The sequence below is a fragment of the Paramormyrops kingsleyae genome, chromosome 3, assembly GCF_048594095.1.
Source record: "Paramormyrops kingsleyae isolate MSU_618 chromosome 3, PKINGS_0.4, whole genome shotgun sequence".
Taxonomy (NCBI): Eukaryota; Metazoa; Chordata; class Actinopteri; order Osteoglossiformes; family Mormyridae; genus Paramormyrops; species Paramormyrops kingsleyae.
The window spans coordinates 2,666,946-2,808,302 of NC_132799.1; the positions used below are offsets into that span (position 1 = coordinate 2,666,946).

The 141,357-nt window shown below is 48.1% G+C and overlaps 6 protein-coding genes and 1 long non-coding RNA gene across 14 annotated transcripts; 4 read left to right on the top strand and 3 right to left on the bottom strand.

Annotated features, from left to right (window-relative positions):
• The first annotated feature begins 4,579 nt into the window (after window positions 1–4,579).
• On the top strand, window positions 4,580–42,634 carry rgs17 (regulator of G protein signaling 17). The gene is made up of 7 exons (XM_023833707.2): window positions 4,580–4,602; window positions 22,145–22,400; window positions 24,834–25,191; window positions 30,047–30,177; window positions 32,103–32,177; window positions 32,866–33,097; window positions 34,551–42,634. Exons 4-7 carry the CDS (start codon window positions 30,071–30,073, stop codon window positions 34,737–34,739), a joined length of 603 nt encoding a protein of 200 aa, XP_023689475.1. The 5' UTR covers window positions 4,580–4,602; window positions 22,145–22,400; window positions 24,834–25,191; window positions 30,047–30,070; the 3' UTR covers window positions 34,740–42,634.
• Window positions 17,012–18,329, top strand: LOC140588349 (uncharacterized). Its single transcript, XR_011989703.1, has 2 exons — window positions 17,012–17,116; window positions 17,997–18,329. It is a non-coding gene; the product is annotated as an uncharacterized lncRNA (long non-coding RNA).
• A 59-nt stretch (window positions 42,635–42,693) lies between the features above and the next one.
• Window positions 42,694–65,509, bottom strand: pcnx2 (pecanex 2). 5 transcript variants are annotated; one of them, XM_023833746.2, is made up of 34 exons: window positions 65,175–65,509; window positions 63,459–63,661; window positions 62,775–62,892; window positions 62,186–62,222; window positions 58,195–59,226; window positions 57,881–58,022; window positions 57,591–57,733; window positions 57,384–57,462; window positions 57,007–57,142; window positions 56,732–56,874; window positions 56,488–56,641; window positions 56,112–56,144; window positions 55,837–56,008; window positions 55,618–55,728; window positions 55,423–55,514; window positions 54,997–55,106; window positions 54,773–54,884; window positions 54,495–54,587; window positions 54,175–54,325; window positions 53,925–54,066; window positions 52,754–52,931; window positions 52,192–52,300; window positions 51,980–52,109; window positions 51,462–51,520; window positions 51,004–51,219; window positions 49,660–49,913; window positions 49,004–49,237; window positions 48,603–48,706; window positions 48,175–48,319; window positions 47,444–47,674; window positions 46,612–46,886; window positions 45,577–45,749; window positions 44,464–44,891; window positions 42,694–43,356 (listed from the first exon to the last, which is right to left on the bottom strand). In XM_023833746.2, exons 1-34 carry the CDS (start codon window positions 65,325–65,327, stop codon window positions 43,186–43,188), a joined length of 6,063 nt encoding a protein of 2,020 aa, XP_023689514.2. In that variant the 5' UTR covers window positions 65,328–65,509; the 3' UTR covers window positions 42,694–43,185. The 5 variants fall into 5 exon arrangements, with proteins under 5 accessions (XP_023689514.2, XP_023689512.2, XP_023689513.2 ...); XM_023833744.2 differs by having other exon boundaries at window positions 52,745–52,931; XM_023833745.2 differs by having other exon boundaries at window positions 57,881–58,025.
• Window positions 65,510–67,294: 1,785 nt separating this feature from the next.
• Window positions 67,295–84,101, top strand: map3k21 (mitogen-activated protein kinase kinase kinase 21). Of its 2 annotated transcripts, XM_072709379.1 has the most exons (11): window positions 67,295–69,074; window positions 74,980–75,160; window positions 75,423–75,571; window positions 75,845–76,020; window positions 79,045–79,285; window positions 79,375–79,497; window positions 79,754–79,858; window positions 80,559–80,709; window positions 81,091–81,185; window positions 81,304–82,008; window positions 82,232–84,101. In XM_072709379.1, exons 1-11 carry the CDS (start codon window positions 68,291–68,293, stop codon window positions 82,570–82,572), a joined length of 3,051 nt encoding a protein of 1,016 aa, XP_072565480.1. In that variant the 5' UTR covers window positions 67,295–68,290; the 3' UTR covers window positions 82,573–84,101. The 2 variants fall into 2 exon arrangements, with proteins under 2 accessions (XP_072565480.1, XP_072565481.1); XM_072709380.1 differs by lacking the exon at window positions 79,754–79,858 and having other exon boundaries at window positions 67,299–69,074.
• Window positions 84,102–84,653: 552 nt separating this feature from the next.
• Window positions 84,654–90,713, bottom strand: il22ra2 (interleukin 22 receptor, alpha 2). 2 transcript variants are annotated; one of them, XM_072709381.1, is made up of 9 exons: window positions 89,289–90,713; window positions 89,054–89,180; window positions 88,847–88,929; window positions 88,518–88,692; window positions 88,299–88,437; window positions 87,899–88,077; window positions 87,622–87,791; window positions 85,349–85,527; window positions 84,654–84,983 (listed from the first exon to the last, which is right to left on the bottom strand). In XM_072709381.1, exons 4-8 carry the CDS (start codon window positions 88,573–88,575, stop codon window positions 85,378–85,380), a joined length of 696 nt encoding a protein of 231 aa, XP_072565482.1. In that variant the 5' UTR covers window positions 88,576–88,692; window positions 88,847–88,929; window positions 89,054–89,180; window positions 89,289–90,713; the 3' UTR covers window positions 84,654–84,983; window positions 85,349–85,377. The 2 variants fall into 2 exon arrangements, with proteins under 2 accessions (XP_072565482.1, XP_072565483.1); XM_072709382.1 differs by lacking the exon at window positions 88,847–88,929 and having other exon boundaries at window positions 89,057–89,180.
• Window positions 90,714–90,845: 132 nt separating this feature from the next.
• Window positions 90,846–106,067, bottom strand: ifngr1l (interferon gamma receptor 1-like). The gene is made up of 7 exons (XM_023799802.2): window positions 105,844–106,067; window positions 94,987–95,164; window positions 94,715–94,893; window positions 94,037–94,191; window positions 93,774–93,933; window positions 93,552–93,673; window positions 90,846–93,396 (listed from the first exon to the last, which is right to left on the bottom strand). The coding sequence occupies exons 1-7, from the start codon at window positions 105,893–105,895 to the stop codon at window positions 93,043–93,045; spliced, it is 1,200 nt and encodes a 399-aa protein (XP_023655570.1). The 5' UTR covers window positions 105,896–106,067; the 3' UTR covers window positions 90,846–93,042.
• A 5,970-nt stretch (window positions 106,068–112,037) lies between these two features.
• LOC111837609 (uncharacterized) lies at window positions 112,038–118,515 on the top strand. 2 transcript variants are annotated; one of them, XM_023799808.2, is made up of 3 exons: window positions 112,038–112,350; window positions 115,244–115,377; window positions 117,125–118,515. In XM_023799808.2, exon 3 carries the CDS (start codon window positions 117,382–117,384, stop codon window positions 118,012–118,014), a length of 633 nt encoding a protein of 210 aa, XP_023655576.2. In that variant the 5' UTR covers window positions 112,038–112,350; window positions 115,244–115,377; window positions 117,125–117,381; the 3' UTR covers window positions 118,015–118,515. The 2 variants fall into 2 exon arrangements, with proteins under 2 accessions (XP_023655576.2, XP_023655574.2); XM_023799806.2 differs by lacking the exon at window positions 115,244–115,377.
• Window positions 118,516–141,357: the final 22,842 nt, after the last annotated feature.

Here is a 141,357-nt window from a genome sequence, read left to right on the forward strand (position 1 = left end):
CTGTAGAGTGGGGTGTTACCCAGCCGCTGGACCTGGTAGCTGTGTTAATGTGTGACCTGGGTGATGGGGGGGGGGGGGGGGGGCTAGCCCGTGTCCCCTCACCTGTAATGTGTGTCCTGGGTGGTGGTGGGGGGGGGGCTAGCCCGTGTCCCCTCACCTGTAATGTGTGTCCTGGGTGGTGGTGGGGGGGGCTCATTTGCACTCATTTGTGAGGCACTAGAGATCAATGTTAGCTGCCCTTCTGTGTAGATCTGAGCAGTGTTTCAGTTCTGTTATGCCAGTGTTCGTTTTCTTATGTCAGTGTTTGTTTGTTCTCTTATGTCCAAAGATGTATTGTTTGTTTCTTTTTCCTTTTCTCCCCTCCTTTTTATATCCCTATCGTGACGAGTCCTTGATGTCATCCTACGTGCAACAACCTGATTGGCTGCCCCAGATGCGCGCATGTTTAAAGGCACATGGGATGATGGAAGCACAGGAATATTTAGAAACTCCTCTTTTGCACAATTTCACTATTGCTAAATATCACTTCGTCAGTCTGGTTTGAGGTGTGAAATGTACGGATATATCAGTGTGTGATCTGCAGTGACCTGAGGGTGCATTCTGTCGCCAGGTTGTGTCGGATGCACACTGCATTCTCCGGACCTGTAGGGCCATTTATTTTCATCTGTTGTGTTTTTTTCCTGTTTTTGGTGGAATTAGGGAGGTGGTTCAGGTTTTTATATTTTTTAAACTCTTCTTTTTGTTGGCTTTCTGCTTTGTGAGACTGATTCTGTGTAGTTAGTGGTGCAGTGGCAGAATTCCACATTTGGAAGGCCTATGTTCGATTCCCCTCCAGTGGCAGAATTCCACATTTGGAAGGCCTATGTTCGATTCCCCTCCAGTGGCAGAATTCCACATTTGGAAGGCCTATGTTCGATTCCCCTCCAGTGGCAGAATTCCACATTTGGAAGGCCTATGTTCGATTCCCCTCCAGTGGCAGAATTCCACATTTGGAAGGCCTATGTTCGATTCCCCTCCAGTGCTCTGTTTTTCTTTTTGCTTATTCTTTTTTTTTTTTGAAGTAGGGTCGTAACATAAATTGGGGGCTCGTCTGGGAAAACTTCCAGAATGGGAAATACCCAGCCACCTGCTAAATCATTCCCTAAAATGAATGTCACCCTTGCCCCTGGCACATGAGAATGAATTCCAATCCTTACCTGTCTAGAAACCAATCAGTCTGCAGATAAGCAGCGTGTAATATGCCCTCACTGAATGCCTTGAACCAAGACTTCACATCCCCTGTACGTTTGGTTGGAGAACTCCAGAACACTTTCAAGCAAAAAGGATTGAGCTGCTGCAGTATCACACAAGATGGTAACCAGTTGCTTATTGGAAATGTCAACTGAAAGGCTTAAAGGTGCCATAGAATGTATTCTTTTTTTTAATTGTTCTGGTGTCTACATAGAAAGTATGTGAACTTTGTGATTTCCAAAAGTGGATTTACATGCCCATTCACAACTCTATAATTGGCCCTAAAAAACAACAGGCCGTTTTCCCTTTTTTGGTGGGATTATTAATATGATAATGAGCCCTGCTCTGATTGGCTGGTTTATAGTGAGGCACTGCAATGGCTCACATAGAACCAACATAGATCACTACAGGTGAGGTGAAACATGGAGCATTTAGGCATACAACCCTATATCTTTGAGCTTATATCGGAGGCAGAATCAGATGTTTAGGAACAGTCAGTTGCATGGAGATTGCAAATGAACACTTCTGAGTGGTAAATTTTGTCATATAATGATTCCCGGAACAATTTGCGTAACTGTTATAATCCCCCTTAATCCTAGTTACAGCGTCAGCATAGTCATAACTGTGCCTTCAGCATTGTATCAAGGACATTGAAATAATTTTTATGTCATGCAGCAATGATTTTATAATACTAGTTTCATCATGCAAGTTTTATTAAGAAGTCTCCCCTCCTAAACCGGGGTCTGTTTCCCCAAAAGCATAGCAGGTAGTAGCATTAGCAACTTACAGGCTTATAACCACGCAAGTGAACGGTGCCGACTACGTAAGCCGCTAAGGGGAGCCTCTGGGAAACGGACCCCTGACTCACCCGTCAAAGATGAACATCAGCCATGCCTGCTGGCCGTTTGGTTCCTTGGGAAGGGCATGAAAAGCGGCGACGTCCCCGTCACAGCCGTGAACAGCAAACTCACGCATACAGCCTGCCATGTTCAGGTAACCGTTCATATGCTCACAACACAGCCACTTTCACTACATTGGAGTGATCGATGGGCAAAGCAAAACACTTTCAGGACCTTTTACCAACTAATTTGCATCCCAATAGCAAAGGTCAAGCATCTTTAGGCCAATGCAAAGATTTAGCGATGTGCTTGAATGCTGCAAAGTAGGAATCCATTTAATTTCCTCAAAATTGCAGCATTAGTGTAATTTGCCTCTCCAGGAGAGTCTCGGGACAGGCTGGTGTGGAGGTGTCAGGCGTGGGCTCCTGTAGCTCAGATCTCACCTCTGGCTATTGCCGTCTTTTCAGTCTTAATTTCAAAAGCATGTACTTGCTGTCACTTGAGCTCCATGCTTATGTACACATTTACCATCAGTGGTGTGTCTTTCCATGTTCCTCTCCCCCGCCGTATGCTAATCAGCTAGCAAAATACGTGCCCCCCCATATTTCTCCCCAGTGAGTGTTTGTGCAGGGAGATTATTCTCGCTCATTGGTTTGCTCTGTCCTTTTAAAGATTGTGAAATTAAACAGCTTTGCTTAAACTAAGATCTGCAGTCCGACTTGTGATGTCTATTCCACAAGACAGTGACAGTGACAGTGTTGTATATCTTGTAAGACACTTTCTGGGTTTTGACAAAACTAACAGCAGATATAGTGGGTGATTCGCAAGATTTTTAAGTTCTGCTAGAAGGTTCATTTGCAGGAGACCTGTTTCCCCAGATGATTTCCATTAGGTTAACTACTACTGTAGCTCTTTAACCAGTTATTCACGTCTTTGTGTGCAGTTCGTTCTTTTAAAATAAAATCACGTCCAGTCCTCTGTACTGGTCACCTTCATGACTAAAAGCCATATGTTGAATCTCATTTGTTTGATTAAATAATTCATCATGCAATCAGAATTCACTGTCTTTATAGACTAGGGTAGTTTGAAAACAGTCTGGAAAGACCTTGAAAGGTTTTGTTGTGCTGGGAGGAATGAGACTGCAGTCCTTATGGTGGTAGGGGTGAGACTGCAGTCCTTATGGTGGGAGGGGTGAGACTGCAGTCCTTATGGTGGGAGGGGTGAGACTGCAGTCCTTATGGTGGGAGGGGTGAGACTGCAGTCCTTATGGTGGGAGGGGTGAGACTGCAGTCCTTATGGTGGGAGGAATGAGACTGCAGTCCTTATGGTGGGAGGGGTGAGACTGCAGTCCTTATGGTGGGAGGGGTGAGACTGCAGTCCTTATGGTGGGAGGGGTGAGACTGCAGTCCTTATGGTGGCCATGTGCTGCCATGTGCTGCCAGTCACTCGCTGAGAACCAATAAAATCGCTCTGTGGAGATGGACTTAACGAGTCAGTGATTGACAGCACATGACAATCACACTAATTGTGAGCTAATAGGCTTCGTCAAGGTCTAGAACCATCCTTGGAATGTGGACTCGGATAGCGTTAATTCCCACTTCACCGCTTTACCGAAACGCCCTCAATGAGTGTTGAAAATCGACGTGACATTTTTTTATTAAGCCGTAATAAGGAGCGCTAATTGTCGATATGGCAGCTAGTGCCCCACCCTGCCCCCCCCCCCCCGAAGCCTTGGCTACGCTCTGAGGGTCAGAGTGGGCAGCTAAAGAATCTGGCTTCTCCTCCCACCCCCCCACCCCCGCCCGTGGATGTCCGTTTAGGTGGCCAAGCTTGTGGAAGTGAAGACCACTCCCTGGAGCCCTGGCGGGGGGCAGGCATGCAGGCCCAGGTCGTGAGGACAGCAGATGAGTGTCGGCTTTTGCCTATTAGTGAGATCAGCAGGAGGATGGAGGCAGGAGCTGCTACTACAGAGATACACTAAAGCCACAGCAGGAGGATGGAGGCAGGAGCTGCTACTACAGAGATACACTAAAGCCACAGCAGGAGGATGGAGGCAGGAACTGCTACTACAGAGATACACTAAAGCCACAGCAGGAGGATGGAGGCAGGAGCTGCTACTACAGAGATACACTAAAGCCACAGCAGGAGGATGGAGGCAGGAACTGCTACTACAGAGATACACTAAAGCCACAGCAGGAGGATGGAGGCAGGAGCTGCTACTACAGAGATACACTAAAGCCACAGCAGGAGGATGGAGGCAGGAGCTGCTACTACAGAGATACACTAAAGCCACAGCAGGAGGATGGAGGCAGGAACTGCTACTACAGAGATACACTAAAGCCACAGCAGGAGGATGGAGGCAGGAACTGCTACTACAGAGATACACTAAAGCCACAGCAGGAGGATGGAGGCAGGAGCTGCTACTACAGAGATACACTAAAGCCACAGCAGGAGGATGGAGGCAGGAGCTGCTACTACCGAGATACACTTAAGCCACAGCAGGAGGATGGAGGCAGGAGCTGCTACTACAGAGGTACACTAAAGCCACAGCAGCCATGAGGGCTTTTGTTTGCGTGTGGGGGTGGGGGTGGGGGAGGCAGTACTAGTTAATCAAGCTGGAGATGTACGAAAAGCCGTGGGAGGTTAATATGGAGAGACTTTTATAATTCACACAACTTAGGGGGGAACTGAAGCTGTAATATGCACTCCGTCAAAATTCACGCGAAACCACGTGATCACTGAAGGCGGAGCTTTGGTTTAAGGAACTCAGAGGTGTTTCTCAGTGACTCAGCTTGGGATGCGGGTGTTCAAACAAGCATGTCCCATCCTCAGCCATAGGCATTAATAAAAAATGCGTAGAAATTACATGCTGCTACTGCGCACGAGTGCAGAAGGTGACACCGCCACCTGAAGTCAGCACCAGAGAGCTGGAGTTCAGCATAATCGTGTCTCCAATCAGCTGCGTGAGTAACTTCAGCTAACAAGGTAAATGAGTGACCAAATCAGCCATCCAGAGCCAGATGATACATGATGGTCGGTAGAGCTTTAAACTGGGGAGCCCTGTTTCAGTCCTGCCTGGCACTAATACACATGCATTGCCCTACACCACGTCTCTAAGGTGACAGTTGGGATTGGAGCAAGTTTTATTAAATGACTCTGCGTACAGGCGGGTACCGTAAATGGATGGATGGGGCAGCTGTTTATGTTTCCTGTGCTGCTGGTTCCTCAGTAATGGGCGAAAGGCAGAGAGGATGTGTTCCCTGGGCTTGTCCAAACGGCCGCGATGTTATGTTGGGTGCAGCGTGCTAATGACATGACCCTGGGCTCAGAGCCGCTTTCCTGTAATCAGCTTTGGCAGAACACCTCCTCAATTAGCCCCCTCCTCGATGATGCACAGCTCAGCGATTTTACAGCGTCCATATTTATTACGCTCCGTCCCCATGGAAACAAGGCCCTGTTTAACAGTTTCTGTACTTGCACGTTATCCTATTAAAATGTAATTTGGGGGTGTCAGAACATGGCTGGGCGAGTCATGTTTCGAAATATCTGATCTCATAATCCTACTTGAGAGAGGGCCTTTGTTCACAGGCTTTTTGTAGCTTTTTCGTGGTTCAGTTACGTGATTTGAGGTTACAGACAATCCCAGCGGAAAAGCTCATCTCGCTCAGTGCCCATCGATCCGGCCAGTTCCCCGCGCTCCAAACTTGTGCTTCGTGATCAATTATCTTCAGCCATCCACCAGGGGGAGACAATTTAGATTGTTTTCTGCGAACCCGAGTCTGCAGCCCCATTAATTCTGCTCGCGTTTATTGTCTGGGTGAAAAATCGCCTGTGCGGTGCCTCGTGACTCTCCGAATGCTGACAGACGGGGAGAGGCTGGTTTTCCTGGCATTTCTGTTGCCGAAGGACTGAAGAGGTTCACAACCGACTGGGGTCAGAACATCATATGAAGGTTGATCCTGAAAGTCATTTTCTTTCTTTATATGGTGAAGTTACACAGATTGTTCAGTCAGTTAGAAGAAGCAAAGTTCTTTGTGCTTCGGCTGGGAGCAGAATAATCTCGGATCACTGTCATATTTCTCCTGGGTCACAGCAAGCTCCTCCCCCAAGCTCCTCCCCAAAGCTCTTCCCCCAAGCTCCTCCCCCAAGCCGCCCGCCTCAAACGCAGCCCCGGAGGCAGCCATTAGTGCCCATAATAAAGTGAAAGCCAATCTGCTGCTTTCATCAGGTCGCTCTAATGAAGCCTCTTGTCAGATGAGGAGTGTCACACCAGGTCCCGTCCATCAGCCATTAAAGATGCTCAGTGCCCCGCAGCTGTGCTGCCATTTAATTAACGGAGATTTCTCCCCTTTAATTATTAATCGGCGCTTTAATAATCGACGCTGGCTCACAGTGCGGGCCCTGGGCCCTGGAGGGTCAGCCCCCTGGGGAGCGGTCTGGACGGAAGCGCTGCGAGTCAGGCCGATGGGGAGGGACTCTGAGAGATGCTATGGATGGGCATGGTTAAGGGGCTTCACAAGGGCACTGACTGCGGCGGGTGGAGAGAACCAAGCACTGTTTGGCGTTTTAATCGGATCCAACGCTCGCAGCTGACCAGGGACCCACAATCCAACGTCCTGGCTGCTCGGGGCCCTGGGGCCCAACGTCCACAGCTACTCGGGGCCCTGGGGCCCAACGTCCACAGCTGCTCGGGGCCCTGGGGCCCAACGTCCACAGCTGCTCGGGGCCCTTGGGCCCAACGTCCACAGCTACTCAGGGCCCAACGTCCTCAGCTGCTCGGGGCCCTGGGGCCCAACGTCCACAGCTACTCGGGGCCCTGGGGCCCAACATCCTCAGCTGATCGGGGCCCAACGTCCTCAGCTGCTCGCGATCCTGTGGCCCTCGCCTGTGTTTCATGTGGAGATGCAGCTGCCCATCCCTCCTTTTCCCAGCGGTTACTGTGCAGGTAGTGATGCTGGCGAGGTCCAAAGATGCCGGTGGGGGGAGGGGGGAGGGTACCCCACGCCCCGAGTCCGTTAACCTGCCCGGCGTGACGTGTCACGTGACTGTCAGCTCAGCTTAGTCCTAGGGGGAGGGAAAATACTGTCTGTGTCATTTTTCAAATCAGGACTTGATTTGCTTCCCTGCAGGAATCAAACTGTAGGAGATGAAGTAATGAGAGTATTTCACTGCATTGTTAACACTTAAGGAAAGTTGGGGGGGGTCCTGCCCAGAGCGTGACCCCCTCCTTTGGGGGTAATCAGGCTTTCTGCACTAACACGCAGCTCGTCCAGCCTTATGATAATGCAGCCATGTGCTGTATCCTGGTATTTTCGCAGTTCTTCCTCTCGAATATTTATTGACTTTTAAGGACGTTTGCATAACGCTTATGTCTGTTTCGACACCTGATGACATTTATGCTTCATGGCTTTGTAAATGGTACCAGTATTTTGACGGCTGATGTACAGACTGGTTTGATTGGAGCTGGATCCTAGTACTCTGTCTGATTTCTGCTGCTGGACTCCTCTCTTCCATAGAATGACCCTTAACGACATTCTGTATAATTCTACCCTGGCCACCAAAATCTCAAGAAATGCCGTATAGTATCCCGGCCTGGGCGACGTGGGACAGGGGGGGCGTTGCCAATTTCGGGACCTGAGGTGTTGCACTGGGAAAAGTGTCCCTGTGTGTTTGTGGGGACGGCCAGAGATGGACGTCCTCCGTTGGTGTCCCTGTGTGTTTGTGGGGACGGCCAGAGATGGACGTCCTCCGTTGGTGTCCCTGTGTGTTTTTGGGGACGGCCAGAGATGGACATCCTCCGTTGGTGTCCCTGTGTGTTTGTGGGGACGGCCAGAGATGGACGTCCTCCGTTGGTGTCCCTGTGTGTTTGTGGGGACGGCCAGAGATGGACGTCCTCCGTTGGTGTCCCTTGTGAATTTCGCTTGTGTATAAATGTGAGTGAGGCAGAGGCCGATGTTACAGGAGCAGATGCACATTTCAGCGGCTAATTTGTTACTCACTGCCTCTAATTCATGCCTTTTTAAATTTAGTACAAAATATAAGTGTAGCCAATGACATGCTATAACCCTGATATGAAAATGAATTCATATGTGAACCCTGTTTTTACTCTGTAAATACAAACTGGATTACCAAGTCCCTCTGATATTACTGCACATGGAAAAAAGCATACTTTGTGTTGTTTGCACTTTGCTCAAAGCAGAGCCACGCCCCTTCAGCCCTGCATCGGACCCTGTCAGGTAAATGTTTGTGGCATCGAGCCTTCATGCTACCTACAAGGAGAACCATATTAACAAAGATCAGTGAAACTGCCTGGTGACTCAAATCCCCAAAAATATATCTATCAAACATGGTCAATTAAAGTAATCCAGCTCTCTGCGGAAAAGCAATGCTGTTGACCTTTCACCCCTGCATGCAGTTCAGTTTGTTTTGCTGGTAAATGCATATTCGCAGTCAAAATTACATTCTTATATTAGATAATATTGTTCAATTGAAGCAAAAAATTATCAGTCGAAGTGTAGTCTTTGGCCCTTCAGAAGATATATCCTCAAGGTGAGATGTCGGCTCTAACATGAGCACATATCCTGTCAGTGAGACTAATGTAGGGCTTACTTGAATGGGCTCGTTAGCTTAGCGAGTGATTATTTCTTTAATCATCTGAATCAATGGTCACCTCCTATTTTCATCGATTACCAAAGTTTGTCTATTTTAAGGGTGGCTATTTTTGCAGGACAGGAAAATTAAACGAAGACACTGAAAAGGCATGAATTGGCTGCAACTTTTGTTTTAGAGAAATCAAGTGACATTATGCATGAAACATGATAAGATGGCAACTCTTGTTGCATTATTTTGCAATCATTATGAAAGTGGAATGAAGCCCAAATTCACAAATCCGATTATGTACGGACTTATTTGATAGCACTTCAGGAAATTTGTGTGTACTAATAAGTGTCTGAAAAGTATTTTAGGGATAATCCGGCATAATGTATTTCTGTAGATTCAGGAGAATTAGTTTCCTTATGTATAATCAAAAAAGATACCCCTGAGATATGAATTACTAGAAATTAACATATTTTGCTGTTATATGTATGTTATATATGTATATAACAATTTTCTTTATTATGCTTAAATGTTATGCAATGTGTAGGTCTATAAATGTTTTAAGGGGAGAGCTGAATCAAATTAAACCATTTTGACTGAAGAAAGAAGACACTTTGTATATTATAGACAACTATATAGACTGCTAAATTTAAACTGTTATTTTAAACCATAAAAGGGTCGACTGTATTTACCTTTGTTACATTCAGTATGCCATGTAAAAATATATTTATAAAACTATACAGAAGAAAGGTTTGAGAGAAACCTTAAGGCAAGGTTTAGGCAGAGAGGCCATTAGGACCAGCTGAGGTCAAACTCAGGTGTGCAGTGAAGATAATTATCGGTTGGTCATTCTGCTGTAATCTTCAGCTATAGAGGGAGGGGTATCCATAGCAACAGATGGGGCACCTAGGCATGGAAGTCGTTTGTGCTTGTAGAGAGATGGAGAACGAAGGAGAGATTGCCGAACTGATCCTGAACGAGCGAGATCGCTGTCACTGTTCAGAGTTTGGTCAAGCTGCTGCCTCAAAAAGAGCAGTTTGCGTGTTTTTGATCAATTTATCTAATAAATCTAATAGGTACAATGTGAGTACAATCACCAGGCAGTCACACAATTATATAATAAGCTTGAAACCATGAGCAGAATTCAGAAGTTCCAGTTTCATAATCTGTTTAAACATTGTTCTTGTTTTTAACATAATAACCCATCTGCCAACCAATCAGTGGTAATTAACTGGAAACCATAACAGCCAGTTACTAGATATAGACAGGATATTGTTGTTATGTGTTTGTGTAATATTAGTATAACAGGAAGCTAAATAAAATAATATGTTTTTAACATTATGCAATGTTATTGCATGTGCCTGAACAAGATGCACAACTTGTGAAATGTAATTCACCTAATTCCCTGCAATTTGGTAAAATATGCCACTCAGCACAAAATTACCCCCTTAATTTTCTTTAGGACTTCTTTCCATGGCAACCTTTCCTGACAGAAAGCCCACAATGTACTGGAATAATAACTAATTTACTTTGAAACTATTATTCTGTATTTCTGTGTAACTAAACCCATTAGTGTGTCCTAATTCAGTCGTTTTGAATGTCATCATTTCAGCTGATGAACAACAATTTGAAAACAAACAGAGTAACAAATATTGTGGGAAAGACTCCTTCGTTCTAAAGTCAGACAGAAGATAATATGGACACATCTTCCTAGACCTCCTTCACTTCCAGCCCTGTCCTTTCAACTTCGAAAGGAGTGAATGTGAAATTTTTCTCAAGTAGCCATATCTGTGTATCAGATTGGCAGAGGTAGAGAGGGAGTAGAAGGCAGGAATTGCTGGAGACCAATCCTGTATACCTGAGAACTGATTTGTCCATTCCATAATGAAGAGGATGAGTAGGGTGAAGATGTAGATGGTGAAAAGTAGAAGCTGAGTGAGGAGCATGATCATGATCCTCTTCTCGTGGTGTACTTGGGGATTGGAGATTTCACAGGTGTCACTGTGGAGCTGCTGAACGTGCCTGCTGAGATGATCTAGGAGACTGATGCAGGCAAAAACCATGAGGCAGAACGGAAGGATGATCACCTGGGCCACTAAGATGCAGGCGAAGATGAAACCTTCTGCATTTATGATGAAGGTGCCTTTTAGGATCCCCTCACTGGTGTTCTGGAACTGGATGTCAAACTGGAAGACGAATGAGCTCAATGTGAAGCAAAACAGAACACAGGCAACTATCAGCCAAGGTGCGGCCTGAGAAAAATGTTCCATCGGCCTCGCTAGCCTCCCCAGGGGCACGATCTTCCCCCAGTAGAGAAAGAAGAGAAGAGACGTCAAGGAGATCTTAGAGAATATGGTGCAACTAAACAAGAAGGCCAAAACTTTGTAAATGATTGTATCTAAAGGAACCGTACCCATCAAAAAGAAGGACCACATAGCGCTCATGCTGGAGGAGAGGATGTGGAAGAACGAGGACATGCAGATGGTCATGAAGATATCCCGAGTTGCTTTCTTCATCCCGTCCTTGTTTTTGGACAACATGAGACACAGAATGATGTAGGAGTTCATCATGATAGCAGCTGCAGCTGTAATCACAGTGATTCCGAAATGCACAGTATGGATCATGACTTGTAGGCAAAGAATATTCCAGAAGATCAAGCAGATGAAGACAGAATTATGGATGGGAAGACAGGTTTTCGGAGTGCTTAAATATCGCTGGCTGGTGGTTGCTGCGATGTCATGAGCACTGTTGTCATGTGGAATATCTTACCTCTATGCAAACCAGGCGGCAGTGTGAGATGCGCACCTGTGAAAACACAAACTGATACCGTTTGTGCTTTTACCCAAATGAGCCAAATGAGCACTTTATCCACATTCTAATTCACTGAGGCCTTGTGAGTGACGGCTGAGTTTGCTACTGGAATTTTTCTGTGGATATGGAAGATACATCAGTTTCATTCCGCACCTGTTTGAGTCCCTTAATACCCTCTGAAATAGGGATCATATTCCTTCTAAACCGAAATCAACACCATTGTGTGCTGTTGATGTAGACGCGTTAAATTAGCAAATTGTAAAACTGGGGTGATGGTGAACAGGATCCTTCACTGCTGGCTTGGCTTTAAGTATTTTCTTGAAATCCCTGGTGCTTTTCAATAGTCGTCTGCTGGTCTGTCTATACTTTTTACATTTTTAGCTGGACAAGGGCCCGTCACAGTGAGACATTAGTGATGATCATCTTTGAAGAAGTGAAAGTTATCAAAAGCCCTTGATTCTATAGCTTCATAGCAGATCTCTTTAAAAGGATTTGCACTTGAATATCTTAAAGGCTTGAGGGACTCTGAGACCTCTTATTATGGACGTACCTCCAGTGCCTCACTGCACATCTCTGTGTGCTGCTGTCTGACTCATCAGACCAGGCCACCTTCTTCCATTGCTTCATGGTCCAACTCTGATGCTCACATGCCCATTGTAGGTACTTTTGCCAGTGGATAGGGGTCAGCATGGGCACTCTGACTGGTCTGTTGCCGCGCAGCCGCATACATAGCAAGCAGTGACGCTCTGTGTATCCCTAACCTTTCCATCACAATCTGAACTTCTCAGGACTTTGTACTGCAGTAAGTCTCCTGTGGGATCGGAGCAGACAGGCCAGCCATCGCTCTCCATGCACATTAGTGACCCCATCGCAGATACACCGGCTGGCCTTTCTTGTACCGCTTTTGGTAGATACTGACCGCTGCAAACAAGGAACACACAACAAGACCTGCCATTTTGGAGATGCTCTGACCCAGTCGTCTAGCCATCACGGTTTGTCCCATATCAAAGTCACTCTAATCCTTATGCTTGCCCATTTTTCCTGCTTCCAGGACATCAACTTCAAGAAGTGACTGATCATTTGCCTAATATACACTGCCCGGCCAAAAAAAAAGTCACCATTTGAATTTTCATTGGACCGCCTTTAGCTTTGATTATGGCGTACATTCATCATGGCATTGTTTCCACAAGCTTATGTCACATCTCACCCTTTATTTTCATTCAGATTTGCATTCATTTCTCACCAAGATCTTGTATTGACGAGTGAGTTGAACTGCTCCATAAAGCCTCCTTCAGCACATCCCAGAGACCTTCAATGAGGTTAAGATCACAACTCTGTGTAAATCAGTCGTCAAGTGTAAGATTAAAATAAACCAGTGTTCTGAACATGTATTTTCTGAAGGAAAAATGACATATTCTATATATCACTCATTATTGGTGATCATCGCACATCGTGATGGATCGATGCATTCCCGATAATTTGCAGTTTACAGCCTCCTACTTAAAAACGTACTAAAGAACAGCTGAATGGAATGGATTCATAATGCAAATTTACGCAAGCGAATGCTAATTCCACTGTTTGATGCTTGCATAAGACGGTAATTCTCAGCGATGTGCTAGGAAATTAGCACATAAATCATGATGTACACCGTGTGACCAGTATATAAGCGTCCCTTCGGTTTTACGTCACTGTCGCTCTCCAAACCCCGCATTCCCTCTAGAGAACTTCTCTCGTCTCTGTTCACTATTTTCTGTAGATATGAGGTGACTGATCACTGGTGGCACTTTTCCACTAGCATGCAGCAACTGAGCTGTAGTGCGACAGCAGCTACAGCGCTACTGACGCTACTGACCCTCCTGCAGGGGCAAACCCAAGTGAGCTGGAACCGCGCCGTCGCTGCTGAAAATAAAGGAGGGACAGGGAAGGAAGCAGAATGGACAAACGAAGGAAAGATTCCCGGAAATGATCTAGGGGAGAATAAGCAGAGGTGTACAGACAAACTGAGGTCAGCTGCCATATTAAACAGCAGGCTTGTGATTTGAGAGGCATTATGTTTGTCGCACCCACACCAAGCCAAACAGCGACCCACCACTCCCAGCTGCAAACCCCCCCCGCACACCAAAGCGCACCTGCAGCTCGGTCACGTGACTAATTGGCTTGGTAGGAAAGTACCTGGTTTTCAGTTCCCACCTTCTGGGGTATCGGGTGTCTCCCCCCCCCCCCTGACTGTTTGTTTCCTGCATTGCTGCTCTTCCTGCTGTCTGATTTGGCTTCACTCATTCGCCCTGTGCTTCTCTGCATCGACCTGCCGACATCCTGTCTGTGTTTGCACTATTGATTCGGGTCATGACCTGCAGTCGTTTGCCCTCGTTCTCGAACCCTGTGCCTGTTTGTGGACTAAGATTATCGAAATAAGCCCCCATGCTTGGTCCCGCCTCCACCGTGTCATTACAGTGCTCTGGATGGCAGTGTGATCCAACACAGGTACCCATTGGACTCACTCACCACCTGGGCAGGGGGGGCACTAATAGAGAAAATATAAATACGAGCTAGATAAAGACGCAGCGTGCCCCCCCGCATCCCCGCATGGGAGATTTACGACCACGGGAGGAGGGACGGCAGATGAGTCATCCTGAGTTTCCTCTGCTGCCTTTATTACTGCCCCCCCCCCCCCCCCAAACTGTCTGGCCATCACACTGCTCACGTCCATAAAAGGCATCAGAGGAAAAAAAAATCAGACGTGTGAAAGGGCGTCTCAGGGAGTGGTGCTCAGCATCTGCTGCTCTATAGCCATTCTTCTTAATTAAAAGACAGAGACAGTCATTACACACAGAAAGGCTCTCATAGTAGTCTGTACTCACAGAGTGTCCCTGTCTGGGCTCTCCCAGCTCCCTGTGTCCTGGCAGGGATTCCCGATCACCGCAGCCCTAAACGGGGTATGTGACCACTGGGAATCGACTGATTGTTGAATGGCTGTTTCATTCAATTTAAGACCCCCTGAATGGATCTTCAGTCTGGTTGAAGTGTAAATTACTGTATGCGTGCACAATTTTTCATGGTGTTTTGTGAAATATTCCCTTTTTAATACACTTTTACCCCAATGCTGTTTGTGTGATAAAGCAAGAATACAGTGTTTTTTATGTAACTGGATTTGTGGGTTCAGTGTGAATAATGAAAACTTCATATTTAAATCCAGGGTAAGGTCATGAACAGCCCACAGGTAGCCAGAGGCAGTGTAGCAGGATGAGCGAGGAAGGTAATCAGAGCAGCAGGAGGTAAGAAAGAGTGCAGCTTACTGGCAAGAGGGAGGGAGGGAGGGAGGGAGACAGAGATGGACGGAGGGAGAGAGAGAGTGAGAGATGGAGGGAGAGAGAGGGTGAGAGATGGAGGGAGAGAGAGGGTGAGAGAGGGAGAGGGAGGGATGGAGACAGAGATTAAGGGAGGAAGAGAGAGGGAGAGAGATGGAGGGAGGGAGAGAGAGCAAGAGAGATGGAGGGAGAAAGAGGGAGAGAGGGAGAGGGAGGGAGGGAGACAGATGGAGGGAGGGAGAGAAAGGGAGAGAGATGGAGGGAGAGAAAAGGAGGGAGACAGAGATGGATAAAGGGAGAAAGAGCGAGAGGGAGGGAGACAGAGATGGAGGGAGGGAGAGAAAGGGAGAGAGATGGAGGGAGGGAGAGAGAGAGAGGGAGGGGGAGAAAAGGAGGGAGACAGAGATGGAGGGAGAGGGAGGGAGGGAGACAGAGATTAAGGGAGGGAGAGAGAGGGAGAGGCACAAACAGTGATGTAGAAGGGTAGGACAGGGAATGTGATGTGAGACAGAGATAGAGAGAGAAATAGGAGAATATTCAGAGAGTAAAGATGCTCTGCGGGCCCCGGCTTCCAGGCAGGGGCCCCCCAGTGGCCAGACATTGAGCTTCCACACCAACGGGCAGCATTCATGTAAAAACAGATTTCTGTCCTGTTGTGCAGAATATCACCTTTTATTTCCTGCAGCCCCATTACCAGCCTGTGGAGTTTTATTCAGCCGGCTCAGTTATTCACCGCAAACCACCAATCACAGCCGCATTTTACTGCCCTTTATATAAAAAGCAAGATATATTTTTTTTAAATCCAAAAGCAACTCATTTTATTTACGCAGTTCATTGTTATTTTAATGTATTTCCATCGCGGTGGTACGAAAGCTGTTCTTCTATTGATGCTTTTCAGTCTCGTATGCGGGTGTTTGATGTCACGCCACCTGCTGTTCTATGGTAGCACTGCAGACTGTTAGCATGAGGCTGGCTTGGTGATCTGAAGCAGACGCAGCGTGTTACGGTGAGAAAGCCCTTTCAGACGGCTTCAGGTCAGGGCCTCCCCATCGTAAGAGCTTCCCTGTTGGTCTCTGGAGCCTTAGAGTGCTGGAGGCCACATCACAGGCCACATCACAGGCCACATCATGTAATGTGGATGCCGAGCACCTGAGCTGCTGCTAAACAGCAAACCATTCTGGCCTTGATGGCGTCACGTGACTGAGGAATTAAGGGGTATGTACAGTAAGTAGAGGCATCACAGTGACTCGGGTATTAACGGGTTTGTGGTGGGACTCTGGGTCAGTGCTGTTGTACCCTCAAGATTTCAGTAGTCTAAAGTTTGACACGGTCAGTTATTTCTTGCAATTAAAGACCTTAATTTAAAAATCAGCAGTAACAAGCAACATATTCAGATGAACTCAGTGATTGACAAACTTAAACCCAAAGGGAAAAACCAGCCTTATTTACACTTTCACTGTCTCACTTCTGAGGTAACTGGTATTCACTTCTGAGGTAACTGGTATTCAGCGGCACGTTATAAATAGTAACAACCACCCCCCCACTGTGATTTCATTGGATTGATATCAGCAGCGGAATCAGGCTCATTACACACCTTTGTCTCCGAGCGACATGCCCCAGAACCCGCATGATGAGCTGCTCCGGGTGCCATTCTGACGGACCACCGTCTTACTCTGACCGTGCGGGTCAAAGGTCAGTCAGCGTTAGGCTGCATTCTCTGCTGCCGTTGACTCGGCGCGGAGGATCCCAGCAGGTGACATGGGCTGGACCACAAGAGCGCATTTCTTTTGCTCCTGAAACCAATTACTGTGGACATACAGTAAGTCATACGTGAGGGAGGGGGGCTCATAAATCTGCAGTGTGTCCTTGCTAGAAAACATGTCACACTGTCACCTTATTAGGCCGATTTTATATAGCATGTGCCACATTCTGCTCACTGGCCTCGTCCGAGCCCCCCCTCCTGTGGGTCACATGATCAGGAAGGTGCGGGGGTGGTTAGGCAGAGCACGCCGTCCCTCCCTCCCTCTCCTGCCCTGAGATGTGGATGAGCACCCATGCTGAGGGCTTGTCGCAGAGCACATATGTGGTGCTGCCGTGACCATTACAGACACGCTTACGGTGAGGCGGGCAGACGGCACCCCCAGAATTCCGTGCCTCAAGGCCAGACTGTCCTACCTGGCTCTGCGGAGAATGCTGCACCCCAGCTCATCCGCCGCGTTGTTTACAGGTGATGTCATTCCTCCCGCCGTGAACGTGGCGCCGGACCCGTCCCCCCGCCCCCAAAAGCCTGAAAGCTGGCCAGCTACCCGGTGACCATATGGGGGCTTCTGAGTGAGTGTGCCCCCGCCCCCCCACCCACCGGTGCACATCACTATGGCGCCTGATAAACACAGCAGACAGACCGTCTGTCAGTAGCGGAATAATTCCAATCCCCACGCCACCACAATTAACAAATCCCACTATCACAGTACTACTTATTTATTTGTTTACGCTGTTGTTAGCTCTAATACAGATATGCTTCATAAGTTGTGCCCAGAGAACGCAATTTAGCTTATTGGCAGTGGTGCTGGGGGGGGGTCATTTGTCAAGGATATGAAAGAGATATCAGATGAAAATGCCATCCCTCTGTCGGAAGGAGGGGGGGGGGATTATCCGCATTGTGCTGCAAATGGCTCCTGCTAATGCCCCCCCCCCCCCCCCCCCCCCCCCATGCTCTGTTGCTGCTGCTGCCTGTTTTTTTGTCGAGCCGCTAATTACGATTCTGATGCTGCTTCCTTGCAAGAAATGAATGTGGCTTTTCTTACATTGGCCATCTATGACTTATAGGCCATTATGGTGCCTGCAGTTTTATATATTGCGGGCCGGGGGGGGGGGGGGGGGGCGATACGTTGGGACGGAGAGCAAGAGAATCATCGGTGTCTTTAATCTGTTTTTTTTTTCTGTGCGTCTCAGGTTGGGGATCTGAGATCCATCTAGCTCTTAATTAATAACAGTAAATCGATCGCACATTTGGGTGATAACCAAACCATTAACGAGAGAAAAAAGAGAAGCAAAGGGGTTCCAAAGCTTTTCTGGCCTTGACTCGACTTTGAGGCACCGTTAGCTGCTCTGCCATTAGCCCGCACTGCACCAGTCAATCTGGGGTTGTTTCCTGTGATTCATGAAATCCTCAGTCGCTAATGTTCACTCTAGTTCTCTGTGCAATTTTCAGGTCAAGGCAAATGGATCTGTTTGCAGTACCAAGTCCACATTTGAGATGTCAAAGCTTGTGTCGTCCTTTGCGGTCAGTGGTCTTCTCTGATGTTGGCCGCAGATCATCTAAGGACATGGACCGTATCCTGAAGAAGGTCCAGCATCGTGCCGGAAGCTGGATGACGGTGAAGGTTTGGCCTCCGTAGGACGCTACACCCCCCGTCAGCGGCCAGTCCGCAGCCAGCTGCTCGCGCTCCATGTGCTGTGTTGTGTTTATGAGATAGCTTTTTGCCAGGGGGGAGAATCTGTTTTCATGAACAGCCCCTAAAACAAGGACGCTCCCCTCGACAAATGCTTGAGTCATTGTTCACTGTTGGATTCTGCTAAATATAGTGCTCAGTTCGTTTCCCCAATGTTTCAATCCTGCTCCTTTTAAAATATTCTGCACAAAGGAGGATGACAAAGAGAAAAAAGGAAAAAAACAGAAAAACAAGAAGAGCTGTAAATAATAAAAAAAAAAATTCAGGTCCAGTTATCTTAAAAAATAATCCTAAAAGCCCCTTAGATTCCCAATCATTAAAAAAAAATAGAATAAAAGGCTGTTATGTACCACAAACATTCAGAACGTGGGTCTACACCATAAAGATGAGGTCATTCTCTTACATCTGGGATCAAATTCTGCAGTGGTCAAAAGCTTTTCCTATTCAGGTAAATTTACAAGATGCTAAAATGTGCCGCCATCCTCTCATCATATCGACCCTCCGTGTGTCCTGCACGTATGGCAGAACTGAGAATAAAGACTTTGACTTGACTTGATTATGTGAACCCGTGACCATGTAGACCCTATGAGTGCCACAGTGGTGAGATGGGAGCTGCATCAGCAGATGGAGACATAAAGCCTTAGAGGAAGATGGCTGGAATGAGGAGGGCTGGTGCTTCGGACAGCAGTGTTAACAAGGTGATGTTTGTGGAGGTTTATTTCACAGCAAAGAGCCAGATTAGCAGAGTGAGTGGCAGAGGCAGCGTGATGGAGTCTGCGCTGTGTGATAATGCCCTTATGTTCTGTCTTTTTCTCATTAATCGTAGTGTTTGCCCCTTTCATTTGTTGCATAATGACCTGCCCTGTGAATGAATGCCAGGCATCATTTCTGAAGGTATGTCCTCCGTGACAAATTAAAGGCCGTCCCGATTTCTCTGGTTAGCCTGGAAATCTTCCGGCGATAAGTGTGCACCAAGCAGCTAACCTTCAGAATGCAAATAACTCAGAACTTCATCATTTCATCTCAGTGTAAACTAAATAAAGGTCAGGGCAGGGTGACCTCACTGCTCCTTCACGTGTTCAGTGGTGTCCCAGCTTGTGTACTTCTGCACATCTTCTCTGTTGCTTGGAGAAAATGAGAAAAGCTCAGGACAGCAAGAACAACCATTCCGGAAGCTTGAATAGACACCCTCTGGGTTTAATGAGATCACCAAATTTTGGGGAAAGAACTTCCCTTCAATGTGAGATTATTGCTAGATGGCACAGATACTGCTATCATGTTTTATGAGACTGAGACTCTGGGACGTGAATCTAGCTTTCAGCTTCAGGGATGATGGAGAAACCAAGCAACGGATCTTGAAAGACATGGATTTTCTTTCTTTGGGGCTGAGCCCTGTCCTTTTGCATTTGTCCTACTTCATCCATTTGTATCCAGGCTTCACGATCGTTCAACCCCCCCCCCCCCCCCAGAATCACATACTAGTGTAAAGTGAGATAGAATCCACAGGGGACTGTGGTAGGACTGCAATTATGGCTATTTTCAGAAGAGCCCCCCGTGATGCATTATTTAGGTGGGATGTTGTTCTTCAGCAGAACAGACTGTGTTCCCTAATAACGGGGACCATGTCGGTCAATCTTCCATCTCTGCAGATGGAAGATTGAACGCCCCCCTTTCATCCTCGGTAAACAACTCGCCCTTATTTACATACTGACGCACAAATCCTCAAGCGAGTCTTTTTAAGCGCTATACACATAATTTTGACTTTGTCTAAATCAAAATTGATAGCATTGAGAAAACCTATATTACCGATATTTCTGTTTTAAAAATGTCAGCCGAGGTGATTAAACTCCAGATCACAACCAGTTTATGCAACGTATTCTCTGATGGAGTTGTCAGTTTTACTAAAAATCTGCGAAGATGTGAACGGGTCTACATTAAACCCGTTCGTGTGAAGTACAGGAAAGTAACCGAGACACTGGTGTGTAAGTCTCTGCTTTAGCTAGTCTGAGTGGGCAACAAGGTTTTAGCGCCTCCTGGTGGTAAGACATCGATCTCGATCTCTCTGCGAAGGAACCGCTGTTTTGATCTGGTACGATCTCAACAGACATGTCATTTTTCAGTTCCTCTACAACGTTTAAACAAAAATTACATTTCTTAATTTTATTTGAGTGTTTCCAAATATATGTTGCTTTCAGCTTATCTCATTTGCTGTAGCATTTTGTAAAATCAGCACAGTGCTTATGTGAATAACTTAACATCCCGAATATCAATATGGCAATGGCGTCTTGATTCAATATATTCTAGTCTAAGAAAATCGTCAGTTGTGTAAAAAACGCACAGCAGTGTCATACGCCTATCTTTGAGTGCAAAGGAAGACTAAAAAGTACGGTATATTTTGTAGATCATGTGTAAAATGGAATTAGAAAAACATTTACGGATGACCGCGCATGAATGCCTTGTTTTTAAATGTGTGATGTTTTTACGTACATTTGTGAACATGAAGACAGCGTGTCTACATGTGTTTGTGGCTTTCTGACCATTGATCAGCTCCCTTTGCCTGAACTGTTACCCTGAATTACCCTTGCATGTACCTTAGTACAATACAATCACTCATTTCAATTTTTAGCTTTAGTATACATATCGCTATTTTAACATTTATTATAGTATGAACAATATGTATACAATTTACTATTCTTAACTGACGAAACTGATCTCCTTGTAAATATGTCTATACACCAGTTCGGTGGACTTATTTGCAAATCTTGGCCGAGATCCTTTTTATTCACTTTTAGGATGTTATTGAGATTCTGTAAAATTTTCCTGGTCTATTATTTTAAGGAAACAAGTACTTAAGCTCAAATGTAACACTACAGAATAAGTTTTTGAGGAATTTATAAGAAAATTATTCATTCTTAATCAGTGTAATTTTTGTAAGGTAGACCCAAAAACCGCAGGTGTAACCACGTGACGGAGACGAGAGCGTATGATTGGCTGCCGCTAGTCATGTGGTGAGGATTAATGTCGCACTTTTAGCTTCTGTACTATGCAAATGTTGGCATATATTGTGATGTTTGCATATATTCCTGCAGCTTTGTCCCACTAAAGGCCAAGTCACTTCCCCGGTGTACTAGAGAGCATGTTTGGCTGAATGTATACATTGAAATAATGCTCCTGTACCTCCTCCCGGTAACAGAATGTAAAAAATATACATTTCTCTAGACAGCAAAAAAAAAAAAAAAAAAAACCTGCCGGAAAATCAGAGTATATGCCCATAATATATTTACCTATGGTTAATTACCGTGACTGTGTCTTATTTTGTTTCGTTTCCCTGAAGGTTGTTGGTTTCATTTCCCTGTTGGTTTTAATTGCTTTATTTTATGTGCTTCAAGTTGTAAGATGATTAACTTGCAATGAGGAAATGTTTTAGCAGAGGTGAATCCCTAAAAATGCCCTCAGAGGATGTTAACGTGCCGACGCGAAGCTGTAACGAAATTCTTTGGTTGCATGTTGTATTAGTGAAATATAAATAAAACACATATGATTACACTCAGTTAAAATTAATATTAAAAGACTGTAATGGTGGCTACATTTTCACATTTATGCGCGCACACACACACACAAACACAGAGTGCAAAACAGTGATTAATGCACCCGCGGTTATTGAATACACATACATCTGTAAGACCCAGGTTTATTGTTGGTCATTAATCTGATTAATGCAATAGTTAAATCTGGTTAGTGTCTTCGCTTTGATGGGAAGCACGAGAGCCTTGGAAGTTTAATCTATTTTTGATACAACAATACTCCCGTGTAACTTTGGTGCGGGACTGTGGGACTTCGGCAAGCACCGGCAGTATTTTTTTCACTTTACTTTTCATCACCCCCCCCCCCCCCCTTTGCCATGCAGCATCTTCACGTTGGGAGCGCCGCAGCCCCCATGCCGGCGCCGGGTCTCCGCACGATCGGAGCGCGTCCAACGCGCCTGCGCAGTGCGCCTCCGCCACCTCGGTGCTGAAGTTGGGCGGATTGGAGGAAAAACACCTCCGATGGAAATCACGGCGGCGGCGGCGTGCATCCGGACCGTGCGGAACAGCCATCGGGCAGCATCTCGGCGCGCCTCGGATCAATCGCGGCAGCAGACTGTCATCTTACATTTAAAAAGGGTAAGGAGCTGCATGTATCCCCACTACATGTATTACATGTCATGGTAATTCCACAGAAGCTGTTGCTTTTTTCATCGTGCAGAGAAAAAGGGGTGAGATACAGCGTATACTGGAGGGGTCGTGCTTGTTTTGGTATCTTTTTTCACTCGGAGTAGGGGTACTTTCTTCCCCGCCCCCCTTCCCCTGGCCGGAATTGAGAGGCTTGGTTCTGGTCGTGGCGCCTTGCCCTGCTTCAGATGACCGGGACTGCTTGGGGCCAGCTGCGGCTGCGGCGCAGACACACCGGCGCAGAACGGCCGCATCCCGGCGCCCTAATGCACAATCCCGCCGGGAAAGGGGGAGAAGAGAACCAAAATGTACCGGCGCTGTCATTAGCCGGGACCGAGCTGTCGGCCCGCTTTGCTAACGCTGATCCAGCCTGAGAAAATGTGGGCATGTCCTCTTGCTGTAATCGGAAGATTTTTTTAAACCCCCCTTTTCCCGTTGTACGGTTTCAAATAACGAAAACGCCCACAATGTACACCGCCGAGAATTGACAGTACATTTAATTCGATCTATCTATCTATCTATCTATCTATCTATCTATCTATCTATCTATCTATCTATCTATCTATCTATCTATCTATCTATCTATCTATCTATCTGTCAGTGTTAATTAGGTACAGATTTCATTTTGCAAATTGGAAAGTCTGCGTCTATGTGATTATGTCAGCAGTTTTGATGACATGCATATGCGATTATAACTAATTTGCTAATTGTATGCATTTTTAATTTCAGCCTAATCTGGAGCGGCAGCCTTTAGCTACCTGTCAAATGTCAGATGGCTAAACGTGTGTTCGCCCTGTTTTGTCCGATGCAGTGTTTTTTTTCTTTATTGTTCCAGATGGTTTTACAGATCAGCGGTGCTGCGTCCGAAAAGAGATTTTTTGTTGCAATTGGAAACGATCTCCTTGAGATTTTGAATAATAAACTATGTTTAAAAAAACGAGCAACCCATGCCAGCATTTTGATAAATTCAAACTTGATTCCTGTAAAATTAAAACGCTGCCGATAAATTTCTATTTAAGTCTGGTGTTAGTCATTTGTTCAGCCCTACTCCATTGAAGAACAGATGCTTCTGCAGACTAGTCATAAAACACACACCACACATACACACATGTGCAGTCTCTCTCTCACACACACACACACACACACACACACACACACACAACACACATACACACACGTGCAGTCTCTCTCTCTCTCTCTCTCTCACACACACACACACACAACACACATACACACATACACACATGTGCAGTCTCTCTCTCTCTCACACACACACACACACAACACACATACACACATGTGCAGTCTCTCTCTCTCTCTCTCACACACACACACACAACACACATACACACACGTGCACAGTCTCTCTCTCAGACACACACACACACAACACACACCACACATACACACACGTGCACTCTCTCTCTCTCTCTCACACACACACACACACACACACACATGTGCACAGTTTCACACACACACCACCCATACACACATGAGCACAGTCACACACACATATACACATGTGCGCAGTCTCACACTCTCACACACACCTGCAGGTCTGCGTGCACGCTGAAGGTCCCTCCGCAGATGGGCAGGGTGACATGTATGCGCAGGACCTGCAGGTCTGCGTGCACGCTGAAGGTCCCTCCGCAGATGGGCAGGGTGACATGTGCAGCTCTGCCTTGCCATTCGGTTTTGACGGACAGGAAGTCGACACCTTTGGCGCTCTGTTGACGTCCAGGTTTATTTTCCTGGTGATTCTCCAGCTGACTGAAAATGTGACGCAGTGTCACCAGGAATTGGGTTCATTTGCAGCTGTAAATGTGTAGTTAAGTGGATTCTGAGCTCATGTCCCTAATTCTGTGTGCAGCTTTTCTGTTTAACATTGTAACCTGTGGTATTTTTTATCATTAATGAAATCTGTATTGATTAAAGTTTCACTGGTTCATTTGATCAGGAGAAATGTGTATAGCCCTAAGGGCAACAAATGCATTTATTAATCATTTCTGTTGTTGCGATTCTTTGGATTGTCCTGGTAAGTGTAAGGACAGACAATGCTGGCTTTCCTGCTACTCCTCATTCCGAAAGCTCTGCAATGATGATACTCTTCTGAGAAAATGTCCTTTGTGAAAAAGCTTACGCTTCATTTTTCCTGTTAGCCAAGGAACTATGCGAGCTGGCGTAACTGTCGGTGGTGTGATTTTTGTTTAACATAATCGTTGTAGCATAGGGCCGGTCTGTGAGCCCTGTCTCCATGAACGACACGGTCACGGTCCATATCACAGGTGCAGAAAGTCCACCACACCTCATCTGATGGGACGAAGTGGCACAGCTGAACACCCCAAGAACATCTGGTCCAATCGCATGGTTCCTGTCTTGCAGATGTGATTGTCTTACCTTCTGGAGCATCTCGGTGATGAATGGTCTTGGGTTCTGCTGAGGAGCAGGAGGAGAACGGTACCACCCAGACACAGACCAGCACCACCTCCATCGCCTACCACAGCTCCCCCCCGAGACAACCCTGGAAGACACAACCTGAAGGAGACCCTCTGGTCCAGCCTGACCCTCTTCGCTTCCCTCCTGGCCTCCTTCCCCGCCTGGTCAGGGATGGTGAGGGACATGTCCACTGGAGGCTGCCCTGCTCCCATGCTCGTTTCTCCTCCCATCCTGCTCCACACGATGCTCTTCTCACCATGATCGCCCTACCTACCCAGTCTAAGGACACCTGCTAATTCGTCCGGTAGGTTGGGCAACCCTTCGAGCGATGCCGTATCAGACTTAACTGGTAAAATCCCAGAGCATGCATGCTTGTCTTTCCTTTTCTGCTGGCCGATTGAGGCTTAAACGCTTTTATTGACGCTGAAATTCAGCAGCGCTAAACATTGATTCACCTGATGTGTAGGTGGGCTGTAATATGACTCGGTGGACGGGGCATCGGGTCATAAACAAGGCCAGAAAACATTTGTAATCATAATAATCTGCTGTAATTTATAATGAATGCCTTTGCCTCTGCTACTATGGTGACGTTATTAGTAAATTATTATAATTATTAAAGAATGTGGGGACGCAGTTGGGATTGGCTTCAAAAGAATAAGGATATGAAATGGGCAATTATTAAAAAGGCGTTTTTCCTTCCGGAATATCCATTGGTTAATTGCTGGTTTGAGTACGTTTGGATGTTTTCTGTGTGCTAAGGTACAACCAGCACCATGAGCTCATCAGGAATATCGTGACAACGGACATATTTCTCCCAAGCTAAAGAGTTTGACTGTCCTAGTTAAAGTCTGATTTAAACATACAGCTATCATGTTTGATTGCATCGCAGGAATGCGCTTTGCTAAAGACTTTGCATGCCCTTCACCCAAACGCAGGTTAAATGTGCTTTCTTAATCCTGACCATTTGTACTGGGAATCCTGCCGGGAATGGGAGAAGTACTGGGACGTCCATTTTCGAAGAGGAATCTTCCGGAACGGGGAGCTCAGGCCGCAGGTTTCGGAGAGCTTGCGTCGACACGGCGGTTTGATGTTGCCGCAGCCAATTGTTGGGGGTCGGCTGTGGAAGCATGTTTCTAATTGCGACGGCATTCCTCGTGCACTCGTGCCGGTCTGGTGTCTCGTGTAGAGTGAGCCTGACAGCTTCTGCAACCCAGTAGTATAACATTGACCGGAATAAGAAGCACTTTCCATATGCGCATCCCGTTCCCGCCGGTTGCGGCTGCTCTGCTCGCATCCCGTTCCCGCCGGTTGCGGCTGCTCTGCTCGCATCCCGTTTCCGCCGGTTGCGGCTGCTCTGCTCGCATCCCGTTCCCGCCGGTTGCGGCTGCTCTGCTCGCATCCCGTTCCCGCCGGTTGCGGCTGCTCTGCTCGCATCCCGTTCCCGCCGGTTGCGGCTGCTCTGCTCGCATCCCGTTTCCGCCGGTTGCGGCTGCTCTGCTCGCATCCCGTTCCCGCCGGTTGCGGCTGCTCTGCTCGCATCCCGTTTCCGCCGGTTGGGGCTGCTCTGCTCGCATCCCGTTTCCGCCGGTTGGGGCTGCTCTGCTCGCATCCCGTTTCCGCCGGTTGGGGCTGCTCTGCTCGCATCCCGTTCCCGCCGGTTGCGGCTGCTCTGCTCGCATCCCGTTTCCGCCGGTTGGGGCTGCTCTGCTCGCATCCCGTTTCCGCCGGTTGGGGCTGCTCTGCTCGCATCCCGTTTCCGCCGGTTGGGGCTGCTCTGCTCGCATCCCGTTCCCGCCGGTTGGGGCTGCTCTGCTCGCATCCCTTTTCCGCCGGTTGCGGCTGCTCTGTTCGCATCCCGTTTCCGCCCGTTGCTCTGCTCGTGTGTGAAAGCACCGGCCCCGGTGGGAGGGGCACCGTCACACTGGCTCCTGTGTTTTGCATCATGGGGGGCATTTTCCGCTTGTTGACTGAGAACATAGGTGTCGCTCAGTAATCTGCCAGAGTTTTGCATGTTGGTCTGAGAGGAACAATGGAGGCGAGCATTTGGGGGGGGGGCAAGATGGCTGTTGAGATGGGGGCATCGCAGGGTCATGATAGGGGCACAGACGTGTGGTCATAAAAATCAAATGTATCATCATTATTATTGGTACTATATATGTTGATTATATTTTAACTGACTAGCTGACTAGCTGTTCTTTATAAAGCTTGCACCATCCCCAGAATCCTGGTTCCTTTACTCTACATTAAATTATTTATAAAAAGAGCTTTGAAATGTCACCCAGCCACAAAAAACATCCATGGTGTGATACGAAGGACTGCTTGGGCTCCGGGTTCCGATGAAATCTGCACCAGTGCTCATAACTGGAACCGAATATCACTGAAAAAAAGTGCCAGTCGCTCTTCATAAGAGGAATATTGCAGAAACACTAGTACAAACAATGAAATTACTTGGAATTTTGCAAAAATCTGAGCTGTGTGTGCTGACAGACTGCAGTTGTGCTGCCCTATGTGTGCGTTCTGCATGTGGCTCGTGGCCACGTGCTGAACTCCGGCGAGGCTTTGCGGGAGCCGTGCCGGGGTTCTACCTGAAGGTTACCGTGGTGATTAAATTCGTGTGCCCAGTGTGACATCAATAACAGGCCATGCCTTCGGTAGTTTGACTGGTGTGGTTATGCTGCACGCCAGTGTGCTTGTTTATGTAAATCCACATTCAAATGTGCCTCTGGAAAGGCCTGTAAGGGGTGCCAGTGGTTTTTGAGAGCGCCATCTTCCTGTTTTGGGTCACATGGTTCGCTGTTTGTGTGGCATGTGTGCGTGTGTGTCTGTGTATGTGTTTTTGTAATTATCACATTGTGGATACCAGATTTCGCCACTATGTGATAAAAACCTGTAACCTTTTACCTTTTGGGGACATTTTTTTGGCCTATAAAGATAACCTCAGTTTTATAAAAACCTGTGACTGCAATAAAAAAACTTTTGGTTAAGGTTAGGGCTGGGCAGGGATTAAGGTCGTCATTGTTGGGGTTAGGGTTTTATCCATAGAAATGAATGAATGGTCCCCACTAACATATAATTACAGACCTGTGTGTGTGTGTGTGTGTGTGTGTGTGTGTGTGAGAGGCTGGTGTAGGTACACAAAAACTCACATAAGCACACAGGATAGTGAATTCTGTCTTCCTCCCTCCCTCCTATCCTCTCTTTACTCTTTCTCTCTCTCGCCTCCCTCCTCCTCTCTGTTTTTCCCTTCACTTCTGTGCTCAGGGAAGTGGAGGTGTGAATTTGTTTCTAATTTCTAATGTAACATGGAGTGTGTGTCTGTGTGTGTGTGTGCGGTTTCCCATGAAGTTTGTCCTGTGAGGTCACGTGTGTCTGAGGTCCAGTGAGTCATATTCCCGGGATCCGTCTCCTTATCTGTGCTGCAGAATCTCAGAGACATACGATAGTGAAGCATGCTTGTGAAAGGGGGCCTGTCACATGACTCCACCTCACCCCAGGACACCCCCGACCCTCAGTAGTGCCTAATATAAATGGACGAGCCAGTTGTGCTACCGTGCCCAGCAGGGGGAGCCCTCTATAACAGCCCATGTATCTTCTGATAACAGGAGACTCACTGTAGGGTGGTGGCTGTTGGAGACGGGGTAGAGAGGTAGATGGAGGGATTAGGTGAAGGGGATCCTCCAGGCCGGCTTTAATCGCCAATGTTTGAAGGCCTGGTTACATACATTTAGCTGCCTTTCAAACACACATTTCTTGTGGGTCAAACAGCACTTATCCTATAAATCACCCACATAAATGTGTTGTGCTATCAGCAGCATGCCAGGCTTACAGAGGCTTGAGTATTTTTCACTCTGCATTTTAGCATTGCAGGATTTCTATGGGCGGCTTCTCCGTCTGCAGAGGCAAAGGAATGTAAAAGAACACAGTGAGACCCCCATATCAGCGGCTTCAGTGAGACCCCCGCATCAGCGGCTTCACTGACCCCGGTATTAGTCGTCCGCAGTTTACCGCAATCCAAAAAATTGTTTAAGTATTCCAGAAATAGTTCATAAGTTTCAAACTGCGTGCCAAGCGAGTTCCCACAATATGCAATGATGTTTTGAAATAAATATTTCTCTTCACAGGTAATGTACAGGTGCATGATACAATATTTTTCATTATAAAATGTGTAACAGTAGCCTGGTTTTTCACATGTTGGTAATGTCTTAATGTGCAAAATTTAGCAGTTAAACTTTACCATATGTATGTACTGGAAAATCACATTATATGAGGGATCCGCAGGTGATTCGCTGTTATCCGTGATGGCATCTATCCGCCGTAGGATATCCATGGATACAGCATTGTACAGCCATTATTTTTATCAGTTTAGCTTTACTTACTACTTAGTATTCAGCTCCTTTAACTGGTTTTCGGTTATTAAAACCAGACTTACATACCATCCCAGCGATATTAGACTAAAATGTATCGTTATTGGCACTGGCGATATTAGATATATGTTTAAATATATCGGTTATCGTATCGGTCAAAATCTCCATATTGGTGCCTCACAAGCTGCTTAGCATCTGCTAAATCTTTAGTGTCTCTTAAATACGTATATTTTATTGCAAAATGTATTGTATTGTTCCCAGTAGTACAACCTTGTAGCCTAGGATCAAGAATCTGGGGGGAGTTTGCAATGGAGAATGGAGTCCCACTGTGTTTCCAGATTGATAAAGGATGAGGATGAAGGGTCTGGGGCTTCCAGGGTCTGTAACGACCTGGTGACCAGTGGCTTGTACTATGAAGCGGGGTTACTGACTTATCGGGGTAACTTGTCGGATTTAAAGTACCACAGTTTAAAAGGACTTAATATTCGTTCACTTACATTTTGCCCAGACTACCTTAAGTCCGACAAGTTACCCCGATAAGCCAGTAACCCCGCTTCGTAGTACAGACCACAGGTATCCCAGGATCTGTCTAGGTTGGAGTTAGACTGTGAGTGGGTTCGAGTTAGGGTTAGACCGTCAGTGAGTTAGGGTTAGGCTTAGGGTTAGACCGTGAGTGGGTTAGGGTTAGGGCATAGTGCTGTTCCTCAGAGTCTCAGGAGGTGTAGGCTTGATTTGAGGATGTCCCCCTGGGATTCCCCTTCCTCATCACCCCCCCCCCCCCCCACTTTGCCACAGGCCCAACGTCCTGACGGAGCTGAAATGCGAAAGCGGCAACAGCCACACGTGGAAGGAGCAGCCGAGCCACCCGGGGGCCCCAGGTCCAGCACGTGCTGCCTGTGCTGGTGCGGCTGCTGCAAATGCCCCTGGTATGTCCCCTGCCAGCAGATGGCGCCATTCCCCGCTGTGTGCTGTCATCACACCTTATTGCAGGCTTCTGAACAACTGTCCTTGACGCTGACAATCCAACTAGGAAGTCAGATTGCTCATGAGAAGACCTGACAAGTTCATTATGACCACTTTACAGAGTGGTCACGTGATCATTCGACCTGTATGCCACTGGGGTCCTTTTCTGCTGAAGCTGTCCACAGGTTGCCTGATGAAATTACTCACACATAACTAGAAGATTTCCCTCAGTGACAGGTAAACAAACTCCAAAGCTTATTTGATGTAAGCGGAGAAGTTTTGGATGCTGTGTCCTGTTCTCTTGTTTATATGTATCGTCTCTTGGGTACATGCAGATACCCTGCAAGCAGCTTGCCTGTTTGAGGTGCTCTGGGAGCTCCTGGAAATTAGCATTTGCTGCATAAAGTACATTTATCATGCTAATTTTACAACAGAATAGCCTGTATTGGTTAGCATAATTATTGCGTTACACTCTGCATTTACTTCATTAGGTCAAAGTGGTAAACGTCTTGATTTTCATGACAAATAAATGTAAAAGTTTTAGTTTTCAAGCGTGAAAATCTCTAATCCTTACATATTTGCAGCTCTGTAATTATAATCTCACTTCTGCGGATACCTGGATGTGCTGTGTCAGGAGTCTGCATTGTGACCAATTAAATTTCAGCTTGGTTGGGAGAGACACACAGTTAACTCTTGTTTTAATACCACTTCCTGCTTTTTATACTACCCATAATTCATCATTGCTGGCATGGTCACATGACACATTTGTTTTGAATTTAGTAAAATTGACTTTCAGTCACAGGTTATGTGAAACTTCAAACTGAACATGTGCCACGAGCTTCGTATGACCGCAGGGGTGCAGCAGTTAAGATGCTTAAGCCAAACTGCTTCATTTGATAACGTGTCATGTCATGCTTCAAGGAATAATGGTGCATTGTAGAGCAGAACCGTGGAGTGCTTCTGAAGGTCCCGTTAGCCCGAGGAAGTCCCCGCGACACGGGGAGAACATGCAGACTCCACACGGAGTGGAGACGGGGTTGGAGGTCGCCGCCCCAGAGGCGAGCCGTGTCAGTGCTGCCTGCGGTGGGGCACAGCGGCGCATGGCTGGTGCATGCAGGGAACCCGCCGGCGGCCCCATGCTGGCGCTATTTTTAGGAGCGGCACAAACACAAATGAGGCGGGAAATAATGAAAAGACTGAGGGAGGGGGGACAATCCGCCGTCTGTGCTGCGGCGTCGCCACGGCTACGCCCAATTACGGCCCTGCGGTATCCAGCCGGAGAATAACTATTTCCAGTCTCGAATCACATGCAGAACAGCTGTGAGGAACATGTCCCCCCCCCCCCAGCTAACAAATGCAATTATTCTGGGGCTGAACTTGACTTTGAGGGAGTTACAGGAGGCATGGGTTGTTTTTTGGGATGGGGTGGTGGTAAGTGTCACCCCTCTGTTGAGAAATGGATGTCCACTAGGGGGCAGAGTAGACTATCGATGGGATTGGTTGGATCAATAGTCTTTACGGGGATGTGCTGCAGTGTTTCCGGTCGGCCTGATTTGAAACGTTCAGAACATTTCAGTCACTCTTAGTGGCTCTGGGCTGAACGGCCTGAACCCTAACCCTAATCCTAATCCTAATCCTAATCCTAACCCTAATCCTAACCCTAACCCGGCAGCATGGCTGCCAGTCATCCTGATTTATGCTTATTATTTTTTTCTTTTCTTGGAAAATGAAAATCTTTGAAAATGTATCTTTCTTGGTGTAGATCATACACTTACATGTATGTATGTAATAGAGCAAAAACATGCAAGATAATCTTATGACACAGTCGCACAGCAGATTCGTGGAGCCAGTCTCTGACTGCTGAACTGAGTTGGTATCTCCACATCAGGAATGAAGACAGGGTGGAGCGTACAGAGCGACAGACGTGCACGAAAATGGACAGCATTGAGGCTGCGGAAGACCGGTAAGTCATAGGGTCCGAGGCAGAAATGGGGGGGGGGTAGGTTGTTTTCCAGTCACTGTGTGATGCAGCATATGGGGCAAAACTATCGTTTCGTTTGAATGAGGTGTTGGTGAATTCTGGGAAAGGTGCAGCGTGGCTCGAGCGATCTGCGTATGTAAGTGACATCATGGCTGTCTGTGACACGCTGGATTTGTTTGACGTTCTTCCTCTGAAAGGAAAACAGGAAGCGTGGTGTATCAAAACAGGATGTCACCGTTACCCGGGGAAGCGGTTCACGTTATGTAACTTTTTTCTCAGGAAAGTCACTGGGGAGGGGGCTGCATGGCTGCCCGTTGCGTAAACAAGTGCATCCATTATCGAGGGCCCAGTTTTTCAGCTGTCTTTTCATTTAGATTTCCTGCCTTACCTTGTCCATGAGTACTCTCCTGCCCCCCCCCACACTCAGTCCCCCGCTGTCCCCATTCACCCGTTACAGCTGCAGGTTGTGGCAAACAGCTGTTCATTCTCACAGAAGTTCCTTACATCTAAAGGCTAGCTGCCTGTTGTCTTAAAGGGCCAGCAGCCTAATTAGGACAGCAGATGTCCCGTTACATGAACTCTTGGAATGTCTCGTTAGCTTTTAATTAGTTGATTGTAATTAGCGCCTGCTCTCCCTCATGTTGTGCTTCCCTTTGCCTGGTTTGTGAAGGAGGGCCACACTGGAGGAGGTGCTGTCCTGGTCCCGCAGTTTCGAGAGGATGATGCGTTCGGCGGAGGGCCGGGACGTTTTCCGAGAGTTTCTGCGCTCGGAATACAGTGAGGAGAACCTCCTGTTCTGGCTGGCCTGCGAGGAGCTGAAGAGTGAGATGGACCCCGGTGCCGTAGATGAGAAGGCCCGCATCATCTACGAGGACTATGTCTCCATACTCTCGCCAAAGGAGGTATGGCGGGTAGAGGCTATGAGCTACTGCTCGGGGTTTAGGACCACCCCAGAACGAGTCGTACTCCAAAGGAGTACCAGTGAAGCTCTTCTAGGCTAAAGAAGTATGCAGAAAATTTCTCCTTTTATCCCTTTTATCCCTTTTATCCGTGTGCATCAGCGATGCATCTCTACGCTCTGCTGGTCTGGATGATTCCCTTAATTATCAAACGGTAGGCAGGGAATTTCAACCTGCAGTATTTGTCCCACCAGACGTGCTTTAATTATTTTAAAAAATGAACAACAATAGTTATTATGAATGTTATAAAAGATTAACCTTTATTCCAGCCTTAATATCACAGATTTATTTAAGCCACAAAAATTAAAAAGTTTTGCTTTGAAAAAGGATTTAAAAGACGCATCAGCAGAATCTCTGAACCAGGTTTTTTAAAAGGAAATGACATTATATAATTTTGAGTTCCTAATCTCCATGGGAATATTAGCAATCCTTCAAGGTCTCATCATCTACACTTGACACCCAGTAAAATCTTGTAAAAAGCTTGGAGTTTTGGGTGAATACAGGAAAATCACCCCACACCGGGGACCTGGGGGACGTACAAGATTGCCGTGATGGAAATATCGGGGGGCCCAGGACCCCAGGGCTGTTGGGCTGGAGCATCACTCCTGGGGGGGCATGATTGTTGGAGAGCTGTGTCATTCTTGTACTCATCTGCCTCTTGTTGATGACATATGTTAATGGCGATGTCTCCATAGCAATGTATCAAGCACAAGCCCAGTATCCCATAACCTTATCGACTGTTTGCCAGAATTCTGCCTAAATGCTAACGCCATTAATTCTGCTGGAGTAATCAGATTTATTTCATCACTGCAATGGAACTGCATCCGAAAATCCAAACGCCCTCATTACATCCCCTGGCGTAATTAAACGCGGTCATTACCTCCCAGGAAGTGGCCTCACAAATGTGATTTCGGTGCACTGTGGTCACACTAGCTTCCTGCACCCTGTGAGGGCGGTGAGTCACCATTGCTCACATGATACACAGTCCGGTAACATAGGTAGATATCTGCAGATCACTATGGGATATTTTGTATAGTGTGCCCTCTAGTGCTTAAGTGGGGTAATCGGAACGTCTCTTTTATATGAAACCTAGACTATTATCACCTAAAAGTTTTATCTGAACTAGACCATGTAAACATTACTAATTTGCTGAATATTTTAAGTAAATTTGTGCTTCAGTGCTGCCTGCTTTATTAATTAGTTTACAAAGTATTTTTTGGGTAGTACTTAATAGTTTTTTATAGATGAACAGTCTATGTGTAAAGTCTGTGGTAGTGTATAAACATCATCGCTGAAGTTTTAGCGGGAACTAGAAACAGTCGCAGCCCTCTGGGAATGAGCATTGTGGCGCCCCCTGGTGTTTCTTTGCAGTTCAAGCAGCCTCTCATCCCTACAGGTCAGCCTGGACTCCCGGGTGCGGGAAGGCATTAACCAGAGCCTGGCAGAGCCCAGCAGCCACATGTACGCAGAGGCCCAGCTGCAGATCTACACGCTGATGCACCGCGACTCCTTCCCCCGATTCCTCAACTCGGCCGCTTACGGGGACCTTGTGAACAGTAAGAGGAGCACCTGCCTGGACACTTAAACCTGCTCAAAAAACGAAAGGAGTAATACGAGACGCAACTAAGGAAGCGTAGCGCCCTGAAAGAGAAGGTGTGGATGCCGTGGGTCTGACGCAGAGAGAATGACGAAGCGATCGAAGCGACTGCTCTTTCCCACGTCGACTCAGGCAGCTGCGAAGCGGCGAGTGTCAGAATGGCAGATATTGTACTGTATTTTCAAATCCCTCTCCTTTCCCCCTCTCTCTCTCTCTTCCCCTCTTTTCTCTCTCTCATGCCTCACATGTTTGAACTCAGCTTCAGAAAATGTTTCTTTGATGAGCTTGAGCTTGGTGAGTGAGAAGCTGACTGGCTCTCGGTCTCTGGCATCCCAAGTGTTTTTTTGTGTTTGGGTTTAACCCTGACAGACTCCTGACGTAAGTGATGGGAATGGAAGGTTTTTTGTCATCTTCTTATGGGCAGGGAGTGTTTTCTGAGGGCGTGGCCCCCTCTTTGTTTCGCTACCAAGCGATTCTCCTTCTTTCAATTTCTGAAACTTGGAAAAATAAGGGCTAAGTGTCTGGCAGCTAGGTGTGTCACAAAGAGAAAATACCAGAGAAACACTTGAGTGCATGTCAGCGAGGCCGAACACCCCCCCCCCCCCCCCCCATCACGGTCACAGGTACCGAACCAGCCCCCCTGACTCTACCCAATCTACGTTTTACTGGGAGAAAGCCACACAGCCGTACTGCGGACAGGATCGATGTTCGTTCGTTCTTGTGTGAGATAAGGTGCCAGTTTTTGTTTTTATGGAATGAATTGCAACTGTTTTGATGCTTTATAGCACTGGGAATTTGATAGTTTGGGCATATTATCTGTATCATTTTGAATCCTTTCTCGAAGGTTTAAGAGGACAGCATACGGAGGGTTACCAGCGGTGTGGGGGCCTCTGGACAGAAGTTACTGGCTATACCACGATTTTTCTAAGGACAGCCCTGCGCGAATTTCTGAGACAGGGTCTCCCCCCAAGCCACCCCCTCTGTTTTCAAAGCATGTATTTTTGGGGAGCGGGGCTCTGGGTTTAACTGCTCATGTGCGTTCTCGGGGGCGAATCCTTGTAGCTTTTCAGAAATGTTTGAAAATTAGCTAATTTCAGTTTTCCCTATGGGGGTCAACTTTTTAAATACACTTGTTCCTTGACAGAGTAGTTGTACATGCCATTTGACCTTACAAGGTTTGTGTTGGGTCTGTGGCTCCTACCTGTCTTGTGCATGAGCAAAATTGTTAGTGTGCATTTATCAGTAATCATTGGACTGGATTGGTTGAATGACAGTGGATCCAGCCAATCACAGTAGTGTAATTTGCATATCTGATTTTCTGGTATACACAGTGGATAGTGCGTGCATCTGCTGAAGGCCACAGGAGGGCACTGTGCTCAACACTTCAACGCTAGAGGAGTCAACAAAAATCCGTGAGTCATTTAAGTGCAATTGAATAGTATTCAAGACACCTTAAGTTTGTTTTTTGAACATTCAGGTTTACAAGGTTACTTGTTCTATCTAATCATATGTAGCTAGGAATGCAGTTTTGGCATTACGGACACTTGTAAAGGCTTCCATTTTGGACAGCGAAATGTTTGCAGCTTAGATCATGGTCCGTTAAGCTCGATCTAGTTGACCTTTTGGTGTTAAAATAAACACACGCACGATTATAAGTTCAGACACATGGACCAGCCCCTGCAGGTTTGTCCTCACATGTTTAAACTTTTGTTTACAAGTATTCTGGCTAGAGATGGCGTGGAAATCACACACGGACTCTGAAGCCCCTGTGTCTCGCTTGTGGAAACAGCAGTGTTTACATGGAGAAATGTAGGGTTATCATAGTGCACTTACTATCTATCCAGCACTTAAAATCCCAGATTTAACCTTTTTTTTCCTAACTGGAGGGGTGACATGCCTTTCATTTTTGTTTGACTTTCTAATAAAAAAGCAACAATACTGTGGCAAACATTTGTGTGCGGACACAGTACAGATTTGAAGTAATCATCGTCTCTGTTGTAATGAAAATACCGGCCTTATCTACATAGCTTGTCTAGAGAGTTTCATTAGGGTATACCACTACCTCTCATGTTGTTTTCAGTGATTTCACATCTAGTTATTGATGTAAAAATTTCTATTTAGACCTACTTGAAGCCTAACACTGTAAAAAAAAAAAAAAAGAAAAAGAAAAATTTGTGCACGGGGGAAATATCCCTACAGACTGAAAGTTGACTAGTAGCTGACTTCTTCTCTGTTTGTTTGTTTGTTTGTGTTCAGCTGAAATAGATTTTTAGATATATAAAGAATTCAGGAAATACACTGTTTAAGGGCTAAACTCATTTTGCCTATGCAAATATTTTCACTGTTGTAAAAATCGGAAGTTGGAAACTTCGTGGCTAAATTGAGTGGAATATGGTTTACATCGCCCTCTGCTGGTCTTGTTTAGCAAAAACGTATTCATAGTTTTATTTCTGTATACACAAACTGAGATAACATAGAGAATATAGTATATGCCTTCGTGATGGTAAGAAAAAGAGTATTTATAAATGCTATTAAAAATGTATGTCTTGTCTGAATTGCGGCTGTTACGGCATCCCAGTGGGATGAGGGAATCGTGAGATACGCCCTTTGGGACAGACGCAGCTCGGGACGTCGTGGCTGCGTGTCGCTGCGCACGTGCCTGTCACAGACCCGCGAGCCGTCACCGTTTCTGGATTTCAAGTTCAGGAACAGGTTCAGCCGAGGTTTGGTGGCTAGTTTCTCGCTGCTGGTTCTTATGCCCCCCCCAAGGTGCATTTATTTGACTTTCCTAGAGGGGGCTGCTGCGCCGAAGAGCTACGCGGGGCTCTTTACAGAGGCGGTATGTCGTAAGAGCAGGTATATCTACCTCTGTGTTTTCCTCCCGCCTTTTATGTCCTCCTTTTTTACTTTCTGTCCTTGGGATCCATTTAGTTTTATTTAATTTTTTTTTCGATTTCTCGAAACAACTTCACTTGTCTTTGAAATGTAACTTCTCTGATTTCACTGTAGCAGATTACGGGAACCACATTTTTGTAGGAAAAACGACTTCTGTGGTAAAATTTATTTCAATCTACTAGTGATACACTCCGCCTTTTTAAAAAGCGATTTCAGCTTGAGATCTCATGACTGCCGATTTCTGACAGATTGCTTGTGGTGGCGTCAAAACATGAACATCAAAAATATATATAATTTCAGCAGAAGTGAATAAGGCTTTGGAAATTCCCGCCTCCAGTCAATGCGTCCTCATGTGGCTCACAGTCAAAATACTCGCCATATTTACAAATTTCAGCGTCTCTGAAAAACCTTTTGACAGAATGGAATTGACAAATCGTGGAATCAGGCCTACTCTGAAAGTTTCCCTCTTATTAATTAGGAATGAATTACTGTTGTGCTGAATAAGCTGTCATATGGCTGTTGTGTAAACCTTGTGTAGAATTACTATATACTGGATTCCTACAGAATACTTCAAGAGACCAGATCGAATTCCGTAGATGTAAAAGCCAGCTTCTAAATGCATTTTTAAAAAATAGTTTGGAAGTTTTAGCATGTAAAAGTGTAAAATAATACAATCTAGAGGCTTGGGGGAAAAGTAACAGTCACAAAAGTCATTATTTGCAACATGTATACAGTGACTGGTAAGATGGACTTTCCCATCTGAGATTTTTTCTTGAATACGGTGTTTTTAAAAGCTACTATTTTGGTTTCTCAGATGTTTTCGGTGCCATGTTGCTGTACTGCTTTCCGTGTTCTGTAAGGATACGTACTTTAGCTCCTATCATCCTCGTCCTTTGTTTGAAAGCCTTGGGCCTTCGAGCACCCGAGTGGGTGCAGCCCCCTTGGCCGCCACACGGGAGCGCTGTGAGTGACAATGACACACCTTTATCGTGTTTGAAGACCAGGCTGGATGCTGGATAGTTACTGAATATTGGACAACGACATTGCTCTGTTTTTCTTACTATTATAAGCTATTGGTCCCACCTGCCATGCTTACAGAAAACCACCTTTGTAAAAATAGCGTCTCTGGCAGCTGTGATTATGATTATAATTTACAAACATAGTCCGTCGTAGGATCCTTTTATGTGGGATGAAAACATTTTAGGTTGTGAAATAATAAGTAGGAATCAGTATGATGTAGATTCTGGTGTATTTTGTATAATTTTGATGAAGTTTCTGTGGCATAGCAGAGTCATTCAGGAATTAGTGGAGATGCAACTTATTTTTGTGAGCTGGAGCCGGCATGCACTGGCGTGCGCCAGCCCACGGCGCCTGCAGCTTAAAGGTGTGGCCCGGGTGAGGCACACCAAGGCCGTGCATGTGCAGCGCTTTTCCCACTTTGCCCGTAAATAGGCACGTTCGTGACGTTACCTAACTCGCCTGTTTCCCGGCAACAATCTTGAGGCAGAGGAAACGGTATCCAGGCGCTCTTTTCATGAATGAGTCGATTCCCCTTTGATTAATTACGGAGGGAAAAAATAATATTAGTCCATACAATTATTGTCGTATCATAAATTGGACATGGCTATAATCTTTCGAGGATGATAATTTTTCATAAGTTACCAAAGAGACAATTGGTCAGAAAACTAGCTGCATCCATCCCATGGTGCCTTGCGCCACAGAGCCACAACAGGCTGTCCAGCTGTAAAGCCCAAGGCTTTGAAATGCAGAGCTGCCGTCATGGAAACCGCACCCAAAGGGCTACAACAGCTTCTGCCTGGTCAAGCTCGTGTAGACAGGGATTCAGGGCTCCAGCCTGTCCCCTTGGGTTTCCTCAACCTGGATCCCTCAGTAGGAGCGTGAAACACAGTTGCCCCCCCCCTACCCTGCAGGGCTGAGCTGTCAAGATTGGCTGGCTACTGGAAGTGGCTTTTTTGTACGTGTGGCGTTGGGTACCCAGTCCATGGAGCACACATTAGTTGAGCATTGGGACGGATTTACTCCTGACATGGTTTGTGAGAAAAGCTGATCCAGCGTTTGATCCTGTGAGGGGCTGGAGCACATCTCTAACCCCGTCTCTAACCCCATCCATAACCCCATCTCTAACCCCATCCATAACCCCATCTCTACCGTCTCTAACCCCGTCTCTAACCCCATCCATAACCCCATCTCTACCATCTCTAACCCCGCCTTTACCATTTCTCACCCCACTTCTAACGTTTCTAACCTAATCTATAACCACATCTCTACCGTCTTTAACCCCATCTCTACTGTCTCTAACCCTGCCTCTACTGTCTCTTACCCTGCCTCTACCGTCTTTAACCCCATCTCTACTGTCTCTAACCCTGCCTCTACCGTCTTTAACCCCATCTCTACTGTCTCTAACCCCATCTCTACTGTCTCTAACCCCACCTCTACCCTCTCTAACCTCATCCATAACCCCATCTCTACTGTTTCTAACCCCGCCTCTACTGTCTCTAACCCTGCCTCTACCGTCTCTAACCCCATCTCTACCATCTCTAACCCCGCCTCTACTGTCTCTAACCCCGCCTCTACTGTCTCTAACCCTGCCTCTACCGTCTCTAACCCCATCTCTACCATCTCTAACCCCGCCTCTACTGTCTCTAACCCCGCCTCTACTGTCTCTAACCCTGCCTCTACCGTCTCTAACCCCATCTCTACCATCTCTAACCCCGCCTCTACTGTCTCTAACCCTACCTCTACCGTCTCTAACCCCATCTCTACCATCTCTAGCCCGACCTCTACAATCTCTGACCCCATCTCTACCATCTCTAACCCCATCTCTACCGTCTCTACCTCCGCCTCTACCATCTCTAATCCTGGACCACCAGACTCTGGGTAAGAGCTGTGTTTAGGGCTGCAGTGGGAGGGACAAACCTGATTTTCTGTCCTTTTCGAATGTCACCCAGGATAAATTGTGTTTTTTTTCCCATCTGATCTAAGTTGTTTCTGATTATAGACCTTAGAATTGGCTCACGTTGATTGCATATTTACCTACATACCTGCAAAGAGCTATCCCCAGGGCTGGGCAGCCCTCTCTTACTGAAGGTCTGCAGATTTTTGGTTTAGCTATCTCATTAGCATCTGATTGTTTGTGCATCAGATGAACTTGGCTGTAGCTGAGGCGACCTCCCCCCCCCTTTGTAGCAGCCACAGCTGAGAATCAGCTGCCAATCCCTGTAGTTCCCGTGCAGCCAGAATGTCGAATCACTGCTGCTTGTTAGTATGCTGGTGTCATTTCATATCTGCTATCGGAATAATTTTATTCATTTTAACGACAGATTTTTCAAGACTTGCTGATGTCGAGTCAACAAATAACTTAGAATACTCTGAACTTTTGGGGTTTTCTGACATTGAATAATATTAATTGAAAAAAGATATTTATATTCAGCATGCTTCTGCTTAATAAAATAATAATTAAGTTATTTATAATAAACAATACTGTATGAGTATGTATTCAAGTACTGCAATACGCAGACAACTAGTAGTTTTTAAAGTCCTTGGTGGGGCAGTTTTACTTGCGATTGTTTGGGTGGTATTGACAGTATAATTTTGCTCCTGTGGACTCTCTGTAAAATTACCTGAATGACTTCAGTACTCTTTATATTAACGAGATTATGTTACGTTAGGTCACTTCGGATGATTTGACAGAGTTCAGCCATTGCATGAACCTCCGGTACCAGTAGATGAATGACTTAATGTCTGATTTCGTTATTCATTTTAATGCAGAGTTGATGTAAGCAAATTTTTGGGAAAAATGTAAATATATGAGCAGTATTGAAATGAGTAATTAATTCTGAAGGTCCCTTTTTGCCCGCCCATTTGAATGGGAATGTGGGTTAGGGGGTATTTTAACGCAGGTGACTGATTGGTTTCAGTCGTTAAATGGCAGATTATGTTAGACACACGTTTCGGCAGCCCTGTGTTCCCGCCCTCAGATTGTCAGCATTGAGTCGCCCGGGACAGTTTTTTTCCGAGGAGGGTGTCTGCCGGAGCGCTGTGCTGTCGCGGTCCCGGCAGCCCCCCGGACGGTTCCGGCAGCCCCCCGGGCGTCCCCCTCGCCCCGGGTTATTGGACATACTGTTGGCACATTTGCTGGGTTAAAACAGGCAGCTTTCGGTTGACTGATCACACCCCTGCTATTCCTGGGTCAAAGAGCCATATTATGCCTGCTCTGGACATACCGAAACAGCTGGGGGTGGGGGGCGGCTTTTCTGCTCCTATAGCCTAACCTAAAATTGTTCTCGAAAGCAAGACCCTCGTTGCATGTAGTTTCTCCATGTGGAAAAGGTTACTAGTCGAAAGGGCGTAAATCTGTTTAAGAATATACGCCTGACTCACTATGTTAGTGTTACTCTTAGCGATTCATCTTTGTACGGCTCCATCGGATTCTGCCATGTTCAGTAATAACTGCGCGTATTACGAAGAAAGAAATAAAACTTTCTGCAGGTCTTTGCGTATTGTCATGGATTAAATCGGCATTTTTCAATGTTTAATACTACAGCCGTGCATCTGATCTGGTGAATGATTTGGATTGTATCTCGGTAACCAATAAGTGGCTTTGTCAGTGTGGTTGAGTGAAACGGTGCAAGATGTAATTATTCTGTTTTTTTTAAATATTTTACTACGGTTCTAGAAGACTGTGTTATTAAAGGAATATGCCGTTTTTAATTGTTAAAATTTTATTAAAGATAAAACAGTCTATTTGGAAAACGATGACCTTAGAAAGCTTTGGTGGTGAGAGACGGTGTGGCTGTTGCGCTGTTTACACAATAGTGACCCAGCAGAGAAACCCGATCTATTTTAACTGCCCTTGAATTAATTCCGTGTACTTAAAACAGTGCTGCTAAAAACACTTAAATGTAACACCTTAAATGTAACACCTTAAATGTAACACCTTATGACAATAAACACTTTTTAGACTTTTACCTCTGACTGGCGTGTTATTTGGGAAAGACGTCCCAACAGATGTGCAGAGTGCTCCAGAGACACCCCAGCCAAAACGGGGGTGAAGAAATGACCAAAAAAAGACCAAGATGCTGTTAGTATGTCTGAGTGGAAGCCTTAGACTGGACCCCTGGAGTTTTGCTTTCCCTGTTACACAGAAAGTCACACATATGAATGGAAGCCATCTTGGTCTGTCATAAATGACTGCTTTTTTTGTAAGGGGAAGGGCTTTGAGATGTTTGACAGCTAAGAGTGATATATGAGGTTGTATGGGCTGTCCAAACGGCCCAATGACTTGCTTCTTGCCTCTGATGAAACAGGATGCAAATTCCACACACAGAAGGGAGAAAAGTCGAGTTATTGTGGGTCTGTGGTATTATTAAGTCAAACTCATGGCTGTCTGCACAGATACTGATATTTTACCAGAACATTCCGGTAGGTTATGAAGTCCTTTCGTAAGTGTTGACCATGGTGCCAGTGGAGTACAGGGCCTTATCGGTCAAGCTGACGCGTGACACTGTTCCTCCTGGCCTCATACAGTCTTCTGCGCTGCCATTCCGCGGACCGCCGACCCCACGGAGTCTTCCTGGCTCCTGTCTCTCCCAGGACCGTAGCCCTTATCGCCGGGCATGGAGCTGTCCTTGGACCCGCTGCCCATGTGGGATTGGGTGACATCTAGGCTTTCGTAAGCCTCTGACGTCCACTGGAAGCAGGGAGGAGACAGATGGGTTACAATGGGGATAGTCAGCCCCTGAGCTGCACAAGCTACCCACATTGACAACACCCTCATGACATTAAGTGGAGGGGGGGAGAGAGGCCAAGATGTAAATAATTCTACAGACTACAGCCACAGACTATACCAGAGGTACTTCTTACGTATGAAAAGTGAGATTTCCAGATCTGTTCATTCATTTGAAGTTGCTTTACTGTAGGATTCAGGTCATCTAGATACAATAAACACATTTTTGTGTTGCCGTGTTCCCACTTTGGATACGCTTGCTGACAAATATGCCCCTTTATGCTCCTATCAGCCTAACCGATTAACAGAGTGAAACATCCTGAAAATGCAGCAGAGAAGAAAGGATAGACTTGGCCAACCAAACTCTAACCCTGTGTAATACGCAAAGTGTTTCTGGGAGCCAGGGGCCGCTACCCGTGTGGCCCGGCCAACCAAACTCTAACCCTGTGTAATACGCAAAGTGTTTCTGGGAGCCAGGGGCCGCTACCGGTGTGGCCCGGCCAACCAAACTCTAACCCTGTGTAATACGCAAAGTGTTTCTGGGAGCCAGGGGCCGCTACCCGTGTGGCCCGGCCAACCAAACTCTAACCCTGTGTAATACGCATAGTGTTTCTGGGAGCCAGGGGCCGCTACCAGCGTGGCCCGGCCAACCAAACTCTAACCCTGTGTAATAGGCAAAGTGTTTCTGGGAGCCAGGGGCCGCTACCTGCGTGGCCCGGCCAACCAAACTCTAACCCTGTGTAATACGCAAAGTGTTTCTGGGAGCCAGGGGCCGCTACCTGCGTGGCCCGGCCAACCAAACTCTAACCCTGTGTAATACGCAAAGTGTTTCTGGGAGCCAGGGGCCGCTACCCGCGTGGCCCGGCCAACCAAACTCTAACCCTGTGTAATACGCAAAGTGTTTCTGGGAGCCAGGGGCCGCTACCCGTGTGGCCCGGCCAACCAAACTCTAACCCTGTGTAATACGCAAAGTGTTTCTGGGAGCCATGGGCCGCTACCCGCGTGGCCCGGCCAACCACACTCTAACCCTGTGTAATACGCGAAGTGTTTCTGGGAGCCAGGGGCCGCTACCTGCGTGGCCCGGCTACCGGAGCGGCACGAGGGGCCGATGGCGATGTTGACGCTGCTGGACGACTGTGTGTCGGTGGTGTTGCCCCCCTCGGCAGCCGACAGGCCAGAGATGACAAGGCCGCTGGAGAAGCTGCGCTTGCCAAAGAGGAGGCTAAGGGTGGAACTGGAGGACGAGGCCTGGCTGGAGCGGTGGTGGGCGGCTGCCTGGAACTGGGAGCTCAGCTGGCCGGCGGCAGAGAGCCGAGGCACCTGGGAGAAGACGGAGGCGATGGAGGTGTTGAAGGACAGTTGGCTGTTTGAGAGGCGCTGCACCAGCCCCTGACTGGAGTTGGACACCTGCTGGCTGTCCAAGATGGGTCCTGATTGGCTGGTGACAGGGGGCCGCTGGGGCTGGGGCTGGACTGACCGGCTGCGGTACTCTCTTCTGCCTGGGGGGGGGGGGAGAGGAGATGAGGAAAGGGGGAGAGAAATGGTAAGGGCGGAAGAGAAGAGGATAGAGAAAGGAAGAGAGAGAAGGCGAGAGGAGGGAGAAGGGGAGAGAGAAAGGAAGAGGAGAGAGAAGAGGACAGAAAAAGGAAGAGGAGAGAGAAGAGGACAGAAAGGAAGAGGAGAGAGAAGGGGAGAGAGAAAGGAAGAGGAGAGAGAAGGGGAGAGAGAAAGGAAGAGGAGAGAGGAAGGAAGAGGAGAGAGAAAGGAAGAGGAGAGAGAAGGGGAGAGAATGTGATAGTAACAGTGTGATTTACACCCCTGCAGCAGGTCTGCAGCCATTCACTGTGGCTCAGGTAATGTCACCATTCGTCTTTATCATTTAAAGTCCTCATTGTCTCCTGAGCACTTATCCATTGCCTGTGTGATCCATTTTCCATTCATTTCATCTATCAAATTAACTGATGAAATTAAAATGTTAAAATTTTTATACTATTTTAAATGACAATAAAAACTATGCATCATATTTTTACAGGAGACAAAATAAATCCCGAGACCCATGAAATGGAATCAGGTAGCTGCTAGCTTACTAACTGCTGCACATATGTGATGAACTTGTCTGATTAAATACAGACTTTTTAAATGTGTCATTAACACAGGGTAAGTTGGCTCTGTGGCGCCCCCTACCTGCACCATGCTGCCGGCCGGCCTGACCGCTCCGTGGCCTCGCGGGGCCCTGGCTCAAGCTCTGGGATGTGACGGAGTTGGGGTTCTGGCTGAGGGAGGACGAGCCCCCCCCGCAGTCTACATCCTCCATGTTGACTCCGCTGTTACAGCTGGTCAGGTTGTCCTTCCTCACCCTGTGACAGACAGGCTGGAGATGAGGTTACCATAAAGTGGGAGGGGGCCAAGCTTGATCCATGAGGCCTAGTCACTCAAACGTACTGCTAATGTCTTTTACTGAAGGCCCGCCTCTGTGGTTGGTTTAGCTGTCAATCATCAATAATTTATTTAGTGGATGGGTCTTTGCTATACTGTCAGTCACAACACTGATCACCATGATATACAGCACCAGTCAAAAGTCTGGACACACCTACCAATAAAAAGGTTTATTTGTCCTAATATGTACATTTTAGAATAATGATAAATATATCAAAACTATAAAATAACTTGGAATTGTTGTATGGAATTATTCACTGACCAAAATAGTATAGAACTATTAGGTTGCTGGTTCAAATCCCTGGGTTCCCAGAGTGATGCCAGCATTGAGCCCTTGAGCAAGGCCCTTAACCCCAGTTGCGCCATGGACTGGCTGGCATGTCTCCTCCATGCCAGTTCCATGAGGTGGCCTCCTGAGACGCTTATCCAGCTGCCCTGAAGGAGCTCCCACATATATGCTGAACACTCATTGGCTGCTTTTCCTTTACTCTCTGGCCAAACTCCTCCAACACCATCTCTACTGTGTTCAGGTGACCAGGTCATGTGATGCGACACGCCATCACTCTCCTATGTAGGCGGCTTGGCGTGTCCAAACCCTTGACTGGAACATCTTGCCTTATGATGTCTGGGGTTTTTTTGGGGTACTGGGGCCCTACTAAGAGATCCTCTACAAATAGGTATTAAGAGGTGTGCAGTGTCATATTGGGCTGCTCTGCTTCATATCAAGTCTCTGTTGGCTCAACTGGACCTTCTGTAAATTTTAGGCCCAGTCCTGCTACTCACCGCATCCACCTGGACAGCAGCCAAGCTCTGATGTTCTCCAGACTGACGGCCCCCCCCCACAGGTTCCGGAGCTGGCTGTGGGTGCCCATGTAGGAGGTGGTCAGTGGGGACACATACATGGGGTAGCCTAAGGGTTGGTCGCATGATGAGTTGATCATATTGCGCAGGGCCTGCTTGGAGTTCTGGATGCTTCCGCGTTCGGGGTTGCGGTTACGCAGGAATACAAGCTCCTGCTGCTGGCCGGCCCACAGGCCTCTCACGCACTCCTTGTTGATCTACAGGGGAGGAAACCATCAAGCCTTAAAGATACCTCAACAAGAAAGGCCATCATGGCTGATTTTCTTTCACAGTGTTGTCAGTTCCTCTAGTGGTAAAGTCAAAGCGTGTCTTAAATAGCCGAAAAAGGCAGTTCACTACAAAACTGAAAAAAGACATGTGTCATTCACTCCCACAGCCCAACATTTCTATAGCTGATATCTTCACAACTAGGCCACTCCCAGCAGAACAACCTAGATGGATAGACAGCACTGAAGCCCCTCTAAAACATATCTAGTAGGGTGAACTGCCCCTTTAGCTTGTCTTCATCTTATACCCACTTATCCTGGTCAGAGTTGCTGGGCTTCCTGTTTCCTGTCTTTATACGATGGTGCCCTTGGTTGCCTAGTTGGTTGCCAAGGAATGATAGTGCTCAGTGTTCCCATGACAGATTCTCCACCCTGGATTTTCAGGTCAAGCTACTTCCCTGCCCCAAGACTCGCCTAATTCGCTGAGCCCATCAGCTGGCCTGCCAGCGGTGCCCCGTGAGTGCGGGATGGGGCTGGAGCCCGCCCACCTTGATGACCTTGAAGCTGAGGTAGCGCTTGTAGAGCATGATGATCTTGTACTCGTCTGTGCCTTCCTCCACCGTGTGGCGCAGCGTCAGCAGGGCGTCGCGGCCCATCAGCACCGCTCCCCGCCACGCAGGATCGCCCTCGTGGCAGATGACCAAGCCGCCCTCGTAGCTGTGGATGGCCTCGTACAGGACAGCTGGCTCTTCGGTTTCCTCCAGACAGGTGAAGTGGTCCTGGGGGTGGGACGGAAGCTCCTGTCAGTCTCTGCCGTGAGCCTGGATGATGCCTGATGCACCGCGGCACCTACAGGCAGCTACTGCCAAAACTCAATACTAGGAAACGTGCAGAAATGTGTCAGAACCTAAGGATCTAACAGAGAGCTTCTGCTCCTGGGGCTTCAATGGACCATCCAACTTATAAGACTATGTCCATAACCAGCATGCTACCAGATGCCCCCAACAGGTGGGCATGCTCAGTGGTAACATGGGTACCGTGTTAGAGTATGGAATAGTCTTCCTGTTCAAGTAGTGCAGGCTGAAACCCTGGGTTCCTTTAAATCAGAGCTAGATAAGATTTTGGCAACTCTGAGCTATTAGTCAAGTTCTCCCCAAACGAGCTTCATGGGCCGAATGGCCTCCTCTCATTTGTAAATTTCTTATGTTCTTATGGGGAAGCAATTAAAAAGAACAAAAAAGCTAAAAATGCATCCATGCATGGTGGTTGCCGTGGATACCTGGTGGAGCTTCAGGCTCATGCGGATGCCTGGTGCCACCACCTTCTGGAGTAGGTCCATGTCAGCAAACACCCACTCATCCCTGGAGGAGATGCGGAAGTCGCCCTTGAAGAGCGCGTTGAAACCATACAGGAAGGACTCCAGGCTGCGGGGAAGGAGGGCCAGAGGTAAAGCAGCATTCCTGAAAAGGCTGCAGCCTCGTTTGGCTATGGAGGCAGTATGGCGCTGGGGGGGTGGGGGGGTGGGGTGGTGGAGCTCAGGAGATTTAAGAGCTTGGTGGCCCCTGGTCAGCGTGAATGTCATGAAGTCACGGGGCCAGGACTCCGCTTCCTCTAGTCGCATTCTGTCAGCTGGGAAAGCCAGTCTGCATGACACTCATCAGCCCTTCACTGAGAGGGACACTAAAGGCACACCTCTGTCAGCCCCACCTGTTGGACATGTTGTGGGACGCCGTCCCTAGCGAGCGTCTTCCCAGCACCGACAGGGCAAAGCACAGCGTCACCAGGGTGGAGTCCTCATCGCAATCCACAGGCTGGCAAAGCGTACAAAGGGCGAGAAGGGGGAATTGGGGATTAACGCCACCTACTGGTTGTCGCTAAGCCCTACACCTCTTTGCACAATGATGTTTATGACATCCTCTGACCATTTGCTGGGGAGATCTCCATAAAAATCGTAAAAATTACTCAGATTGGGCTTTACCTACCATCCCTAACCTGTCTCTACTCCTTAACATGACATATAAAGTGTCCATTTCAGCAAGTGACCTATAGCACCTCCCTCTGGGTAGAGTGCGTAATACCCTCATAGCATGTCCATTATTGCGTCCCACCTCGTCCAGCTTGTTAGCGCAGTGCTGGATCCACTCCAGGTAGACGTTGCAGTAGCTGGCCCGCGTGACACCCTGCAGGCAGTGCACGTAGTCCTCGTCGATCTTGACGCTGAACACGGCTGGGTCCCGCTCGATGTGGTGCCACTTGGTGTAGGGCTGCAGGGCCTCTTTGATGGACGGTTCCTTCAGCCAATCATGAAGTTTTGGAGAGTGGATCAGGTAGTAGATGATGCTCTTCAGGGCACAAGAGACAAAGGGTGTTTCTCAATATGCATACTTGACCATACTTGTATTCTTGTGTACCTCTTTTACATCATCTTCCACTGCCGTAGACCAGTTCCAATACTTGGAATAGAAGTGTGTAGGACGGATGTCACTCTTGCCCCTCCCCAAATATGCAGCATATATCGATTGCATCCTCACCAAATTACACCAATTCCTCGACTCACTGCATCTGAATGTCATTCTTAGCAGGCAAATTAGCAAGACCGCTCTTGCCAGGACCACAAGTACGACCTTCGCGTTCTTGGTATTGAGAAACACTCAAAAAGGCAGCAGTCGAGCTTAAGGCCCGTAACCTCCTTCCTGCACGTAGCCATCTAACACAGAATCTGTTTATCAAACTGAGCCCCACACCAAATGGCACTGTGGCCTACCTTCAGGTAGTAGGTGACGAGCAGCTTGCGTAGGTCGTACACCTGCAGCATGGTGGCGGCGTTGTTCTCACTGATGCTGTAGCCCTCCAGCAGGTACTTAGTGGTGGTCACCTCCCAGGCCAGCCAGCGCAGGCCGAAGGCCGCGTTGCAGGACAGCACATGGGGCAGGTGTCCCGGCTCGCAGCAGCAGCAGCCCTCATCATCCTCCACGCCCTCCGTGATGGCCTCCACCTCCCGCTGCTGGCAGTAAGTACCTCGGGGGGGGGGGGGGGCATACCGGCTGCACTTCAAAATAGGGTTGGGTACCAAAAACCGGTGCCAAATGATTATGAAACATTTGAGGGCACACGCAATAAACTTAAAAGCAGAGGGATGCACCGTGTTTCACAGCTTGCGGACAACAGCTGGCACTATCAGTGTGGAAGTGGTTTAGTTATTGTAGTTGGGTTAGGTGGCTTATGTTTTGTTGTTGTTGTTTTTTGTATTTACTTATATATTCATATATACTTTAAACTTTTAATATATTGTTCAATTTTAAGCATTCAATTTTTTGTTCAATAAAAATGTATTCTTTTGTCATCCACCATCATTTTGTGGCTTTTGTAAAGTATTGGTTCAGGCACCGTTTTGGCACCGGTACTGTTTTAAAAGTATCGATTTGGCACCGGTATCGAAAAAACCCCAAACGATACCCAACCCTCCTTCAAAACCTCCCAAAGTTCAAGCCTGCCGACCTACTAACTTTAATCGTGTCCATATTTCGCTACTGTGTTTTACTACCAGTATCCCGTGTACCTGAAATTAACCAGGTCAGTCCACATGACCTACATTTCATCTGTTTATGCAGCCAAGTATGGAAGCCCATGAGGTCCAATCCATTTTTTCAGGCCTCTCAGTAGCAAGGCTGCACCTGGGACTTAAATCTTAAGTCTTTCTTAAACCCTGCCACACTTAGCTGGGTCCCTATCTCTTATTCTCTACATGATTTCATTCTGGCAAGCTACCAAATTGCGATATAGCCAGTTGAGAAGGACTGGAAGTTGCATCGTGATCGACTAGCAATGTCTTGGCGACCAAGCTTTCCCTAAGCACTTTTAGCAAATTATACAAAAGGGCTGATTTGCTTTTCACTGATTCTAATAGAGGAGCCCAAAACCTGAGAGCAACTCTACCAATCAATACATGTGCAGATTACAAAACTACAGGAAATTGGAAATAGGCAATGTGTGTCAAGTATAATATTCTATGTGAATATTCTGTGTGAGGTTAAAGGCATGATTCCCAGAACAATGGCGGGGCTGGTGTTCCCACAATGCCTTTCTGCGTCGCGCTGCAGGGCGTTACCTCTGAATTCGAGACCTCGCAGCTGGAAGGTGACGAGGCCGTTGCCGACCTCGATGAGGTGCACCAGGGCATTGAGGTAGTCGGAGGCCAGGATGAAGCAGTCACCAGAGCTGTAATTCCCCCAGCGGCCGAGCATGAGGTCGCCGCACAGGCTGTGCTGCAGCGAGCGCGTCAGGTACTCGTAGAAGATGGAGTTCAGGTTGTTGTCGTCGCAGCCTGGATGACAGCGGGGTGATGGAGCACAGCAATACCTTCATCTCTCACAAGAAAATGTGCCGAACATACAAGGATGTTCCAAATGATGGAACAGAATCAGACTCGTATCGTAATCACTCTGATTAATTCATTGGACATCCCTGCAAAAAGATGACTATGATTTACTTCTGAGATGTGAGGCTAGTAGTAATAAAGTCTGCATCCATTAAAGATCTCCTGCTCTTTAACACCAGATGACTCACCCGAGTCTTTGTCCACTTGAGATGCCAGCCTGCTGTTGGAGTTGTCAATGCGTTTAGTGCTGAGAAGAGAACATAAGGGAACCTCAGTGGTTCTGACTTAGTATTTATTATGAGGTTTGAAGCTCCTTAAAGGGAACCGTAAGCAGGTGGTCCATGAGATCATTATACCCTGTAGGAGTAGATCTGCTTTGTTTACAGTTATGACCACCTTGAGCACTTTAGATCTTGTCAGCACTGGGTTGTTCAGTTGGGTGAATGAAGTCATCCCTGTCCTCCATTCTAGGACCAGCTGAAATGGATTCCTTTTATCCCATCAGTCTTTCTTTGGTGACCATATAGGCCTGGCAGTTACCAGCTTATCCGCACCATGGCGCGACAAGACAAATCAAACCCAAGAGCGACCGACACTCTCTGAGCCTGTGAGGCCCACCAGCTGGGTGCGGAGCTGAACTGAAAGCTTTATCTTTTCCTCAAGCGTCCCATGACATGACCTCAGTTGCCAAGTGCAAACCTCTTACTTGTAGTTCCTCTCCCAGAACTTCACTGGCCGGGGGTAGGATGTCATGAAGATGGCGCTGCCCAGGAAGGGGCTGAGGGGCGTGTAGAACACTGTAGTGACCACCGTCTGCAGTAGCAGCATGGCCGAGTCTGAGTGTCTCCGTTAAGGAACCTGTGGAGACCTCCAGCCAGCTTCTGTGGGCCCAGGCTTCAAGCCAATGGGAAAGGATACGTGGAACGGCAAAGGGCTGAGCAAAGGCGTGGAAAGCGCTACCCCATGCAATCTGCCAGGGGGCGATGTACACCATGATGAAGTGCAGTTTGTAGAGAAGTTCCCAGAGCTGCAGATGAAAGAACACACCACCTGAGAGTCATTAGAAGACCACAGCATATAGTATGGTAGGACCTTCTCCCATATGTTTGAAAAGGAACAGAAAAGCCATCCAGATCACGCCTGAATCAAAGCATGGTGCTTCCAAAACCAGGGTCAAACCCCTCTGGATTGAACACCTGTCCTGAGCAAGGAGACCTCCATAAAGCTAACTTACTAGCTTCTATTAGATTCCCCTCACTGCTCTGCAATACAATATGCGCTGACAATAGAAGGGGGCAGGCAGAGCTAAGTTAATAGTGCTTTCCTCCAAGTGTGGTACGTGGCTCGATGAAGCCTACAGCATGTAGAACGCACTTCAGGGGAGTGTGTTCCTGTGTTCACTCCTTACTGCTTGACCTAAGTTTAGAGAGGTCAAAGTTCATTGTCTTGCCACCCTGCCGCCATTGCTGACCTGACTGACCTTGTGGAAGACTATGGACATGAAGAAAAAGTCGAGCAAGAAGGTCTGGGAGGCTCCGCTGCAGTCGAACTCGAAGAAGACAATGGTGAAGGTAAGCGTGACGAACTGGTAGCTGGGATTGCAGAAGGCAGAGCGAAGGAGCTTCATCCCAGCAACTGTCATCAAGAAGACATCACAGCTGGAGCGAGACACAGACACTTGAGTGGTTTGCACTGGTCAAGAACAGCAGCGGCACAGGGGGGCGGGGGTAGAGGTCACGGGAGGACACATAGGTGCACCAGCATAAGTTAGACGCCAAAAACAACAGCAACTCAAGTCAAATAACTCAAGCTGATTTTGTTTAGACGGCTGTGGTATCATTAAAAGACTACAGTTGAAATTTTGATGTGATGTGGACACAGGACGCTTGGAACAAACATGTGCCACAGAAACTTTTATTGCACTTCACAACCGTTGCTTTGCAGTTAAATTTAAGATTTACGAAAGATTTTTTTGTAAGTCCCTTATGGGTGCACCCTAAACATTTTCAACTTTAAAATACCATTTCAATTATACTTACAGCTATTTTCACAAATTCACAAGTTAGAAGCGCTTAACAGTTCACGACCATGCAAAGTGAAGTTATCCCAGATGCAGAACAGGTGCTCGCTCACCAGTGAAGCCCCCCATAGGCTGAATGTGGCGGGTGACAGTGCTGCTTAATCACATGAATTAGCTTTGTGTTGGCGCCCCGTTCATCACCCGCCCCCGCTCTGCTGGCATGACGGGCCACCCCCAAAGCTACAGCCTTAATCCAAAAACAACACGCTCTGCCAGTCATAGCAGCAGCTGTCAAAGTAGGCGCACCAACAGCGTTTTCATGAGGCCCCGGGGGTAATTCACACGAGCGTTAACATTCCATGGGAAAGTAGGGCACAGGCCAGATTTTGGTACGCGGCCCGGTCTTGTGAGGATTAAAATTGGATTTCTCTGGGCATCAAAGCAAACTGAGAGTTAGGAGAGGCCAATCTACTGTCATTCAGTGTTTACAGTAATAAAACCCTCTTGTTCCTTGTCAACTTTGCCAATTGTTACGCTTGGCTTTATTGGGGGAATGAGGCGGAATCCGACGTATTGGGTGAGGGAGACGGACTCGCATGCATGCAGCGCTCGGAGCGTAAGCGGTACTAACTGGATTCCCAGGCGCTCGCGGTGGCTGAGGGAGAAGCCGTCGTTGGTCAGGGCGCTGAGCACGATGGCCGGGTAGATGATGTACTTCTCGAAACACAAAAGGCACGTGTAGAGGCGCTCGAACCACATCAGGTGGGCGTCGTCTGGAGGATTACAGCAAAAGTTAGAGCCCTGCCACCCTCAGTGTGACACGCTTTTGTCGGAAATAACCCCAGTAGCCCCCGAATCTCAGCGAGACTCCCGGATCTGACCTCGGGGCTCAAACTGGGAGTACTCCTTGCTCTTGAGAACCGGGTGTGAAATCCATAGCCAGGGATGATGCTTCCGCAGCTGAGGGATCAGGTAGTGGGTGACAAACCCTACCGTCCCTGCTAAGGCGTACAGCACTATGGCCACAAAGGGCTGCAGAGAACAAAAGTATAAATAAAGACCTTTAGTCATCCTTATGTTAGTCTACTTCGCCAGATTCTAGGTACTAATTCCTCGTTATTTTTGCTGCTTACTTGCACATTCTTAAATAATACATTGTACAAGCCCTTGAAGAACTTTGTGCCAGGGTAGTGGAACTCACTTTCAGGGACAGGAAGACAGTGCTGGACGTGATGGCGAACGTCAACACGCAAGCCATGGTGCACACGATCAAGTCTGAGTGCAGAATCTCCTTCTGTAACGACAAGGGAAAGTAGGCATCTTGCATTAATCCAATAATCCATTAAGACAGAGAGCACACTTCCAGATGGCTTCAGAACATCTTCTTGTTGTCATTCTGGTTGATTAAGAATGGCACCTTCACGTTATGAATGCTGTATTCTGGCATACAAGACAGCATTAGACACACAGCAGCCTTACTACTGAATTCCTGAGCTTCTCAGGAAGGGGGTCTTCACAGTCCTCAGAGGGTGGGGTGTCATCCTCGGTCCTACTTCCCAGGGCAGGCACCAATTTGACTTTGATCAAAGACCTTCCCAGCAACAAGACAGTGAAGGACAGTCCTTATTAGGGCTTCCTCCTCCCCTGCACCACCTTCATCTCCCGTGCCATCATCCAGTGGGCGAGGCGGAAATGGGTCTTACATGAGAACAGAAGGGTCACTGCTCTGCCGGCTCAGGTGATAGGAGAAGACCACCAAGAGGCCACAGAATCCGGAGAAGAGGGCTGGGATGTGCTGCTCATCCCATGGCTCCTTCAGTTTGGTTCAGACAGTTAATGGTGAGCAACAGTTAGCCAATAAAATAATGGTGGACAATGGTTAGCCAATAAAATAATGGAGGTCACAGCTGTGATATACTGGAGTACAGCTGCAATCCTTCTCGTATGTTATTGCTTAAATGATTTACAGATTATATAAATATCTTAACTTTGAGCTAACATTCTGAACTCAAAACAGCAAGTCTTTACGATATTACAGAATAAGCACTGAGAATGTAGCAGAGCCTCAAGCCGAAATGGCTTCATGTGTTTAGCTAGAACCAAGTGTCATTTATCCAGAGCAGACGCACCTTCAGGGCACCGAAGCAGAATCCATAAAGCAGTGACAGCACAGCAAGGCTCCGCAGCACGCCATAGATGGCTGAGGACAGCCCCGTGGCAGCTGCAAAGGAGACTGGAGGCTCAGCAGGGGTTAGGTTTAGGGTTAGGGTTAGGGGGGTTGGGAGGTCGGCACGACATCAGACAGAGACAGAAGCAGTGCTTACCTGACCCACCGAAGAAGTGCATGTCGATCTGCTCCAGCAGGTAAATCACAAAGGTGTTCATCTGGGGGAGCAGCCCAACAAGAAATATCACCGGGAAGCAGCACGTGAAACCTACGAGGACAAAGAGTCTTCAGCAACCTCAGTTTCCTGCTACTACCTTCTGGAAGCTAGTACTTAAATAACAACACTAAATATCACAGGGACACAGAGATGACTTACCTATCAAAATATCTCTTACAAACATAAGGGCGTCAGACGGTACGATAGTCACGCCGTATACTGCGGCCACCGGAATGTTCTGTGTCTTCAGCAGCACCTCCAGCAGCCAAATGAGGCCACAGACCATGCAGAAGTATGCAGCTCTGCTGTACGCCACGATGGGATTGTGGCCCTGAAGAGTCGTCCACAAAGACAGCCGTTACACTGATGGAAACAAAGCACATAGCGACGGAGTTGTTCCACCACCATGGGTGCCCCGGCCATCCCACACTTACATGGGTAGGTGAAGCAGCATCCGGCTGGACACTCTAAAACACACAAAGGGATTTTAAAAGGTCAGGACAGTGCCACTTAATGGGCAGTTTGGGTACTCCTCTGAGAAATGCTTTTCCAGTTAAATATACTACTTTAGATAAGTACTTAAAATACTTCCCTTCCCAATCCCCAAAAACACTGCAGTGATAATGACCCAGTAAGTGATCCAAGACGATTTAATTGAAACAGTGGGTCAAGATTTTTAAATAGAAAAGAATTCAATCAGCCGCCATTTACTTTGTTGTCTTCTACCAAGGAAACTTTTTACCCTTTATCTGTAATTCAAGCTAAAATATGTAATTTATGGCCAGCGATGAACAGAAACACACCCCGTACCTTCAGCAAAGAGTACTGGCAGCTTGCAATCACAAGACAGAACTGGAAGACCCAAATGTCTTTGAAGCAGCCTTGGTTCAACAGGATGAATCCAAGAAATGCCACTAGAACAGCCAGAAACACAGACACCAAGTTCTCCCCTACATCCTGGTTCCTGGGAGAAAAACAGGGAGGCTTGGTCAGCTCCTCCAGACAGACCTTAAAAGGATATGCAACCAGAAACAGGGACTTTCTTGTCCATTACCTGTCCAACAATGCTAGCAGGGTGAGGCGATCATACAGAATACTGATCCACTTTCCAGGAAAAACCTTCAGCTTGTAGTACAGCTTGAGTGAGGGCTTCACCTGAGTGGAGGTATCTGAGGATTCATCCAGTGAGTCTTCTTCCTGTGAAATAATGACAAAGAGCAGGATAAATGATATATACTCAGCCAATAGCATACTACTATCCTTCAAGTGTAATCTGCCTAGCAACCACCGCCTCAGGAACCAGTGGGCCAAGCGGATGGCTGAACGTGCCTGGAATATTTCAGGATGTGTTCTCCTGGGCCGGAGCCGATGGGCGGGGATGATGTGGCGCTGGAAGGGGCACTCCGTGTGAGGCCCGACAATCCCATCCTGGCCCTCGGAGTTAGACGACGTAGACAGGAGATCGCTGGGCGTAAGGGAGACGGGTTTCTACTGTCATTAAATCTGAAGACATGACACTGAAATGCACAGTCTATAACCCCGTGAAAAGCTGAAGAGCACCTAGATTATAGGATACTTTCCACGCCTCCACTCTTTTTGACTGTCCAGAACAAACATCTGCATGCGTGTGTGGCGAGACCTGCAGGCGGGGCAAGGGCTTTTTGCACTGTAGTGCAACGGTAACTCAAATGGCTGATGTTTCCTACCAGATGTTTCCGGTAATGAGTTCTGCCCCGAGGGGCAAATTCAGTGCTCTCTCAGCATAAAGCTTGCGAGGTCGTTCTCCTGCAGTTGAAAATGGAAAAATGCAGATGAAAGCTGAAGTGACCTCTAAATGAAGTGGAGCTCGGCATGCATCCCCTAGATTGCACACCGGTATGCAGTGTTCGATGATACTGCAGGGTCTCACTTACGGTGAACCGTGTGGAAGGTGTATGCTTCTTCCTTAGACGTGGCTTCTGGCCTGCAAATGACCTGCAGCATCGAGCTTTCCGACTGGGACGTCTGGGAAGGTAGGGAGTCGTAGTCTGGGTCCTTGTCCTTGTCCGTCTGAGGGCTGAGGGAGATGGAGCCAAACTACAGTATGTTTGAGGGAACTGGTTGCTTTGAGGAACTAGTTCTAATGGTTCTGAGGACTGCTTTTGGTCAAAGATCAAACATTGTTACTTTGATATCCAAGAGAGATTAATCATGTCAAGACTACCTGTCTGGGGACACGATGGGAATCTGTTTTTCTGGCGCGGTTTGGCTCATGTCGGATGTGGCCAAGCTGGTGGGAGGATGGGGATGCTCCTTCTGTCCCTCTGTCTCTGTGTCCTCATTGTTTTTAGTGGCCATCACGCTGTCTTCTGGAAGATAGATTAGTGGTTAAGTGCATGGTAAATTAAAGACTGTTATGGGTGTGACTTTAATTATGCCTCCTGATGAGCTAATGAAAGTGACAATATGGGTTCAGCCATATGAGAGCGGCTCGAGTCACAGGGCACCGCAGCAGATGCTGGGAGGTCAGGAGCTCACCTTCATCTGTGGCCTTCCCAGCGTCCTCGGTCTCCTCTTCGGGGAGGTTTCCATTGCCTCCTCTAATGCTGTTGATAGATTCTAACAGTGACACAAACTCCACAAAGTTGGATTCATTGGGCATCTGGCCCTCCTTGGCCTCCAGGTCCGACTTGGAGGACGTCATCGTGTGGATCTTGTCTCTGTCAGCTTCCAGGGCGGCATCTGTGCCACTGTCGATGCTCATACCCCTTGTTTGTAACCTTGTTTCTGTGCTATGGTGCCCTCCAGTGGGGATCTGCAGAAAGCCATCGCTGTCCGTCTTTAGCTCAGGCAGGTCGCCCTCGTCTGGATGGGACCTGATATCGATGCCGGAGGAACTGTTGTCATTGGTCAGCTGAGGGCTGGGTAGCTCTAGCAGGTCAAGGTCCTCATTCTCCCTGCTGTCCTGAGCCACCAAGTCAGACCCTACCTGCTCTTCAAGCTGACAGGCTGCATCATCAGGTATGGGGTCAGGCAGCCCCTCATCCTCGACGGCCGACCTGTCATCCTCAGGCGAGTCGAAGGTGATGACAGGTATCTTGACAGGACCGTCGCCCCTCTGCTCCTGTACCGACTCCAGGAGACGGAGCTTGACGGACTCCTCTAGCTCAGCGGCCGTCTGGGCATCACAGCTCATGGTGATGACAATCTTCACGGTGTCGTTCTCATCCAGACAGACTGACGGGCTGGAGTTTTCCACCAGGACCACGGCGATCTCGTCTGAGCAGTAGTTCTCCTCCGGCACACCATCCTGCGGGGACCCGGCCTCCTCCAGCTCACCGGCGCGTTCCGGAACACCTACGTCAGCATCCTGGGTCTGCTTCTCCACCTCTGATTCCTCATCGCTGCCTTTGGAAGGGGGCAGCCCCTCATCTGCTGTGTCCCGGTCTGGGGTTGGTTTCTGCCCCATGGCCAAAGGCTCATCGGATGGATCCTCCTGCTGCCCATGCGACACTTCAGATGTGGGTCTTTCCTCAGGTGAGAACTTCCCTGCTGACTTCTCAATCAGGGCTGTGGGAGGCACAAATTCTTAAGAATGTGTTTCATGAAATCCCAAAAAAAGGCCCTAATTATCATATGTAATCTTAAAGATGCAGTATGTTAATTTGTTGGCATGTTGTGATATCACAATACAAAATGAACTAAAAATGTGATCTAAAGGTTATTTAAATTAGATTTGGATATCGTACCTATTGCACAGCTAAACTGTACTTGATTTTTTGAAACATAACATATCAATGAAACTTACAAATGCATCAAAATAGCTTGTCACTTCAAGTATTATTCTTGCTTATTGAATCGTAATGTGCCGGTGAAAATGTTTTATAATATAAAGTTATTCTGGATTGCTTATACACATCTAGCAGAGTCCAGTTCGTAAGTGGAGTTTCAGCAGCAGTATGCTAAGTGAAATGAGTCAGGTTAGAGCTACTAATGAAAATTAACATCAAAGCTGATTAAACAACATGATTTTTATTCAACTGTTCACTTTGGATCTTTTACTAAATTTTGGGACCTTAAGAAAAAAATGTCAAAGGAGGTACAGCTGGGCTCTGACGAGGTGCGATTTGTACATAAGGAGGCGGAGCTGGGCTCTGACGAGGTGCGTTTTGTACATAAGGAGGCGGAGCTGGGCTCTGACGAGGTGCGTTTTGTACATAAGGAGGCGGAGCTGGGCTCTGACGAGGTGCGATTTGTACAAAAGGAGGCGGAGCTGGGCTCTGACGAGGTGCGATTTGTACATAAGGAGGCGGAGCTGGGCTCTGACGAGGTGCGATTTGTACAAAAGGAGGCGGAGCTGGGCTCTGACGAGGTGCGATTTGTACAAAAGGAGGCGGAGCTGGGCTCTGACGAGGTGCGATTTGTACATAAGGAGGCGGAGCTGGGCTCTGACGAGGTGCGATTTGTACATAAGGAGGCGAAGCTGGGCTCTGACGAGGTGCGATTTGTACATAAGGAGGCGGAGCTGGGCTCTGACGAGGTGCGATTTGTACATAAGGAGGCGGAGCTGGGCTCTGACGAGGTGCGATTTGTACATAAGGAGGCGGAGCTGGGCTCTGACGAGGTGCGATTTGTACATAAGGAGGCGGAGCTGGGCTCTGACGAGGTGCGATTGGGACATAAGGAGGCGGAGCTGGGCTCTGACGAGGTGCGATTTGTACATAAGGAGGCGGAGCTGGGCTCTGACGAGGTGCGATTTGTACATAAGGAGGCGGAGCTGGGCTCTGACGAGGTGCGATTTGTACATAAGGAGGCGGAGCTGGGCTCTGACGAGGTGCGATTTGTACATAAGGAGGCGGAGCTGGGCTCTGACGAGGTGCGATTTGTACATAAGGAGGCGGAGCTGGGCTCTGACGAGGTGCGATTTGTACATAAGGAGGCGGAGCTGGGCTCTGACGAGGTGCGATTTGTACATAAGGAGGCGGAGCTGGGCTCTGACGAGGTGCGATTGGGACATAAGGAGGCGGAGCTGGGCTCTGACGAGGTGCGATTTGTACATAAGGAGGCGGAGCTGGGCTCTGACGAGGTGCGATTGGGACATAAGGAGGCGGAGCTGGGCTCTGACGAGGTGCGATTGGGACATAAGGAGGCGGAGCTGGGCTCTGACGAGGTGCGATTTGTACATAAGGAGGCGGAGCTGGGCTCTGACGAGGTGCGATTGGGACATAAGGAGGCGGAGCTGGGCTCTGACGAGGTGCGATTGGGACATAAGGAGGCGGAGCTGGGCTCTGACGAGGTGCGATTGGGACATAAGGAGGCGGAGCTGGGCTCTGACGAGGTGCGATTGGGACATAAGGAGGCGGAGCTGGGCTCTGACGAGGTGCGATTTGTACATAAGGAGGCGGAGCTGGGCTCTGACGAGGTGCGATTTGGACATAAGGAGGCGGAGCTGGGCTCTGACGAGGTGCGATTTGTACATAAGGAGGCGGAGCTGGGCTCTGACGAGGTGCGATTTGTACATAAGGAGGCGGAGCTGGGCTCTGACGAGGTGCGATTTGTACAAAAGGAGCCGGAGCTGGGCTCTGAGGAGGTGCGATTTGTACATAAAGAGGCGGAGCTGGGCTCTGACGAGGTGCGTTTTGTATATAAGGAGGCGGAGCTGGGCTCTGACGAGGTGCGTTTTGTACATAAGGAGGCGAAGCTGGGCTCTGACGAGGTGCGTTTTGTACATAAGGAGGTGGAGCTGGGCTCTGACGAGGTGCGTTTTGTATATAAGGAGGCGGAGCTGGGCTCTGACGAGGTGCGATTTGTACAAAAGGAGCCGGAGCTGGGCTCTGAGGAGGTGCGATTTGTACATAAAGAGGCGGAGCTGGGCTCTGACGAGGTGCGTTTTGTATATAAGGAGGCGGAGCTGGGCTCTGACGAGGTGCGATTTGTACAAAAGGAGGCGGAGCTGGGCTCTGACGAGGTGCGATTTGTACAAAAGGAGGCGGAGCTGGGCTCTGACGAGGTGCGTTTTGTATATAAGGAGGCGGAGCTGGGCTCTGACGAGGTGCGATTTGTACATAAGGAGGCGGAGCTGGGCTCTGACGAGGTGCGATTTGTACATAAGGAGGTGGAGCTGTGCTCTGACGAGGTGCGATTTGTACATAAGGAGGCGGAGCTGGGCTCTGACGAGGTGCGATTTGTACATAAGGAGGTGGAGCTGGGCTCTGACGAGGTGCGATTTGGACATAAGGAGGCGGAGCTGGGCTCCACTGTGCAGTGTCTATATTTAGACCCTGGTTATACCCTATAGAGACACTTAACTGGGTTTGCTCGGATAAGATATTCAGTCATTTAATTTTCATATCATTAAAATTGCTTTACTAATGGATCTCACTAAGCAATGAATTAAATTATACAGTTAGATGATACTGCATTTGCATTTATACAGAGATGTTTTAAGTTTGGCAATGTATATTTACATAATAAATAGGTGCTTTTGTTTCAAACATTCTCTGAAGTGTTTCATATGTTCCAAACATACCTTCATTGCTCTTTGTGACTTCAGACCTTGGGACCTCCTGTAACAGGACAGAGATGATGTGAGCACAATGCTCCCAGAATCAATATGGCCGCAGACACTCAAATTTCCAGCCATGTCTGAGAAACAGGGCCACATCACGAACAGATAAAGGAACAGGCTAATTCCTCGTGATATCACTGAAGTTAGGAGATTGCAAAAACAGACGTTAGCATTTAAAGAAATACATTCAGCATATAAAGAAAATGATTAGAATTAGGTGATCAGTGTTGACACAGCACACAACAATGAAATGTGTCCTCTGCATTTAACCCATATGTGACATCATGACATAGCAGGGGTAGCTAATTCAGCGCCCGGCGAGCAGTGCTTGGGGGCGGTACCTTGCTCAGGGTACCTCAGTGGTGTCTTGCTGGTCGGGGATTCGAACCTGCAATCTTTCAATTACAAGTGCGCTTCCCTAACCAACAAGCCACCACTGCCCATGATTATGTAAACATCAGCATCATCACAAGGGGAACAAAAGGCATGTTAACAACAGAAAAGCAGCTCCTCCCTGACTTTTGGAAATGCTGTAAAGGAGTACACTAACCACCCCTATCAATCCCGGGTCTGTCTCCGTCTGTTTGACTGTGACTTGGATGATTGGACTTGGTCGGTTCCTGGTCAGCAAGGCCATGGCGACGCTGTCGGGCACAGTGCTGCTCTTCCTGTGGGAGAGACCACGCCCACCTGTGAGCGCTCATTAGGTACAGAGCTCCTCCCTTACAAGGTCATTCATGAACAAAATTCATGAGCAGTAGAAAGTCATAGAAATTTACCACACAGAGATGGAAAAGGCACTGTTGTATTATAGAAGGTTACTTATACTGGCTAATCTCCTGAATATCATTTAGTAAGGTTGTTACACTCATGCACATGGGGATGGTCTGATTTTCTCCTGTTTATTAACAATCTGATACCACTTTCTGGCCAGAGATCGAGTAGTAGCATCTCTTTGGCTAGTTTAGCCTGAAATCCACTCATTCATTCTCTGTAACCACTTGTCCTAATCAGGGTCATGGGGGGCCCGGACTCTATAGGCACAAGGTGGGGGGGGGGGACCCAGGATGGGAAGCCAGCCCGTCACAGGGCACACTCACACCTATATGCAATTTGGTACCAGAGGAAATCCTGCTATAACACAAGGAGAACAATCAAACTCCACACACCTTGAACCAAGGCGGAGGTTTGAACCCTGGCGCCACGGCGCCACCCGGCCCAAAATGTGACTCACCTAAGGCTCGGTGAGAGACAGGAGTCCGAGGCCCGGATCTTCTTCTCTGCGCCCTTGCTGACATCCGAAAGGCTGCCCTGGGCCACCATGTCGCCCTTATCAAACATGAGGTGCAGCCGATAATTCACCATCTTTATGAAGATGAAGAAGACCGTCACTATGGCACAGTAAATGCTGAGGGCCAGTGTCGTGGGAGGGAGCGCCTGGGGGGGGGACAGGAATACAGTCTGAGCACCGTGACATCCCAGTTCCCACTTAACATCACTATATCTATTTTTCTATTAAATAATTAATATATGACAATTGTCAAAATATGCTGTCTCCCGGGAAGACACAGTAAGACTGATTCATTTTGTATTTACAATATATATCGGTTTGTTTTCCCTTTTCACAATATTAACCAGAATTGATCAGCACCACTGGGCCAGACTTCCATTATAAAGCCCACTTCTTGTGTTTCATGTGAAGCGTCTCATCAAAACGTCATTTTTACAGTAAACAGATCTTTTCAGTTCCAATATTTCGCCATCTCTGTGGAATTTGACCTATTGTCTGTATTTGCGCGCTTCAACAGAATAGTTTTAAAAAGTAATGATGCGATTGAAATGGTATAAAACAAGTATTGATGAGACACTAAAGTAAAAAAAAAACTCAAAATGATACTCGACTCCTTTTTGCATTTTCTTTAAAAAATGTTGCATAAATTACCAAACTGCTTAATTATATAGCTCCGAGTCTCTCTTTTATAATTTTATTTCAGTTTCTTATACTTATATCTGATATTCTTTTTTTGTGTTCTTGTCTTGTGTCTCTGTGTGACCGCTTAGTAGTAACATGAGCAATTTCCTCCGGGATCAATAAAGTTTTTCTGATTCTGAAATACATAATTGCTATCCGGTTTATGATGTTTAGCCGATTCTGTTAATATTATTGTATTATCGTACAGGTACAGCTTATGTGCGAATGTCTGCTATTGTGTAATCGTGCTGGAGAAGCTGACAGACTGACGGCGCTCTGTAATCCCTCCGTCAGATGAGATGCCCTGCCCATTTTCATGGGCTGAGCCGGACTACAGCATCGCACAAAGAATATGCCGCGCCCCCTTATCACCCTAAAAGCAAAATAATTGCAAATACAAGCGGGTTCCATGAGTGAATAACTGTAGTCAAACACGGTCACGTAATATAACACATTTGTTCCTTTAAGGATAAAATCAGGAGAGATCGTAACACGCATGAATCCTCCAGCGGGGACCACGGTCAGATTATCGTGCGGATGACGCCAGCATCTTCGGCGTTTTACGCGCACTTATTTTCTGTACGTGTTTTTAACTGCCACAAAACGGCTTCTTCTGTGATCTGCGTCTCTAGTGTACGGTTGGGTACAAAATATCATTTTCTTTGGGTGGCTGAAATCCCAGCTCATGCTCGCACCAGGTCCAGCTTCAGTGATACCGCTCCATCTGCGAGCCGCGCGGCTACCGTGCGTTTCACTATGCGGTGAAATAATGCGACAGTTGCCGATGCGCTCAAAATGAACGCTGAACCATTACACACGTATTTAAAATAAACTCCAGTGCAACAAATACGATTACATCCTGTGCAGATCCCCTTGGGCTGTGTGCTGGTGTCTTCCACTTATGCACAGAGGAATCCTTTGAATGAATATGACGCCATTCAAATGAATAACGTGAGTCCTTTCGGTGATCGTACTCACCAGATGCAGCGACAGCGGTAGTACAAGCAGAAACATCCACAAATAGAGGTGACACGAGTTATTGAATTTGTTCTGCTCCGGGTCATGGTACCACCCGCCCGTCAGGGATGCCCATACTCCCTGTCGCAGAGTTTGGACCACCTGAGAGCCCATCTCGCCGAGAATAACAGCAGAAAACAGAGAAGTGTAATCCGAACACGCAGGCACGGTGCCTTATTTATCAGTCGCCCCCCTTGTTGTATAGCGACTGTGCGGTTTTCTCTTCATTTCTCCGTCTCGGTTCATTGTCAGCCGCTATACGCAGTCCTGCGGCTCCCCCAGTCCGCAGTCGGTAACGTGACGTGCGAGGGACGGACCTGCGCCGCGCACCAGCTCCGGTCACATATGATCCGCTTTGAGACTGTGGCAGCACCGCCTTCACGGCGCTCGATTTTAAAAACGAGCTGTTAAAGCTTGAAGATGAACGGGTTTTCACGGAAATACCATTTTGAATAGACAGCTAGGCTACATTGCAGGTTTCATTCGTTTTGTCCACTGTATAATTTATACCGTAGCTCTATTCATTTCATACAGGTGAACCAATTACCAGTAAGGCCTATTAGGTACGCCTTAATAATTTACAATGCCCAATGAGGCCCACGTAAAAATGTATTTCGTATCGTATTTTTTTATACAGGCATGAATAAACCTTTGATTCGTCTAAAAGTCTCTGGAAACCATCTTCCCCAAAGTGGCGCAATCTTATGTTTCCAGAACTGTGGCATATAAACGGGGACGGTTATATATTATATATTGTGTATTATTATTATTATTTATTATAAACAGAGAACGAATACTGAAAACGCTTTGTAAAGTTGTACGGTGTATATTGTTCAGAGTATGTGAGGAGCCGGCATTGCGTGCAGAGAATAACGCATGTAAAGGCGTAGTATAGGCTACGGCACGCGGGACACAGCGGTTCCCCATTATAGTCGGGTCTATTCACTATCAGCTATCAGACCATGCTATGGTGCCGTGGGTATTGTAGGCTACACCAAGAGCAAAAAGGCGTAGAAAAACATCGTGTCCGTGTAGGAACCGCGAAGAAAAATCACCAGAGACTTATTTTAAATTGAAGACTGTCGTAATGTGTACTTAGTGTAACGAGATACTCTCATTCCTCATGCAGACTGGCCGCTAGTAGTACATTAAGAGAGAATAACAGTAAGTGGCGAGCATGCAACAGTAATGACAATAGGAACATCAAGAGAAAATAACATCAAACAATAAAAAACACTGAGCAATAACTAACGGTAAAGAAACGGTATAACACAAACAAACAACATATAAGAATGGTGATGGTTGTTCATCTGGTCACCATATTATAATACAGTCCCGTTATTGCTGAATTTATGGAATATCTTTTATTTGCTACCGATCAGGAACATAGCCACATGACAAACCCTCGAAACCTATCGATAGGGTTGCCGGACCCCCCCCCCCCACACACACACACACACACACACTCTTCACGAATAATAGGTTAGGTAATGTACTTATAAATTCCTAATTTTGAATAATAGTATTTATACGGAATAAATACTGTACATTCTAGTGGCAATAATTCTTTTGGCCACTGGGTTGCAGTGTTTGCAAGTCTGTCCTCGCCGTTGTACCTTTTAACCGGCTGATACGCCTGAGCTGATTAGGTATGTGCCTTTTAGTAGTGAAATACTATCAGGGCTGTCCTGAAAATACACACCTTTAAAATTTGCGAACGGAGGATACTTTAAGCATTTCAGCACACGACCCAACATAAGCATTCCAGAACACGACCTAGTGCACAGTGGTAGTCAGGGCATATAATTTCAGAATTATCGAGTGAACACAGATTTAAAAAAAAACAAAAAAAACGTATAGGCCTATATTCATGAAATTCGAGAACAGGTACGACCCGACCTCGCACACCTGGCTGTATGTGCATTGTATCAGCATCTAGTACTCAGGGTTGGGCATATCACATAAATTTTAAAGTATGTAATAATGAATAAATTAGTGAAACGCAGACAGTGTTATGATGCGTGATAACCGCGGCTGTCTGTCTGCGCGATACTCCGCCTTCCACGCGTCCACGGCTCACGGAGCCCGTTTCCAATCGCTGCCCCTCCCGATGTTTTCTTCCGAGAACGCGCACGTCACGTGCGCCGGGCGCGCCAATCGGCGCGTAACACTTTACAGCTCCCGGGTGTTGTAGGCGTCCGGGAGCGATGGCGGCGCTGCTCTGCTCACTGTTTTGAGTCGCGCCGCAGGAACTTTTCGGGGACCATCGTGGCAGATCCGGTGTCCTTTTTTCCCCCCTCCGGAGAGTGACGGCGCTCGGCGGCTGCAATGTGCACGATCGGGGTGAATGTGCTTTAAGAGGAGAATATGAGATGTAGAGAACTGATTAAAGCGAAACCTGGAGCTTAAAGTTTTTTAAGTGTCACTACAACCAATGGGCTTGTAAGGGACGGAGAGGGGTGAGGGGTTGGACAGTGATCAAACTTTTATGTAGTATTGCTTTTAAAACTTTTTATAGGCTGTCTGGTAAGTGATTGGCAAAAAAAAAGTTTTATGCAAACTTTACTTGCCTGGAACCATTAGAAGCACAGACTTTGATACAGGTTCGCACCTGCAGTTTCACTGCTGTATAAAAGAATGTACGCCGATCATGCGTCTTTTTAGGTGCGCGAAGTTTGATAGTGATACTCCGTCCGATCGCGCTTTTCTCAACGTTTTTCTGCATCATAGTTTAAGTCTTCCAGTGCTACTTTGTAAATGTTACTACTCGGGCTGTTCCAGTGAAAACTGGCTGTATCAGATGGACGACGTGGTTACTAAGTAGCCCCCGGTCCAGGACTTTGGAATGCCTTGAAACGGTATCAGCCAAAGCGGCGTGACTGGATTGTAACCGCTCTCAGTATTATTTAATTAATACTATGTGTAAGATTTTTTTTGCTATTAGCCGAATGCTTGTCTTGTTTTAAACCTTCGTTTTTCGGCGTGATCGAAACGGCCTGTTCGTTTTCTCTCTTTTTTTGCTGTAACTTTTGAACCCTGAAATCGGCACCTTATGGTGCGGCGGCACGCATCGCGACATGGATGTTTCCCGGGCCGGTTTCCCAAACGGTGAAGAGCGGCCGAGCAACGGCGGCGATCACGGCCGGAGCGAGTCCCCCCGCAGCGCGCCTTGGCCTCACTCGGCTCCCTTGTGCCCCCGCTCGTTGTGGACCGCCGTGTTCGACTACGAAGCCAGCGGGGAGGACGAGCTCAGCCTGCGCCGGGGGGACGTGGTGGAGGTGCTGTCTAAGGATGTGGCCATATCGGGGGACGAGGGATGGTGGACTGGTAAAATTAATCGTCGGGTCGGCATATTCCCTTCCAACTACGTAACCTACCAGCCCGCCGTGTATCACAGACGTCCTGCCAACGGCGCTGAAGGGATGCGGGAAAGTGTCCCCAGCTCCCCAGTGCAAATCCTGTTCAGTGAGCTCGTGCTGGAGGAGATCATTGGCGTGGGGGGGTTTGGTAAAGTCTACCGGGGGACCTGGAAGGGTCAGGAGGTGGCGGTGAAGGCAGCCCGACAAGACCCGGACAAGGACATCACTGCCACGGCGGACAGCGTCAAGCAGGAGGCGAAGCTGTTCTCTATGCTGCTACACCCGAACATCATAAAGCTGGAAGGCGTCTGCTTGGAGGAGCCCAATCTCTGCCTGGTCATGCAGTACGCCAGGGGGGGCACCCTGAACCGGGCGCTCACCGGGAGGAGGGTGCCCCCGCACGTCCTCGTCAGCTGGGCAGTGCAGATTGCCACTGGCATGCAGTACCTGCATGAGGAAGCTGTCGTCCCAATCATCCACCGCGACCTCAAGTCCAGTAACAGTAAGAGACGCCGGGCAGCAGTTCCCGGGGCGGGGGGGGGGCTACTTCCAGATGAAATGTGGTTTCTGCCCAAATTTACATTGTCAGGGCACGTTTGGAGACTTCAAATCGGCCAGGTGTTTGCAAATCCCACCCAACGCCTTTGTCACACATGCGGGCCGTCGTCCACCCCCAGGATTTCATTTGCCATCCGGGGAGTAGCTGGTAAATCTGAGATAATATGGCTCTTATTAAACTGTGTGCATGGGGCTCATTTAAAGTGTGTGATTATCGGTGTGTGATTATCGGTGTGTGATTATCGGTGTGTGATTTGGCAATGATGTGAGCTGAGCTTCCTCCGTGTCCAATGGCCTCACTCAGGCGGCGTGGCGTGAGCTAAAGACCGAAACCTGACTACAGCCAGCTCTCCCTGGTCATGCTGGTTTCCAGTGCTCTGTAATTCTGTACTTGACAAGTTGTAAACTGGGAATTATGGGAAAATTCACCAATGCTGACCAAAATGGCAAGTTGACGATCTGCAGCTCCAGAATCTTCAGCTCTTAGATGTATTTACAAAATGTTTGCATGTGTCTGTGAGCGTGATGCTTTATTTTCTGTGGCTCAGTGGGTTAAGACCCTGTGTCTGTAATCAAAATGTTGCTGGTTCAGATCCCAGGCTTGGCAGAGTGATGTCACTGTTAGGCCCCCTGATTGAGGCCCTTAACCCCCAGTCACTTAAGGGACTGGATGACCTGCTTCCTCAATTGTACATCACTTCCACAGTGTTTTTGCTAAATAAAATGAATGCCACCTATTTAAAAAGTAAACCGTGACCTTTCTGTCCGGCTAACAGCACTCCATCCACTCCCATGCTCTGAGCTCGCAGTTGACGCGCGTCCTAGGAAGACCTCCTTCGTCTGTTTTGCTCCGGGGTTGTTGTTACACCAAGACGGGGCGTGGATCATAAAGCGAGATCGCTAACTCATGGCTAGAACATGCAGAGTAACAGCATCAGTCACGCGCTCTTAGGATTCTGGACGTCGGCGCTGAGCTCGTGCTCCGCTGAGTGCAGACATGGTCCTACAAGCTGCTGTTCGCTTCAGCAGGAGAGAGAAACCAAGGAGGCACAACAGCAGATGTCTGCTGAAGTAACTGAGCCTCTATATTGATTTTTGCACCCCCGCCCCTCCTTGGCACCCATGTGTGTGACACAGATGTGCTGATTACAGCTCCTCCCCCCTTCTCACACACACACACACACACACACTCGGGAAATCCCTTTGCCTTTACAGACCTCCACCCCTTTGTCCACCGCAGGGTGGATGGATGGATAATTAATCCTGAAGGGAACTAGTTTACAGTAGGATTAAGGTACCAAAACACACAGACATTTGGATAGTTAAGACATTTAGGCAGTAACAGTGTTGGATGATGATAAATGTACATCCCCAAAGCCCGGAAAATGACAGGAAAAATCCAGAACTCACTGAAGCATCTTAGCACTCACCAGTATACCTCCCAGTATACAACAGCCGACCACGGGGCTGAGATGCTTATCAGTGAGCTGACCGCGGATAATAGGGAGGGGGGGCTTGTCTTCATCCAGCACACAGCCCGGGTAGGAGAGAGTGATTTATGGTTGGGGGGGGGGTAGTCAACAGAGGGGGGCAGTTTATTGCAAGAGTCTTGTCTTGGTGTGGAGAGTAATGTCACCATTCTTAGTGTGTATTTTTATGCTAGAAAATCGAGAAATATTGACTTGTGTTTTGAGTGTCTGAGAATCTGGACTTGTGTGTGGAATGAGTTTGTAATCTAGTTTGAAAGCAATTTTTCCCACCGTCATGTCAGTAAAGCCACCGTGCCCCCCCCCCCTCGGACTGGGTATAAAATTGCTGGACGTTCTATAGATGAATAGGCCCTTTGTAATTAACGCGGCTGTGCTCCTCTTTGAGCTCCTGGTCCTGTCATCTCTTGCCCCCAGCGCCATCCTGCCTCCGCTGTCACCTTTAAAGCAGGTTAAATGTCACTAAATCCTCATCAAGCATCTCCCGTCCCCCAGCATCAGAGTCTGTGAAAGCAGTGTCCTCCTTAACTTACCTTCACGGAAAATGAGGAACTAAGTGCCCAGGAGGTGTGTTTTGTAAGCTGGCAAAATTCTTGGAATTTTCCCATTGATTCCCACATATTCCCGTTAATTCCGGTGGAAAGTTTCCAACTTGGAATTTTTCCAAAATTCCCCAGCTTCACTTTCCCTGGATTGGAAAGTTTCCAGAAATTTTCCACCCCTTTGCAACCCCAATATTTTGCTTCTAGGGTCAAAGCTCTGTCACAGGTCAGTGGTTATGTCATGTGTCATCATCTGCACCATCTTGAATTCATGTTAAAGTCTGTCCAGCAGAACCACGCATCAGTCCTTCACAAACTTAAAAAATCACAACCCCCAGCCCCCCCCCCCTTTCCATGTAGCAGGCCCGTGGTTTGGGTTCCTCACAGAATTGTGCAGCGGACGTGCAACCTGCTCTGGGTGGGTTGGAGCCCTAAATCCTGAATAGATCCCTGGTGACCTGGTGGACATCTGGTGTGAGATGAAGGGATCATTCAAAGAAGAAAAAAAAACAGGGATTCAGAAGGAGAGTAAAGATGACGGCATGGGAGCCTGCCGGGTCTGGCTGAACTAAATCTTGTGTTTTTCTTGCTTTAATGCCGCTTTGGGAATATAGTCTGAGGTGTTACTTTTCCATGACACATTTTGTTATGTATTCCTTCCTCCGTGTGTGATTCTGCTCTGTCCTTACGACAGAAACGTGAGGATCACACTCATCAGGAACAGCCCTCGATCGCTGAATGTCCCCCTTAAATGTTGCGTGAGCTGGTCTTGGCTGTAAGATGATAAATTTGCTGCATGCAATTTATATTTTGATGAGAGTCCACTGTGGAGCGTAAATCGGGGTGGAATATTCTGGACTAGCAGTGTTATAGTGTTATTCGAACCTCAGCTGTTTGCTGGTCAGGCTGAAACTCAGGTGTGTGTGTGTGTGTGTGTGTGTGTGTTCGTTTGACAGGATGTGAATTGGATTTAGAGTTTGTTCAGCTGGATCTGGCCACACAGAACAGTATTATATGTGGGTCACTGTCACACTGCAGAGTCAGTTTTGGAGAGAGAGAGAGAGAGAGAGAGAGAGGATCAGTGCCACTGTAGTTTCAGTCTTAAACACACGACTGAGAATTTTGGATCTGTTATTGTGTTTATCTGCACATGCCAATCTTTCGCTTGCATATCCTTTGTAAACCTGATGGAAACTATTGATTAGAGGCTTTTGTCTTTTCAATGTTAGATGTTATTCCAGAAGCGATTTTCTCAATTTGTGACCTCTGAAGAGTGACTTACGTTTCTGTGAGTGTCTGCCAGAACACTGGAATGTTTTGGAGGACTGAACTCACTTTAGGAGTTTTGCATTTGTATTCAATTATTCCAGAGTTTCTGAGAAACCATCGGTATTGTGACAGATTAACTCAGATGTTGGTTCCTGTGATACTTAAGTGTGTTTTTTTTCCCCCACTCAGTTGTTTTGGTAAATCCAGTTTGCAGTTAATTTTAGACTGAAAGTAAATTAAGGCTTTCTTTTGTACCAGAGCTGAACCTGCCCCCTGCCGTGACTGGGGTTTGGGTGTATTCCTGTGTGTGTGTGTGTGTGTGTGTGTGGGGGGGGGGGGGGGTGTTTCTCTTCTCTTTTCACTGCCCTTGTGGAATTTGGGTGCCCTGGAGCTGAAGGGTCATTTATTTTCAGCAGATTTCTTATTGGTGTTTGCATCATGGGCCTTGAACCCAACATGTGGGTCTAAACACCCCCATCATAAGACAGAAATCCAGTGTCATCCTGATGTAAACACAGGCAGGCTGTCACACCATACATTGTGTGTATTTCCCTGTAATAGTATAATCAAATGCAACATAAATCATAAACACTTTCTCCTTTTTGAAGTGTGACCCAAGATACTGTGAGGGTCTCCCCCCCCCCCCCCCCCCAGTTAAGACAATACAGTTTGTCTTTGGCACACAAACACCACTGCTGGCCGGCAGGCGTTAATTAAAGCCGTTTGTGTTTGTCCCAGTACACCTTGTGTCCAGACCCCAGCACTGCCCCCACCACCTCAACCCCCCCCCCCCCCTCGCTGACTCTGCAGAACCGCGGCTTAAAGAAATATCAAGAAGTCACCGAAATTGTCTGCCTTTGTACGGCCTAATCTTTTAATACCTCTGCGGAGGGGCAGTGCTAATGAGAGGGCAGCGGCTTAGCGTGCACTTTCACAATGGAGTGGTCAAGCGCCTGTTGCTAGGCGACGCTGCTTGCCGGAATGCTCCGACTCCGGGCCGTGCAAGCCTCATTTTCAATATATTTAATCTCCCCCAGGCATGCTGTTTGGGTGTTTCCCCCCCCCCCTGATTGGGGATGGCCAGCGACCTCCCCTTGTCTGCCGTCCTGAAACCTGGCGCTTCGCCAGCTCCCGCGACACGCGCGATCTCATAGTTTCGGGCTCGGAGATGCGACGGTTGTGGAATGCCAGGCATGCGTTTGACCGCTCGCTCCAGCGCACGCTGAGCGGGGACAAAGGTGTCCCGGACCAACGCGAGGCGACTCCCCGCCCCCTCCCGAGCTACCGTAAATTCCAGGGGCTGTTTGGGGGCGTCTGGGGGCTCTTTCAGGTTTGGGCCCCCGCTGTTTGATGGAGGGGGTGTGCTTAGCTGTCCCTATGGCCTCTTCCTCGGACGGGAGCTGGTGAAAGGCAAACGGTGATGTGGAAACTGTTTATTTCGGCAGCTGTGCTTGGCAAAGCGTTGGGAATCTCACAAGGCAAAGGTCTATCCAGAACTGAAGCTGCTAGAACCGTCTTTTTTTGCCGTTTTCCGTCGTTTGACTGTAATGCATATGTCCGCATTAACTAAATACCTATTTTAGGAGATGTTTTTTCATGCAGTGAGGACCCTCTTTCCTCTTGAAGTTTTCTTTACCGTCTATTCTTCACGGAGGCCTGTGTGATAGTTTACTTGAAACTGAGGTGCGGTAAGAGGTTCTGAAAAGCATCCCTGTTGTCAAACAGCCTCATCGATCATGTGACTTTCGGCTGGCTCTGACGGGGGATTTTTCTATTGTGTAAGTGATTGTTTGTTTATCAGATGGAAACGTGCACTGTTATCTGGAATGCGGTCGGCAGGACCGTGAAACTTGTTTGTCGGAATGTGGGTCTTCGCCCTACAGGAAGACGTCTGGCATGAAGCTATGCTGTCTCCTCCACGGCTCTGACAAATGAAACGCACCAATTAGGGCTTTTCTCGCTCGGGAAAACCAGTCAGAAATGAGTCGTGTGACTCAATCCAAAAATAAAACCTCGGGGTCGCCATCCTTGAATGTATCCATCCCCCTTTCTGAACCGCCGCCCTCCCCTGATAAACAGCATTTTCAGCGTTTGGCTGAGCTTCAAGTGCAGTCAAGGCTGCTTATCGGCTGTTTGTCTGAGGTAGATTAATATTAATCATCAGCCCATGGGATGTGTGAAAGTTACGTGGGTGAAAAAGAGGCCTTTTGTTCCGCGAGACACGCCTGCGGAATGTAAACTGCCACACCGATAATGGGGTTTCTGTCACATCCATGACGCCGTCAGAGGTTGAAGGACACCGATGACCGAATGGTACCACGGGATGTCGCTGGCAGAAATAGCCGTAATATTTCCATATAAAGGTCTTCAGGGTTCAAGCGATTGTGTTCAGTGAAGTATTTGACGTAGTATTTTTTGGAGTAGTATTAGCGATGTCTGCCCGAGTGTGTTTACAAGCCCCTTAAATAAATAAAAATGTTTATCAGCAAGGCCCCCCCACTGTCACCAAGACGATTTTCCCGCCCTGCTAACACGTTACCCCGGTTTCTAGTTTTGCTCCTGGAGAACATCGAGAATGACGACATCGGGAAGAAGACGCTGAAGATCACGGACTTCGGCCTCGCGCGGGAGTGGCACAAGACGACCAAGATGAGCGCGGCCGGCACCTACTCCTGGATGGCGCCCGAGGTCATCAAGTCCTCGCTGTTCTCCAAGGGGAGCGACGTGTGGAGGTGAGTCCAAGGCCGTGACAGCAGTGTGCGGAGCTGATGGGGGCGTTTGGGGGCGTGTCCAAGCCGGATAGCAGCTTTGGAGCTCCACCACTGTGTTCTCCTCCACGTTTAATCGGATCAAGTTACAGTATATCGTGTTTTTTTTTTTGCTGGATTTGTGCAGTCCCTGATACACAAGGTGGCCCCTGTCTGATCTTTTTTGGGGGGGTTAGGCTTTGGGTCTGTCAGCCTGAAGCAGCATTCTTCTCTCACCCCCCCACAGCTATGGTGTGCTGCTATGGGAGCTGCTGACAGGCGAGGTACCGTACCGCGGTATCGACGGCCTGGCTGTGGCCTACGGCGTTGCCGTTAACAAGCTGACCTTGCCAATCCCCTCCACCTGCCCCGAGCCCTTTGCCAAGCTCATGGAAGGTACGGTATGCCGAGGGCTCGTGGGATGGCAGAGTGTGAGTAATATTTCAGTGCATAGTTTACATGCTGCCAGCACCAGGGATTCCTTTCTCAGCAAAATGTAGACAAAGATTTCCTTTGGGATTAAAGGGTAGCTGGTTTCCCCCCCCCCCCCCCATTGAAGGTATTGAGCTCAGGAGCACCTGTGTCAACAGTAGTTTGAGGGTGGGGGGGCACTTTCAACTGGAAGAGGCAGTCTTGACTTTTTTCTTCTTCTTCTCTTGCTTTCTCCAGAATGCTGGGAACAAGACCCTCACGTCCGACCCTCGTTCGCTGCCATCTTGGAGCAGCTGACGGCCATCGAGGAGGCCGTCATGGCAACCATGCCGCAGGACTCATTCCACTCCATGCAGGAGGACTGGAGGGTGGAGATCCAGGAGATGTTCGATGAGCTGCGGACCAAGGAGAAGGTCGGGGGGTGGGGGGGTTGCCTGACCAATATCGATGCTACAGACGTGTATCCTCAGCTGCCCTTTACTTTTCGTAACGGTTTTGATGCAGTTACTCACTAAACTGCTTTGAGATTTCTTTCACTCTTGGTTGCGAAACATGTGCTGGTACGAAAGTGAGGGATTCAGTTGGAGCTAATCCTGCAAACAAGGCAGATTGTTGGCTACCTCCCCTTCCAGTTGGAATCGGCACTTCTCGTTAAATCCGGGGATCAGCCCAACTTCCGATAACGCGTGTGAAAGGCCACCGGGCTTCAGCAGCCACGCAAAATGACCTCAACTCAAAAACTCCTCCTTTTTTTGATTTTAATTGGTTACTTTTAGAGGCAAGCTAATTGTGGGCTTAACAAAGCTGGCTATTAGCAATGAAATGGGTCCCCCCCCCCCCCACAGTTAAAACCATAAGCCCCTTCTTCATTGAGACGCCTCCTTAAACGGGATTTGTAATCACTTTATTGGGAAACGCACTTTCCTGCACGCCGGCAGTGTGGTTGCAGCTTACGCTCCGCAAACAGCACGACGCGCTAAAGCTGCTTTATCTTTTCTGTTCTTGTTATTTCCCCCCCATCCCGTGGCTCCCAGAAGTGCCCAGTTTGAGGTGGGACGCCATGGGGGGGTTGTCGCAGTGGCACCGCAGCCGGACACGACGGAAACACGCTACAGCTTGCTTGGCTGTTGTAGGAGCCCCCCTCCCACGAGTGGCTGGGTGCGGAGGGGGTGGTGCAGCCGCCGTTCTCAGGTGTGGCGTTGATTACTGGGTTGTCTGTCTAATTATGGGAGACTCTTCCCAAGTCGGCGGCGGGGATTAAGCGCTTTGCATATGAATGTGTCTGTAAACACCTCCGCTGGAGAATGTCTGTCAAAACAGTAATTTTGTGCCAGTTTTGACTCCTCCCACGCCTGGGCCACCCGCTCTATGAATGTTTTGCACGCAAGTGCATCGTTGTGCGTGGAGACGCCTTGGAGGCTCAGAGGCACTGAGCACAGAGAAGGCAGCGAAGAAGACTGCCCCCCCCCCCCCCCCCATAAAGCCGCTCAGAACCACACGGAGAAAGGAAATGAAATTAAACGTATAAGGAACGTGGTGTTAAATATATCATGCAGCACAGTTAACACATATTTACACATGGAATTTCACACACTTTTATTTATTTTTTTTACACTAGACTGTCGTACAGTCAGGAGCAGCATAGGGTGGAACGGAAGCTGATTAAATAAAATGTGGATGCAAGTAAACAGGGCCGATGCTGGGAAGAGGTACAGGTCACGTTTAATATTTATTTCTGCAGCAGACGCTTCTGTTCAAAGTGGCGTACGAGTGAGACAGACGGCATGTGACACAGAAATGGGCCAGAGGCTGTGCTCGGCTGTGCTGACCTCAAGGTCACTGTGCAGAGCCAGATCACAGGTTACCTGGGTTCAGGAGGTTCTGCGCTGTTTCTCTACTCAAATATCTGACTAAATGGATTAAAGCTTTTGGGTGAAGCTGAGGACACCGTGACCTCTTGAGAGCGCCCCCCCCACCCCTGTGACAAAGGTCACACGCCCCCCCTCCCCCCGGCCACACAAAGGGGTTCCCGGCTTTTGTCCTGTGTCTCGTTACGCGGCGAGCACTCAGCTGTGCGCAGCGAGAGGATGACTGGCAGTAAAATCACTTGTGTCACCTGTTTTAATGTTTTTTGTTCTCGCAGGCATTTGAAGCAGCTTGGGGAACATTGTTATTCCCCAAAGAAATCTATAATCTTCATTGTTTCCATAATTTCCACAACCATTAAAACATTTCACCATTATGTCAGTTACTAGACTCCACCCTCAAACAGCCCCTTGTAACCTTCCAAGTTTAACTTCCTCAGCACCCCATAGCGTCTTTACAGTAACTTGTGACCTGTAACCTCGCTGACATGTGACCACACACTCATCCCCGTGTAACCGCCTCACTGATGTAACCACAGACTCCACCCCCTGTGACCTCGCTGACATGTGACCACACACTCATCCCCGTGTAACCGCCTCACTGATGTAACCACAGACTCCACCCCCTGTGACCTCGCTGACATGTGACCACACACTCCGCCCCGTGTAACCGCCTCACTGATGTAACCACAGACTCCACCCCCTGTGACCTCGCTGACATGTGACCACACACTCCGCCCCGTGTAACCGCCTCACTGATGTAACCACAGACTCCACCCCCTGTGACCTCGCTGACATGTGACCACACACTCCGCCCGGTGTAACCGCCTCACTGATGTAACCAGACTCCACCCCCTGTGACCTCGCTGACATGTGACCACACACTCCGCCCCGTGTAACCGCCTCACTGATGTAACCAGACTCCACCCCCTGTGACCTCGCTGACATGTGACCACACACTCCGCCCCATGTAACCGCCTCACTGATGTAACCACAGACTCCACCCCCTGTGACCTCGCTGACATGTGACCACACACTCATCCCTGTGTAACCGCCTCACTGATGTAACCACAGACTCCACCCCCTGTGACCTCGCTGACATGTGACCACACACTCCGCCCCGTGTAACCGCCTCACTGATGTAACCACAGACTCCACCCCCTGTGACCTCGCTGACATGTGACCACACACTCCGCCCCGTGTAACCGCCTCACTGATGTAACCACAGACTCCACCCCCTGTGACCTCGCTGACATGTGACCACACACTCCGCCCCGTGTAACCGCCTCACTGATGTAACCACAGACTCCACCCCCTGTGACCTCGCTGACATGTGACCACACACTCTGCCCCGTGTAACCGCCTCACTGATATGACCACAGACTCCACCCCCTGTGACCTCGCTGACATGTGACCACACACTCCGCCCCGTGTAACCGCCTCACTGATGTAACCACAGACTCCACCCCCTGTGACCTCGCTGACATGTGACCACACACTCCGCCCTGTGTAACCGCCTCACTGATGTAACCAGACTCCACCCCCTGTGACCTCGCTGCCATGCCCCTGCAGGAGCTGCGCTCTCGCGAGGAGGAGTTGACACGGGCAGCACTGCAGCAGAAGTCGCAGGAGGAGCTGCTGAAGCGCAGGGAGCAGCAGCTGGCGGAGCGCGAGATCAACGTGCTGGAGCGGGAGCTCAACATCCTCATCTTCCAGCTGAACAAGGACAAGCCCAACGTCAAGAAGAGGAAGGGCAAGTTCAGGCGGAGCCGGCTTAAGCTGAAGGATGGGAACCGCATCAGCCTGCCGTCGGGTGAGCGGCCGCGGTCTGGGCCGACGGGCATGCGCCCGCTGAGCAGTGGGCAGCTTCCAGGGAGTCGTCACTGGTATCGTTCCCCGCAGATTTCCAGCACAAGATCACCGTCCAGGCCTCGCCTACCATGGACAAGAGGCGGAGCCTCAACAGCAACACGTCCAGCCCCCCCAGCAGCCCAACCCTCATCCCCCGCCTGCGTGCGATCCAGCGTAAGTGCCAGGCGGCCAAGAAGCTGACCACATCTGGATCGAGAAAGTTTAAGTAAAAAGTACCCAAAGCCCTTCTGCCTGTCATCGAAATGCAGCTGCAGCACCCAGTCAGTGAAGAATTGTAGAGATTCTGAATGCGTTTCTCAGATATGCAACATCAGATGAATCGAATTATTAGTCCTTTGTGTTGATGCCACTTCCCCAGTAGGGGTCATCCGGACCCCCCTCACGGTTTGGTAATATTTCTCCCCCTCAGTGAGCACCCCCACTGACCCTGCCAGGAGGGACAGTATGTATGTTTACCACCAGGATGTGGATGTGACAAGCGAGTGTGAGCCCCCTGCTGGGCTTAGAAAAAAAGGCAAGCTGATGCGACTGGTGCATTGTGGGAATGAAGAAAAAGAAAAAGATGATTGGCCAGCTGAAATTACGGGCTCTGTGGGTGGCGGCCTGCTTCAGCGGGCTGCCATCTGCAGGCGTGCGACAGAGGTTGTGATCAGGGATTTTCCGAATGGAAAAATATTCGGCTGAAATCATGTCAATTGTAACTGATGGGTTTGAGATGATTGGCTGGATGGTCTGGCTGCACTCGGCACCCAGGAGGGAGACCTTGTGTTTACTTTAATGTCTGATTGTAGCTCCAAGAGGCACTAAATTGCAAAAACAGCAATACATTTTCTAATGCTGCATTCAGTTTCACTCCAGGCACAGTGATTTGTGTATTACATCTATAAATTATCATTAGCTGTATCTAAGCAAACACTGTTTTAAAGTTTGGAAGTTATATTATTGTGTCCACTAGGGGGCAATATATATATATTTATATTTTAGAACCATTTGAATGTATGGTATTCACAAGGTCTGCTTTAACCCAGAAAATCAGCCTTTTGCTGGGGGCTTTGTGACTGGAAGCTGATTTTTCTCCTGTGAATGGTGGAGGCTTTCCTCTTCTCAAATCCACGGTGTGCCGTCCAAAGCTGCGGTCGCAGTGACGGCTTTGATTATCTCCCTGGAGCCCTCCCTGGCGACTGTGACGCCGTGCCCCTCTTTCCCGGGCGCAGTGACCCTGGACGAGAGCAACCGGACATGGGGGCGGAGCACGATGTTCAAGCAGGAGGAGTTCGAGGACGTCAGGAAGGGCTTCCGGAAGAAGGGCCGCACGTGGGGGCCCAGCTCTGTCCAGGCTAAGGAGCGCGCCGGCTCCGCCGACAGGTACGGCCTCGGTCGGCTCGGTACCCGTCACTGAGTGACCTTGGGGATACGGTTCTGTTGCGCTCGTTAGTGGAGTTCGTGGGAAATTCCCACTGGATGTGGCTGCATGTAATGTTCAGGTTGGCTTGCATTTCCTTTACAGCCACACATGAGATTGTAAAGTTTGCTCTCTTGCTGACAGCTTATAGCAATTCTGATGCTGGGTTTATAAGCATCAGTCCAGCAGCCCTTTCGTTGGCAGCTTAAACCCAGCGATGCTCGAACCCGAGTCGCTCATCCCCCCCGGGCCATGTGGCTGTTATGTACTACCTGCCTCACTTATACAGTATGTCGCTTCAGATGAAAGCTTCTGTCGTTGTAATTGTCCTGTAATCCTGGCAGGGTGAGGCCTCTCTCCGACGGTAACAACCCCTGGTCCACCAGCTTGATGAAGACCCAGAGGTCTGTGCCTCTAGCTGCACTGTTTGCCGAGCAGGGTGAGTAGCATGACATCAGCTGGCGGCGCCACCTTGTGGCGTGGAGGTCTCATGCTTGCAGTAACTGTTTATAATACAGATTAATCAATCTGTCAGTTAATCCATTAATTGGCCCCAGGGACGAACATGGACAGGGGGTACGCTACAGAAGGCCCCGACGGCGGCAAACCAAAACAGGTAAAGCTGCCCAGTCAGGTGTATATCGATCTACCTCTGTGGAGTGACGAGCAGCGAGAGACAGGGGGCGCTGCGGACAGCCTGGAGGACCCCAGCACCTCCACCAGCTCGGCCAGCACCACACCGCAGGTCACGCCTACCAATAGCCTGAAGAGGGCGCCAACGCGTCGGCGGACGGACACGGCGCTCTGGGGCTGCGCGTCGCTACTGGCTTCCGTGGCACTGGGCTTTGATCTTCGTGAGGCCCTCAAGGGCCCCTCCCTTGAGGAGGCACCAGAGCCACGCGAGGAGAAGAAGAGGAAGGAGGGCCTCTTCCAGCGTGCTGCCCGCCTCCGGCGCAGTACCAGCCCCCCCAGCGGGGGGCGCTCTCGCAAGGAGGAGGTATCACCGGGCCCCCCCAGCCTGATAGCCATGTCCTCCATCTCCGAGTGTAACTCCACCCGATGCCTCATACAGCCAGACTCCGAAGGTGCTGACCACGTACCCGCAAAGAAGGTGCTGCCTGGAAACCCGGCGGAGTACAGGGCCCACCCCTGCATCCGGGGAAGCGGCACGTCCGGCAAGCCTGAGGCCCCGCCCCCAGCCCCAGCAGGGAGTAACTCCAAGCTGCGCAGGAAGAAATCAGCCCCAGTTCTCTGTTACAACAGTGAGTGACATGGCGCCCTCTGCTGGCAGACTTTGGCGTGACATGCAGTGCTGCCAAATGTCTATGTATTTGGTTACTGACCGAACAAAATGTTTCGTTAATCCATCTTCCAGCTGCTTATCCTGCTCAGTTTAGTCTTTTTTTTTAAATCATCCTGTAGTTAGTTGTGTAGTAATGGTATAAGTTAGTGGTGTTTACCATCTGTCTCTTTGTCACTCTCCAGCTAACGGTACCTCAGGTTTTCATGTGAGCCCCCTGGCACCCCTGTCTCCCGGCCCCGCCTCTGAGCGAGGCACCCCTAGCAATGGCATATCCAGGCCGCGGCCCTCGTCACTGCGGGGCCGGCCGCACGCCTGGGGCCTCCTGCGGGGGCGTCACAAGAGCGCCTCGCTGGGCCGCCACGCCGGAGAGAAGCACGCGCGAGACCTGGCCGGCGGGGGCTGCTCGCTGCTGGACGTGGACACCGAGGGACAGAAACGGGATTGCACCGTCCCCCTGTGCCGCATCCAGAGCGCCCCCAGCGGGCCCTCTGTGTATGAACTGGAGAAAGAGTTCCTGTCGTAGTGGAAACTGCCTCATACAGCCCTGTAATGAGATGGGGCAGAACGTGGTGCACGGCATTGTGGGAAAAATACTCACGCTGCCACATTTGATCTGGGACCAGTGCTGATTATTTTTATACGAAGAACATTATTTATGTACGTGTCCTTTGATACTTTCTTAGCTAATTTAATAAGAGGACACCATGCCAGTTCAAAAAGACACATTCCCGTTTTACTCGTCTTCACATAAAGCACTTAGCGTGCTGTCTGAAAGTAGCTTGTGAACTGTGTCGTCATGCACATGCTCTGTTAGGCTGTCGAACAAAAATAGAACAACTTTTTCTTGTTTTGTCTTTGTCCTTTGATGTACTGTCATAATGATCAGTTTTGTTTTTAGTTAAATGCAGTGTTTTTTGTTTTTGTTCAGTTTCGTTTTCGTTTACAGATCGGAGCTCTAGCGATAATATTTGGATGTGACATGTTGGGTTCAGTCACCCTAAATTGTCCCTGCGGCTGCTATTAATGATTGTGTGCTTTACTGTGTAAATTATTATGGAGAAGAAAAAAAAAACAGGTTTAAAGGCCTTTGATCTCTGCCCTCTACTGAACAAATGGTGGATTGTTCTGAATAGGCTTACAAAAACTGAGAAGGGGATCTTTACGTTGCATTACAGAGGTACTCATTTGCTGAGTAGCCCAATTTTTCTGTGGGTTCTTAGCGATGATTTTCTTACTGTGTGGAAATGTTCCTGAAGTCGGTCGATCGGCGCTGCAGGTCCACGTTATGTAGAACAGTCATGGAGTAAAATGTGTCGTAATATTCTGGCTGTAGTCAGATTGCCAGTTTTAATCCTCAGTGCATTGATTATGCTCAAAATATTTGTACTTTTTTAAATGAAAGTAAAGGTATACATTTTCCAGAACTTGCTGCAGCTTCCCGCAAAGGGACAGTTAAGCCGTAGGCAGTATTGAAATAGGCGTTGTGGACATTGTGCTGTATGTTCACTCCCGGTTCTGCGGCGACGTTTTGTAGGTGATGTGCGGCATGAGCACCGTGCCGCGCCACACAGCGATTCCTCCAGCTTTCAGTGTGTTTTTACAGTGTTGTCTACCATTCAGTGAGCATCAGAGGACCTGTATGACACACCGACACTGATATGGTACTATAATTTCATCAATTAGTCTGACCCCTGCCCACCAAATCGATAAGAGGGTTTAGTGTGTCCTGGACAGACACCTGCTTGGTCCCTCCAGGCAGAAAATTAGACTATGCAAGGGACTGATTAATGTCTGTCTGAAGTTAGAAGCTCCCAAAAAGAGCTCTCAGCCCTCCGATGTCCCTCAAGATCCCCCCCCCCCAAATCTCTCCCATGTGGGGATACAATCAAGCTTAGAGTATTTTATGCTTTTTATATTCACTCCTGTAATTAAACGCTTTCTCCTACCATGGTGCCCCAGGTACGGGAAACGCTTTTGGAAAAAACTGGTTCTTAACAAGCTGTAAGTATTGATTATATTAAAGTGACATCATTAAATATAATGTTGAAGTGCTTTTTTGCCATGTTGTATGATTAGACGTGTTGGGAGCTCGAGTGCACGTCCTGTCTTTCTTAAATTAAGTGCAATCAATTGTGTTCGATTTTTGAATACTGCAGATAATTATTTTGAGCTTGGTTATTTCTGCGAGAATCGGGAATCTGCCGGTATTCTAGGTGTAATGACTAGATGAATACCTGCAAAGAACGGCGATGTACCCTGTCCTTACTCTCGTCTGTTCAGTCTCATTTGCTGTCTCTCAGTCAACAGTGTACATCTCTATGCCAAGTTCCACAAAACTAAAGTCCCGATCGACACTGAAATGTTCCGCTTTGATTATAACCCGAACCTCTCCCGGTGGATATATCACTACTGTGAAATGTGACCATAAATGCTCATACACTGTGTGGTCATGTCTCATACTGACTAAGTTACCCCATGCCAGGTACGAGTAGGGTTAATGTTGAAATGTTTGTGTTCGTGTTGTGCTGATGGTTTAGTTAAGTGCCTTGACCTTCAGTAATGTTACATCCCATGCTAATGGCACCCCCCATTTCTCAAACACACTCCAAGTTTTCTTCCGTTTATGTATTTCATACAATCAAACATGGATAATTTTCTCAGTTCATCAGCAATTATTAGCATCTTCATCACCATAACGAAAGGAAACGCACCATCGGGCCCAGGATACAGGAGCTCTTGGTCCCTCGCATCGTAGGGCAGGCGTTTCCATAACGATACCAGTAACACATTCATTGAGGGAGGCCTGCCAGAGACTGCTGTTTCAGGAAGGGGGGAGACGCACGAGCTGACGGCTAAAAGCCAGGCAGCGCTCTGGTTGCAGCCAGCGTGGAGTTCAGCCGTGAGATTCAGAGAGGGCACCCCCCCCAGTAAGGCCTTGGGAAGAAAGAAAAAGATTTAACATTCTTTGTCATCTTACCATGTAGGGATATCCAGAGACATTGGACATCTGTACCATATAGGGCCACCATGATGAAGTGAAATAATAAAAAAAAACTAGAAAAATCGGGATTACGGGAGGCCCTCGGCCAGAAACAGGAAATGCGTCGCCTTTATTTCAGTGGGCACAAAGTTCTGCTTGCAGTGGCCTAATTTGGGCATACAGAAGTTGACATTTGGCAATGTTGGTTATTTTACAGGAAATGTTGTGTCATAATCACTCATTGACTGGAAGCGTGTGGTAGTACCGGCTGCTTTGAGAGCCAGATCTTTGGCACGGAGCTCCAGGCCGCTTCCCTTACCTGCAGAGGGAGGGGGCAGGAGACGCCCCTTACGGAGTGGTGATGCAGAACCAGGGGCCACGGTCCCCAGTGCGGCCCAGCCGGGGGAGGTGGGCCTCAGCCTGGAGACAGTAGGTGGTGTTCGGCTGCAGATGCTGAATCACCAGGAGGGTGACATGACCTTCCAGCTTGTGCACTTCCTGATCAAAAAAGGCGAGTGACAGGCTGCTCAGACCTGACCCCCAAAACGTGACCAACAGTCACAAACGTGGTACAATCAGGAGGACGCAAGATGACCAGAGCTGTGCGGCTGGTGCAGCGATGCCACGTCCTGCCCTCCAGGGGGCGCAGCTCAGCAAGGAAGACCTGCCTAGATATTCATTGGCTGTGTTCGAATTCAGGTGCTACTTACAAGGCTGGATTTGAAGACAGAATGTGTGACAGCAGTGTGACAAGCGGCCCCATTTTGAACGCCCCTTCAAATGCACCCTAGAAGTCCAAAGGTTCATTGCACGAACGTTCGAAGGATGCAGTGTGCAAAGGCTGCATAGACCACGTCCTTCGAAGGATGCAGTGTGCAAAGACTGCATAGACCACGTCCTTCGAAGGATGCAGTGTGCAAAGGCTGCATAGACCACGTCCTTCGAAGGATGCAGTGTGCAAAGGCTGCATAGACCACGTCCTTCGAAGGATGCGGCCCCTGAATTCGGACACAGCCATTGACTCATTAATTGCATGTAACCATATGTCATGTAAGTGTGTCGTTCTGGCTAATAGGGCTTAACGGTACATGCATTCGTCGTCATTTCTCATCATTTTTGGTTTAGTACGCAAAATGAAACGAATTAATACAATTACTGATACTAGTGGAACCTAAATACGGAAAACATGGTAATTGTGACTGACTAGTGCTGGTGACAGTCGGTCATAATCGCCGGTTTAGGAACATTTTGGTTTGCCAATAAAGTTGACCAACACTGAAGAGAGGGTAGTTAATAACTTCAAGACAGTCTGTCGGCCGTCAGAACTCGGATAGGATGCTGGAAATATACCCAGCATGCTAACTCACTTGAGACAACAGCATCTGGGCCCAGAGCAAGGGCAGAAACTGCCTCCGCAAGGGCAGAAACTGCCTCCGCAAGGGCAGAAACTGCCTCTGCAAGTAAGTCTCCCTGCAGCATATAAGGCACTTTTACTGGGAAATTCAGACCAGTAACTGTAGCTTACAGGCTGTTTATTGAGACAGATATGCGACCATATTTGGTAGCACTCACACGATTTAGCTCAATATGATATTATCATATTTTTGTAATTTATTTTGCATTGCCTTTGGATTGTGTTTGCAGTTTTACTAATAAATATTTATTAAATAAATTCTGTTTTTCCTCCTGTACCAACATTTCACCGAACCGTGAAGCCAAAACCGAGCTTTGTACAGAATTGTGAGTGCTATTACACCCTTAGTAAATATACACTGGAAATACACTTACCTGTCTTGGACACGTGATCACATAGCCTAGACTAACATAACCTACGTGGTGCCACTACCGTTTGGCACTAGCTAGACCAGAAAGGTCACACTGCAGACTGTCGGCGATCGGTGAGTTACTCTTCATTATATTTGCATCTGTATTACAATGACCGATAAGCAGTGGGCACAGTGACTCTCATTACTTGGGTTATATTTGCCTCAGCTGGGCCCCCGCCCCACTTTCAGAACCCTGCCCAGGAAAACAGGAAACGAATAATCTCCCCAAACCGTGGATTTCAGAACCTCGTGTTTCATAAATCGCCCTTAAGCACCTGTTAAAAAGCGCTCACACACTGCCTGAGAAAAGGCTGCTCATTGTCACCGCTAATTACACTACGCCTTATCACTCACATGACTGTGTTAAGCCCATCCTAATATTTCTGCCACTAAGATCCGCTCGTCTCTGCAATCGGCGGTGCTGATTAGCTGAGCAGCGCTGAGCTCTGACGCGTTTATCACAGATCCTGTCGACAATATGACCCGTACAGGCAGCTCGCGGTAGCCAGGCTAACCGCCAATCACATAGTTTTTAAATTTGATTGTAAGTTATGACACAATGGGCCTTCATTTAGTTTATCTGATCCCCAGGCGTGGATGAACAGCAGCTCTCTTCATCCACGGGGACATTTGTTAATGATGGACCACTTCCTCTCACGCTGGTTTTATTTTCCTGGGAGTACATGACTTGGCATTCAGCCTGTTCAGCCAGCTCTGAGTCTCTGCCTGAATCACATGGAAGCCATTAAACGCTGGTGGCACTTGCCTGTATGGAGCCACTGTGCATGAGGTAGACTCTGTACGTCAGCTTTTGTAGCTTCTTCATGGAGATCCAGCTTCCTCGTCTCCTCCGGTAGGGGGACTTCGGTGGTTTGAGTCGGACCACGATGGCTCGTTCTGTCACGTTCAGCCTCATCGTGGGAGGGCTCACTGACGCTGCACGGATCACAAACGGTGATTTCTGGTGAGGTCTGTGAGCTTAGCAGGATGGATAATGGGAGATCACAGGTACTGAATCAGTCGGGATAGTTTGTGATACTTACTCTCCCAGTGTGGGTTGAACCTGGGACTCAGCACCCAGCTGGACTGGTGACCTGAGACCTCCGCCTGCACCCTCGCGTAGTACCTCTCCCAGGGGTCTGAGGTCTGCTGGCTCAGGTCGCAGTACAGCTGTGTGATGCCCTGGCAGTGTCTTGCAGTGGTCCAGTGCTTTTCGCCATAGCTGTGGAATGGACAGTTAGCGTGTCAGAGGTGATGGGGACCCCCATGTTGCTGTGGCATGCAGAAAGACCAGCCCCCTATCCTTACCTAACCTCAGGACCTTGCTCTCATGCTTTACATTCTTGCTCTGCTGGTGACAGCAGACTTACCACTGAACAATGCCGCTTGTCATTAGTTAAGATGCCAGACTCAAAGCCAAAGAAAGCCACAGGGTCTACTCACATTTTGTACTGAACAAAATATTTCTGGTTCCCGTCAGGGTGTGATTGGGTCTTCCAGTGCAGAATATTCCGGTAATCCACTGAGTGAAACTTCACTTCCCGTAGAACAGGACTGCTGATGTTCTCCTCGCAACCTGAAGCTGAATGTTACAGCATGGTTACTCTCTTGATGCACACAAATACACAAGACTGAAGTGGAGGGTGGGTGTAAAGACCGTACCGTGAGGCTGGCAGAGCATGACCGTGCATAGCAGCAGGACCGTTGGGGGGGGCAGCATCTTAGTGCAGTCAGCAGGCCGCTTCTGGATGTCCTACCTGCGGGCCGCCTGCGTTTTAAAGCCGCCGTCGCGGAAGTTACAGGTTTGGAGAAGTGACCATAACAGGACGTCTAGTTTCTGGGAAGCACAAAGTGGCACGTTATAGTGTATCAGTACGCTGAATAGATGTGTGACATTTAAATCGAGGAATAAACGGCTGAAGGTGGAAATACAGGTGCTGTATTATAGTGCATAATCAAGAAACAGAACATTCAGGGCAATGGATACGAACGTCTACTTCAGCTTTCCAGTGCGGCCCAACGTGACGGCATGTGGCAGTAATGCAGATAATGAAAATGCATTTCACTGTGAGCTCTGTGAAGTAAAGCAAAAAGAAAAGAATAGCAGAAATAAAAGATAATAGAACAGAGGGAGACCAAAATTGAATGCTGCATAGTGTTTATGCTAAATGGTCTGATCAGCTAGAGGGTCGTCTTACCACCTGCGGGGAGACGCCGTTATGGGGTCTGTCTGTCCGTGACCTGATGCTCCGATGCCAGGGGTGGAATCAGTCTGTAGCTGCGTTGGCCGGGGTCCCTGCGTAGAGCTCTGGCTTCTTTAGGCACCTACAGTATAGATGTCCTGGATGTGAGGCAGATCACATGGAGCGACAGGCTGCTGCTGTCATGCTCGCTCTGCAGCGGTTTGAGACGGAGGGCTGTACACTCCCATACCACGCGGCGCGGCAGCCAATCCGGATACTCAGTATTGCACGCCTGTCGGAATTCCTCAGGATGTGACATGAGCTGATGAACTGCTTTAACCTGTGAAGGAAGCATTGGTGCTTAGACACCGTGGAAGGACGTGTTGCTCAGAAGAGGACCCGTCTCCACTGTGGAGGTGGTGTAGAGTGCGTGCACGCTGATCCGATCTAAGCTGAAATCCAAACAAAGCTCCTTAGTCTTGCTGATGGTTAGACAGAAGTGCTGTGATATTGGGCAATCAACCTCATTCTAATAAGGAGCCTCAATGCCATTGGCCATCATGGTGACTGACATCAGCAAACTGAAATGATGTAATTTCAGATGTTTGGTGGCAGTCATGCAGGCATCACAGTTTGGAGCAGAGGAGTTAGGAGAAATGTTGTTAGGCATTAAAAGAGTGCACAAAGAGTGCACAAAGGCTGCTGTATGAGTGAAGAAAAACGGTTTGAATTTAATATTTTACCAATAGGTTTATAAACAGGATGCAGATTGCATCAGATTACAGAACTGAAAGGTTCACCCTGGTGACTGTAACTCATCACAACACAAAGACCACCCTCATCACCTTTCCTGGGGGGTCTGCCACCATTTTCCCAGGGCCCATATTCCATCAGCAACACAAAGCTAAGGTCCATGGCATCTGGGAAAAGTGACAGCTGGAGAAGTATCTCAATGATATAATTTGCCGACTCGGGGGGGGGGGGGGGGAGCCAGTCAGCTAGGTGGTGATCACTGCTTTACACAGACTGGGGGGGGGGGGCGGTTTCAGAGCCAAACTGAACGTGATGCTTAACTATTATTAGGTACCTGGTGTAAATGAACAGATGAAAGGAGAAGCGATCGCTTGTCTCTCAGGTTAACGTGATCAGAGACAGTAAAATCATCAGCAGATGTGGTGACATGGCGGCTGACCTTTCCGCTGTTTCCTCATCGCAGTCCCCTTTGTGTTTGCTCTGACCCACTTCAAGTTTATGGTAAATATGAAAGAGTCAGAGCTGATTACTGCTATGTCATATGCGGGGGGGATATTGCGCTTTAAATTGTTTATATGACAAAACACTTGAGTTTCACTAGTAATGCGGGGCTTAGGTGCTGAAGGCCCGGCCCGGCCCGGCCCTGCCTTGCCTTCAGCCAGGTCGTCTGGGTCCAGCATGTTCCGTCCCGTTCCCCATGAATCAGGCTCCTCTGCTTGCCAGCCCTGGAATTCAGGGAGGAGGAGGAGGAGGCGTGTCCCTAAACCGCAGCGAGGACGCGGGAAACCCAGACCAGCGGGGCTCTGTGCAGGGTGGGGGGCACCCATGGGAAGGGTCAGGGGGCCCGTTGCCATGAACCCTGGCAACCTTTTGACCTGGTTGCCGCGGCGCCGTTCCCATTGAGGCTGACGCGGTATTTCAGTGTCCCCCATTCGCTCCCCCTTCTGATTTACACTTGCCATTAAAAGGCAGGACGCTGTTCCCTCGTTGTAAATTCCGCAGATGAACAATGGCTTTACCCCGGTAAAATATAAATTAAATTCTTTGAACAAAATGAGGCTTCTCGGGACCAGCTGTCCCAGGTACATTTTTATTTTGAACAAGTTAGGACAGAACATTAGTTTATCGAAATAAACAGTGCCTTTATTTATTGCAGGGTATGGTATTTCACAGAAGTGTAAGCGATACGATGCACATTTAATTGATCAATAATCAAAAAATAATACAGCCATCAGGCTGAGATGGCAAAGAAACGGAAGAGTGAGATTCTGATTAAACGGAGAGAAGCTGCTTCGGATGATTTTAATGATGTAATGATTAATATGTGATACATTGTAAATCAGCATATGTGAGTAAAGTATAATCACGGCAGTGAGAGGAAAGGTAGGCCGTCGGCAATCACTGCAGTGAGAGGAAAGGTAGTCCATCGGCAATCACATGCTGTGAGAGGAAAGGTAGGCCGTCGGCAATCACTGCAGTGAGAGGAAAGGTAGGCCATCGGCAATGCCTAAAAGCTGCATGGCTGGAAATTATCAGGTAACAAAATCTGGAGATTCAAACTGAGCAATGGAGCCATATGTGACCCCCTTCGGAGATAAAGGTCTTTCACAAACCAGAGCCACAATTATACTTGAGTTTTTTTTTTGGTTTTTTTTTACTGAAAAATGTAAAGGACAAAGGAAATGTGCAATTTTCCAAATATATGTACTTATCTTTCCATATATGTTTTCCAGCAAATTTCTCTCGACATCATCCTAGATCCACCTCTCATTCCGGCTCAGCACTGCTCCGCTCGGCCAGCAGAAACTTCCTGCTCCGCATGCATACGCGGCTCAGGGCTGCCGCTACACAACATCGGGTTTTTCCAAGGTGCTTTCACAGTAATCAGGGGCCAGGGGAAAACGAACGGCCTCACGTCACCTGTGCCCCCTGCCCCCGTCTGTCCTCTCTGCTTATACGTCATTCCTTTCCTTTCTATTACCGATTTTGGCCAATGGCAGATCTCTCAGTCTCGCTCTGCAAAGTAAGCAAACCGAACGCTACCCTACTTATCAAAGGCACTGTTACAGAGTCTGTACGTCAACCATAAAATCACAGTCAAACTTACAGCACACAGCTAGAATGCTGGCTGACCAACAATCGTCACATACAGTCAGATTCTTAGTGGTTTGGCTGCTGTTGCACATTGCGGGCAGCCTACATGTTCCGCAGAAAGATGACTGAACAAAACGGGAGGGTGATGCGGACTTTCGGCCAAGGTCCCCCCCTTTCGCACCTACAGCCACCGAGTTGTGCCACCAAGAGCGGGCCCCCCCAGTCCCAGCGGCCATGAGACAAATGACTCCGGGGGAACATGGCAAGCAAGGTGATCCACGCACAGAACGATCAGCATCCTACCCATCCAGTCACGCAGGTCTCTTACTGTCTGTGCACTTGGCGTAATTTGACGAAACAATGTATAAGTGTTTAATAAGTCACTGGACCCAGAATGAAGATTTAAGGCTTCACTATAAAACAGGAAGTGCAGAATGACAACTTGTTGAATATTTACACTGAAAATAAAATAAAATAAAAAAGCGTAACTGGAAATTCTTCCTACTGAGATGCACTTTAAGAAATCAGACAGACAAAACTACAAATGACCTTAACAGATAAAACTTGATCAAGTGCCACCTTCACATCTGCCAAACAAATCAAGAAGAAAAAAAAAGTCATAGAAATGTGGCAGAGTTGAGCAAAACATTAACCCAGATAGAGAGAGCAGCTACACTACAGTTTATTTTGGCCCAGCCACTGCATCAGACACAGAAAATGCTTAATCTTCCCCCAGAGATTAATCAAGTTTATCTATGTAGAGCTTGCATGCATTTATTTGGGTGACTATTTTATTGGTCCAGTAACTGCTTAGATTTGGCTCTTAAACTACAGGAAGCTTTCGTCTATTTGCCTAGCTGGCCTCTGTAGGCCCAGAAACAGTGCTCACGCTGAAAGCAGACTGACATGATATGTTTCCTAGGAGGGGCTGGTGCTGGGATGAAGCACTGCTGATTTATATTCCCCCCCCCCACACACCCATGCACCAGCGAAAACTTTCCCATTACATTCCGCTACTGGGCTTCCAGGCCGGGTTCACCAGTGACGATACCAGGACTTAGGCGGGGGCTTGACCGTATTTCACCAGCTGTCCTAGGCTCAGGGTGGGAGGGGGGAAAACTAAGGTCTGATTGTGCACATAAGTGGGGGGTGTCAGCCTAAATCTTCCTGTAGCTGTCCACGGTGTCCCCCGGGCCCATCTCGACCCGGCCGTGCTGCTCGAAGGGCAATTTGGGTCGGTCGTAGCCTGACCCACTGATGCCCGTGGTCTCAGTCTCGTCCGCCTCGCCCTCGCTGCCCTGACGGCCCTCCGATGCGTCGGGTTGGCAGACGCCAATCATAAAGCGAGAGCGGTCGGAGTCCGATGCGCATCTGCTCAGAGGGGCGTTCTCCAAATCTTTTAGAAGCCCGTCTGTGCTGGTGGGGCTGTCCACTGACTCTGGAAGCAGGATGGGCTCCCTCTTCACTACGAACGTGCCCGTCGACGTGGACTGGTGCGTGAAGACCGAGACCTGGGAACAACAATCAGCAAGGGTTAGGTCACCCAGTCAGCACAGACTTCAGGAATACCGCTTCAGAACCTGCTTTTTATGCACCATCCCTGTTAAATTCCTCCACAGAGACAAACCTACAAGACCCAGGACGACTGGAAATCCCTAGAACTTACCATGGTTTTGGGAAGGGAGCTGTTGGCACTGGTGATCTTCTTGTACATCATTACCGCAAAAACCAGGAAGATGACAAAGACAGTGATGGCGCTCGCGGTGACCACAGCATAATACCCCAAATCTGTAAGATAGGCGTGACTTAAGAAGAGTGGAACACACCGCGAAAGCCAACAGAAATGTGCAAATCTGCAGCTTGGAACACATTAGAAAGGCCTCCTTACTGGGTTTTGGGGGCACCTCTATGCACACCTCCTCTCCTAGCAAGGTATCAATGCCGTTCATGCCTCCCTTTAAGCTCAAGCAGTGTCTTTCGGATCCATTCACTTTAATAGTCTCCGTGCAGGGCAACTCCTCTTCGGCGTCGCATTCAAAACTTGTCACCTGTAACGACAAAGAGGCAGCATTGAGGGAACTCCGGCTCTCGTCAAGAACGAGGGAAACCAGGACAGAGCCCCTGGTGAGCAGAACATCAACAGTTACTCACCTTATCCTTGGTTATGACCTCAAACCTGAACACGTTGTAGTCATTTATGTTACGGATGTTCTGCAATTTCTCATATTGGTAAAGCGGGTGAAGGAATGTAATCTTAATCAAGTCTTGGTCGATGTTCAGGGTTGGTTTAGGGAAATCCAGTTTGCCTGAAATTGAATTACAAATAATATAATTCAATAAGTTTGCATTTGTTCCCAAACCACCTAAACTAATGACCCCTGTAATTTTGTAAGAGGGATTCTTAAAGCCTTTGAACGAAATTTAAGCTGGATGGCTGTTATATCAGGACCTCAGTCCCTTTCTGATTTACTGCAATGTTTCAGCATCTCCCTCCAGGGTCCTTCTGAATGGATCAGAGCCAGCGGAGCCTCATGGTTCATCCACAGGGCCAGAAGAGCTCTTTACTTATATTATACCTCGACCCCCACTATTCTAAATGAAACATTTACATTCGGTCGGATGAATGGCTGCTCAACAGTGACATCAAGTGGCAGCTCAGTGCCTGCAGGACCGCGGGTGACATTAAACACAGAGCATCCGCCGCCAGCAGGGGGCAGACAGGGCAAGCCCTGGAGGAGACATGCAATTCACCGACAAACCAATCAGAAGCTGTGACGCGCAAAAAAAAAAAAAAAACAGCCTTTCCCACCGTAAAGAGGTAACACTTACACTGGCCATCATAGAACGTGGAATAGGAGAACGGGGCCGAATCGGCGGGCAGGGACACGCTCGTCCCCACCAGGGCGGTCACGTTTATGTAGAAGTGCTCATCAACGTTCCGTGTTTCAGCAGAAATGTTGCAGAAGTACTCTCCAGTGTAGTTGCAGCTCTGCACCAGTACTGGTCCACTGCAGCCAGAGATGCATTAATTGTGGTGAACAACCCGAGGGAGATGCACTAAATCACACACACACACACACACACACACACACACAACCTACCTCGAGTATCCATTAACGTACACCACGAACCGTGGCAAAAGGCTGGGCTGACTGTAGTTCCAGTAAGCGACGTTCTCCAGATTGTGACAATGGACGGTCACGTTTTCGGGTGGCGGAACGTCTGTGGTGTTGGAGTACGCCGTCTCCACCGGGTCCGTGGATGAGAAGAGATTCACAGCTGACACGGGGAGAAGTTGCAAATCACCGGTTTATTCTCTTGACTGATTATAATCAGGGAGCGACCATCTGACATACATTCAGCATGTACAGGAGGAGGCTCTGCCATATGTATCAGCTGTATCCCTTTTAAAGCCCTTTGGGCATCTCCCCCCCCCCACCCCCCCTCTCGGTACCTTCCGTCTAGGTGACAACCACATGTTTACTCTAGTTAGTCGGTTCGTAGTTGTCCTTCTGGAAGGCTAAAAGATAAGTAGGGGCCGCTGATGTTCTCTGTTGCCCCCTCTATCTGTTCCGATTAGGTAGCCTTGCCTTGCCAGCGCCAGTCAGTTCTCGTTTTGATTAGTTACAGCCTTATAGAATCATTCCCTTTATTTCCCCTTATAAAATTTTTTCCTCAGTGGGCAGAAAAAAAAAAGAAAATCTTAAGATCCTGATTGCTAAAAAGGACGCAAAGTTCACATCGAATTCAAATGCGGCAGAACACTGACCGACCACTATGGGGCAGCAAAGCACTTCTGATCCTCCTGAATACCTAAACATTGATGGCAGCAGTTTTAAAAGATCAATGAGACGGCAAACAGAAATTGAGATGGGTGTATTACAGGAACCTGATTTTAAAGCGCAGCATAATCCATCTGCCTTTTCCTAAGTTCAAGGTTGCAGTACAATGTAAAATTGATTTTATTTGACTTCCAGCACGGCTTGAGAGCTGTGGTAAAGGGTTCCGAAAATGAATCAGCAGCTGAAACCATGATACGGGCCGACAATAAATGGGTGATACACCATGACATAACTTTTTTTTAATTTTTTTTATTTATGTATTTGTGATTTGTTGTGTTAAGTGACCTTGGGTGTTTTGAAAGGCGCTGAAAATAAAATGTAGTATTATTATTATTATTATTATTATTATTATTATTATAACTACTAACGAATCCCCAGGGTTCTGGGATAATTTGAATATAGATGCTACTGGAGTCACCGCGGGAATGAGAGATGAGCTGATCCAGCACTCAGACAGGAAACTGCTTAGCTGGTTTCACACTCACCACTAGTGCTGGTGGTGTACTGGAGCTGCTAGTCTGCTTTTAATCTCCCATATGATAGGAATGTTTCATATAGCGCCATAGATGTGTAGCCAAGACAAGCACTAATGTTTCAGTTGGCAGCAAATTAAGCAAAATAGTTAACTGCTAAAAGCGCTATGGGTCGCAGTGCAGAGTGCATTGAGAGGGGACCCCTGTTAATGGTCAGTAACCTTCTTATAAACGTTTTCATATATCTGTTCAGCATTACAGTATATACAGCTCCTGCTTCAGTCTATGCATAAAGATCTGGATCACATGCAACATAATTAAGTCTGCAGTTAAATGTATATCATTAAAGAAAAATTGCTATTATCCATTTATCACGGTTATAATTATTAAAATCATGCCAATTAAGTAAACATATCGCTACCAAGCTAAATGTACGGTAATCAATAAAATACCTCTGCGGAGCTAAATGTAGGGTTATAATCAATAAAACATATCGCTACCTAAGAATATATCATTAGCTTCCTCAGTAATGAATTTCATAAACAGATATTTTATTTGATGCATTCAATTCTCCATCAAGGTGCGTGTGTGTGTTTGTTTCAAAAATAACATTCTACATAACAATGAGTTACATAACATATCCAAATACAATGTTTTTGGTCTGTCAGGGAGTGTAAAATGTTTCCCCGTTGGTTACGTACAGTGAGACTGACATTTGGTTATCAACTGAAATACACATAAATTACATTTATTGAAAAGGAAGACGTTTTCCCCCCAAAGCCAGATGATTATGAAAGGGGGGGGGGGGGGACGACGACGACGACACTGTGGTCATATGGCTGTAATGAACTTAAGGTATGCTGAGGTATGCCCAAAAAAAAAAAAGAAAAAAAACACCTCAATACTACAATCTCAACCAATTAACAGTAAAGCTGTACTTCCCATGGCTCTAAAAGTACATTGTCAGAAATACAGACGTAATAACGACGGACGAGATAGACATCAGAGTAGCGCATCTATCAGAAACCTTCCCATTAATTGTTATGATCACCTCAGAGAAATTTAAAGTAGAGACAATATTCAGCGGCAGCATAAGCTACATAGGAAGAAATACCTTCCTTTAAACAATCATTCCTTAACAGTACAATGTTATTCAAAACTCAAACATTAAATTGTCAGGTGTAATTTTCCATTTATCCAATACAAAAACTGTAAAATTAATTTTCTAAATAGTGCACATTATCGATTAAAATGTAGCAGACAGCAAATCTGTAAGTTTGAGTTAAAAAATTAAACAAACAAACAAACAAACAAACAAACAAACAAACAAACAAACAAACATTACTGGTACCACAGTGGACTTGTGGTTTGTCAGGGGATCGGCAGTCGACAAAGTCTGCAAAGCACGAATGTCATCTTTTAAGACGTATTTGCATTACAGTTGTGCTGTAATGATATTTAAATCATGCTTTGCAATACTGAGCCTTTCAGTTCCTGGAGTATGTCACACAAATTATTCTGCTATACCGTAAGTCAGTGTGCTGGTGAGAGACTTTAAATATCTTTTTTCAAAGAAAATCAATATATTAGATTTAGAAACAAAATATACGTAAATATATGCAGTACTCCAAAGTAGCTCTGCTGATATGCAAGCGACAGGGTGGAAACATGACAATTATAATCAACTAGTTCAAACTAGTACTAAGCTCTGAATAAATATCCACATTCTTTGAAGCAATTTACAATAAATTTCCTGTGGGCGGGTGGGGCATTGAACAAGGTCATTTCCAGCTGCCCCTTCAAATGGACAGAGGTGGGACTTTCCCACGGGGAGATCTATTGTCCATGGTCATTGAAAGGGCCTTATTATGCTCATTTTCACTGTTTATAATTTTATTTTTAGGGTATATTACAACAGATTTACATGCTTCCAGAAACATTTCTCATACTGTACATCTCTACTGTCTATAACTCTGAAACACACTGTTAGAGGTTTAAGCCCCACCCCCAAAGAGCCCAGTATGCTCTGATTGGTCAGCTTGCCCTACAGGTTCCGCCCTTGTTTTGCAGTCTGCAGACAGATCCTGCCGGGCAAGTGGCCAATAAGGATTGTGCTATGAGATGACCTTGTCACAGAAGTAAGGGCTGGAATTTCAACAAGACGTTTCAGGCAGATTACAGTAGACTGAGAACTACTCTATTTAGTGTCGTCTTTGGGCCTTAAGACTTTGCAGACCTTTTACACGCATGAAAGGAAACACAACACACTCAAGGAAAGGGGAAAACCAAGAAATCACAACAGGGCCTCTTTTAAACATGTGCTGCGTAATGACAGACTGCATATACTAACATCACCCAGAGATCCAGCGCTGACTAAATTAGATTCAAGGAGCGTTTTCCTGCTAAAGAGCCTTGTGCTGCACAGTCGTGTGTGTAACTAAAGCTCAAGCCCAGTCATCTCCACCTGGAGCCATGCTGATATTAAGACAACCTTAATCTTTACCTCCCCTCCATATACTTCAGACGAAAATCGACGGAATCAACATCGTTTCGGCGATGCCTCACCATATGAGCCATAACCGGCATGGGGATCGTCCCCGTGTGCAGTGTCCCATCGTTCTGATGCCACCCCCACGATTGGCTGACAAAAATGTGACGCAGCGCGGTTGGTCAGTAAGACTAATTATGCAGTTACCAGCATGCTTTGTGCCGCACTGCACTTTAGTGTAAATTAATATGCATTTGTGTATCTCTGTTAATAGTAAATGTTGTAACCATGTAGTGTTTGCCATGACACGCGTGTTTCATTAGCGTGTCACCGTGAGTGTCGCCTCCTTCAGTGAAGGGTCCCCTGCTCTCGCCACCATGTGCTCATTCACGCTCTGCACGTGTGTCTGCTGCCTCAGTAACATTCTGTGCCCTCTACGCTTGTGACGTGGCATGGAATGAACAAGGCAGAGTCCCTTTAAGTTTGCCACAGACTGTTCTCGCCACTGTAACAGTGGCAGCAGGTGAGGTGGGAGGTGGGGGGCGTTCCAGTGACACCACTGCGGTCCCGGGGTCATGTGCCGTCGCTTAAGCCGGAAGTCACGCTCCCAGGTTTCGTCGCTTCAACAAGAAAAAAAAAAACCCACGAGAAAGCCTCGCTCTGCGGGTGCGAGGAGTCACTCGGCTGCCAGGAAACACATGGCAAGGCCGCGATCGCAGCCCATGCGCCATTCTCACCCACACAAGCCCAAACAAACGCACTCGCAGGAGTACAGCCCCTCACAGGGCAGACAGACCACAGCAGGGGCTGCGGTCTATCAGTGCGTCTCAGAAATGGAACGTGAAGAGGCAACCGGTTGAAGACCTTCCACCAGGAGAACCTTCTGATATATAAACTTCTCTTCAGTTTGCAGATTGAAAAAGGGCTCTGGGTGGGAGCAGCCAGTGAGACACTGCAGTGAACTCGTGTACCTTAAGCCAGTGTTTCCCGATCCGGTCCTCGGGCCCCACGGTCAGTTCGTGTTTCTGCTCCCTCTCAGCTCCTCAGTAAGAATGTGGGCCCCGAGGACCGGGTTGGGAATCACTGGCTGAAGGAAGTTCACTAGTTAAGCTCAGCAAACATGGACGTTTTTTTTTTTTTTTTTTTTTAAAAAAGAGGATGTTCACATTTCAGTTCTCCACTGAAACTGAAGTTGGACAAACTGCTTTTCTTCTAGCGCTTTCCAACATTTTTTGCTGAGATCAGATGAAATGGTGGACAGTCTCCATCGCCGACAGATAAAATTTAGACCAACCGTCCCTCAGTGTCTTGAGGTGCCTTTAAAATTGAAAACCTTACGGATAAACTGTACCCAACGTCCCTAAAACCAAACTTTACTCATTGTAAATTCAAAGATTCTAAATATAATTGACATTGAAGCAAATAAGTCTGGGTTTGCTCATTGTAATGATCTGACAGCCATCCAGAGTTTATGCAACTCTGCAATTACTGGTAGGCAGACAACTCAGTGCACGACTGATACAAACCATTCCAGCCCCCTTGTGGATTCCAGGGAGTGATGTTATACACCGATTCTTAAGGTATACCCACTGCACTGCACTTATTATAAGGCAAATCCACTGGATTCTCTGAGTGGCAGAACATTCTTCTCCTGTCCATTTGCGTCATGCATCACCATAAACTCAGCCATGTGGCGGTTAGGATATATGCTGCATTCCATTTGAACTCATAACTCAGAAATTCCGGGTTCCTAGTCGGAAATGTCAACTGAAACGCCTCCGAAGTCTAAGGAATCCAGACAACCGTGACCTCAGAATCGAAGACGGCTGCACCCTTTATCAAACGAAGTTGAAGCTGTAGTTTTACACTGTTCATTAGCACTTGTGTCTTTTCTGTGATTCATTAAATCAGCCGTACACACAATCCTCTTCCATCGTTATCTGTGGACGTGTTGCTACAGTGTTATGTGCAAAATATCGCGCAGCGTGTTATCAACTGATATTGCTAACAATGGCTAACAATGAAACGGACTAGAACTGGGGCCCGTTTCATTAAGCAGGATTTCAGGTCTAAGTAGGCAACTTGTCAGATTTAAAGTAGTCTAAGTTATCCAGCTAAGCAAGAAATCCTGCTGTTTGAAAGAGGTTCCTGGTATTGCAAAATGGCTCTCTGACTTGCTGTACTGGAACAGGGTTAAGCTGTGTGTGACATCATTCCTAGACAAGTACCAACATCTGAGGTAAACGGAACGCAGCAATAGGCAGAAGTACCTTAAGTTGTTTTACTTACTTTGGTTGTTAAGCTCTTTTGTGCAACTGGCTAATGAACTTTAAGGGGTTCCTTAAGAACAACACCAAGATAAGGAGAACAACTTAAGTATTTAATTGAACATTTTAAGGAAACCTTAAGACGTGTTTTGTGCAACCGATTTTATTTTATGGAAACCTTAACCTGGATTTTAAGAGAAATCTTCACCTAAAGTTTTTTGTGCCACTAGCCCTACCCCTTAAAATCCGTGCATGCCCGTGCAGGACGCACTGCTGCAAGACGCACTGCTGCAGGACGCACTGCTGCAGGACGCACTGCTGCAAGACGCACTGCTGCAAGACGCACTGCTGCAGGACGCACTGCTGCAGGACGCACTGCTGCAGGACGCCGGCATTAACATACCACAATGCTGCCGTTTTGCACAGATCTCTCTCTTTATTAAATGAATGTTTGATTTTATTACTGATTTACTTTACATATCGTTTATTTTATACGTCACATGTGGTATTCATTTCTTCTGTGCCACTGGACAAAAATTCCCCTCACATGAATCAATTAAGCTCTAAGATCTTATCTTAATGCAACAAAAATAGACGAGAAACAGATTTCTGAGAAAGATATGGTGCTATGTGGGGAAACTCCATGCCCAAGTTTCACATTAAAATGACATTTTAAACATTTAACGAATAAAAAGATAAATCTTTATCGTCAGTGTGCAGAGTGCATCGAAATGTCATTTTAACCTACAGCGCTTATAATGCGCGTACATAGTAAAGGATGACAACACAGGAAAACATGGGCAGAAACACAGAGAGCTAGAGTTCACCAACTCGCCTGAGCCGAGTAATCCAGACGAAGAATGATCACTAGCCCAGTGGCTAAGAAAGATTTGAATGCTGATCAACATTTTTCACTGAACTATCCCAGTTGACTAGCAGCAAAATTTCAGCACAAGTCCCACTCCAGGAACCAGCCAGTATACATGTACAAGTATGACACCTGAAATAAGATTACATATAACACCCAGCATACAGAATGGAGGCGGGTCGGAAGTTAGTTTTCACCCACATTACCCAAAACTGAACCAAGTGCAAGATTCGGTAAACGACGTCACATCAAATATGAAGTTTGTGGTGAACATCCTTTGATCACGCATGTTCACACGCCAACTACTCACTGTAAGTGAGTCTGTGCGTGTATGTCTGTGGATGTGTAAACACAGACATTAAAATAAACGCTACGTTCAAATACTGAGGAGGACGCGTCGTGATCACACAAATCCTGAACGTCACAAAGTGATAAGCGATTGCACTTCAAAGTTTAAATGGTGTCATCAGCAGATGGTGACACACATCTTACGCACACGTTCTTCAAAATGGAGCCCAGAGTGGCAGAAAGACGAACAGTGAGCATTTTCCGGAATCAAAAAGGAAAAAACAAAGCCATGCTTAAGGTGCATTAAGCAATTAGCACGTCCTGCCTCTTTAAAAACTTGACCTACATATGTCAGAACTGCAGGTTTCACACTAATGGTCTAATCTGCTACTTGGCTACCAAACTGCACCCCCTCAGAACATGTGTGCGTGTGTACTGTAAGATCGTGGCCTAAATCAAAATAGATCAAAGCCCAACAAAGGAAACACGCTTCTGTGAGATCTGGGATTCCCTGCAATTGAGGGTCCCTACGTTGTTCCAAACGTCAGAGACGATGCAGACAAGGTTCTCAGTGGTCCCCTGCATGTGACTCACTTCCCCTTAAATGACCTACAAAAATATTCCTGTGTCCATCTGCATGCCATGTTTTCAAAATGTCTTCCTTCCTGGCTTTGTACATACCACCAGATAGAAGGAACCTAGAGATGGCAAGTGTGGTGAGATCCTGCAACGCAAGTGTAAGAGTTAAGCCTTCGTTATTCAAAAGAGGAAGTTGGAATCCGAGTTTTGGCCTTCGTTTGGGGAATGCGAACAAAAACAGTACACAGGCACATTTTAGGCTACATTAAGAAGATATTACGGATTATACAGAACTCTCTTCAGTACTGCTAACATCGTCAAATTCGTATGTGACCCCTCTCGCTGACACAAGGTAAACAACCAGTACCCAGAAACAGACAGGGCCAAGTAACCACAATATAAACCAAAGGGCCATTTCCTGATTTATGCAAACTCAACAATAATTTAACTGGCTTCAGCTTTTAAAAAAAAAAATCTAAAAAAGGGAGCAGAATCTTATCTGTCGAGAGAACAAATGCTGTGGTATACACCACACTTCATCTAAAAACTGGACTTTTTTGTTCAGTAACTAACTCGAGAGCAGCAATTCCAAACCCATGGGTCGCAACCCAAAAAGTTCTCCTATGCTGATCCACAATCAAATTTCCCAGCCCCAATTCTAAAATGAACCTATATAAACAGGTCTTGAGTCTGCAAATGCTTAGCGCAAAACTAGTGAACACTCAACCACTCCAAGAAGCCAAACCACAGATGCTTAATTTAAAATTCACTGGCACATCCAATCAGATTTGTGCGATAGGTATTGATTGGCGTAAATTGCAGAGTGCACTGCATGCTTGATCACAGCGTTAATTTAAACCGATATTTTACACAGGGTCGCCACTGAGCTGGCGCGGTAAAACTTGGGTCATGGTGCAAAAATGGTTGAGGAACACTGCTCTAGAATTCAGTTCCAAGACAATTGGCTACAACCCTAAATTTGGGACAATATCTACTGGGCCAACGAGATGCCTGACAGCTTCCAGTCCATTTCATTGGAAACGCTGCATTATGTTGCAAGACCTCCCATGCAAATGATCTCCGAGTTCTGCCGCACGGATCTGAGCCACTGTCAGCAGAAACTCCCCATGCGACTCCCCATCGGCTCAGCAGACGGACTTTAGAACTCCGCTCCTGGCTGGATAAAGCGATCATTTAAAAGCGGTGGGAGCAACATGCATGATCTGCAATTTTCTAAACCAGTAACCCGTACAGACATGACCTCAAACATCTGCCTTAAGGCACCGATCGCTGGTCGGGCATCATCCAAATGGCCCCTACTTCCACTCTCTAGTGGGTGTACGATTAATGTTCTCGGCTGGGGAGGGTCTTGCCGTTGAAAAGATCAGGGACCAAGTTTACCAGGGGTTTGACTTTAAGGAAGACTGGAATCGGGGCTAAAGTCCTCGGGGCGATAGCAAACCCGGCTGTAGCCCCGAGTGATCGGACCTGACAATGCTCGAGGTTCTCTGGATACCTCTCTCACAAAGGCTATGCTGGTGCAGTGTCACCCAGCTGCAATGCAAAGGACAGAGAGGCATCTGCCACACAAAGTTTATACTCAGACCCTCACCAAAGTCACAGATTTTGAAAACATAATACTGGATGTTTCCTTTTATGTGATAGATAGATATAGATAGAGAGAGAGAGACAGACAGAACCATCTAATTAAATTCACAATCTCCCTTTTTTACTGAACTAGGCTCTAGGGAAGATCAAACATTTCCGTTAGTTAATTGATAAGATCAGATTAAAAAGCAGGGGTCTCCAACTCCGGTCCTGGAGAGCTACCATCCAGTAGGTTTTCTATCCTACCTGGCTTCTGATGAGCCACAGCTGTTCTCAGGTAAATACCGGGAGCAGGTGTGACTCATCAGAAACCAAGTGGGACAGAAAACCTACTGGATAGTAGCTCTCCAGGACCCCGTACTAAAGCATTTCGCTCTGCAAGATAATAAACAGACCTATGATTACGATGGTTAATGTAGCATCTTTAATTTTCAGTTACGGTCTGGACTCATTACCACGGCGAATTCTGGCAGACATTTCGGTCCAAATGCCCTTTAAGAATAAAGCCAGCGTAGGTGGTAGGCCTTACAAACCCAGCCTGCAGTTTGTCCCTGCAGTGAAAAGGACGTTTATCCGCCGCCGGATGGCTTGACGATCCTGGCCGTTTCCCGGTGCCACCAATATTGTACCTACTAGTTTTAGCTCTCGTTGTATGACAGCATTTCATAATTATTACCTTAAGTAAACTTTATATGGATACCCAATCGTCATCAAAGCTCAAATATTAATTCTACGAAAGCTCAGAAGTTGGTAAAAGCGTCCATGCAGTGAAATACTGCAGAAATCATCTCTCGCTCTCAGGCACTTCATTGCAGCGCATCTTTCATGCAAATGGAGTCACATTTCTGCGACATCACTGATATAAAACACATGCTGCAGAGATGAAAACTGATAATTCAAGAAGTTTCGCTTAATGGGAATCAAACAATCTGTATTTTAAAAAAATGAGTCGGGAGGGTTGAGGTCCTCTCCCATCCGGGGGGGGCCCAGGGGGATGTTTTTGGTTTTGATTATTGGGGGGGGGGCTGGGCATAAACACGGCCAAATGCGAAAAAGTCAAATGTCGCATGTAAGATACTTACAGCCAGGAAAGTGCGAGTGATTTTCCCCCCCTTTGTTTCTTAAATCGTTATTCTGGTACATTTCTCGGGTTGGCTGTGACGGCTTTCTATGCAGAGGAAGGGGAATCACGCGGATTTGATCATTTTATATCCGGATTACAGGTTCATGCATTTGACAATAAAATACAAGTGTGGTATTTAGGAATATCCCGCACAGTCCTCCGTTTGCTTGGGATGTTAATTTGTATTTACTCGGGATCCTCCGATAGTCACATCGCCGAGGGCGTCCAGAGCCCGGACACGTAAAGGAAAGCTCACAGAATCATGTCGGAATTACCTTAAAATGCAATCGAACTCAAATTATCGCCCAGTATGACCATCGGAGCCATTACTGGAGACCACAATGAACGCGATCGGGTAAAGAAAACCCATTAACGGCGTCGGAGGAGTAGCGCGGATCGGCCGTAAACACAGCGGGACTTACCGTGTGTGGCGGCGACCAGAGCGACTAAAGCCGAAGTGAGGAGCAGCGGCATCCTGAAGGCCCAGGTGGATCAGCGCCAAAGGCTGGGAAACAGGGCGACGTCTCCGTAGCGATAATGTGAAGGAAGGATACTAACGAACTTCCAGTAACTGCAGGCAGGAAAAAACCCAGCCCCGGAATGCCGCAGCGAAAGCCCCTTTACGGTAACCGGAAGGACAATACTTGCGCGTGGCCGGCGGGGGGGGGCGGAGTTTAGTGCGCGCAGCCGGCCGGGGGGGGGGGGGGGGGGCTGTCTTGCGCAAAGAACTAACAAATAAAGCATGAACACTAACGCTGGTTTTACATGGAGGTGAGCACATGTATTATAAAAGGCAGACAAGTATGTGGACAACTCTCCGTCTTTTTTTTTTTACAGCCTTTGTCTTTCTTGTTGGGTTATGTAAATTACCATTGATTTTATGACACTTGGTCGTGGTTGTGTTAAAAATGCTGTAAAAACGTAAAACGGTGGGGGTTTTACATTAAATATACATACGAATTTTACAAGTTAAAACCACTTATCAACCACTGAGTACCACTGCCAGGAAAAGACATAAAGGACAATTTAGTAAATGTACAATAACAATAATGACCGACTGTATCATTCATAAAGTGTGTTGGAGAAACTGTCACGGGGAGGAGGTGTTGCCGGATTAAATGGTGTCATTTTGCAAATGATCAGCTGTCTCCTGGCAGGAAGCTGGCAGCTGATTGCGCTTCCAGTGTTCAAACTTCAAAGCGCCTTTTCCCGCCATTCGCTCCATTAGCATGATTTGCTCTGTCCTTTCTTACATGATGCTAAAAAGGGGCCTCAACTAACCTTACTGAATACCCAACCCTAACCCCGCCCCCACCCTACCCCACATTGCAAACATACATTCTTTCAAGGAGTCACTTTGGCACAAGTGCAGCTAGGCTGAGCTTCCGAGGAATACCCAGGTACAGCGGTCAGCCGTTATTGGAGCAGGAGCTGCACAAACAGCTACACATCCATCCATACATCCATCCATTTTCCAAGCCGCTTATCCTTCTGGGTTGCGGGGCTTAGACGGAGTCCCACTAACCAGGGGAAGGAGTTGGCCTCAGGAGGAGCTGCTGGTGGTAGAAGAGGCCTGCCAACAGAAAGAGAGATGGAAGCAGGGGCAGGAGTTAAATCTCACTCCCACTGACAGCTCTGTTTGTTGGTGGTTTGTTAAACTACTCAAAATGATTAACAAAGTGAGAACCTAATAAAACTGCGTCAAAGCCAGTAACTGCCACATTCAAGATTCAAAAACTTTATTTTATTACATGCAGAATGCACAGAGCACCTGCTGTGTGACCTACTGCTTTTGTCCTGTATCTGGGTGGGTACAACAATACATTCTGTCGTACTGTATCAGAGCTCATTTTAAATAACTGACTGGTAACGATTTGCAAACAGGATCTGTACAGTAATTAAGAACATTAAAGGCTATTTACATTAAGAACTAGTTCAACCCATCCCATAGTTCAAATATCTTTAGAGTAAGCCAGCCCAGGGGAGACAGAGAGATTTTTGAAGTTGGTGGGGGGGCAAACAGTGAGCAAAAGGTCTTTGCTCTTAAGCTTATCCAGCCACGCTTGGTGAGGCATTCCATGTGATTTTATGCACTTTGACTGACACTTGCCGTCCTTCATACAATGTTACAATGCAGTCTGATATTGGCATTGGGAGCCTAATGCTTAGGGAAGTGCAGATGTAATTAAAAGATTGTTGGTTTTAATCCCCAACCAGCAAGATACTGTCCCTTGGGTGCAGAATTAGTAGCCCCCTATTATGTCACATATGGGTTAAATGCAGAGGACATATGGTGTGTCAACACTGATCACCAAATTCAATTCCAGATAAGGAATTTCCAATCACCCAGAAACGGCCTATTAGACAACTGCATAAACAACAGATTTCTCTACAGTTCGTTGCAAGTTTAAATTTACTGAGCGCCAGGGACGTGCACAGACATTTTGAGGGGCAGGGGCTCAAGTGAAATAAAGGGCACTCTCATAATTACGTATTTTTTTTCTTTTTTTAAACAAAAAAGTATATATATATTAACGCAACACTGACTTCCTTTTTAAAAAAATAATTTAAAAAGTTAATTTTATCTTCCTCAAACTCATGCAATTGTTTAATTTTCAAAAGATGTCTACAAAATAATCAGTTCACACAGAAACCATGGTCTCCTTAGTATTCACTAGGTTTATAGAGCAGCAAAGGAAACCATTCCACAATGTGCATGTTTTGAAATATTATTATTGCTATGCATGTACACATACACAATAACTGATGGTGACTGACATGGACTTAGTTTCACATTTGAGGGAGGACTGTATCACCATCATCAAATAAAACCTTCAAAATCCACATTTAGATGGAGTTTGTTTTAAACCTACTACACTCTAAAAAAATATTCTGTGGCTTAGTAAATATTAGAGAAATATTTAACTTTATTAACTTAATAAAATCTCTGAAAATCTTACTTGATTGTTTGAATTAAACTTACCAAAATAATTGAGAAAAATTCAATAAAAGCCAATGTCATGTATGTATTTGTGGTTGTATGGAATACTATTTTATAAAGGTTTAGAGGAAATTAAAAAAAAAAAGTTAAATTACTCATAAATAAAAAGTTAATTTATAAATATTGTTATTTTTAATGTTTAATGTTAACTTATTTCTACTTAGTTTTATTGATTAATGTACCAGATGCAGTTACTCAGATTTACTACATTTTTTAGAGTGTATCTATCCTCCATCTGTTTGCATCTGTAGATTTCTTCTAAATTCACCAATTTATGCTATGATATATGGTTATTAGTAACTTTATTAAGCTTATTTAAATCAATAAACTTATTTAAATCAATAAACTCCCTTTTAATATTTTATGTCAAAATAATTATTTATTTGGTAGGTAGCCATGTAATAAGCGGGATAATATATAGCGATTATCCCTTACACATTAGCTAGTCTAGTAGCTCATGAGGCATGCATGCTAGCAAAACACAGGTTAACTATATATTTGTCTTTGGCTAATCAGCAGTAAATTCGAGCCTTATTCGAGGCACTGGTAGTTTAATCTTTTGTTCATCACCAGCTCCACTCACCTCAGCACAAGCCAAGGAAAACACTGCTGGGAGGGGCTGTGTGTGTGTATATGATGTGCGCCGCTGCGCGGGGGTGGGGGGGGGGGGGGGGGGGGATGTTCGCTTCAGAACTTCTTGATCTGATATTTAGATATACTATTCTTCAATAAATATATTTGTTTGACAGGGAAGCTGTGCGCAAACAGGAATATATATTATTTAAAAAAAAAAAAAACACCCCAGAAATAAGGGCACTTTCTCCCCAGGAATAAAAAGGGCAGGTGCTCAAGCCCCCTTTGATCTCTATGTGTGCACGTGCCTGCTGAGCGCAGTATACTGTAATGTTACACATTATCTGAAGCCACACTCATATGATTATAGCTTTATTCTAACAGACATAATTTAACGTTAAGTAAAACTTGGATGGAGTCGTATTGTTTGTTTGCGGTAATATATATTAGATGTGGCAAAATCACGTTGACAATTGCAGCCAACGTAACTTTGGTATAGATTAAGCCTATATAGAATTTACGTCTACTTTTTCTGTGTTGCATACCGCTTAGGTCCCTGTGAGGCTGTGACCAAAACTGCATCCGTCACAATTTAAGGCAGCTCAATTCTCAGTTCTCATAAACAGAATGCGTGATGTCACAGATGCGGCAAGTAGCCTATAGATGTTTTTGAATAAAATGTTTTAAGTGATACAGGTGTTTGAGTTAAATCGAATCGTTAAATCGATAGGTCTTCGTGGAAGTGAAACATTTTAGAGCCATGTCTAGGCTAATGGGGGCGCGTGCACTTTACTCTGTCTACCTACAAAACAGAGATAAATGGAGCGAGTGGGTGCGCGTGCGTACAGGCGCGGGGATGCGCGCGCGTGTGTGCAAAGGCACGTGGATGAGTGAGTGGTCTCCTGCCTGCAGCAAACACGTGCTATGAGTAGTTTGTGATGTTAGATAGTTTCATGAGTTCAGACATCATGGTATCCAACCCTATTTAGGGATGCTACTTATCAAAATTTGTTATTTTTTACCCTCAAAAGTGGGGGACGGCTCAATAAGGTCCCCCCCCGTCCCCCCTCCATCTGCACCTCTGAGTCAGTTCCAACGAAGCGAGAGTAAGTTGAGGTTTAGACGAAAGAACATTCAGTCCTCGGGAAGTTTTTTTTTGACGTATGACAGCGTGGCAAACAGATTTCATCATGCGGCCAGCAAAAAAAACAAAAAAAAACAAAAGAAAACGATGATCCGGATCCAGAACTCAAAGCGGTGAGGTGTGGGCGAAAGTTGTTTTAACCGCAGCAAAGAGATTCGACTTTTCACTTGCTAAAGGCGTCAATTATTTTTCTCGACTAGCTTTTAAGTACACGCTTCCCGTTTTCTGTAATGCATGGGTTGCAATGTATATAAACAAATGGCACATTGAGCAACCCATTAAAAAAAATTAAAAGTATTCTATAAAACTGTAATGATCTTTGTTGTACGTTAAAATGATGCTGACATCATGTAAGCTTGTATGATTGTACAAACTGCTGTACAGTGATTGACCGCAAAAAGGGAATATATTTAATCTTGATATTTGGAGCTTTATTTGCGTTTACAACATATCTTAAATAAATAGTTTAATGTACATTTTGGAATCAACGGTTTGCTCCGTGATTTAAGATTTCAGTGTCCTGCGTTATGTATGAACAACGTGAGAGATGAGGGATCGCCCTCTTGCGGAGTTAGGAGTTGGAACCGGCACTTTTGAAAGGTATAATCGTGATGATATACACTCACCTAAAGGATTATTAGGAACACCATACTAATACGGTCTTTGACCCCTTTTCGCCTTCAGAACTGCCTTAATTCTACGTGGCATTGATTCAACAAGGTGCTGAAAGCATTCTTTAGAAATGTTGGCCCATATTGATAGGATAGCATCTTGCAGTTGATGGAGATTTGTGGGATGCACATCCAGGGCACGAAGCTCCCGTTCCACCACATCCCAAAGATGCTCTATTGGGTTGAGATCTGGTGACTGTGGGGGCCATTTTAGTACAGTGAACTCATTGTCATGTTCAAGAAACCAATTTGAAATGATTCGAGCTTTGTGACATGGTGCATTATCCTGCTGGAAGTAGCCATCAGAGGATGGGTACATGGTGGTCATAAAGGGATGGACATGGTCAGAAACAATGCTCAGGTAGGCCGTGGCATTTAAACGATGCCCAATTGGCACTAAGGGGCCTAAAGTGTGCCAAGAAAACATCCCCCACACCATCACCACCAGCCTGCACAGTGGTAACAAGGCATGATGGATCCATGTTCTCATTCTGTATACGCCAAATTCTGACTCTACCATTTGAATGTCTCAACAGAAATCGAGACTCATCAGACCAGGCAACATTTTTCCAGTCTTCAACTATCCAATTTTGGTGAGCTCGTGCAAATTGTAGCCCTTTTTCCTATTTGTAGTGGAAATGAGTGGTACCCGGTGGGGTCTTCTGCTGTTGTAGCCCATCCGCCTCAAGGTTGTGCGTGTTGTGGCTTCACAAATGCTTTGCTGCATACCTCGGTTGTAACGAGTGGTTATTTCAGTCAAAGTTGCTCTTCTATCAGCTTGAATCAGTCGGCCCATTCTCCTCTGACCTCTAGCATCAACAAGGCATTTTCGCCCACAGGACTGCCGCATACTGGATGTTTTTCCCTTTGCACATCATTCTTTGTAAACCCTAGAAATGGTTGTGCGTGAAAATCCCAGTAACTGAGCAGATTGTGAAATACTCAGACCGGCCCGTCTGGCACCAACAACCATGCCACGCTCAAAATTGCTTAAATCACCTTTCTTTCCCATTCTGACATTCAGTTTGGAGTTCAGGAGATTGTCTTGACCAGGACCACACCCCTAAATGCATTGAAGCAACTGCCATGTGATTGGTTGATTAGATAATTGCATTAATGAGAAATTGAACAGGTGTTCCTAATAATCCTTTAGGTGAGTGTATATATATATATATATATATATATATATATATGGTATAAATAACTTTTACTTACTGCGCATCAAAACTTCACTTTTCATAGATACAAGTCACAGCTGTTAAGAAATTAATCTTGAAAACTACATATTTTTTCTGCAAATGTAATATTGTTGTAACTTGCGACATGTAGTTTTTAGAAGAAAATGCGACGGTTATGAACGGCGATGTTACACAATCCAGACCCCAAATATGGACGACCTTTTTTCAGCGGTGACAAAGCTCTATGGGATGAGTAGTTTCTCAGTTTTTCCCCTCCCACAACTAAAACAAAGAAATTATTTCCGACTTGCATCAAAAGCAGCTGAGCAAAAGCGAACTGCTCTTCAAGTTTTTTCTGCCCGGTAAGTCAGCCGTCAAGAAAACGTTGTTTACCGTTTTTATTCGTTCAAAGTGTAGTTTCATCACTCTTCATGAAATGAACATGAGGCGGTTTCGTACGGATTTTGGTTGATTTAATCTTTATTTCTGGCAGCGATTTTATGTGACTTTTAAAAGCTTCCAGGCGTAGCTCATTATTTGCCACGTGTGCCCCATACTATCAGCCTAACGGTGCGCATCAAAAATTAAGTAATTCATCGGGATTTTATAAAGATTACTCGGGGTTATGTTTGACCCCCGACTGTTCATCAGGATTGCCGTTTTTTTTGTTTACAGCATACAGTGATCATCCTGAGATCATTAAGGATAAAATGTTAAATAAAATATGAATTATATTGTCCTTATGAATTAAATTATGCATTCGATGTCCATTTATTAATTATTAATAAAGTTCTGAATAACGCTAAGGATTAATAATTGATGTTTACAGTTTTACTTGTTGGTGTATATCGTAATATATGCATTTGAACATGGATTCCGTCAGTTTAATCTCTTATTTTGTGTAACTCTTCAGCTTTCACCTTTACAGTCACACACACACACACACACACACACAAACCCGATCTTCACGGTCTTTTTCCTAAGCCAGTCTGGAGGCGTGACCCTGTGCTTTGGCAGACGGTCCCGGGAAGCTTTACCCTGGTTGACTGAAATATGTCTTCCTTAGCACGTCCCCACACTGGTCATTGTAACACAGACCACCCCCTGCTTAGAAGACCGATCCCCGTAATGCAGTATTGCTGCTATCGCGGAGCCGTAATGCGTGTTGGGGGTTTATATACCTACAATAATACTGATTTTATTGTCTCCTGGCCCGAGTTTTCCACGCCAATACATTCAGGCTCCGACTTCAATGATTGCTGTCGCACCTTCAGATAAATAATTAGAGCGGTTTCTTTATATATGACCTTATGTGTAAACTTGTCGTTGTAAACTATATAATGGTTGATGGTACGCTGTGAATTAAAATATGAAGGCTGAACTATGGTTACCGCAGTATGATGTTGCAATGCCCCTTTCACGAAGAAACAGCTGCTTTAAATATCGACTCAGACAGCTGGCCCCAATCCTTTAAAAGGAAAAATTAAAAATAAATTTTCATTACGGTGTCATTTAAGCGCAGGCAGAGCCAGAGTCCTGTCTCCGTGGCCGGGTCACGGTCTGCAACGAAATTGCACACAGACTTCCGCTGCTTTTCTTTTTCTCCTGTTTGCCTCAAGACGCTTTTTGTCCTGATTTTCGGGTTTCCTCTGGACAGTCCTCACTTTTGTTCATTTTGGAGAAAGAACCATGAAACAAACCAGATGGCTGTAAAGGCATGCCCCCCCAGCACAGAATGACCACTGGACCCCAGCAGACCTGCCCACCCAGGTTCCGAGGACAGAGCCCCAGCCTCTCTTACCATTACATTTTGTTATAGAGTCCTTAAGGCTTTTTCCTTGTTGATTTTTAATTGCTAACATTACCTGCTCTTTTCCTCTCTGGCCAGTTCTAGTTGGATCTGTGGGCCAGCTGTACTGGCACCACATGGAACGGATGCTCAGCTCTCATTGGCTGCTGATCCTGACACAATCGGTGGTGCTCATTGGTTGTTCCTGGTTTGTTATTAGAAGCAATTGACCAATCCTTCCTGCGGAGAGTTCAATATGCTCCCTGTTTAAGTTTATTTAGCAGATGCTTTTCTCCAAAACCACGGAGGAAGGCCTGGGTCAGGCAGCATCCCTGGGGCAGTTGGGGATAAGGCTCAAGGCACAAGGACTCAACAATGATATGTTTATTTTGCCAGCCTGAGGACTCAAACCCATGACCTTCTGGACATAGAGACAGATCCTTACCCACTAAGCGCTACAATACCCATCAAACCCAGACTGCGGAGGCAGGCAGAAATCATTCGGGGAGGAGTGACCCCCCCCCCCGCCCCCCATGAGTTTCTGCCTAAGCTCCAATTCCAGCTCCTCTATTTAGGGGAATCCTTTCATGCTTAAGGAGACACAGACGTCATTCTCCAAAGCTTTATCAAATTTATGGGCTTATTTTTGGGCTACGAAGAACAGTCAGGGTTTCGAATGATGTAGAAGGCGTTTTCTCATAATTAAACTCCAAGGGGACTATTTCCCCCAGAATGCAGTACGTGTTTTTGTGCCTTGGCGCTGGGGAAGTTAAATCATTGCATGTAAACAGGGACAGCTGGCTTAGCTTTGGGGACACACTGTTATTTAGTGATGCTTCATATGCAAACCTTGTGGTCTTTTACGAGTCAGTTCCAGGAACTGTATAAACAGTCAGAAAAATATCCAGTGCCTAAACCCAGTTTATTTTGGATAATAAGTTAGAGAAGGACTGGGAAGTGCTTGTTTTAATTAAGGGGCGATACTTCTGCCAGAGAGCGATCAGTTTCATCAATGAATTCTGGAGTCGCATGACTGCAATCGTCATGAAACATTCAGGAAGTTAATGGAGAACTTGCATGTTTGTAGATTGGTGGGATTCACCCTGAGCTACCAGTCACTGCCTGTGTGTACCCAGTGAGACCCAGGTAAAAGACCAGTGAGACCAGTGAGTGTCACAGCATAATCAGGGTCAGGGGGCGTTTGGAATCCCTGCTTCCCCTGTCAGCTGTCCCTTAAAATCTGTCTTGTTTTTCCTCATCCTCTGCTCATGTGCCTGGCATGACACAGGAACAGCGAGGCATATCTGGGAGGGGGTGTTCCTGAACTGCGTTTGAATGTTTAATGATTTATTTATAACACCTGCAGACAGACGCAGCCCTCTCATTCTCCCACAGGACATCACAGGTCTGTCTGTTAGCTTCAGCCAAGTCGCCAGTCACCTGAGTGCTTTCATTGCTAATTTAAGTTGCAGGAGTTAGGCAGCACTGAGCAGCAGGTCCTGACCACATGTGAATACATGGACAACATGTCCTTGTGGAAACGTTTTCCCACAGGAAACGTAAACCCTGAGAAGGAATGTTCCAGGAATGTTTGCATGAGGTAAAATGAAATCGTCTTTTTAAAAAGAACTATAAAAGGGCCACATGTTGTTTTATTAGATATTTTCCTTAGATACCTATAGTTACATTAGACAGAAGTTGTTTTTTCTTTGGGGCAAAAGTCTGAACTCTGACCAAACTTAATATATTTACCTGCTTTACTGTTGCTATCATTTGGAAGTGTGTTGTCAATAGTACAGTGTGTGTAAATGTGTGTGTGTGTAAATGTGTGTGTGTGTAAATGTGTGTGTGTGTAAATGTGTGTGTAAATGTGTGTGTGTAAATGTGTGTGTGTGTAAATGTGTGTGTGCGCGCCTGTGTGTGTGTAAATGTGTGTGTGTGTAAATGTGTGTGTGCGCGCCTGTGTGTGTGTAAATGTGTGTGTGTGTGTGTGTGTGCCTGTGTGTGTAAATGTGTGTGTGTGTAAATGTGTGTGTGTGTAAATGTGTGTGTGTGTAAATGTGTGTGTGTAAATGTGTGTGCGTGTGCGCGCCTGTGCCTGTGTGTGTGCGTACGTGTGTGTAAATGTGTGTGTGTGTGTGTGCGTACGTGTGTGTAAATGTGTGTGTGTGTGTAAATGTGTGTGTGTGTGTAAATGTGTGTGTGCGCGCCTGTGTGTGTGTAAATGTGTGTGTGTGTGTGTGTGTGCCTGTGTGTGTAAATGTGTGTGTGTGTAAATGTGTGTGTGTAAATGTGTGTGTGTGTGTAAATGTGTGTGTGTGTAAATGTGTGTGTGTAAATGTGTGTGTGCGCGCCTGTGTGTGTGTAAATGTGTGTGTGTGTGTGTGTGTGCCTGTGTGTGTAAATGTGTGTGTGTGTAAATGTGTGTGTGTAAATGTGTGTGCGTGTGCGCGCCTGTGCCTGTGTGTGTGCGTACGTGTGTGTAAATGTGTGTGTGTGTGTGTGCGTACGTGTGTGTAAATGTGTGTGTGTAAATGTGTGTGTGTGTGTAAATGTGTGTGTGCGCGCCTGTGTGTGTGTAAATGTGTGTGTGTGTGTGTGTGCCTGTGTGTGTAAATGTGTGTGTGTGTAAATGTGTGTGTGTAAATGTGTGTGTGTGTGTAAATGTGTGTGTGTGTGTGTGTAAATGTGTGTGTGTGTGTAAATGTGTGTGTGTGTGTGTAAATGTGTGTGTAAATGTGTGTGCGTGTGCGCGCCTGTGCCTGTGTGTGTGCGTACGTGTGTGTAAATGTGTGTGTGTGTGTGTGCGTACGTGTGTGTAAATGTGTGTGTGTGTGTGCGTCTGTGTGTGTGCTGGGAAAATGAAAACTTGCAGCAGCTATAGTGAGGCGTGCGGGACACACCCATCTCTCAGGATTCGGGTTTTAATGGAGCACAGCTGGTTGTTTCCAGTACTACTCGTCAGACTGGGGGGGGGTCGGGTCCTAAAGGAACCCCACATTTCTACTTAAGTAACGAGAAAGAAGCTTTGACTAAAACCAGATTTGGGAAATGTTCCATCCAGTTTTTTTCAGGACCCAATAACCTCTTTAAACTTCTGATGTTTTTTAAATGTTATTAAGGACTTTGGACAGGACAGAGCTCCCCCCTGCTTTTAACGTTTCCTGCAGCTTCCTTAAGGCTATTAGTATTAAAGATAATAGATTCTGATCAGCAGGAAGTGGCAGGTCTGACCAATCAGTCTTTACAATTTTATCACATGATCAGCCACCATTTAATGGATATGAACACAGTCACTAAATGTGTGTAGTTTTTAATATGGACGCTGTTTGTTCTGCTGTTTCCAGAGTAGCCCGGCCCAGCCTGTGGCCAAGGCCCTTCTTCCCAGCTGGTGTGTACGGCTCCAGCAGTCCATGGAGGCGGGTGGAGACTGGGAACGAGCCGCCCCCGACCCGTCACCCCCCCGCCGTCGCCCGACAGCTGTGTAGGCTCCTCGCTCACCGCTCTCCAGCAGCTTCAACTCACGGTGCAGTGGGAATGCAAGACTCCCAGTCAGCTGGGTGTCAGTGAAGCGTGCTAGGGTGTTCCTGGGGGGGTGGGGGGCATGCGTGCGTGCGGGCAAACGGGCGGCACCCTGCTGTCCTGCCTGCTGTGCGTGGCAGTGCCAGCGCTGCTACGGCCCGACGCCAAGCTGGCGTACGTGACGGAGGGTAGGTTGTGTACCTGCAGCTGCTCGCGGGATCTGGTCGCCTGCAGTGCCATCGGACACCCAGAATGCAAGTGCACGGACTGGCCTCAGTCCGGCCTAAATGGCCCCGACGGCTCCAGACCCCTGACCGAGAAGCGCCTCACCGTCCTTTATACCTCGCCGCTCAACGTCGCCCTCTTGTTGAACAACTCGGAAGTTCACCACCTGTCGCTGGTCAAGTGCAGTGACACTGGGGGCAAGGTCCCCACCCAGGACTACTTTGCCGTCCTGAAGCTGGAGAAGCTGACAGTCTCGTACCCACTTCTCCAGGCCAGCCAAAGCCATGATTTTGTCCTGGGGACCCCCTATCATGACGGAGAGACAGTCAGCATCATCCACATGTCTGTCCTGATGGGGAAGGCCTCCCTCAAGGCTTACACCATACAGGCCAAAACAGACAGCAACGGGCTCCTTCCTTTCGCCAGTCTGTGTGTGTCACCCATCAGGCTTCCAGAACCTTCTAGAATGTTTGTAACATTTCTATACTGAAGCAAATGCTGCAAAACCAGAGGCACTGGAGTTCCTAGATTGTTTTTAAAAAAGCTTTTAGAAGTCTAGTAACTTTTTGTATCTAATTTCACTTAGAAAACATTTTTTTTGAGACAACCAAAAAGAGTCATGTAGTCATAGAATCGGGAGAAAATAGATATTTGGCGCAGTATGTATGTTTTACCTCTGGTTTATGTAATCACGATTTATTCCAAATCTGCAGACACCTGAGTAACAAAAGCAACCAGCTCTGTTCGCACCAGATAAACTGGACAGTCAGCCAGCAGTGACATCATTCGCCTGCTCACAGGCTCCAGTGGAACCTGAATGTAAACTGTGTCCTGAATGCAAGTCCTGTTTAGCACCATTAGCATGACATGCTCACCAACGTGCCGCACAGATGTGGGTGTGTAACTGTTTGTATGTCTGTATAACAGATGCAATGCTATCATATCTACTTTGCTAATCAATTTGTTTCCAAATAAACTGTGTTTTTCTTCATTTTCTCAGAGTTTCTGAGCCTGAGGGATGTGGTTTCTCCTACATTTGTTATTTGAATAAAAAGCGTGGGCCAGCTGCTTCCGGAAGAGTGTGGCCCAACCCCAAAGAGAATGGTGGGGGTCGTGGCCTACCCATTAGCAGGGCACCAGGGGGACATGGGGGCGCAGTCTCCCTGTTAGCAGGACGGTGGGGGATGTGGAGGCGCGCGCTCCCTGTTATCAGGGCGCTGTGGGGACGTGGGAGGGATGTGAGGCGTGGTCTCCCCGTGAGCAGGACACTAGAGGGATGTGGGGCGTGGTCTCCCCATGAGCAGGACACTAGAGGGATGTGGGGCGTGGTCTCCCCGTGAGCAGGACACTAGAGGAATGTGGGGGAGCGGTCTCCCCGTGAGCAGGACACTAGAGGGATGTGGGGCGTGGTCTCCCCATTAGTAGGACACTAGAGGGATGTGGGGGAGCGGTCTCCCCATTAGCGAGACGCTAGAGGGATGTGGGGCGTGGTCTCCCCATTAGCGGGACGCTAGAGGGATGTGGGGTGTGGTCTCCCCATTAGTAGGACACTAGAGGGATGTGGGGGCGCGGTCTCCCCGTGAGCGGGACACTAGAGGGATGTGGGGCGCGGTCTCCCCGTGAGCGGGACACTAGAGGGATGTGGGGCGCGGTCTCCCCGTTAGCGGGACACTAGAGGGATGTGGGGGGCGGTCTCCCCGTGCGCGGTCTCATAGAGCCCCTGAGTTCAAGGTACCATACAGCTGCTTAGTGGAAGTTGTTTTTCTTTCAGTAAATCTGCAACTGAAGAAATTATGTTCAGAACATTAGCTTTGGAAAATGTGATTTTTACTCAAGCATTAAGTTAAAAGCCAGGATCAGATTGTGCTGGTCAAGATCAACCAACCTGGCCGCGTGACCAGCGCAGTGTGACCTTCGCGATGCCATGAGATGCTTCTCCTAACGTTACACTGCTGCTAGCATAGCGACCCGAATACTGCGGGCGTGACTCTGGTGTGCATTTCCGGTTCCCTATTTTTCAGAGCCACGATGGATGGAGCTGCTACCATCTGGGTTTATTTTAAAATCGGCTTCGTGTTATTAAAATATTGATGTGCAGTTCTAAAAGTCACAAAATCTTAATGCAACAGTTCCAATGATCTACTCTAACATTATATGCTTTGCCAGCAGGCATCCGAGGACACGAAAAGCCGCTCCCAACCTTCTCATGTTAAATGGGGGAATAAGACATTTATACATTACGCCTAATCTTATTAACAACCAATGATCTTAATCCAGCTGTACATTAAAATTTCCCACTCAGTTGAATGCGTCAACATGTGCGCGATACTACAAGCATATGATATTCAGCTTGGATACGATCTTTTTACTGTAGTGTCTCCCGTGAAATTGATGTCAGCGGGCATGTTGTCGAAGAGATGAACTTACTACATTATCCGATCGCCCCGGCGGCCTTAAAGGCGGAGAAGCGCCGCGGCCCCGGGCGCAGATGGGCAGACACGACTGGCTGGGTGCCACGGCGTGGCCTTTAGGTCCGGCGTACCGGTGCGCCCTCTGCGGGGATCGGCCCATATGCTGGCTGCGTCCCGCTCCGGCTCGGCGCTGAATTATTCAGAGCTCCGCAAATGGCACGTGTGCTGTCGGCGGGGTAATTAACAATTTCATCGCTTTTTTGGAGGGGGTGCACGGAGGCCAAAGACTGGGGTGATAATACCCCTGCGTGGGCTTAGGGCACCGCATTCCTCCCCTTCCTCGCATTAAAAGCAGCGAAGCCGCGGCAGCTGCTACACGGCGGAGCGCATCGTCTCCGCGCTGCCTGTGATTACGCCTCCTGCTCCCGGCGGCTCAGGAGAAGCTTCCGGAATACAGCTCACAGAAATAACCACAAATGCATTAGTGGGGAAAATGACAGACACGTATTTTGTTTACTTAATATTTTCATACAAGTAGTATATAGTAAAAGGACCGTTTTGGTCATAAACGATATTTGCATTTGGTGAATATCCTGGCGACTTTCACCAAGCTACTGGTTAGAACTTGGATTTGGTGAAAATGCTTTTTAAACAGGTCCAAAATATTGCACTGTATTTTATAAGCATCGTTTTAGACTTACAGATTGACTTCGTGACTGATAATCGCCCTTTATACACTTTTTTTTTTAAATGCGTCCGGGTGGTTGGATCGCAAGTTGATACAAATGTAAACTACCACCCAGACACGCTGTGATCCGATAACTCAAGCCACTTGCGAGGACGTCTGGGTCCAATTTCACCATATGTCTTTAGTACTGTAAAGTGTAAACGCCGGTGCGTCCTGGATGCGTCCCCGACAAGGACAGTACAGTAACGAAATCTGAACAAAAATGGACAGCTACAGTATACACCTTGGAGACGCATGACAGACCCAAATGTAAAGGGCGATGTGTCTCGGCCAATGATTTCTATAACAACGTCAAGGTTCAATTCATGGTAAAATCGTCATTTTCCCCAGTTTTAAGTTTTCCCAGAGCTCCATTTGCGGCCAAACTACTAGTAACGAAAGCAAACCTTTATGTTTGTATTATTAAGTAAATATGTAGCAGAAATATACGTTGTTTTTTGCAGAAGACTTGATCGGTGGATAGACACGGTTTTACGCACGGCACGTAGGGTAACCGTCATGGCCACGAGGGGGCAGCCTAAGCTTGCAGTGCGCCTGTCCGAGCAGTAATCAGCGCTTACTGCCAACCTGTTTAACGTTGAACCACTTCAACTGCTGCTCGGGTAGTTGTGATACTTGTACATCAATAAGAAAAAAACAATACTGTAAATATCTCTACATTTTAAAATACCATATAAAAAATTAGCCAATGTTGGCACAGCAAATAGCGTATCAAGAAGTAATGAATATTAAACACGCACTATGTACTTGCCCCATCTGCAGTGGCGAATGTGATTTCATTAACAACCGAATTTAAGTGCAACTATTTGCAGTAGCCCACTAACGGGGAGACTGCGCCCCCACGTCCCCCTAGCGCCCCCCGCCCCTCCGCTACCGTGGAAACCATGCCTCCACTGCCCGCTTTTTCCTGTTAAGGCAGAAAGGGCAGACTGAGTGGCTCGTGTTGCTCAGTCAGGCTCAATTTGCCCACGGTGGTTCCGGGGGAGATGCTGCTGCCTTCACGCCTCCAGCATCTAGGGTTCGAATTCTGCCCTGTGTGTTTGGAGTTTGCCTGTGTGCAGGTCCCGCCACCCATGTGCCTTATAATACCTGGGACAGGCACCCCCCCAACTCGTTATTGGATGGATATACATTATTAAACGCAAAATATTTTCAGGCTGAAATAATACAGCTATGGACACCAATGAAAAGCTGTCCTGTTCAGAGTTACGGTGAAAGTAAACAGGTGCCGCGGTGAGCCAGTGTCCGGACGGCTTCACCGATAGGTCGGGCATTGGTGAGGACGGCCGGCTGTTCCTTCACCAGCTCAGCATGGAGCGATGCAGCGAGAGAGGAGCCTTTACAGCCTCCTGGAACCAGATGAGTGGACCCACGTCCGTCTGTCCACCACGCCAGATGCTACCCAGCACACAGGCTACCCATTTTTCCCGATCTCCCCCCCCCCCCCCCCCTTTAATTACTGTGCTTGGAACAGAAGGGGACGGCTAGGGTGCAGGCACACATGTCAGCTGATTAGTAAGTAAGCAATTAAGCGGCAGGCTTGGAAAACGGCTACCGTAACGTCGCCTCCCAGTGGTTCCCTGGGGATCTGCTTATCAGGAGGTCCTTGGCAGGTGACATAGCTAAGCGTACTGATCACGCGACCTCCGTCAATGAGAGAGCGACCAAGCCTTCCGGAACTTATAAAACAGTCTGTTTACTCTGGTATCCTGTAGGTTTTCTCCTTTCTAGGAGTTCTTGCCTGCAAATCTATTGCGTAGGAGCACATAACACACATGGAATGATGACATAACACACATGGAATGATGACAAAACACACATGGAATGATGACATAACACACATGGAATGATGTGTCATTCTTACCCTCTTGCTGGGTCACCTAACCTCCCCGGAGAAGCCTTTCTTTGATGCCTGGGTGTATCTGATGAGCCTCTTCTGGGCGTCCGAACACTGTGATGATCTGAAATTCATTGTGCCTTTGAAGCACGGTGGTTCTTCTGCTGGGGAATGGACCAGGGCACCTTAATGAGCCCGTCTTTTGTAAAATCATTCGCTTTGTTGTCATTGAGAATGTCACAATCAGGATTAAATGTTTTGGTATTTATACAGCTGAACAATAACACAGCTTTACTTTCAAAAAAATCTTTCAGGTTAGCTTTCATTTTATTTTGCGGTAACCAGAGTAAAGATGTGAGACGGCAGGGTTAGCTGGTCCTGGGGCTAATGGGGGTTAGGGGTCTCGCTCAGGGGCCTGAGGGTGACATCAGCCTGGGATTTGAACCGACAACCGGGGTGTATGATGGGCGTGGTGTCCCAGCCCACTGAGTCACACACGGCCCCCCAGTAAATGTACTTTCCTGGGGCATTTAGTGGGTGTAACGCCATTCTGCTGCTGGTTAATTGTCCGTTGGCAGGAGTCTGCTGGAGGTGACATTTTTACTGCTGGAATCAGAAGATTAACCTGGGAAGATGACAGCCCGCTGTAGGCGCCTGCGGTCAGGGCGCCCCCCCCACACTATATATTATATTTCCCCTATTATAGTGGGGGCCCTTTGCTGTGAAAATGGCAAGCCGTGGAAATTTATGCGGGGGGGAAAAGCCGCCTTTGATGGCAGAACCTGCCCCCCCGCCCCCAGCCACAGAAAGCTTGTTTTTATTAATGCGATTTCATACATTTTTGTCGGCCGGTCCCGCGAGCAGCATTCTTACGCGGTTGCCATGGCTGCGGATTGTTGGCCATCGTGTCACACATAACGGTACATCGGATGCCCCTGCTGGGCTCTGAACTGCTCCCATGGTCGCTTAGTGACACTTTTACCACAGCAACTAAAGGGGGGGGAGCGGAAAATGCACAGGGGTAGTCTCCCCCCCCCCCCCACACACACACACACACAGGGTTTTGCCCCTGGACTCAGCTGCCTCTCTTTCCCAGGATGAAGTGAGCCCTCTGGGCCACTCTGTGCCAGTGCGGTGACCTCAGGCCCGCAGTGTCGTTATAAACCCACACCCAGTGATCTCTCTGGGCCACTCTGTGCCAGTGCGGTGACCTCAGGCCCGCAGTGTCGTTATAAACCCACAGCCAGTGAGCTCTCTGGGCTACTCTGTGCCTGTGCGGTGACCTCAGGCCCGCAGTGTCGTTATAAACCCACAGCCAGTGAGCTCTCTGGGCTACTCTGTGCCTGTGCGGTGACCTCAGGCCCGCAGTGTCGTTATAAACCCACAGCCAGTGAGCTCTCTGGGCTACTCTGTGCCTGTGCGGTGACCTCAGGCCCGCAGTGTCGTTATAAACCCACAGCCAGTGAGCTCTCTGGGCTACTCTGTGCCTGTGCGGTGACCTCAGGCCCACAGTGTCGTTACAAACACACAGCCAGTGATCACGGTTCCAGCATCACCCTCTGCTTAGCTTTTGTTTGTTTTGATTAAACTTTCACATGAATAACAAATATTACTAGTAAGTTTTTCATACCACCTTAGATTTTAGCAGTATTATCATGATTCTACACGACTTTGTGACTCCTGCTTATTCACGTGGGATTTGTGTCCAAACAGCGCAGCAGGAGTTTCTGTATTGCAGCCTTCAGGAGGGAGCAGTAAAGTCGCCTTTCTCAGTTCCTCTGGGAGAGTTTGCTGGTTTTTATGTAAGATCTAAAAGCTGTAAAACTATACCTGGGAAATGCCCACAGGGGGAACGTTTTGCTGTAATATCTGAAGGCATCCAGAGTCGTGGACGGCTGATCCGTAGGTATTGTTCACTCCAAAAGGAGCAGGAAAAATGCGTTCAGTGTCTTTATGGAGCGCTTCCTGCTTTTACATATTGGGAGGCTGCCACTGACTCAATCCAATCTAGGAGTTTGCTGCTCTAGAAGGTTCTAAACAGTTTCCACAAAGTGAAATAACTGATTTTGGAGATTTTTAAAGACAACATCTTACTCTCAGCCAACCCCCATTAGATCTCCTTTGTTCAGGCCCACATCTCCACTGGTGAAAGGATGTAGAGAATGTTCCATGATTTCAGGTCCACAATCTCAGCTGGATAATGTTTGTTGAGCACATTCGCTGATTTCAGGCTTTTGTTTCTGGACCATTTCGGTTCAGGGATGGGAGGGGGGGGCACTCTGTCCCACCAACAGGGGGTCAGCTCCTGTCAGACACCCCTGTTGATCTTCAGACTGGGAGGGTGACACACTCCTGGTTCCCCATGACTGCTCTCCTACCCCAAGGGTGGACAAAAAAAGGGGGGTCAGCCAAGTTCTGTTGCCCATCAGTTCCCAAGGCCAGAGGCTGAGAGGGGCTGGGGGTGGGGGCTGCGGGTGGGGGTGTGACTGGGGGCTCTTCTGCCCCATGTGGAGGGAGCGGCGCTTGGTCCCTGCAGGGAAGCAGAGATCTGCAAAAACCACACGTTTGGGAGGGGGGGGGTACGGCAATCAGAAGCAGGCGGATGCATTTATGACTAGAAAGCAGAGCACTCACTCCAGGTAGACGCGTTTAAGATAAGGCATGTGAAATTCCCCGTTCCCTAACTTTTAATGGTAATGTGCTTAAATTGCACGCGAAAGAGATCGGGAGAGATAGTGTTCCTCCCGGTGCTGGCGAACACGCTGCCTCTGCGTAATTAAGCCTTACGGGGGCCCACTAACCCTCCCCGAAACGCTGGCGAGCGCGTGGCAGCCATGCATCGCCACCTGCTGGCTGGCTTTGGAGTTCGTTCTGTTGCGCTGGGGCGGTTCTCCAGCACGGTCTGGTCCGTGACTCAGCCCGTCGCACCGGAGGCCTCACCAGAGTGTAGATTCCTTCCTTCCCCAGCAGATCAGTGCAAGGACTCAGATATAATTACATTTTTTGTGTTCCCCCTTTTATCCTGGGGAGGGGGGACTCACAAGGCTATGTGTCTGCTGGGGGCAGCCTACTGCTTTCCTGATGGACGGTCTTTACACCCCAGAGGCACTGAAGGCGGGGCTGGAAGAGACGGCCCCCCCCCCCCCCCCCGCGTGTGTGTGTGTGTGTGTTTTTTTGGCATGGGGGGGTGGGGGGTGCCTCATCACTCTCTCCACACTTCTGCTGTCATGCCCTTTGTGAACAAAACATTACTAAGGCCGTTTGCCACTGGCTCCCAGGTAACAATAGGGCGGGAGGGGGGGAGGGGGGTACTGGGGGGACGGGTCGCCTGGGCCCCTCCGCCCGCCGTCAGCACAGTCCATCTCCAGGCTTTGTTTGCATGGGAAGAGATGGGCCACCTTGCTTTCATCTCGCGCCGTGGACATCAGTCAAGAAGAGATGCCCACTTTAATAAGGGGGTTTAGGGGGCCTCTTCATTCATCACACTCGTCCCGTACCCCATGTGCAACGCCGTCTGCAGCAATCGCTCCGCGCAGAGCCCATGATATGTAGTTTAAATAAATATTAACACTCATTGCAAAATTAACTGTAAAATTCTAGAATTCTAGAAAATTCCATCCAGTTTAAACTTCCTGTTGGGAGCGAGGTATTTATCTCAAATGTGATTGCTTGCAAGATGAAAGTATGGCTTCTGTCAAACTACCAGTTATTAACAAGTCCTGCTTCAAACCACTCCACAAACTGCGTTTCATTAATCAGTCTGTCAGAATACGGGGCTGCGATTTTCTGGTTTAAATTAAAACAGAATTGCCTTTACGCGACTTGGAAAGCCGCGACACTTAAATGGGGGCGCTTTTCAGCCCCGCATGAGCTGCTTTTCACTTTCAGCTCAGTTACTCTGCTGCTCAGCCTGAAAAATAAGCGGCTTCGATTTAGAGTTTTTCTCCTCATCCGTGACGCGTCCTCCTGTCAGCCATCGTAATACCCCACCGTGGCTGTAAAGTCTACAGAAAAGCAAAAGCGTAATTAAATAACAAAGCTGAAACATATTAAACGTGTTCCCCTGCGTGGGGCTGTGCGTGCTGAGATGTTTGTTTCCCTGGGAGCCGCCTCCTTTGTAATTAACGCTCCCTTAATTCCGGTCCAGCCGCCTCATCACACCTTCGGCAGAAGAGCCCTCCCCCACTTACTGTCCCGAGCTGTAATTTCCGCTTAAAGGCTCTTCACGGACGCGCACCCACTTGTCGTCACGCACTGGGAACGACCTCGCGGGTTCAGAGCCATCCACGGCCTTCCGGCTCACGCGGACGATTACTGGGGGGTTTCATTTTGGCCAGAAGTGTTCGGTCGGGGAGTGTGGGGGGGGCAGCTTTGGGTGAACACTCTGAGCCCGTTCTGTCTGCCGGTCTGGCCTGCTTTCTCGTTTTAACGGCATATTAAGGGTGAGTCAAACATTTAACCAAGAGGGCTGGTCCGTGGGGTGTAACCTTTGATCCCTGAGTCACTCACCCCCCCCCACCACCTTCGTGGACGTCGCTGGGCGCTCCCGCGGGGTAATTAAGCGGGGCGCGGGGGTCAGCACGGACAGATAAATCAAACCACGGGCCTAAGCGCAGTGGCTGAATGGCCCGATTGGGCCGGACAAGGAGGCGGCGCCCGCTTGTTAGCGCAGTGGCCCGGGGCGGCAGTGCTGGACGGCGGCGGGGGCGGGGGCGGGGGCGGGGGCGCGGGCGGGGCGGGGCGGGGGGGGTACGGGGCTTTGTGAGCCGTCAAAAGCTGAGCAAAGAGACACGGGCTTAATTGTTCAGCGCCGCTCCTGAGATAAAGGATGCCCGCGCACCGATTTAGCCAGTGTTTAACATGGGGGGGGGGGGGCAAAGCGGATCTCTTTGGCAGAGGAGACGAAGCAAGGCACAGGTGCCCCCCCCCCCCCCCCCCCAGCTGGTAATGGAGCAGATGTTGGCAAAGACCAAGCAGGTAGACAGCAGTGGAACACCTTGTGGCAGGGGGGCTTGGCGATGGGCAAAGCGAGGACGCGAGGGGACCCTAAATGCCAGTCTCCTCTATCTGTCCCTCATCCCCCTGTGTCATGTGACCAGGGTTGTCAGACACCTCGCGGCACTGAGGGCTGGTGGCAGGTAGCGTTAAATCACCCACTGATAACAGCCACCTGTGTGCTGGGGCACCCTCGCCCTGGAGGACACGTCTTCCGGGGGAGGCAAAGTGAGTCATCATCACATGGGCGGTTCAGCCAATCAGAGGCCTGAGTGGATTTCAGCTATACCAAGAAAATGACTGTCACACTTATTATTATTATCTTTGGACCAGGATTGCAGTTTTATTTACTTAATAACAGCTTCTATCTTTTAGGCTGCACCCTTAGGAGGGATAAATGCCTTTACATGTAATTGAATAGAAAGGTATTTAACTTAAATGTCTGTAAGTGGCACAGCCAATGAGGACAGAGAGGTTAGTCTGTTTTCTTTTCTTTTAATGTGCCTGTTTTCTCTGAAAGTCTGCAGGCAGAGCTTCAGCATTTGCCCGACGCCAAATTTCACACTACAGCTCATCAGAAATTTGACACACATCTCTCTCTAAATATTTTCATTTGTTAAGCGCCTGGTGAAAAATGTGATATTATATTCATCCACCATGCAGAGTCCTGCAGCCAAATCTCCACTCTCCCGAAGATATATTTTAAAAATTCAATGGTTCATGTTATCAGTTTATGTAAATCATGATTTAAGCATACATTTACCTGAATTTGGAGACATTTGATCGAATAAAGTGGGTCAAACAGGAATCAGGAAGTAGGAAGTTTGAATTCCTTTTGGTTTTGAAAACTCATTTGGAATGCTGAAAAAATGCTCCCCCCAATCCCCCCACCTTCCACGCGTACATATGCTGAAGGACTTTTGTGGTGTTTCTCTCCCAGCTGTTTGTAAGGCCCAGATTGATACCTGCGTGTCACGTCGCGGCTGCTCATGATGACGGCCTTTACTTATTATTCAAGATGACATCATGTTTCTCGCAGAAACTTTAGCTATTACCAATTTCTCACAAGGAAACTCTATACGACCATCCAGCCAAACGTGCCTTATAGGGCACAGCCGTATTATGTGGGAGTTATGTAGGATTTTGCAGGCATTTCAGCAGAAAGGTCCCAGGTACCCCTGCAGAGGCTGTTCAGTGTAGTGTAGCCTCTGCTAGCTCAGTCCCTCTGTGTGATTTTTTTGGTCTCTCCTTAACTATGAGAAAGGCATTCATAGGTTGGGAGGCTTCCTCTGGGAAGGTGTAATGGCTAATGTTGGGAGAGAAGGGAGGGTCTTATACCATGTCGAATTGGCCTTTCTGCCCAGGGTCAGGACATTCTGTCTGGGTCTGCTTGAATGTCCTTCTCTGAAGCTGCCCCATTGACTCGCACAATGTAGCTGTCAGTCTGAACACCAGTTCCGGCTTCTGCTGGCTCCACAGCTCGCGGGAAACACAATATTTCACAGCACCGCACAATCGCCTGTCTGCCGGAGCCAAACATATGGTTACTATGGGCCACAATATTGACACACATCACTAATTATTCATAAGAATGAGAGGAGGGGGCGGCTGACTCCCACCGGGGGCTTTTCTCTGGTACAATCTCACGGCTCCGGTCCTGCACTCCTGACCAAACGGGGGTGTGCTTTCACGCTCTTGAGGTTTTGGGGCCTTGAAGACCTCTAACATCTGTGGGATGGGCGTGCAGCTCGGTGACAATAAGCGAGTGACGCTATCACAAAGGCGGACAGACGGACGGACGAGTGCGAGGAGGTGCCGAGGACACGTGTGCTATTTCAGCTGTATGCTTTACGAAAACTAAAACGCGTAACATTCCGATCAGGAGCTATAAAGCAGCCGACTGCCCTTCATTTCATATAAAAGTTACGCTGCAGATATCTCAGTCTAATGTGCTTAAACAGCAGTTTTCCAGATAATTGCATGACAAACTGTTAATTTTCAGTCATGCGTCAATCTATAAATGATGTTTCGTGCCTTGAGCTTAACCGTCCCAAATATGTAATATGACATCACGACAAAGGTTCAGCTGTCATAACCCCTTACAGGGGAATTCGAACAGAGAAAATACTGACCGGAAGGCTGTGGGTTCAAGCCCCCAGGGGAATAGAACTGTGGGATAAAACCAATGAAACAGATCACTGTCCTTTTAACCAATGACATTAAAGTTGGTGGCATTTCTCCGTGTGCTAAGCCAGTACAGTGGTTTCACACAACAGGGGGTCCGTGATTTTGACCCCTGAAGCTCAATAACATGCTACAGTTTCAGTGCACCAGCTCGATACCATCCTGCAGCACGAGATAAACATCTCTGCTTTGCAAACCCACTATTGCACCAGTAGGTTCAATAATTGCCCATTGCCTGCTGCACTGTGAAATTGGCACATTATCGTTTAATTGGGCGGGAGCACCCTGCCTGCGATTACTCTCCGAGCCGCGTAAAGAGTCCGCCAGCTCCCCGAATGCAAATGCATCCATTACCTTCTTGGTGGGAGCTGAGCTGCCTGTTCACAAAATATGTATTTAAATAACACCATTTTTTTTTAAGATTTCAGAGTTTTCAAAAGTTATGTGTGAAATTTATGAACCTCAACCCTTAGCTTGCAAAGCACTTGAATCCAAACATCCAAGATGCTTTAACAGAAACGGAAAATACAGTCACCCCTTAACATTCAGGGGGTTAGAGGGTCTAGAAACTCCATTGTTAAACATGCAAAGTTAAGGGGACTGAAAGGATTAAAAGTTACTGCAAGATCCCACAGTGACAGAGAGAGACGAAGAGTCACAGCCCGAGACACCTGGATCCCACAGTGACAGACAGAGCCGCCAGGGTCGACCGGCGAGACGAAGAGTCACAGCCCGAGACACCTGGATCCCACAGTGACAGAGAGAGCCGCCAGGGTCGACCGGCGAGACGAAGAGTCACAGCCCGAGACACCTGGATCCCAGAGTGACAGAGAGAGCCGCCAGGGTCGCCCGGCGACACGAAGAGTCACAGCCCGAGACACCTGGAACCCACAGTGACAGAGAGAGCCGCCAGGGTCGACCGGCGAGATGAAGAGTCACAGCCGGAGACACCTGGATCCCACAGTGACAGACAGAGCTGCCTGGGTCGACCGGCGACACGAAGAGTCACAGCCCGAGACACCTGGAACCCACAGTGACAGAGAGAGCCGCCAGGGTCGACCGGAGAGACGAAGAGTCACAGCCCGAGACACCTGGAACCCACAGTGACAGAGAGAGCCGCCTGGGTCGACCGGCGACACGAAGAGTCACAGCCCGAGACACCTGGATCCCACAGTGACAGACAGAGCCGCCAGGGTCGACCGGCGAGACGAAGAGTCACAGCCCGAGACACCTGGATCCCACAGTGACAGAGAGAGCCACCAGGGTCGACCGGCGAGATGAAGAGTCACAGCCGGAGACACCTGGATCCCACAGTGACAGACAGAGCCGCCTGGGTCGACCGGCGACACGAAGAGTCACAGCCCGAGACACCTGGAACCCACAGTGACAGAGAGAGCCGCCAGGGTCGACCGGAGAGACGAAGAGTCACAGCCCGAGACACCTGGAACCCACAGTGACAGAGAGAGCCGCCTGGGTCGACCGGCGACACGAAGAGTCACAGCCCGAGACACCTGGATCCCACAGTGACAGAGAGAGCCGCCAGGGTCGACCGGCGAGACGAAGAGTCACAGCCCGAGACACCTGGATCCCACAGTGACAGAGAGAGCCGCCAGGGTCGACCGGCGAGACGAAGAGTCACAGCCCGAGACACCTGGATCCCACAGTGACAGAGAGAGCCGCCAGGGTCGACCGGCGAGACGAAGAGTCACAGCCCGAGACACCTGGATCCCACAGTGACAGAGAGAGCCGCCAGGGTCGACCGACGAGACGAAGAGTCACAGCCCGAGACACCTGGATCCCACAGTGACAGAGAGAGCCGCCAGGGTCGACCGGCGAGACGAAGAGTCACAGCCCGAGACACCTGGATCCCACAGTGACAGACAGAACCGCCTGGGTCGACCGGCGAGACGAAGAGTCACAGCCCGAGACACCTGGATCCCACAGTGACAGAGAGAGCCGCCAGGGTCGACCGGCGAGACGAAGAGTCACAGCCCGAGACACCTGGATCCCACAGTGACAGAGAGAGCCGCCAGGGTCGACCGGCGAGACGAAGAGTCACAGCCCGAGACACCTGGATCCCACAGTGACAGAGAGAGACGCCAGGGTCGACCGGCGAGACGAAGAGTCACAGCCCGAGACACCTGGATCCCAGAGTGACAGAGAGAGCCGCCAGGGTCGCCCGGCGACACGAAGAGTCACAGCCCGAGACACCTGGATCCCACAGTGACAGAGAGAGCCGCCAGGGTCGCCCGGCGACACGAAGAGTCACAGCCCGAGACACCTGGATCCCACAGTGACAGAGAGAGCCACCAGGGTCGACCGGCGAGATGAAGAGTCACAGCCGGAGACACCTGGATCCCACAGTGACAGACAGAACCGCCTGGGTCGACCGGCGAGACGAAGAGTCACAGCCCGAGACACCTGGATCCCACAGTGACAGAGAGAGCCGCCAGGGTCGACCGGCGAGACGAAGAGTCACAGCCCGAGACACCTGGATCCCACAGTGACAGAGAGAGCCACCAGGGTGGACCGGCGAGACGAAGAGTCACAGCCCGAGACACCTGGAACCCACAGTGACAGAGAGAGCCGCCAGGGTCGACCGGCGACACGAAGAGTCACAGCCCGAGACACCTGGAACCCACAGTGACAGAGAGAGCCGCCTGGGTCGACTGGCGACACGAAGAGTCACAGCCCGAGACACCTGGAACCCACAGTGACAGAGAGAGCCGCCAGGGTCGACCGGCGAGACGAAGAGTCACAGCCCGAGACACCTGGAACCCACAGTGACAGAGAGAGCCGCCTGGGTCGACCGGCGAGACGAAGAGTCACAGCCCGAGACACCTGGATCCCACAATTAAATTTTTTATTTTTTTTTAACCAAAAATTACATTTAATATTAAGGTCCAGTATACACATACACTAACCAATATCAAATAGGACTTATTTTTATATTATCTAATGTTATTGATTAATATCACTTTCAGTATATTTTATATATTTTTGTCTTACATGCTGTTCAAAAATATTCCCATTTAATTGTTCACAGCGAAACTGCAGGGTAACTGGAACCGCGAACGTCAGATTCGCCAGTCTGGAGGGGCGACTGTATATGATGACTAATATATTTTTGCGGTGATGATGTCATGGATTATATTTGCTATTAATGGTGATAACAAAGACTGGCCTGTGGCGTATGGGCTGTGGCGTATGGCCTGTGGCGTATGGGCTGTGGCGTATGGCCTGTGGCGTATGGGCTGTGGCGTATGGGCTGTGGCGTATGGGCTGTGGCGTATGGGCTGTGGCGTTTGGCCTGTGGCGTATGGCCTGTGGCGTATGGGCTGTGGCGTATGGGCTGTGGCGTTTGGCCTGTGGCGTATGGCCTGTGGCGTATGGCCTGTGGCGTTTGGGCTGTGGCGTATGGGCTGTGGCGTTTGGCCTGTGGCGTATGGCCTGTGGCGTATGGGCTGTGGCGTTTGGCCTGTGGCGTATGGGCTGTGGCGTATGGGCTGTGGCGTATGGGCTGTGGCGTATGGGCTGTGGCGTATGGGCTGTGGCGTATGGCCTGTGGCGTATGGGCTGTGGCGTATGGGCTGTGGCGTTTGGCCTGTGGCGTATGGGCTGTGGCGTATGGGCTGTGGCGTATGGGCTGTGGCGTTTGGGCTGTGGCGTATGGGCTGTGGCGTTTGGCCTGTGGCGTATGGGCTGTGGCGTTTGGGCTGTGGCGTATGGGCTGTGGCGTTTGGGCTGTGGCGTTTGGGCTGTGGCGTATGGGCTGTGGCGTATGGGCTGTGGCGTTTGGCCTGTGGCGTATGGCCTGTGGCGTTTGGGCTGTGGCGTATGGGCTGTGGCGTATGGGCTGTGGCGTTTGGCCTGTGGCGTATGGGCTGTGGCGTATGGGCTGTGGCGTATGGGCTGTGGCGTTTGGGCTGTGGCGTATGGGCTGTGGCGTATGGGCTGTGGCGTATGGGCTGTGGCGTTTGGGCTGTGGCGTATGGGCTGTGGCGTATGGGCTGTGGCGTATGGCCTGTGACCACGGAGGCTGTTTAACCAGATGGGGGGCCTTTTTCCCCTCACTTCCTCCCTTTCTGCGCTCAGGTTGGTTGTGTGACCCCTGGAATCCGGCGTCTGTTCTCCCCCCCCCCCCTCCCTCCCCCTGGCCTTCCCACCCCCTACAAGGTGGGAAAATTCACTTGTCCATCAGCCCATGACAGGCCCATGTCGAGCCAGACAGCGCCAGGCTGTCATGCTGACTGACATCCCCTCACATTGAGGCATAGTCAGGGGGGGGCGTCTCCCCCCCCCCCGCAGTGGCGGGACCCCCTCCCTGTACCGACCCACAGAGGTAACCCTCATGACCCCCCAGGCCAGGCATCCCCGTCCCGGAGTTTTGCTTTTGCTGAGGACTTTCGATCTTAGGGAGGGGGGGGGTTTGGGGGCTGGGGGCGGGTGCTTGAGGGTGGTGCCCAACAAGCTCCAGACGGTACCCTGCTGCCCGGCCCCTCGTGGCACCTGAGTTCTGCCCCCCACATCTGCCGGTGCAGAAACAGCCCATATTGCGCCCCATCTGCCGACGGGTCACACTGAGGCGCTGCCTCTCCCAAGATCCGGCCTGCAAACTCCCCGGCCCCCGCACTGGCAGTTTGATAATGCTGCTCGGAAGCGGATGGGGGCCCCCTGACCACCCCCCCAGCCTGAAAACGACTCCCATCTCCCCACTGTATTTGTGATCCAGGCGGCCGCCTACCTCTCCTGTCCCGTGTAAAGCGGAGCGCGCGGGGGGGTACGCGTCTGAATGTCACCCCTCCTGCAAAGCTCTGCCGGGGGCCGCCTCTCTGCCCTCAGCTGTCTTCAGCCATATGTTAATGTTTTCATATTCCAAAAAGATGAGTTTGGGGAGCCATTATGTTTCCGGAACACTCTATAATGTCCTGACTCAGTCACAGATTCCCTTCAAAGCCCTTAAGCCGCGACTCAGCCCTCTGCTGGTGCGGTGCCCGCTCGCTGTGCCCGCTCGCGGTGCCCGCTCTTATGTATTTTTAATGCCACTGGAACTTTTAATTAGGATGTAAACATTCCCATAATTCCAGACAAAAGTTAAGGAACGGCAGGCTGCAGGGGTTCGAGCCCTGAGAACCGCAGGAGGAGCAGGGAGCACATCGCCATGGATACCAGGGGTCCAATGATGTCGGCCACCGGTATCCAGAATCTAAAATAGTCACCCTATGTGACGAAGGTACATAATGCCACCTTAAAGAGGCAGGACTGGTCTGTAAAAGACAAAAGGCTGGATCACTCGTATTCACTGAAGGGGCTGACGCATTAGGGGTAGATTTAGAATGTTCTGGAACTGGCATGTTTCTTTTTTGGGAGGGGGGGCTTGGTCTTCATAAATGGTGAGAGTTTCCCGCTGGGATGGACGGGAGAGCGACGTTTTGGCTGCAGAACCAGTTTGAATCGGGTCGCTCCAGCTGGAAACCTGTATTTGTTCCAGTCACACCGTAGTGGGATGCGAGCGTTTGGCTCTAAGAGGTCAGTCATGCGACAGGAGGAAGGGATCCTGGGTTTGGATGGTGACAGAACGTCCTCGTAACCCCCCAGCCCCCAGCACGGGCCACGGCGTGGCTGGCGTCCAAGCCCCGGACCGCGTCCCGCCCGCACACGGCCATAACTGCCCGCCGCTGGGGTGTGCTGCGGGTTCGACGACTCCCCAGGCTCCCAATCAGCGGCGCTGTGCAAGTCGCCGGGTTTGTCGGAGGGGCCGCTCGGCGCTGCTCACCCAGACCGTTCCTCCACTCGCAGGCTGACAGATGCTCCGTCCAGCTGGTGAAGGAAAAGTTTATAGCCCGGTTGGATGGAGGGTCCTCACGCTCTCTACAATGTTGGCCACCATTGCCTTTTTTAATGAGTCACGAATTGCCTGTTTATCGTCTGCTCCCTGCTGTTTCGGCATTTTCCCTTCCAGAACAATCCCAGAAACACATGCTGGTGCAGACGTGGGAGCAGTGTGTGTGGACGCTTAGAGCCAAAATCGTTACGAGGAAACTCGCGGCTTTATTCCCCCCCTCTCCTTCCCGAACGAGAAAGAAAAGCGGTGCAGCCGTGGTCATTGTAATAAAACGGTAAGTCGGGTGTTTGCCGTGACCCCGTCAATATGGCCAGCGAGAGAGAACGGGGCCCATTTGAAGCCTTAACAAACACATAAATGACTCTATAATTGGGAAGCTTTGTTGTCCCTGTTTTGGCTCTGCTGAAACAGAGTTAAACACTTTGTTTAATGGTGCTACATTATGACAACACATGGCTCTTGTGAGGGGGGGGGGGCGGGCCACAGGCGGCAGCACCAAAAAGTAGCAGGTGGTGTTGACGGCTTCCTTTTTTTGTGAAAAATGAGACGTCTGATTAGGAAAAGTTCCGCACAGCCGACATCATAGCAGGCCGATTCTCCGCAGCACGGCGCAGCGAGGGCCCAGGGCGGCCATTGAAGTCGGGTTTCGCCGTTTGTTGAGCAAGACTTTGGATGTACATCAAGTGTAAAGGGGGTCCCTCGGGGCCTCCTGGGGGCCCCGCACGGAGAACATTCACACGGGGGGCCGGCTCCCAATGCGGCCTCGCTGCTTTTCATCTCCTCGTGTGACAGGAGGCCATCTTAGGGCCGGCCCGCTGGCAGTAAACAAATGATCAAAGGCGGCTTTCCAAAATACGTTATTTTGGTTTTCCCCCCAAAAGTCATCTGAATGTGAAATCTCACATAAACGGACCTATAAATGCCCGCTTGAGCCCCTTTGAGGGGGCGTGCCATGTGTCGGCATGTGAGGCAGGCCCTACACTAGAAGGGCTGCAGGCGTTTCTGGAAATTTCTGTTGCCACCGTCTGAGCTGACACTGGTAGTTGTGGGCATCCAAACTCTAACTCTAACAATGACTGAAACCCGTTTATGTGTAATTAACCTCGGTGCAAATGCGCTGGAGCCCCACGTGCTCATGAACTCTCGTCCGATGTGGGACACACCGCCAGGCGGAAGAAGCTCTGGAACAGCACCAAGGATCCTCACGTGAATTATCTGGGCCAGTCCCGTGCCTTGTGCCACAGAGCCAGGCATGGGGTGTGTGTGTGTGTGTGTGTGTGGGGGGGGGCACGACAGCAGTCCCAAGGAGGCCGAGAAGCATCTGAGGAATCTTGGCATCGGAGAGACGCAACTCAGCAGCATGAAATTTTATTCTGCGATCGTGCTCTTTGTCGGGAACCGGAGGTCGGAGGATGGCATTCTTCTATTGTAGGGGGTCACCGCGCCAGAGCCAAGAGAGGAGAAAGGCTCCTTGTGGGGGGGTGGGGGGGGACAAAGCCGGGAGTCGCCCCGTAAATGTCCCTCCCTCAGCACTGCTCCATTGACTTGGCCGTTCCCTGCCAAGGTGTCGCTGCTATACGAGGTCCCTTTAAAACGGCTTAATTAGCAGAATGGCGTGGCGCGTTCCAGCACGAAGAACGCACAAAAACACTCTCTCCCCCACTCATTGTCCATTTCGTGGTCTCTTGTTTTTTGGAGAATGTTTTTTTTGACAGAAACACAAGTGTGTTTTTAGCTTGTCCTAATTAGCTACTCCGAAAAGTTTTTATATATAATGTAATTTGCACATGGGTGAAATTTAATTTTTAGAACTGTTTAGTTATACATAATTTCTGATGAAATGTGTGTCTTTTTAGGTTTTAGTTACATACGAGTATTGTAATATCTGTTCTGCTAAATTAGCTAGCCTTTAATTGACGATAACTATACATTTTTGGTGAAATTTCAGTCAGAAATGAATTGTATTATTTAATTTTGGGAGGCCGGCCTGCTGCCTGTATTTGTGGATGAGGACATGATCAGATGTTCTGGAGCGCAGGATCCATGTAGAGAATCGTAAACCTGGTAGGATTTCATCGGCTTCCAGAAGGTGTGAGGCGATCCACTGGGAATCGCTTACAATAGAAGAATCCCGGGTTTGGGCAAATCACAGAGCCGGCTATTCAGTGGATATTTTAAACTGAATATGTGAAAAATTTGTGTGATTGTTTCGGCTGTAGCTAATTAGTCCCTGTTCCCCAAAATTTGTTCATTAATGATATCAGTACTGTTTTTTGACATGATGTTGACAGTTTTCTGAAATTGTTTCTTTGTGAAAAGTTTTAAATGGCAAAAAAAATCGGAATTTAAACTCAGAATTCAAAAGTGAATATCAGTGGTACACGAGCTATGGACATCACCTTGCGTTGGCGCATATGGTAGTGGGTTTGCGTCCCTCTGTGGTACTGTACCCTCGCCGGTGCTCTCCCTGGTCTTCGCTCCCCGTCTCCCTTTCAGAGTCGACCCCCCATCTCTCTTTCACTTCAAAGACTCAGAACAGATTGATTCTCATGTGAACACTGCCTGGGGGGGGAGCCGTACTCCTCGTGCTCCCTTTGAACCTCGAGGGGCCTGTTTACCAGTGTTTGTTTTCCCCTGTGTGCCGATGAACCGTGGCAATTGCAAAACAAACTCCCTTTCAGCGGGCCGTGTCAAAGGTGAACGCCGCGCTTTGGAGTGGGACGTGGAACTAACACCACCCCTCAGGGTCCATCATGCTGCCCCCCCCCCCCCGACCATCCCACCGTCTCCATGGTGATGTACCTGCCCGCCATGGCCTACCGTGTATCTGGTGTGTGTGGGAAGAGCCGGGGGACACTTTGTCACTGTGATCAATGGGAGCAATGCTCGGGGTGACAGGGTGACAATGCCGACGTGGACCACGAAGAGGAGCGACCAAAACTCCGCCAGCCACCGAACCCCCCCCCCCCTAGGTCACATGGCTTAACATGGCCATTATTTTTAAATATATACATCTGGACGTTATCGCTGTAGCTAATTACAATTAAACTTTCTGCAGTCTTTTTTGTTAATTGGAAACGCGCTTTTAGTTTTTAAGTTTTGGCTTTTTTTCTGATTTATGAAACAACCAAATGTATGTCTCTGTTACATTTACTATTAAGATTATTCTTGTCAAGCATTTTTCTTGTTTTTTAGCTGGCTACATTTCTGAGATTCAGCTCTCGGGTTATATGACTGGTACCTAAATGGTTTTTATATAAAAGTATAGGCTAAATATTAAAAATGAACATCGCTTTACTTGAAAGGCAGGTTGGTACTCGATACGTGAATTTGCCACACTCATCCACTTCATTTCCATTTTAAAAAGAATTTTTAAATCTATTTAAATCTATGTTTAGATTAATTTTCTAACTGCAGCCTTCAGTTGTCATTGAGACTCAAAAGAGACGATGCACTTTTGCCATTTCCTGTTACACTGGTAGATCCATAAAATAACTTCCTGGGAAAAGAATCTGATTTTGCTGAATGTTTGAACCAGGATTAATGAGCCTTTTGGCTTTTTTTCCTGTTGTGTTTTTTACGGCGCGCAGGAAGACCGAGGGTAAACGCAGAAAAGGCCGAATGCGGGATCAGCTCCCAATTGGAGCATGAAGTTCAGTCGGGGGACAGGGGTGTCCCCCCGCATGGTGTCCCCCCGCTCGTTCTGTCACTTCTGACGGCCTGCAAGACCTACAGCCCACATCAGTTATTTTAAAAAAGGCCCCAGGACCAATGGGAGCCCTTTGGGTTGAACCATGTTTAACCCTCATCTGTGGCCCACCCGCCAGCGGCCCGGTCTCCGGCTGACCGTTCACAAGCAGCACCACAGCCCTCTGGAATATGATATAAGGCGGCCTCCCCAGTGCCTGCAAAGATTTATACGCTACAGGACCCGAACATCTTTAGACAAAGCCACCTCGGCTCACAATGAAAGCACGGCATAAATCGGCTCGTTTTCGAAAGGGGAATATTTTTATGGAAGGTCCCGGCATACTAAATCCATCTTATGCAGCACAGGGGGCCTTTCTATCGACTTCCAGGCGTCCACATTTATGCCTGTCTGGCTTACGAAAATGCTTGTCAAAGCGCTTCTGCGCGCATGTTTTTTTTCCCTCTCTGTCACACATGCGACTCCATTAATAACTGGGTGGCCCAGGCTGGTGATTAGTGTCAGTAATAAACACTGTACAACTCTGGGGGAAATATGACCACGTTCATCTGAGCTGAATTTTAGTACCGACTGTGACCTTACACTGTGAAAGATAGCCGTTTGTCACATGACGCGTTGTTCATGAAAACTCTGCTCACAGTGCGATGGCTGCTTCTGCCCCCCTCCTCTGTAAAACCCCTTTTGACAGCTTCTGTGTTTCATGTTTTCTCCTTCTTTTTTTTTTCGGCCTTCTGGGAAGTTACTCACAGAAAAGCAAGGAAGGAGACCCGTGCGGGAGCAGGATCCAGGCCCTCAGCCAGAGTGCGGGAGCAGGATTCAGGCCCTCAGCCAGAGTGCGGGAGCAGGATCCAGGCCCTCAGCCAGAGTGCGGGAGCAGGATCCAGGCCCTCAGCCAGAGTGCGGGAACAGGATCCAGGCCCTCAGCCAGAGTGCGGGAGCAGGATCCAGGCCCTCAGCCAGAGTGCGGGAGCAGGATCCAGACCCTCAGCCAGAGTGCGGGAGCAGGATCCAGGCCCTCAGCCCCCAGAGGTGCAGCAACACCCACGAGTCACTACGCCACCCTTTAAATTATTAAAAAAAGATCCCTTTTATGCCTAAAGAACAGCTAGATCCGGCTCCTTTCAATGTATAAATCATTAAGCTGAGCGGTGCAGCCCGCAGGTATGACTGTTGCCTGGTGGGGGTGGGGGGGGGCGGGGGCTGTCTCCTGTTTTGTTTGGTAGTTATTTCATGCCCACTCAGTCGCCCTTTGGTGACCTCTGGCAGAAAGCAGAGGTCAGCTTGACCCCCGCCGACCCAAAAAGCTGCCGGACAATCAGTTTCGATTAATGATTATTTTGGGCCTGGGGGGGGCCGCGGCGCCGTGCTCCGGGGGGGATAGCGCTTGCCACAGCTGATCGATGACAGCCAGTGGGCTCCTTTTAAGCAGAGCAGGGCAGGTAGTGCCCCCCCACCTCGCCCCCTGTGACAAATGAGGATTCACGTTGCGTCCTTGACTGTGGGGGGGCAGCCTCAACTGGACAGGACAGAAAACTAAGATCACTAAATAAATTTACAGTGCCAAAGTATGACAGATATCAAAGATGGCCAGTGCATCCCTGGTTGGGTACTGGGTACTGCAATGCATCCTAAAGTGCGTCATGCTGGCGGGTCTGTTTGCGTTTGAGGTGCCACAGACGCCTCTTTCATTACGATGACGTGTCAGCAAACGGCGGTAAGCCTAACGCGGCGGTACGGCCCTGCCGGGCGCAAGCTGGCACATCTCTCCCGTTTCAGTCCACATCTCCTCCCTCTATAACTTCCTGGGGTAAATTCACAGAAATATACCTGCTGACTCGGTGCTGTGAGCACGGCATCCTGGGGGGGGGGGGCATAGAAGACTGTGACATGGGAAAATAAGAAAACAATGAACCCTGTGACTGAGCGGAGTAGCGGGGATGCAGCCTGCTGTCAGGCATTTATACCGGAATTTTTCATTTTTGCTTCATGTCACCAGCACATCAAGTGAGTAAATTTCTTCAGTAATTTGTGTCGGCAGTTGGCTGAACAGGTGCTAAAATCGCGTATTTTTGCAGCTGTCTGCCTGTAGTGCTGTATGTTTTCA

Excerpts from the sequence above, each read along its gene's own strand:
- rgs17 (XM_023833707.2), top strand. The coding sequence starts at position 30,071 with ATGCGAAAGCGGCAACAGCCACACGTGGAAGGAGCAGCCGAGCCACCC. Across the intron at positions 30,178-32,102 it reads GGCTGCTGCAAATGCCCCTG|GAATGAAGACAGGGTGGAGC; the intron begins GTATGTCCCCTG and ends TCTCCACATCAG. Across the intron at positions 32,178-32,865 it reads ATTGAGGCTGCGGAAGACCG|GAGGGCCACACTGGAGGAGG; the intron begins GTAAGTCATAGG and ends TGGTTTGTGAAG.
- pcnx2 (XM_023833743.2), bottom strand. The coding sequence starts at position 65,327 with ATGGGCTCTCAGGTGGTCCAAACTCTGCGACAGGGAGTATGGGCATCC. Across the intron at positions 49,238-49,659 it reads TCGTCACCTACTACCTGAAG|AGCATCATCTACTACCTGAT; the intron begins GTAGGCCACAGT and ends TGTGCCCTGAAG. Across the intron at positions 48,707-49,003 it reads GCGCTAACAAGCTGGACGAG|CCTGTGGATTGCGATGAGGA; the intron begins GTGGGACGCAAT and ends ACGCTTTGCCAG.
- map3k21 (XM_072709379.1), top strand. The coding sequence starts at position 68,291 with ATGGATGTTTCCCGGGCCGGTTTCCCAAACGGTGAAGAGCGGCCGAGC. Across the intron at positions 75,572-75,844 it reads CTTTGCCAAGCTCATGGAAG|AATGCTGGGAACAAGACCCT; the intron begins GTACGGTATGCC and ends TGCTTTCTCCAG. Across the intron at positions 79,498-79,753 it reads CCGCCTGCGTGCGATCCAGC|TGAGCACCCCCACTGACCCT; the intron begins GTAAGTGCCAGG and ends TCTCCCCCTCAG.
- il22ra2 (XM_072709382.1), bottom strand. The coding sequence starts at position 88,575 with ATGCTGCCCCCCCCAACGGTCCTGCTGCTATGCACGGTCATGCTCTGC. Across the intron at positions 88,438-88,517 it reads CATGCTCTGCCAGCCTCACG|CTTCAGGTTGCGAGGAGAAC; the intron begins GTACGGTCTTTA and ends TGTAACATTCAG. Across the intron at positions 85,528-87,621 it reads TGCACAGTGGCTCCATACAG|GAAGTGCACAAGCTGGAAGG; the intron begins GCAAGTGCCACC and ends TTTTTTGATCAG.
- ifngr1l (XM_023799802.2), bottom strand. The coding sequence starts at position 105,895 with ATGCCGCTGCTCCTCACTTCGGCTTTAGTCGCTCTGGTCGCCGCCACA. Across the intron at positions 94,192-94,714 it reads CACGTTCTATGATGGCCAGT|GCAAACTGGATTTCCCTAAA; the intron begins GTAAGTGTTACC and ends ATTCAATTTCAG. Across the intron at positions 93,934-94,036 it reads AGGTCATAACCAAGGATAAG|GTGACAAGTTTTGAATGCGA; the intron begins GTGAGTAACTGT and ends TTGTCGTTACAG.
- LOC111837609 (XM_023799808.2), top strand. The coding sequence starts at position 117,382 with ATGCGTGCGTGCGGGCAAACGGGCGGCACCCTGCTGTCCTGCCTGCTG.